Source organism: Psittacula echo (genome assembly GCF_963264785.1).
Source record: "Psittacula echo genome assembly, chromosome: 1".
NCBI classification, from domain to species: domain Eukaryota; kingdom Metazoa; phylum Chordata; class Aves; order Psittaciformes; family Psittacidae; genus Psittacula; species Psittacula echo.
The window spans coordinates 32,045,681-32,189,859 of record NC_137735.1 but is presented as its reverse complement, the minus strand read 5'-3'; the positions used below and the strand labels follow the sequence as shown (position 1 = coordinate 32,189,859).

The 144,179-nt window shown below is 38.4% G+C and overlaps 1 protein-coding gene across 1 annotated transcript; it reads right to left on the bottom strand.

Annotated features, from left to right (window-relative positions):
- Positions 1–65,725: 65,725 nt before the first annotated feature.
- On the bottom strand, positions 65,726–137,932 carry TUSC3 (tumor suppressor candidate 3; the record flags this gene model as incomplete). The annotated part of the gene is made up of 8 exons (XM_080622876.1): positions 137,778–137,932; positions 127,855–127,972; positions 125,399–125,539; positions 124,780–124,920; positions 115,817–115,906; positions 79,471–79,534; positions 68,779–68,853; positions 65,726–65,820 (listed from the first exon to the last, which is right to left on the bottom strand). The coding sequence occupies exons 1-8, from the start codon at positions 137,915–137,917 to the stop codon at positions 65,726–65,728; spliced, it is 864 nt and encodes a 287-aa protein (XP_080479002.1). The 5' UTR covers positions 137,918–137,932.
- Between the last annotated feature and the right edge of the window lie 6,247 nt (positions 137,933–144,179).

The following is a 144,179-nucleotide window of genomic DNA, read 5'->3' as shown; positions in this document are numbered from 1 at the left end:
CCCTGCAGGAAACTCATACCAGCTTAGCTGGTGTGCAGGTTTTCAGAAGAACAAAAAAACCAAGTGTTTGTGTGTTACCTTGTAGTGGCACAGCCATTACAGTCTGTGTCAGGGACAATAGATATATTATAGATATAGACAATAGATATACAATAGTCCATGGTGAAACACACAAAGATAGAAAAGTGCTGTTTGTCTGCTTTAGCTCCTCCCTGGAGAGTCCTGCTTTGGCTGCTCCCCAGAGAGTCCAGCTTTGGTTCCTACCTGGAAAGTTTCCCCTTAGAACTCCCGGGAAAAATCTCGACCCTTGGAGACCTTTCTAGATATTGCTGGCCACTTCTGACGTAGGCTGTCCCCATGCATCAGACGAGTGTGCATTTTTGTTAGTATAAAAGCCTGAGCCTCATGAGATGCAGGGGAGATGCAGAACCTCATACCACCCAGGTCAACATCGCCTCCGCGGGGATGCCCGCTAAGGTTGAGCCTGCCACCCTGCACTGCGATGATAGTCCTCGGAGCTGATTTCCTGATTGTCTTCACAGGGTCCCTGGGGTTGGTAAGATAACCAAACATCAGAAGTATCCTTTACTGTATCTGTTAGGTTCTCTATATTTTCCTATATTAATAAACTCGTTGAAAGTTCTCTATTTGTCTCTCATTTTCTCTCACCCGGAATCCTTGAATTCTGGAACACCGCCTCACAAAAAAACTGCTGTACGTCAGAAATCCATTGAGTCTCATCCTCTGGGGATGCTACAAGCTGCTTGGTTGCTTGGTCACTCAATTACTATGGAGACTGTAACTTCTGTAAGAGCAATGTGTACAGTTCTGGTGTCCTCAACAGAAGAAGGACATGGGGCTGCTGGAACAAGTCCAGAGGAGGGCCACGAGGATGATCAGGGGACTGGAGCACCTCCCGTATGAAGATAGGCTGAGAAAGTTGGGGCTGTTCATCCTGGAGAAGAGAAGGCTGCGTGGAGACCTCATAGCAGCCTTTCAGTGTCTGAAAGGGGCCTATAAGGATGCTGGGAAGGGACTCTTCATAAGGGACTGTAGTGATAGGACAAGGGGCAACGGGTTCAAACTTAAACAGGGGAAGTTCAGGTTAGATATCAGGAAGAAGTTCTTTACTGTGAGGGTGGTGAGGCACTGGAATGGGTTGTCAAAAAAAGTGGTAAATGCTTTATCCCAGGCACTGTTCAAGGCCAGGCTGGATGGAGTCTTGGGTGACATGGTTTAGTGTGAGGTGTTCCTGCCCATGGCAGGGGGATTGGAACTAGATGATCTTAAGGTCCTTTCCAACCATAATTATTCTAGGATTCTGTGATTCTATGATTACACATGTCTGCAATATAATTAACAATAAGATATGTAAAACCTAAGGCTATTTACCTATGTGTGTATGTACTGCACTAGACAAAAGTAAGATTCTAGGATGGGAAGAACTGAAGGTGCTTCTCGAATAGTAACTGGAATTAGAGTTCTTACTCCATCCAGAAACTTTAGCCAAAAGCAATTTTTTCTTGATATATATAAATTGTCACTTTTAAGCATCCCAAGTAAAATATTTCACAAAATCTAAAGTGGAGGTTAGACAAACTGCATTTGAAATACAGCTAGTTTTGTAATACCAGGTCACTTGTAACAATGAAGTAGATGTATTTGGTATTGAGAAATCTATGCTTAAGCAGTGAATACCATTTACTGTTTAACTGATAGAAGTTAATAGATACAATCTCAGGTGGTGAGACACTGGAACAATTTGCCCAAAGAAGTGGTAAATGCTCCATCTCTAGCAGTGTTCAAGGCCAGATTGGACAGAGCTTTTGGCAACATGTGTTCTAGTTGGTCTAGTGTGAGGCGTCCCTGCAGGGGTTTGGAACTAGATGATCTTAAGGTCCTTTCCAACCTGAACCATTCTATGATTTGATGATACTAAAATAAGCGGTTTTACAATTGGTCAATTTACAACTGGGTTGTAGAAACCAACTCTTTCCCAGCATAAACAAAAAGCGGAGCTGGGAGTGAGAACCTAATGATTTGAATGATAGGAGAAATCGTTTGTAGTTACTGTGATATGTAATATTTTACTCTCCAGTTTAATGTTTGCAGAGTTTTAAGAAATTACATCTTCTGATCCTGTCTACTTTCAGAGTAATTATTGTCCCTTTTAATAAATACACATTGAATTTGTCAGCTTTACAATTTAAAGAGATAGTATTACATAATATTTAAGTATTTGCACATATTTTTATGCATGAATTATCTACACATATGCAATACAGCTGAAAAAACCCTCTTTATCTTTGAACCCTTCTTGTGTATTTAAAATATTCATTCCTCAGCTGACAAGTGAAAAAACCTATTATTATATGCAATCTTATGAAAAATATTCTTTTAAAACTTAAATAGAGACTCTCTGAGGAGCCAGACTAAATTTTATGAAGAATTTAGTCACAGGGCAAATGTTTCCTATCTTCAATTTTTACAAGTCATCCCTCTCTATGATGCTCCCTAAGACACTCATTTATAATCCAAATGATCTTTCTTACTGGATGGTTTTATATAAGCTTTGTTTCTCTTACCTGTGAGGCCAAAGAAGTTGATCTCATCAGTATTAAACCTTGTCTAGAATTTTGAATCACTGCTTAAGTTCAATGCAGCATGTCAAAAGCTCAAAAGACTTTCCAGTTCTCCAGGAGTTGGTGGCTATACATGTAACACCCCTCTCTTTCCCTATCTCTCAAAAAAATGTAACTTTGTAATCCACTTTGGGCTCAAATTTAACATTAGAAATATATAACTCTGGAATTATTTCAAAATATTTTGTTGTTACATATTCTACAGAGCCTAAATAATTTCATCAGTAGCCAGCGTATCACAGGATAAAAGAAACAAGATATAGTAAAATGCATGGAGAGAGTGGTCAGTCGTGTGAGAGCCTTCAAATCCATATTCAGAGAGCATTATATACCTGTTAAAATTAAGTCAGAACACAAATTGTCTCTTTGTTGTGCACTACTCCACCTGTCCAAAATAGCATTTGTAATAAAAAGTTCTCTATGTTGACAAAACACAGAGAAAGGGTGTGTTCTCTGCAAAAGAGGTTCTTGGTTTGTGCTAAAATAAGACAGCCACAGGAAAGTGCTGTGTTTTGTACTGCTGTACTAATAGAAATATAGCTTTCTGAGGGATGTTAGAATTGCTAAGACAGGCTGTGGATGTGGTAAGAATACCAGATGGGGCCTCAGGAAATTAAAGCAAGACTCCTAACTTCACTAAGTAATCCCTCTATGACCTTTAGTAAGTTAGGATACATTTTGCAAAAGCTCATAAGGAAATCAGATGGCAAGATCTCACTCATTTTCCGTGAGAATTAGTGTGCTAAATGTACCTGAGTCGCTCACAGATGTGGGACATGGTGTCTGAAATAGCCTTAGGGAAATGAGTCACAGGGAATTAGGATGGCAAATATTTTAAAGAACCTATTTGTGGAATAGTGTTGGATGATACTAATCTGTTTCACAGAGGTACAGGAAGAGCTTGAACATTGCAGTGTTTAATACTTTGGAAAGATACATGGATATGCATGCATAAAATGCATGTTTTCTATGTGAGCTGGATACATGCTCTGCCTGGCCTCTTTTGATCATGCACAGCTGGAAATGCTGGATGGTGATGGATTCCATCATTTCTGAAAATTATGGCCAGGTCATTTCAGTTACTTGAGAGAGTGGAGGCTCCTTGGAAAATTAGGAGTACTAATGCTTTGTTTCAGGTGACCCAGAGGTATCACTGAGGAAAGCGGTCCTCCTTTGCTTTGCTTTGCTTTATTTTCTTCAGAGAGCTCATTGTCTGGAAAAGAGCTGATTTAATAATTCAGTTGATTACCCCACTGATAATGAGGACAGGAAAGTGCTGAAGATTTCTCATGTAGGACTGTTCCTTGTGATTAGTTTTTAATACTCCTAACCCAAAAGCAGCTCTCTCAGATTCTAAGGAAAATCGTAGTGTTTAATCATCTGTGACTGGGAAAAAGAATGCAGCCCTCACTGGGTGACAGGAAAGTGTAGCACAGAAACAGTCAGAGGCTGCTGATAAAGTAGGAGTTATTTCATCTTGTTTTTTGCTCCTCTGAAGGAGCACAGATAAGTTCACTGCTACGGGAAATAGGAAATGCCCTCAGGCACTGAAGATCTCAAGAGTGTATGCCTGTGTCTCTCTCTCTGCCTTTCTCTCACACCACCAAACAGAGTAGTTCTTTAAAAATCCAGACAAATAACTGAACTCAACCCATAGAGCCAGGAGATAAATGAAACTGCACTCATTTCCAGGATTAACTATTGAGGAGGACTTTCACACACACTGGTCCAGCAGCCATGTATCAGAAGACTCCATCTTGTGTTTCTAAAGGTAACAGCTGGTATTTCTGATTCATAGTCTGGGCAAAAAAAATGCAGACAGAATACATTATTTTCCTTTCTTTCTCCTTCCTCTCCTTTCCAAAACCCCCACATGCACATACACAAATATTTCTAAGAGGCAAGCATTTTTTGGTCTAAGCCAATAATCCAGAAAAGTAGGTAGCCTTTTGGAAACTTTAATTAGAGAAACCTTCTTTATTCTGTTGAGGGTAAGTCGGCAAATAGGAGTAAACAGAGTTTAACGAGGAAATAAGAGGCAAGCTGTGGCCATGCTCTTGGTGGTTATGGGGGGTTTTTTTTGTCAATCTGTTCCCCTGTATATTTGGCCTCCTTTTGGACTTCCTTCACCTTCCCCAGCCCGAATTGAGTTCCTGGCCATGGACCTGTGTGCCCAGAGCTAAGGGTACTCTCAGATCCACATGGGTCTGAGCAGGCTAACCAAGGCATGACCTCTGAGAAAGAGAAAAACCTTTACAGAGGGCATCTGGCAGAGCTTGGGTGTGAGCCATATAACCAGTTGTTCAGCACTGTCCATCTGGCAGGGCTTTAGGGCTTATCCTGAAGTTGATTTTGAGAGACCTTGGGAAAAACAGTCTCAGCGCTTGATGTGCCTATAATTTTCAAGTATCTCCAGGGTTAAACAGAGGCTGGTTTTGAGGAGTTTGACTATGTTCTTGTATACAATCTTTTTGGATCTAATTTTGTATATGTAATTTATGTTTTGATGGGAACACAGGTGCTATTTAAGACTCAATTCACAAATTAAAGTGCACCTTGAGAGACATATATCCATGTAAATTGAAACTAACGAAGACCAAGCTATGCAGCTTCATAGATCTCTGCAGTAAAGGCATTCTATGAAATTGAGTTAAATGTATTAATGTGGTGGTGTGCTACTGTATTAAGTTAACATACTGCAGCATGAAATGAACTTTATCCCTCTAGAAAAACAATTATTATTTAATGCAATACAATTTCCTGTGTGTTTGTACTGCAGAAAGAAGGAACCATGGTCAAAATACAATTATCATCTCAGCAAGATAGCTTTAGAGATTCCTCTTATTTATTTGGCTTTCTTTTTGGCCTTGGACTTGCTCAGTGTAAACAAACCAATATAAATTTCAGACAGTCATTTTTCCTAAAATCATCTAAAAGAATAATACATTGCCTGGAAAATATGTAGATATAATTGCACTGAATGACATTTCTAATAGTTAATTACTTTAAGAAAACTGAAAATCAGCTGCTGTATAGTGTTTCTAATTTGCATTAGAATTCATTTTAAGCCAATTTCTATTACTTCAAATGTAACAGAACATGAGGGGTACTCCACCATTTATTTGGGGGATACTTCATGAACAGATTGACAAATATTGCTGAGGTGAGTAGCTCGAGAGAGGACGCCTTCAACACCGGAGCGGGGAGGAGATCAGCGTCCAGGAGCCACTACTCAGAGCTGCCAGAGCCACCGAGGGAGCCTCAGGTCCTTGACAGGACTTGCCCAGGAGCCGGCAGCTCAGCTGACGCGAGCAGCGACTCACAGGGGGCGGAGCCACGAGGAGCGGCACCAGCTCTGACTGGTTAAAAACCTGCCCCTGGGAGCGCGGGTGATCAGGAGCGCGGTGAACAGGGTGGGTTGAGGCAGTTTGTGGGGAATGGTGAGTACTCGCCGTATGATCAGGGTCCGGTCTGGGAGCTCTGTTCTGGCTGCCGCGGCGGCGGCCAGCATAGGCATCCAGGCAGAGCCGATGAGAGGGGAGGCTGCAGAGCACAGCTCGGAGCGTAGAGAGTGCCTGCACTGGTCTCGTGAGGGAACGGTGCCCAATGGGCAGGGCTGCACTCGGTGCTCCCTGGTGCAGGTCCTCCTGCAGCAGGTGGCTGAGCTGCGGGATGCTGTTAATAGGCTGCAAGATGTCAGGGAAGCTGAGAGGAAGCAGGACTGCTTGCTCCAGGCCCAAACTGTGCAGGGGCCTCAAGCATCCCCTGCAGCTCATGGAGGAGAGAAGGAGGCCTTTAACCCAGGAAGCTGGGAAATAGTAACAACAAAAAACAAAACAAAACAAACAAAAAAAAACCCACAAAAAAAAACTAAAAAAAAAAAAAGAGGAAGAGGACAATTAAAAACAAGGGGCTTCCTCCTAAAGCTGTTGTCCCCACCCAGAACCGCTTTGCTGTCCTCCAGGGGGCTAAGGAGGAAGTGCAATCCCACCAGAAAAAAACAGCTGGTGCACCGGTAAAGATCTCTACTGGTGCTCGAGGAAAAAGAGACGGGTCATAGTGGTAGGGGACTCTACTTTGAAAGGGACAGAAGCACTCATCTGTCGGCCTGACCTGGTCTTGAGGGAGGTGTGTTGCCTACCTGGGGCACGGATCAGGGATGTTACAGAGAGGCTGCCTGCTCTAGTGAGTCCCAAGGACTATTACCCACTTCTAGTGATCCATGTGGGTGCTAGTGATGTTGATAGCACTAGCCTGGAGAACATAAAGAAGAACTACAGAGCCCTGGGAGAGGTGGTTAGGGGCTCTGGAGCTCAGATAGCCTTTTCATCAATTCTCCAGGATACAGGAGAGGACCTTAAAAAAGCTAGGAGGATTGGCCAGGTGAGTCAATGGTTAAAAGGGTGGTGTCATAGTCAGGGGTTTGGGTGTCTCGAACATGGGACCCAAGTTTGTAGGCCAGGTCTGCTGGGGGCTGGTGGAGCTGCTCTGATAAAGAAGGGGAAGAGGGGTTTTGGTAGGAGTCTTGCCAGGCTGGTCAAGGTTTCTTTAAGCTAGATGTGTTGTGGGAGGGAGGCACCATTCCATCCCAATACGCCCAGTCAGTTGCCAGCACCTATAATAAATGCTTGGAGCAAAGTAGAGATATTCCAGCTGCTCCAGCCAGTGAGCTGGCTTCATTTGGAGCTTGGCTCAGATGCCTCTATACAAATGCCCGTAGCATGGGAAACAAACAAGAGGAATTAGAGATGTGTGCATGTCTACGGGGGTATGATATAGTAGGCATCACAGAAACATGGTGGGATGGCCCCTATGACTGGAGTGTTGGAATGGAAGGTTACAGGCTCTTTAGAAAAGACAGGCGTGGCAGGCAGGGAGGGGGAGTTGTTATTTATGTTAGGGATAGGCTGGAGAGTATGGAACTCTGTCTGGGGACGGGTGAGCAGTTTACAGAGTCTGTGAGTCAGGGTTAAAGGGAGAACAGCGATGGGGGACATTGCTGTGGGGATCTGTTACAGACCGCCTGATCAAGAGGAGTCTGCAGATGAAGCGCTCTACAGACAGATAGGAACAGCCTCACACTTGCAGGCCCTTGTCCTCATGGGGGACTTCAACCACCCTGACATCTGTTGGAGCGACGGGACGGCCTAGCACAAGCAATCCAGGAGTTTCCTCGATTGTGTGGAAGACAACTTCCTTCTGCAAGTAATAGAGGAGCTGACAAGGAGAGGTGCCGTGCTTGACCTCGTGTTCACCAACAGGGCAGAGCTCCTTGGAAATGTGACACTCCAGGGCAACCTTGGATGCAGCGATCACAAGATGGTCAAATTTGAGATCCTCAGGACAGTGAGAAGAGCGTGCAGCAAGCTCACTGCCCTGGCCTTCAAGAGAGCAGACTTTGGCCTCTTCAGGAACCTGCTTAGTAAGGTTCCATGGGATTTAGCCCTAGAGGGCAGGGGGGTCCAAGGCTGTTGGTTGTTATTCAAGGATCACCTGCTCCAAGCTCAGGAGTGTTGCATCCCAACCAGAAGGAAGTGCAGCAGGAGGGCCAGGAGACCTCCTTGGATGGATAAGGAGCTGGTCAGGAAAATTCAAAGGAAAAAAGAGGCTTATAGAAGGTGGAAGCAGGGACAGGTGGCCTGGGAAGAATACGGGGATGTTGTCTGGGAAGCTAGGGACCAGGTTACGAAAGCTAAGGCCCAGTTAGAATTAAACTTGGCTAGGGATGTTAAAGATAACAGGAAGGGATTCTGTATGTATGTAGCGAATAAAAGACAGACTAGGGACAACGTAGGCCCCCTCCAGAAGATATCGGGAGAACTGGCTGCCCTGGATTTGGAGAAGGCTGAGGTTCTTAATGACTTCTTTGCCTCGGTCTTCACTGGCAAAGGCTCTGACCGCACCACCCAAGTCTTGGAAGGCAGATGCAGGGACTGTAAGAATGAAGACCCTAGGCCCACTGTAGGAGAGGATCTGGTTCGAGACCATCTTAAAAACCTAAACGTACCCAAGTCCATGGGACCTGACGAAATCCATCCGTGGGTCCTGAAGGAGCTGACGGATGAAGTTGCTAAGCCACTGGCCATCATATTTGAAAAATCATGGCAGTCAGGTGAAGTTCCCGACGACTGGAAAAAGGGAAATATAACCCCCATTTTCAAGAAGGGGAAAATGGATGACCCAGGGAATTACAGACCAGTCAGTCTCACCTCTGTGCCTGGCAAACTCTTGGAGCAGATTCTCCTGGAAGGCATGCTAAGGCACATGAAAAACAAGGAGGTGATTGGTGACAGCCAGCATGGCTTCACTAAGGGGAAATCCTGCCTGACCAATTTGGTGGCGTTCTATGATGGGGCTACGGAACTGATGGATGGGGCAGAGCAGTTGACGTCATCTACCTGGACATGTGCAAAGCGTTCAACACTGTCCCACAGGACATCCTTGTCTCTAAATTGGAGAGACATCAATTTGATGGGTGGACCACTTGGTGAATAAAGAACTGGCTGGATGGCCGCACGCAAAGAGTTGTGGTCAATGGCTCAATGTCCGTCTGGAGCCCGGTAACGAGTGGTGTCCCTCAGGGATTGGTGTTGGGACCGGTCTTGTTCAACATCTTTGTCGGTGACATGGACAGTAGGATTGAGTGCACCCTCAGCAAGTTTGCCGATGACACCAAGCTGTGTGGTTCGGTTGATACGCCGGAGGGAAGGGATGCCATCCAGAGGGACCTCGACACGCTTGTGAAGTGGGCTGATGCCAACCTTATGAAGTTTAACCATGCCAAGTGCAAGGTCCTCCACCTGGGTCGGAGCAATCCCAGGCACAGCTACAGGCTGGGCAGAGAAGAGATTCAGAGCAGCCCTGCAGAGAAGGACTTTGGGGTGTTGGTCGAGGAGAAAATGAACATGAGCCAGCAGTGTGCGCTTGCAGCCCAGAAAGCCAAGCGTATCCTGGGTTGCATCAAGAGGAGTGTGACCAGCAGGTCGAAGGAGGTGATCCTGCCCCTCTACTCTGCTCTCGTGAGACCTCACTTGGAGTATTGTGTGCAGTTCTGGTGTCCTCAACATAAAAAGGACATGGAACTGTTGGAACAAGTCCAGAGGAAGGCCACGAGGATGATCAGGGGACTGAAGTGCTTCCCGTATGAAGATAGGCTGAGAAAGTTGGGGCTGTTCAGCCTGGAGAAGAGAAGGCTGCGTGGAGACCTCATAGCAGCCTTCCAGTATCTGAAGGGGGCCTACAAGGATGCTGGGGAGGGACTCTTCTTCAAGGACTGTAGTGACAGGACAAGGGGTAACGGGTTCAAACTTCAACAGGGGAAGTTTAGATTGGATATAAGGAAGAAATTCTTTACTGAGAGGGTGGTGAGGCACTGGAATGGGTTGCCCAGGGAGGCTGTGAATTCTTCATTCTTGGCAGTGTTCAAGGCCAGGTTGGATGAGGCCTTGGGTGACATGGTTTAGTGTGAGATGTCCCTGCCCATGGCAGGGGGATTGGAACTAGATGATCTTAAGGTCTTTTCCAACCCTAACTATTCTATGATTCTAACTTCTCTTTCTCTAAAATGATTATGCACTTTACCTCATTTGCAAGCTGATTTGGTTTAGCACAGCAACATGACTAAGATCTACAGTTTCATTTATATACTGATCCATAAATATGTTTATTTCTTGTACTCAGCTAAATGTGATACATAAGGGAACATGACTAGAAAGCAACAAATCATTATCTGTTGCTAGTGCTGTATGAGAAAAAAGGTTTTTCATTGTGTGCAGTGGTTTAGTTTGTATCCAAGATAAAAATTTATGTGATCTGTTATGATGATTGGCCAGAGAAAATGAAAGATTCATTTTCTCTGAGCTGGTACGAGTAGTTCAGCTGCAGATGTCATAGACAGATGGAACATTCAATAGGTTTTCCTCTTTAAACAATACCTGTCCTATTTGGCATACGTTGCCCATTAGAAGCAATCTTAGCAGGCTGTAGTGCCTAACCAGATTATTCTTGTGACTTTTTAAAGCACTAACTGATGTAACAGATTTTGAAGTTTACTACACCATGCCATAAAATTCACTTTACAGATGTATGCATGCATGTGATTAAATGTTACACTTCAAAAGATTAAAAACGAACCAAATAATTAAAACTTTGCCTACAAATGACAAAGCAAATGTAGTTAGAGGTCAAGATGAGCTAAGTGTTATCAAAGGGACAAAAATACATTATTATCTTCACTGAATTAACTATCTATCTTAACAATCTTCTCTACTACCGTATCTCAGCCAGCCTCTTTTCTACTGTATTTATCTTCACAGTAGCACTGTAAAATAAGAAGGCATTATGTTCTTTTTAGAGATGTAGAACTACAGGACATGCTTCTTAAGTGTAGGCAGTTCTCAGAGGTATCTAAGTCAGGAGCCTAGGTAAGTCAGGAGCCCAAGCAGTTTCTAGAGTCAGCGTATACCTTGTTTACATAAAATCCAAGTTACTCTCTGATGAAAACTGATGGAACACCTTATCCTCGGTGCTATCTCAAGGCATATCAAGGATAAGAGGGTCATTAGGGGCAGTCAGCATGGCTTCACCAAGGGGAAGTCGTGCTTGACCAACCTCATAGCCTTTTATGAAGACATAACAAGGTGGTTGGATTATGGCAGAGCAGTGGATGTGGTCTACCTTGACTTCAGCAAAGCATTTGACAAAGTCTCCCACAGCATCCTCATAGCTAAACTGAGGAAGTGTGGCCTGGATGATCAGGTAGTGAGATGGACTGCGAACTGGCTGAAGGACAGAAGCCAGAGAGTTGTGGTCAGTGGGGCGGAGTCTAGTTGGAGGCCTGTATCTAGTGGGGTGCCTCAGGGGTCAGTTCTGGGGCCAGTATTATTCAATATCTTCATCAATGACCTGGATGAGGGAATTGAGTGTACTATCAGCAAGTTTGCTGATGACACTAAGCTGGGAGGAGTGGTTGACACACCAGAAGGCTGTGCTGCCATCCAGCGAGACCTGGACTGGCTGGAGAGTTAGGCTGAGAAAAATGGGATGAAATATAACAAGGGGAAGTGTAGAGTGTTACATCTGGGTAGGAACAACCCCAGGTTCCAGTACAGGTTGGGGAATAACCTATTAGAGAGCAGTGAAGGGGAAAGTGACCTGGGGGTCCTGGTTGATAGGAGGATGACCATGAGGCAGCACTGTGCCCTTGTGGCCAGGAAGGCCAATGGCATCCTGGGGTGTATTAGAAGGGGGGTGGTCAGTAGGTCAAGAGAGATTCTCCTTCCTCTCTACTCTGCCCTGGTGAGACCACATCTGGAATATTGTGTCCAGTTCTGGGCCCCTCAGTTCAAGAAGGACAGGGAACTGCTGGAGAGAGTCCAACGCAGGGCAACAAAGATGATTAAGGGAGTGGAGCATCTCCCTTATGAGGAAAGGCTGAGGGAGCTGGGTCTCTTTAGTTTGGAAAAGAGGAGACTGAGAGGTGACCTCATTCATGTTTATAAATATATAAAGGGTGAGTGTCACGAGGATGGAGCCAGGCTCTTCTCGGTGGCAACCAATGGTAAGACGAGGGGTAATGGGCTCAAACTGGAACACAAGAGGTTCCACTTAAATTTGAGAAGAAACTTCTCAGTGAGGGTGACGGAACACTGGAACAGGCTGCCCAGAGGGGTTGTGGAGTCTCCTTCTCTGGAGACATTCAAAACTTGCCTGGACACATTCCTGTGTAACCTCATCTAGGTGTTCCTGCTACGGCAGGGTGGATTGGACTAGATGATCTTTTGAGGTCCCTTCCAATTCCTAATGTTCTGTGATTCTGTGACATCTTTCTCTTGCTTCACCAATTATTTTGAAAGACAGAATCTGAGCACATCTGGAGAAAATCTAGAAGTAGAGAAATGGGATTGGTTTTTTCAGAAGTGTTGATTACATTATCTTCAGCATGTTTCTGTGGGTTTGGGTTTTTTTTGTTCTTTTCATACTCTTCCGTAATACACATGTTAATGGTAAAGCAGTGACATAGGAATAAGAGCTATTTTGCTGCTGATGTTGAGAATCCTAAGCCTGATAAGTAGATATGTGTGATGCAGCTGCACAAAATTAAATAATGGGGATCATTTAGAGATATTTGTAGGAATTTTTTGAAGGAAATAGGGTGGTCCATGAGAGGACTGTGGGAGAGAACTTTCACTGTTATGTGGGTCTACTGAGGGAACACCGGTTCATTTAACAGGGAAACCTGGCCATTTAGGCCCCACTCAGCCTGCAGTCAGCTGCACACATTCAATTATAAGACCTACTGGGAAAGAAACCGGTGATTATACAAATCAGCAAGTGGCTCAGCTCTGACTGAGAGCTGCAGGGGGGAAGATAGGATCCTGCAACAGACCTGAAGCAGGGGATTAAAGAGAAAACAGCAGGGAGTATATGTTTTTTCAATTTCCTTACCTGTGATAGGCATGAGAACTGTTTTGTTTTGATATTTGCTTAAGTTTCATGCTGGAGAATAAATTGTATCCTGAAAAAGGGCAGAGTCCCTCCTGTGTGGGGAAGGCTAAGCAGGTCATCTTAAATGAAATCATCCTCTGACACTATGATTTAACTGATAATATTACTTTAATGCCTTGAGTACTTCCAAGTATGATAACAGATGCTTTTTCTGTAGTTGTTTTCTTCTTTTCTTTTCTTTTAACACGTGTTACTCTTCTTAATATCCCTCTGGGCCACATCCTGTCCTGAAAACTATCCTTTGAGGCCACCTATAGCATAATGGACTTGTCACTTTCCATATTACAATTGCTGTGAGTTCTGGAGTAGCATGAAGTTGCTTACGTGTGCATTGACATGTCCATTGTCTCCTCAGGAGAGTGAGATTTAAACTTTCTCAGAAAGACCCTTGGGAATCTTGAGCATTGGTATGATATAAAAAGTTGCTTACATTTTTGCCCCTTTCCCATTCACTCTGAGTTGTACTCAAGAAGAGCAGCCACTTCTTGCAGGCTTTTGAATATACTGCTGGTTGATAATTTATCATGTGCTTTTTCCAAGAGGAAGAAACTATCAAGGGCATTTCCCAAACTATTTTATTTCCAAGATATTACTCAACTTTATTTTTTTTAGCAACTTTATAAATTAGTTTAATTCTAGAGAGCAGCAAAACCTGCTGCTCAGGAAGCAATTAGCACTCATTAGCATGCAGAACTGGGTATTATTTTTTCTTATTGTATTGTGTTTTAAAATAAACAGTAACAATATGATAGATCTCCTTGAGTATGTTGACAGAAATGTATTTAGTCAATGATGCTGCCAGTAAACAGCACTTTTTGAAGAGCAGGCTACCCTGCTTATCACTTTTCATATTTGCAAACATGACAAATTAACAGACTTTTTGAAATACAGGATCAAATAGCAGATTAAAAGGATGCCTTGGGAGTTTCTGCCCCTAGTCCTCAGCTTTGGTTTTTAGAACACATCTCTAGGAGTCCACGTGTCCTATTCCTTAACTAAGTAAATGTAGAATTAACTGCATGCGAACTAGGTGCATCTGATTTACCAAGCCTTTCTGGACAATCAATTGTGTGAGAAATGAGATCACCTTTAGAAAAATTTAGCTGGGGACAAAGTCAATGGAGCAAAGGTTTACTTACAGCGCTGGGTGCATGCCTTCATATCCCGCATGCACACCTGTGAGTACAGAGTAAAAGTTTGTTATAATCAAGCCCTTTACGTATTCATAGGACTTTCAAGAAGATGAATCCCACCTCCCAATGGCTAATGCAATCTTCATTCTTTCTTCTGCTCATACCCAGGAGGGTTTTTTAAGAGCTAGCTGATAAGGGCCTGTAGTCTTCTTTGATATGAACTTTTGATCTACTTAACCCCGTGCATGTGCCTAAAGCCCTTATCGTAGAACTTGTTCTGTTATTTCCAGATTAGGTGTTGATTTGATCAAGCATGACTGACATATATCCTACATCTGGCCGTAAAAGTCCCTTGTTCCTGTTTGTTTCACAATTTCAGGAACTTGCATTCTTCCCATCTTCCTATGGGATTGTGCTTAAGCGGTTACAATGCGAAAACAAAGATAAAGCAAGCTTTTGCTGAAGCAAACTGTTTATGTTGTTTATCACAATTGTTTTCTGTATTAGTCACTGGTAGGATAGTAGCTCAGGCACTACAGTAATTTTGGGAAAAAAAGACACTTCTTAGTTAATGTCTTAGTTAAGTCTTGAACAACTACATTTTTAGGTAAGTTGAAAAAATAAAGAAATACTACTTTCCGGGCAAAGAGAAACAGTGGACACACAAACTTACAGAGTGATATTATGAAGACAAAAAGCTGTCTCTTTTGTTATTCAAGGTTTATTAAACATGAAAATTGCAACATCATAAACTGCTGGTTAATCCTTTACTTTGTCAAGTGAGGAGGGGGAATCACTTTATCATCTTCTAGCCAAAATTTTATAAACTTGGGGTTCACACTTTTCACATTCTGTCTAAAATATGGGCATGATTCCTACAGACATCTACACATGAAGTACATTGTCTTCACATTAAGAAGGACATGAGTAGATTGAAAGGCCTTGAGTGGTGAGGGTGATAACGACATTGAATCTGCTGTATCAGAATGGTAATGGAACTTGCCTAAGTTAACTCTCTTTGTATTTTCATGAAAAAAAACCTTGATTTATTTTAAAATTACCAGCGGTGGGTGATTGTTGATTTTGGGCCTATGTTTTGTTATTTGCTATTTAGTGAAGAGTAACAATAATTAGCAACTGTTGAGAAAATCTGGAGCTTTGAGGTAATTCCAAGAGATGGCTTAATGTTTGAAGGATTACCTTTAGGGACTATTTATTCATCAACCTCATATTAAAATACAGAAAATAGTAAAATGGGAAAAGGCAGGATAAAACCTTTAAAATTAAAACCAGTAGAATTTTAATGCTTAAAAATATGCTTTAGTTTTGAGTAGCAAAGTTCACTTTGTGAAGTTGGCCAACTATTTATCAGTCAAATTTCTCCACTGTGAAGATGCACCGAGTTACATTTGGGATGCCTTACTCTGTTATCTGTGTAATGAAAAAGCAACATTGGTTTCACCCTCACATAACATAAAAGTGAATGAAAAGAGTTTTCTCTATTTTTAAAAAATTCTCCTTCCTCTTAAATCAAGATCAGACCAAACATTCAATAATCCAAGCCCACCAGTTTCTTATAAAAGGCCTAATAAAATACTAACTGTAGAGAAGGTCTGTTAAACAAATATTTATGTTCTGTGCATATGGGTATTTACCATTTGTCTTATCTCTTCAGCTGAAATTTCCTTAGCCGTCTGTCCATAGGAAAAGCATCGTTAAGATTTTTTGAGGTCATGGGTGAGCATTAAGTGCTGTTACAGATTGTTTCATCACCTTTCTGACTGAGAACACTGAATGCTTGATGCTCAAAACTAAGTTTTCCTATTTCTGCAGAAATACTGACTTTGCTTTCACCTTCACTCTCAAATATATAAAAGGAGGAACAACCTGAAGTCACTGGGCATTCAATTTAATATCATCCGAGCCATACAAAAACATAGCAACTAGCAGCCCAGTCCTGGGCCAAATCTAAGCAAGGTTATATCTGGGATGTAAAAAACACAAAGAGGAGAGGAAAGCCCCATACTGCTGACAGTGTTGTCAGTAAAGCAAGAAAATGTTCCACTGAGCCGTGAAAAAAGAAGGCTTCTGGCAACTCTGTATGTCAAAGTGCAGTGGGGAGAACAGATGCAGCTGTGGAGAGCTGCTGGCAGTGCTGACACACGGTGCCAGAGGCTTTCTGCCCTGTAAGAGGGAGCACAAAGGAGGTCAAATAGTGTTCTGTAAGCATTACAGCCTTGCAGTGGGTGGTTTGAATCTACTCCACAGAATAAGAGAGGTTTCTGTGTGGTTGTTGCAATGTCTTTTGAAGACATAAGGCTTGGAGGAAACAGAAAACTCTTCTCTGCAAAAACCTGTGCAAAATCTTAATCATTTCGAAAAGCCCAGTCAACTGCAGTATCTATAGATTCCCCCAGATAAGTATTTGCAGTATGTTTGCAGTGCTGTAAGAACCCTGTTTGTTCTAAAAGGTGAAACAGAAAATTTAGGAAGTGAAAATCAACAGGGAAATATAATGAAGTGTTTTGGTGAATCTGAATGACTTTGAGTAATGCAGATTTTGACCCATTTTGCTCATTTAGCCAAGTAATTTGATTTTATATAGCAAGCAAGCATAAAAATAGGGAATTAAAAATACTAAGACTAAACCATTGTAAATTGCATCAAACCAGTTAAAGGTTAAACAACATAATTAGAAAACCAATCGAATAATGTCTGGCAAGCCAGCTGCCTGCAACATTGCTGGGTTAGTATTCTAAGCAAACTATAGCCAGCCATCACTTCATAATCCTAAACAGGAACTTGAAGGCAGTGGGTTTCAATCTGATTTCAAATTACATATATATATATAAATATATATATATATATAAAACAGTCTTCAGATTATATAAGTTAATCTATTTATCTTACATTTGCAATGGACTAAATGGGTGCATCTGCTGCATCTCAGCAGTAAATCTGATTAAAATACTTGCAAGGGGCATTTCACTAAGTGATGGTACCTCAGTTATTTGCAGTCCTATAAATATGCTCTTAGGTATCTGAGTAATAGCTGGATTTCATATGTTCTACAAATTCCCAGTACGCATTCATTTTAGAAAGGACTTTAAATAGTTTTCTCCATAATGCTTGAAGAAAAGAAGGCGGCCTTCTTTAGTTGCCATTGTGCTCAGATCTAATTCATGATGAATGAAAATAGAGTGAAATGGGGTGATGAGGATCAACAGCAGTTTCTAAAGTTTATCATTTTGCACTAATGGATGTTTTGGAGTAAAACAAATGAAGTTTACGGTTACGTAGCATCTCCTTCTTTCCCTCAAAAGTGATAAAACCCAGGGCCTTAAAAGCCAATTTTGTGACAACTTTTAAACTAAAGAAAAACAGTTACTTTCCCTTCTAAGGGTTAATATTCTATTTTATTAACCTTTCTAAACATCTTTTTGCAGTTTTAATATACAGGGAGAAAGAAATCAGATAGATAAGGCACAGCAATGGATAACAGGTTATCAGTGGTCAGGGGAATGGATAGAAAGCAGAAGGTACTCATACAGATGAGAGCTGTAGCCGGTTAGCTGAAACTGATAGTGAAAGATTAATCCTGCTAAGGAAATTAGTTTCTGTTCAGTAAAAAGTAATTGAAATGCTATATATTAATGCCAGCAGCCTCAGAGGCATAACCGAAGAATAAGAATTGTTGGTGGAAGACCTGAGAAATAATATTCTTCAGGTAACAGAAGCATATTAGAACAGCAGCCGTTGCAGGAACAAAGACCTGAAAAGATATGCATTGTTCAGGACAGACAGAAATAAAGACATAAGGTGATTTTATCTTAAGGATATGAAAAACTTCAGGAAATAACAAGATATGAGATACATAAAGCATAATCTTTTGGAGTCAAAATCATGTGGGGAAACATGATAAAAGGTGAATTATAGGTAGGATACTGGAGGTTTTGAGTCAGGTATAGATAAGGACAGAGATATTCATGGAGTTTCTAGAGGAAGAAATATTACCAACATTTAGAGACCTATGAGAATATTCAGAGTTACTGGAAATAGGCTGACAATTAAATGAAGCAAATATCTATAGGATCAGTAAATCATGGAGGTAGTTGTTGAGAGATTTCCTCATCAAAAAGGGTCCAAAAAAGGAAATGCTACTTTAAACTTAATTTTGGTAAATACTTCAGATAAAGCTCGTGTTAAAAATAATCAAAGTGGAATACTGTAAGTTAAATGGTAAATAAGTAAGAATAACTAAGGTACTTGGTTTTGAAATAGCAGACTTAGAGGAAAAAAGATAAGTTGCAAAAATCAAGCAAACTTCTATGGGACAGAGGTGTGATAGAAGCCAAGATTTTTTCCAGTTAAAGTTACTATAGATACTTAAGATCTACATCTCAGAAAAAGACAGATAAATCCTTGGAGAAAAAAGACTATTCTTAACAGCTTGAATATGAACACCTTGTGATAGATATTCGAGCTATAGATAGCATCTGAAAGGAGTGGGAAAAAGGAGGGATGATCAGCAAAGTATGTCAAACTTGAAGTCAAGAATTACAGTGAGGTATTAAAACAAAGAAGGCCTGCTTTTGGGGACAGAAGATGGAGGTGACTAAATGACGATATTTGAGAGAAGAGCTAGTGCACGGGTCCCAGACTGAATTAATATTTAGCTTCAGTGCTCAAGTTACAAAGACACTATTGGCCATGAAAGCAATACCAAAATAGGTATGTCAATGACTATGGAGATGGAGAATGCTCTCACAAGGTGTACATTAGTTGAAAAGACTGGATAATCCTAGCCCATAAAAGTTAGTACAAGGTACTGGGGGTCCTTTAGTGTATTTTCTTTAAATATAAAAAAATTAAAAAATCTTTTGTCTGATTCATTGTTAGACTATTCATTTGAGGGTAGTCACAGCCATATAGAAGGACAAAGAGAAAACCCATGTTAACAGAGAGGGTAAAATGTCCTGGGGATCTCCCATTGTGCATCCCCTTACAAGGATTATGAAAGGCTTTTAAAAAGTCTTGAAGAAGACTAAAATGGAACCTGGACACAAATGGAAAACTGAAAACAATGCATCATAGTTTTAGCAAATGAAGATCATGCCACACTCCTTTGATTTTTTTCACAAGTAAACTCATTTAACTTATAAGAAATAATTGATCATGTTGAAGACAGAACAGAGAAATTGGAAAATGGATGAAGGAAACCTATTAAAGATAACGATGAGAGTTTATTGTCTAAAAGGTTATTAGTGGATTTTCTATGGAATCTTAGCAGAAAAATGGCAAGGTAAGGATGAAAGCAAAGATCAACCTCAGAAAACAAAAAGGCATCCTTGTTTAGGGTAAAGAAAAGAAATAGGATATATTCACCTTTATAAAAGGCAAGCTCTGCACTTGGAGACAAAACATACTTCAGCTTACATAGGCGTAGAGTCTCTGAAAGCAACTGAAGTCAAATATAAACCCATATTGATGGTGTTCAGTAGATTTAGACAATAGTCCAGTAGATTTAGACAAAAATTATCTGAGTATATAGATCCTGAAAAGATTTCATGTCAAATATTATGCCCACAGTTGTTCAAACTGTCAGAGATGTAAAGATTGGCTACTAGAAGAACTAAAAATGAAGCTTAGAAAAGCTGGGGTTCAGCACAAAAGTTGGAAGTAGACAATTCTCTATGAACACTTGTCTTAACCAAGAATGCCATAGAAATTCTCAGATTGTGTCTTGAGTCCGAATCACAGTGTAGTTGCTCAATTGAAGCAAAACATTTGAGTCCTTTGCATGTAATTAATGGCAACTTTGAGAGCTTTTTCCTGACTTTGTTGCAAAACAATTCCCTCCATACTTAGTCTGAAGTAGATGGTCCAACTGTGCGTTTGGCATTGCTATTTGGAGATGAACACCACCTTACATTATTTTGAGAAAACGGGCTTAGCTGCATAGGTGAAGATTCATTCACAAGGTCTGCGTTTAACATTGTCCAAGTTTTGTTGTTATTTTCTACAGGCACAGCATTGAATTAAAACCTATGCATAAGCCAAGTTAAACATACAAAAAATTAATGTTCATTCTTATAAAGACGGCTCCTCTTATTGATACACAGGAGATGAAGAATGCATTCAGAAACTACTCACGTCAGTCCTCACATAACCCTGAGGAACCTTTTCTTCTGGGAGCACAAAGTGTATGTGGCTGTTGCATTTTCACTGCCAAACCCCTTGCTGCTTCCACTTAAGTAGAAATGTTTTAACAGTTACTCTTTGCTATGAAATTTACATTGGTTTTGATACATAACCTTTTCTTAGCTGGCAGCTGTCTGATTGCTGTACTTAGAGAGTACTTGGAGATAGTGGAACAGTCTGACCTAATCAAGTCATGTCTAGAGTCAGAGTTTGTAGGGACTGGCGCACAGAAGATCACGTGATGTGACGGGAAGTTGCCAGGAGGGGCGGGATCCATCTGACTCTAGGGAGGCGCTTAGGCAGCGTATATAAGGAATTGTAATTGCGCAATAAACCGTTGTTGACCCGCATTCTGTGAATGCTCTATGTCTCAACCCTAGTTCGGAGGGAACTAGTGCTTCCGTCCCTCACCACACGAGTAGCGAGAAACTACAAGAGTTCAAGGTGGTTTGGGGTTTATTCATTAGAAGAAAGGTTCAGCAAAACTCGGTTTTGCTCCCATCCATCAGACCTGATCCTTTCCTGAATAAAAGAGGAGTTTCTGGAAGAGCCATTCTGGTTTTGGTCCCTGGTGTTGTGAACCTGTGAGTGCAGCATTCATCAAATCAAATGAATTTTCCTCAGTCAAAAAACCACAGAATTAGGCCTTCATGCAAACTACCATGTCCTTTAACTCTCCTGAAATACCAGGCATTATTCACAAAGGTCAGGCAGCTTAATGAAGGTGGAGAGCTCCTGTCTCCAGGACACATCTGAAACTGTGTGCTCTAAAATCCCAGTTTATATAATTCTATCTAATTGAAAAATAACAGTAAGAAGCAGAGGATTAGTAAAAAATTCAACCAGGGATGCTGCATCGTGCTGTACATTTTTACTTGAGCTTGTAAGATCTAATATAGTGGTTCTCTATCCTGGTCTCTCACCTTCATTTTAACATACTTACATCAGAGTTGGAGAAAATATATTCATGAAAGAGTTAATAATTACTATTTTGCTCTTCATCACCACCTTCCAATGGTAATCTAAGAGCTGCAGAAAATGGATTTTAAAAAAAACAAACCCAAGACCCTGTTCCCAAGCTGTTGAGCTGGTATAGTGAAACAACCCGGTAGCTGAATATTCCCACAATTTTGCACAAGATAACTATAAACCACAATTGAGTATTTTTATATACAGCAGCAAAGCAAGCTGCGAAACCTGACTCTTGTCATATGTGATAGCATGAAACTAATATTAATTGCACCACTGTGAAAAGTATTCCACGGAAATGAAAGAATTTCCTGATCACCCACATGTAAAGAGGTTAATGTGGAACCTGTCACAGAATTATTAAGGCAAGGTGGTAGTAGCCAGGATTTCCACCTTACCAACCTGCCTGAAGGGCAGAAGTAGTTGGGTTGAAGTTGGAAATTTTCTGGCTGTTTCAAGTAGTTTGGGTTGTTTTGTTTGAAATACTTTGTTTTGTAAATCAATAACAGAAAGACCCGAGGACAGGGACTGAAACTCCGGCACTGGTGAGAACATTTTTCATCTTCCTCAGCTGGTTGTTCAGCCCACTGGCATACAATCTTACATTGAAAGTGATAGCCGTGTCTAACAGGAACAGATGATAACTTATCTAAAGACTATATCTATTTGGTCTGTATTATTATACTGCAGGTAAAGAAAGTTTTGCAATTGTCTCAAATTGAGTGAGATTGGAAAAAAGTAACTTTAGGTTTTAAATCTACATCAGAGAGATAGCAAATACATCTTTTATTATTAGAAGCTGAAACTCATGTGTAGCAAGCCAGCACAAAGCTTTTATACTATTGTCTAGAGTTCAGATTCCACTGCTAGAAAATATTATAATAATTTTAAAAGGTAGATAGTTTGTCATAACCTTAATATCTTTGTTTCAAAGAGGGATTCAGCTACTCTCCCCAAAAAAGAAGTCTTATCAGCTCTAAGAAGCTATTGAGGAGCTCTTACACCTATCAGTACGTGAAAGAAAATGTGATTTATTTTTCTGAACATGCACACACACAGCTGATGTGTGTGTATCTAGTTCAGTCACTGTTCATTAAACTGTGTTCCTTTTCATCACCCTTACTATTGCATGCAGAAAGATTGGTTAGGAGAGGGAAAAGACTCAGCAACACAGACACTCCCAACAACCTATTGTAGAAGAAAGCCTATAAGTGCCCATGCTTCTGAAAATGTTCACCTTAGTTTTCAAGCTCTTCAGAACAAGCTTCTTTCCTAGTGCATTTAGAAAACACTTGACACCATTATATATACCATTATAAAAACATCCATCATATACAGTTCTTCCATGAATGTTGATTATTTCCTTCTGACTGACCTGAAAAATTCTTCTAACTCCTTACACTTGTACTTTGAGTATCTGTCATCTTACATCTGTTCATTTATATCTGACTAAGCTAAATGTGCTCTGCTCTTTTCATCTTTCCTTTAGCATCTTCTTGTAGTCTTTTATGTTCTTCTCTGTGCTCTCTTAGATGTGTCAACATTAGTGATCACAGAAAAAGGGAAGACTTCAAGATGATCTAATAGATAGGTCTAAATCAGGAGTTGGTTTGACAAACTATCACAAGCTAACCTGCTCAGCCTGGTACAGTGTGCCCAGTGAGGCAAATAGCAGAAATCATCTTAAGAGACAGCTAGACATTTTTATGGTGAGAGAAAATTGAAGAAGACAGTGACATATCAGAGGGTAGGGGGTAAGATAAGCTTTAGAGGGACAGACTCTTTGGGATAAGTTGTTTTTCCTTGTATAAATAATTCTTATGCTTCTACAGCATCTCTTACTTCAGCAGCTGATAATGCTCTATTTTACACTGAGGTAAAAACTTTGCTAATAAAATCAAATTTCATTTTTTTATAAAGCATCACAGTTGTTTCAGGAGTTCACGGCAGGTTAAATGTGACACATCTGAGATTTAATATTTGAAAAACTAGCTTTTTGAGCCAGAGATACTGCAGATTTAATGTGCTTGATAAATCACTGTCATTGCTACAATGGGACTGACATAGCAGGTATAGTAATAGAAGCCCAAAGGAAACACAACATGTTGAAGATGAATGATAGCAAACAATACCTTTAATGGAAAACAACTTGGACAGCAATGCCCTGAGCTGCTATGGTTCTTTATCACAACATCTTTTAAAATGTTGCATTGCTTCAACAGTAATTTTGAAATTGATATGTAGGTGTATGAATATACTGTAAGAATTCAGAAATGTATCTGATATAACATATATGGCATCCATCATTGAATCTAACTTTGTTCTATTTACCCAAACCTATCCCAAAGTAAAATATGTGCAAATAAAGAATATTTCCACTCTCTCAAGTTTTAAGCAAAATAATGTAGAGTAAAAGCAAAAAAATTGCAAACATATTATAATACAGACTATAGAATGAATTTTCTGAAGCAGTTTCTCAGTTGAGCAATGTGACTGCATTTGTACATGACCAACATTTAGCTACCAAAATTGTCGTGGTTTAAGCCCAGGCCGTAAATTAGAACCACGCAGTCTACTTCCCCCCCCACCCCCCCCCAGAGGGAGGGGGAGGAGAATTGAAAGAATGTAACTCCCACGGGTTGAGATAAAAACAGTCCAGTAACTAAGGTATAACACAAATCACTACTGCTGCCACCAATAATAAGATAATAGATATCTTATAAATATAAATATATTATTATATATATATTTTATAAATATATATAATATATAATATATTATATATAAATATTTATATATAATATATTATATATAAATATTTATATATATAAATATATATATTATATAATATATTTTATATATATATATAAAAAATAAATATAAAAAAGATAAGAGAAATAACAAGGGAAGAGAATACGATACCACCCGCCGGAAAAGAGCCCGACAGAAAAAAGGGACGTGCCCTTGCGGATAACTCCCAGTTACATCCCCCGACATGACATGCTGTGGTATGGAATACCTCTTTGGCTAGTTTGGGTCAGGTGTCCTGTCTCTGCTTCCTCCCGGCTTCTCCTCCTCCCTGCCAGAGCATGAGACTCACAAAGCCCTTGGTCAGGGTAAACATTCTGACCAGTAACTGAAAACATTGGCTTTATCAGGCCGAAAGTCAAAACCACAGCGCTGCACCAGCTACTAAGAAGAAGAAAAACTGACTGCTGCTGCTGAACCCAGGACACAAAATAAAGAAGGGCAGAGGTAAAAAGGTATTTACTTGAGGTAAAAAGTAATTCACGCACACCACACTTCTGGAGTGGTCCTTATTTCCTCTGTCATATGCTTGCATACAGTCTTCTACCAACACAAGACAGCTCCAGCCCAGCACAAAATACAAGGTCCTTGTTACAAAGCATGTTATACAACTGGGATAATGCAAAGCTTCCCATGCTGTTCTGGCTCCAAACTTCAGCTGAGCAGCTTTTTCTGTGAGTAAGTCCTGCTAAGGAGATGTTTTCTGAAAGCTATGATATGGCAAGGAGATAGCTCCTGGTTGGCAGCAATTTGGAAAGCATCTTCTTCTTCCCTAGCTTTAGGGGAAGTATTTGCACCACTTTGAAAATTAGATTCTAAAAATAAAATCTCACAGCATTTGTCCAAACACTGTCATTGATGTTTCTAGTATACTATGAAAAGCCACCTTGAATTTGCAAATTATAATTAACTTGAAACATGCTTTTTTTTTTCCTGTGTATGATTTTATGCAGACTTCATTCATGTTCAGCATTTATTGCCAATCACAGATGTGTGAGTGCAAGTACCTCAGTCTTTCTTATCCCATTTGTTATTTGTCTCTTTTCCTTTCAGCAACTCGTTGTTCTAAAGATTCTGAAGATCCTCTTCGGGAGTGAATGGTGAGATGTTTTAACCGTCTTAGATACAAAACCTCTGGTTTATGCTTTCTAAGGCACAAGTAGTGTCTGCTGAGCCATATGAACTAAATTTACTACCCCAAACGGATAAAAGTATATACTTTAATAATAAAAGAATAAAAGAATACTTTCTGTATTCTTACAGTTTTGTGAAGTTTCTATAACAGCAAATGAAGGCTGTAGAGTTTTCCATTCTTTAAATGGTTCAGAGTGGAGTAAAAATTGCAGGTCAACTTCGTTGCTGGTGTAACTTCACTGGAAGTAACTTCTTTTGCAAGATTACATACTTCTGTGGCATTCTACACCATCCCTCTCATTTTCCCTAGCTATATTAAAAAGCATTATATCCTTTCACACTCCATACACCATTTCTAGACTTAAGACAGCACAAACCAAAGTAAGTGAATAAAATTAATATCTATTACATTCAAAATGTCAAACATCATAAACTAGTGAAAGAAACAAGATGTGTTTGGATCTAATAGTAATATGTAGTGGCTTAAAAAATTAATCATGTAATTTTGGATTGCTAAGAAAAAGATCAGAGTATGTTAGATTTATGACTGCTGAAAAACTTATGAGCAATAAATCCTATTTTGGCTGCAGAAGAGTGGTAAGTAATGCCAAACTCGGAAACAACTTCACCTGATGGAAATGTAAACAAAAATTTTAATTTGTCCAAGGGGATTCCTTATGTCATTAAATGTGCAGTAGGATTTGTATGCAACAAACTTCCTCCCCAGACTGATAATAAGATTGGATCCACAGTGGAATTGCCAGTCCCAGTGCTAGGTACATATGTAATCTATCTGTTAGTATTGTCACAACTGATGCATTGGATTACTCACTTTCAATATTCAGCACCAAAAATAAATCAGACTTAAGTTCATGGTTGTATTGACACTTACATATTGATATAATCATTGTCTCTCAAAATTCACAAAGCTGATGTGCACAGGCATACAGAACTAACTATTCTTATATAGTCATTTACCATATTTTTCTATGATTAAAATTTACAACAGGATTTGAACATCACACTCTTTGCAAGATGCTATTATATTTTATGTATGCAGCTATAATCTGGCACTGTCAGCTGGCACTTGTCAGAAAGGCCATGCTTTTAGTAATAGCACTCTTCCCTTTTGGGAAGCTTTCAGATTTTTCTTAGTTCAAGAGATATTTGTAGAATACAGGATTAAAAAGAGCATAAAGACCCTGAACCATCAGTATAGTATAACTTATATAATTCCTTGTACTATCATATTTTCCTTTTCTAGGATAACTGCCAATTAGCAGGAGCAGTAATCCCTGAGAAATTTACTGATCATCTTCATCATGTTCCTTTTCAAATAGGTAATGATCTTTTTGTAAGATTAGGACCTGTATTTGCTCATATAGGCTTTAACCATAGGTACAAACAGGCATACAACAGAAATGTTGATGGCATTCCTAATAGCATGAAAGAAAGGAAGTTAGATGTTACTGGAAATACATCAGAGCCTACTACCTGTTTAAATGGGAATTGCATATTGGCAGTCAGTATAAATTTGCTGTGATCTGGATAAGCATAAAATGAATCATGCAGTAGTACAAATGGCTGCATATTGACTCCAGATTTTGTCACAAAAAGTATTCTCACAAGTGACTGTATGCTGTACTTATGATCAAGATCAATTGTTCAAAACAAAATGTAAATAAAGGCAGGGCTATAAATATGGGGCTTACTAGAAATAAAGGCAGAAAGATTGGTGATATATAGTGGAAAACTGCATTTCTGATTATGCAGTCTTCTTTTTCCTGTCCCTAGATTCATCCTGGAAAAAGGGCCTCTTTCTGGTGTGAGCAGGAGCAGTACTATATATCCCTGATCCTAAGTGTTACTCCAGGTGAAGCAGACTGGTTCCAGAGTAGCACCTCTCCCACTTGCAAAATCCTGATGATCTGCAGTGTCTTAGACCCATCCTGGAGTTCAGGCTGGACTCATCCCAAGCCTGTACCTTTGTACCCACAGAAATCAGGACCCAGGGGAAATAGTGAGACAAGATGCTTTATTTCTGTCCAGATGACGGATATTACTTCTGTGAGAGATGGGTGACAGTAATCCCCATGATTATTACTCCATGTCACAGTGGAAATCACAGACTTTTGCAAAGGCAGGATACAACCTTTATGAAAGGTGGTTTCTCCTTGGCTCCCTTTAACTCTTCAGCTCAGTGAGAACCAAGATGCCTTGACTGTTAAGGTGACAGGTTCTCAGGGCTATAAAAGAAGATGCTTTATGCCCAAGTCCTTCTGAACTTAGATTTAAACACTTTGAGAGCTGGAACTACATCTTGGAAGACATGCTATTTCTTGATTGAAGCAGATCATAAAAAGATGCAGGGAACAAGTAGTAGGCAGAAATTTCTTTGGCTGTCTGAACAGAGCAAAGAGCTACATCCCAAGCAGCCTATAGGATATGATGGCAAGGATATATTATGTATGAATGGTAGAGTGTTTTAGCAAAATTGGAAGCTTAGTTCAAATAAGGATCAGGCACTTTTCCCTGATTGGGTCATATGCTGGCTCAACAATTAGTTCACATTTTCTTGGAAGTGATGAAATTCCTAATAAAAAAGCTTTCTCTACTTGTCTTGTCCTTCCCTTTTTTCAGGAGGTAAATTGCCTTCTGCTTTTGTCCAATCTGGCTCATTCTTTGATTTCTCACTCTTCTCAGAGCTAGCAGAGAATATTCATGAACATTTCCACCTTGCCCATAGGAATTAGTGTGATGGTCTTTGCTCAGCTTCTGTTGACTCTCAACTACATTGCTTCCCTCTAATGCAATTTACTTATACATAAACCAGTATGTTATTAATTTTAAAGGCACTTTGCCTCAGAAAGCTCTGAAGGTGAAAAGTCCTTCCTACGGCACATCCCACTTTGTTTACTTCTTTCCAGCTGTTTCCTTCCCCCAGTATTGAATCAAAATGACTGAATGTATAATGGCAATTATCAGGGCTGTAATGATATTTGAAGTGAGACTTGGAAGCTTTTACCTATAGGCTATACTTTTCTTGTATATACATTTCCTTTATGTTCTCATACTAATAAGAAAACTTATGTAGACATATTTTTGAGGAGGCAAAAATATATAAAAAATTATTACATCTCCTTCCCTTAATAAATGAAATATGAACTCTATTTCAGTGTGTGAGAGAGAACAAAGATTGACTGTCCCCTGAAGGCATTTGGTAAAATAAGAAATAACCTTAAGGCAATATTGTGACTTTTGCAACTATTGCTGTTTTGGAGATGTAGGGTAACAAAGTTCTTTGCTTCAGTTTTAGCTGCCAGAGGCATTCTGCCCACAGAGGATAGAATTTATGTTTCACATTTCTTGCTTTTCATGGGTAATCCTAGGACCAAGAAATCTTTGGCATATTAAAGGAAATTTCATGCAAATCCCTGTAGCCTCATAATTTTAAACTTTTTTAAACAGGAAATAAATATGATCTTAATCACTTAGATGTTGAGACATAAGGCTATTTCCAAACTTGTTATAGGACAGAGGATACACTGTCCTGAAATTCCACCATACGGACTGGGTAATGGGGGAAATGAGTGGACTAAGTAGTACCATGCTCTGCAGATGTGAAACTGCCATTAAAAAAAAAAAAAAAAAAGAAATCCTGACAATGTAGCTGATCTTCGTGAAAAATACAAAGAATTGCTGTCTTACTAGAGAAGTATTTCAAGGTTAGATCCCACAGCACTTTCAAAGACAGTCCCTGCTGTAAGGTAGTTATGATCCTGGAGCATGACTAAATCTAGCACTGAATACAGTGCACATGAAAATTAAAATAGCTGAGATAAAAATTTGGGTTATTCCGATTGCATTTGTCTCAAAGAGCAAGCGTTGAAACGTGCAATGTAGACAAAAATTGGGACAGAAGTAAAAATTTGTAAATTTATGAAGTATAAAAGTTTGCTCTTATTCTGCTAGCAAAAGCATTCCAATAATTTAGCATTTTCAGCTGAGCACAAGATCATGGGGGAACATATAGACAAGAATTATTCCCAGGGTTAAAAACATGGAATAAAATTGTGCCTGGAACACAATGTTAGCAATTACAAGCTCCCTAGGCAAACTGCACATGGATTTCTGAGATTATGACACGTTGCTGAAAGTGAGGAAGCATTGCATTCCTTTTCTGCATCACTGCGAGCACACTGCAGTGCGAAGCAGGCCCAGTGTTTTCAGAGAATGTGTTTGTCCTGGGTTCAGCAGTGGCAGTCAGTTTTTTTCTCCTTCTTAGTAGCTGGTGCAGCACTGTGTTTTTGACTTTTGGCCTGGGAACAAAAAACTGATAACACTGATGTTTAGACTGACCAAGGACTTTGTGAGTCTCATGCTCTGCCAGGGAGGAGGAGGAGGGGCCGGGAGGAAGCAGGGACAGGACACCTGACCCAGACTGGCCAAGGAGGTATTCCATACCACAGCACGTCATGCCAGGGGATGTAACTGGGAGCTACCCGGAAAGGCACGTCCCCTTTTGGGTCGGGCTGTCTTTTCCGGCGGGCAGTATCGTATTCTCTTCCCCTGTTATTTCTCTTGTCGTTGTTATTGTTGGTGGCGGCAGTGGTGATTTGTGTTATACCTTAGTTGCTGGACTGTCTTTATCTCAACCCGTGGGAGCTGCATTCTTTTGATTCTCCTCCCCGTCCCTCCAGAAGCGGAGAGAAGAAAGGTGGGGGAGGGGGGGCAGTAGACTGCGTGGTTCTGATTTACAGTTTGGGCTTAAACCACGACAGTGTTCTATTTTGGCGCCCAACGTGGGGCACGAAGGGTTGAGATAACGACAGATCTGACCGGAGTGTGTCTAATCGTATTTGTGATAAGCATTCAGTGTTTTGGATTAATAGTCACTCGTCACAATGCTGATTTATTGGCTCTCAAAGTTGTTGTTTTTGATCTCACAGTCTCAATATGCCGTAGCTTACTTAGAGCCGGTATTTGCTGTGTTAGTGTTTTTCAAGTGTGGGGCTTGGGCTAAGGTTATAGTCTCATTGTATTTTATGGTAATGACTTGTAATACAATAGAAAAATTGATCATGAAACTGGTCTGGCTTATGTTCCCAGTGTGGTCACCACCTTTATACTTTGGGAGGTATATAATACAAATGCTTAGCAACTATACATCTTTTTTCTCCTTCCTGGGTGGTCAACCTATGAAGGAGACATTCTTTTACCCTCCCAGTGCCCCTTCCAGACCGTTTACAGCATCGTTTGAGAGTTTTGAAGTTTTTGAGTGGCCTTTTAATATTGTTGAGACCTGTTTGCTGATTGTGATGGGGGTCACCATGTTGGCACGCATACAGAGTGTGTTTTGTCCACAACCATTACGTCTGATCTCAAGAGTTAAGCAGAGTCGGGTTTGGGCCTTGTCTGGGGTTAGACGACAAAATAGGGGGACCGAGAGATTTTCCCCGAGGCTGGACAGCCATGAGTGGCAGGGTGTGTGGGATAGTATGGGCAAGTATCTAGGTCAGTGGGCCCCTCCAGTGTTTTGGAACTTCACCACCGAACAAGTGCAAAATCCAGAAGAATTAGTAAAACACTTAAATGAGGTGTGCTGTCATCCTGGTCATACCAGAGAGGGACAAATCATGTCAACGTGCTGGGGCTTGGCCTATGCTTACTGGGCCTTGTTCAACACTATCCAGCACCTTCAAAAGGAAAGAAATGTCCCTGGATCTGAGGGCGAAGCAACAGACAGCGCAGCTACTCCAGCTCCGAGCACAGCAGCTACACCACCCCTAGCGACAAGTACAGCCACTACTCAAACTTCGACTGCAACAGACAGTGCAGCTACCCCAGCGACAAGTACAGCCACTACTCAAACTTCAACTGCAACAGATAGCGAAGCTACCCCAGCCCCAACCACAGCAGCTACACCACCCCCCGCGACAAGTACAGTTGCTACTCAAAGCACAGTGATAATGACTGCAGCTAAACCAGAGGACCAATTCGTACCAATATCGATTGCCCCCATATGCAAGAGAAAAAGCAAAAAAGAGGCAAGAAGGGTGAAGCAAGATGAAGAAACAATGTATTCACCACCCGGGCCACCATCTGATCAGGAGTCATCATCCCATGACGAAGAAGAAGAAGAAGAGGTGACTTCTCGACCTTGGACCTCAACCGAGCTACGGAATATGCGAAAAGATTTTACCCGTCAACCAGGGGAGCACATCATCACCTGGTTGCTACGATGCTGGGACAATGGGGCTGATGGTCACGAACTAGGAGGTATGGAAGCCAAGCAGCTGGGATCACTTGCTAGAGAAGGGGGAATTGACAAAGCAATTGCAAGAGAGAAAAAGTCCCTCAGTCTTTGGAGGCGGCTCTTGGCAGCTGTGAAAGAAAGATTTCCATACAAGGATGATGTTACCAGTCGTTCGGCCAAGTGGACTACTTTAGACAAAGGCATCCAGTCTCTGAGGGAATCAGCCATCGTAGAGATGATCTATCACACCAAACCGAATAACGGAGATATACCCATAGACCCAGATGAAGTCGAATGTACACGACCCATGTGGCGAAAACTTACACGGAATGCACCGTCATCATATGCCCATTCATTGGCAACGGTAACCTGGGGTGACATAGTAACACCAACAGTGGATGAAATGATTCACAAACTCCGAGAGTTCGAAGACAATCTCACCCCTTCCATCATCTCAGCTGTGGAAAAACTGTCCCAGGATGTCAAACAATTGAGGGACGATCTATCTGATTTATCCAGCTCCTCACGTGTACCAACATACGTCTCAGCTGTTAACAAAAGACGTCCTATTGTTCAAGACAGAAAATACAGAAGGCAAACACCACGGGCCACCCTATGGTTTTACCTGCGGGATCATGGAGAAGACATGACGAAGTGGGATGGAAAACCTACTTCAGCTTTGGAGGAACGGGTGCATGAATTGAAAATAGGAATAAGGGTCAAGACTAATCATCCCATGAGAGCTGCGGCTTCAGTCTCTGGTGAGCAGGTTCCCAGATGGAGCGGAAGAGCTGATTTTACTCCAGCTCCTGTGATAACGAAGAATAATCCCTTTCAACACGACTTAGGTGTCCAACGTTGTGATGACTGTTAGAGGGACCCTGCCTCCAGCCAGGTGGAGGTAGGGGACAATCGGATTTACTGGACTGTGTGGGTCAGATGGCCTGGCACATCAGTCCCGCAGAAGTATAAAGCTCTCGTAGATACCGGTGCACAGTGTACCCTGATGCCGTCAAGCTGTCAAGGGGTGGAACCCATCTATATCTCTGGAGTGACAGGAGGATCCCAAGAGTTGACTGTACTGGAGGCTGAGATCAGCCTGACTGGAAGGAAATGGCAAAAGCACCCCATTGTGACTGGTCCAGAGGCTCCATGCATCCTCGGCATAGATTACCTCAGGAGAGGGTACTTCAAAGACCCAAAAGGGTACCGATGGGCTTTTGGTATTGCTGCTTTGGAGACTGAGGAAAATGAGCAGCTGTCCACCTTGCCTGGTCTCTCAGAGGATCCTTCTGTTGTGGGGTTGCTGAAGGTCGAAGAACAACAAGTGCCAATCGCGACCGCAACAGTGCACCGGCGGCAGTATCGCACCAACCGAGACTCCCTGATTCCCATCCATAAACTGATCCGTAGTCTGGAGAGTCAGGGAGTGATCAGCAGGACCCGCTCACCCTTTAATAGCCCCATATGGCCAGTGCGAAAGTCTAATGGAGAGTGGAGACTAACAGTAGACTATCGTGGCCTGAATGAAGTCACACCACCATTGAGTGCTGCCGTACCGGACATGCTAGAACTTCAGTATGAACTGGAGTCAAAGGCAGCCAAGTGGTATGCCATGATTGATATTGCCAATGCATTCTTCTCAATTCCTTTGGCAGCAGAGTGTAGGCCACAGTTTGCTTTTACTTGGAGGGGCGTCCAGTACACTTGGAACCGACTGCCCCAGGGGTGGAAACACAGCCCTACCATCTGCCATGGACTGATCCAGAATGCACTGGAACGGGGCAAGCTCCAGAACACCTGCAGTACATTGATGACATTATCGTGTGGGGTGATACAGCGGAAGAAGTCTTTGAGAAAGGGAGGAAAATAATCCAAATCCTGCTGAAAGCTGGTTTTGCCATAAAACGGAGTAAGGTCAAGGGACCTGCACAGGAGATTCAATTTTTGGGAATAAAATGGCAAGATGGACGTCGCCAGATCCCTACAGATGTGATCAACAAAATAATAGCAATGTCTCCACCAACTAATAAGAAAGAAACACAAGCTTTCTTGGGTGCTGTGGGGTTCTGGAGAATGCACATCCCGAATTACAGTTCGATTGTAAGCCCTCTCTATCATGTAACCCGGAAGAAGAACGATTTTAAATGGGGCCCTGAGCAACAACAAGCCTTTGAGCAAATTAAACGTGAGATAGTTCATGCAGTAGCCCTTGGACCAGTCTGGAATGGGCCAGATGTAAAAAATGTACTGTACACCGCAGCTGGGGAGAATGGTCCTACCTGGAGCCTCTGGCAGAAAGCTCCAGGGGAGACTCGAGGTTGACCCCTCGGCTTTTGGAGTCGGGGATACAAAGGATCTGAGGCCAGCTATACCCCAACTGAGAAAGAGATACTGGCAGCCTACGAAGGGGTTCGAGCTGCTTCGGAGGTGATTGGCACTGAAGCACAGCTCCTCCTGGCACCCAGGTTGCCCGTTCTGGGCTGGATGTTCAAAGGCAGGGTCTCCTCTACACATCATGCAACCGATGCGACATGGAGTAAATGGGCTGCACTAATTACACAACGAGCTCGAATAGGAAATCCCAGTCGTCCAGGCATTCTAGAAGTCATCATAGACTGGCCAGAGGGCAAAGATTTTGGAATGTCACCAGAGGAGGAGGTGATGCGTGCTGAAGAGACCCCACCATATAATAAACTATCAGAAAGTGAAAAGCAGTATGCCTTGTTTACTGATGGGTCCTGCCGTATTGTGGGAAAACATTGGAGATGGAAGGCAGCTGTATGGAATCCTCAGCGACAAGTTGCAGAAACTGCTGAAGGAGAGGGTGAATCGAGTCAGTTTGCCGAGGTGAAAGCCATCCAGCTGGCCCTGGACATTGCTGAACGAGAAAAGTGGCCAGTACTTTATACTGACTCATGGATGGTGGCAAATGCCCTGTGGGGGTGGTTGCAGCAATGGAAGCAGAGCAACTGGCAACGCAGAGGTAAACCCATCTGGGCTGCTGCACTGTGGCAAGATATCGCTGCCCGGGTGCAGAACCTGGTGGTGAAGGTACGCCATGTAGACGCCCATGTACCCAAGAGTCGGGCCACTGAGGAACACCAGAACAACCAACAAGTGGACAAAGCTGCTAAGATTGAAGTGGCTCAGATGGACTTAGATTGGCAACATAAAGGTGAATTATTTTTGGCCCAGTGGGCCCATGACACTTCAGGTCATCAGGGCAGAGATGCAACATACAGATGGGCCCGTGATCGAGGGGTGGACTTAACAATGGACACTATTGCCCGGGTTATTCATGAGTGTGAAACATGTGCTGCAATTAAACAAGCCAAACGGTTAAAGCCTCTTTGGTATGGAGGACGATGGCTGAAGTATAAATATGGGGAGGCCTGGCAAATTGATTATATCACACTCCCACCAACCCGCCATGGCAAGCGCCATGTGCTTACCATGGTGGAAGCAACCACCGGATGGCTGGAAACATACGCTGTGCCCCATGCCACTGCCCGGAACACTGTCCTGGGCCTTGAGAACCAGATTTTGTGGCGACATGGCACCCCAGAAAGAATTGAATCAGACAATGGGACTCATTTCCGGAATAACCTTATAGACACTTGGGCCAAAGAGCATGGCATTGAGTGGGTATATCACATCCCCTACCATGCACCAGCCTCTGGGAAAATCGAACGGTACAATGGGCTGTTAAAAACTACACTGAGAGCAATGGGTGGGGGAACTTTCAAGCATTGGGATACACGCTTACCAAAGGCCACCTGGTTGGTCAACACCAGAGGATCTGCCAACAGGGCTGGCCCAGCACAGTCAGAACTTTTACATACTGTAGAGGGGGACAAAGTTCCTGTGGTGCACATGAAGAATTTGCTGGGGAAGACAGTCTGGGTTATTCCTGCTTCAGGTAAAGGCAAACCCACTCGTGGGATTGCTTTTGCTCAGGGACCCGGATATACTTGGTGGGTAATGCGGGAAGATGGGGAAGTCCAATGCGTACCTCAAGGGGATTTGATTTTAGGGGAAAACAGACAATGAACTCAATTGTACGCTGTTGCCTGCTATAGCCATCAACTAGAAGTCTGCAGGGCACCAGCGACTGGCTCTGACTTCCCTCCGACCATCATCCCAACAGAGAATGAACTTTGATGAAACCAGACGAGTTCTGCGGTAAAGGAATGATCAGCATCAGCAGGCAACGATCCAACACTGCACACAGCTTCTTCTGCCCTGAAAGACTGTTCCAAGAGATGGAGCCCAACATCATGAACTGAATGGACTCAGTAGCTTTATAGGAATTGGTCCGTGCACTAAGATAACAGTGCACCGAGATGAGAGTGAGGGTATATGGAAAATGTGGGATCTGAGCATGACGTGAATGGTATGGAACAAGGGGTGGATACTGTCTTGGGTTCAGCAGTGGCAGTCAGTTTTTTTCTCCTTCTTAGTAGCTGGTGCAGCACTGTGTTTTTGACTTTTGGCCTGGGAACAAAAAACTGATAACAGCGATGTTTAGACTGACCAAGGACTTTGTGAGTCTCATGCTCTGCCAGGGAGGAGGAGGAGGGGCCAGGAGGAAGCGGGGGCAGGACACCTGGCCCAGACTGGCCAAGGAGGTATTCCATACCACAACACGTCATGCCAGGGGATGTAACTGGGAGCTACCCGGAAAGGCACATCCCCTTTTGGGTCAGGCTGTCTTTTCCGGCAGGCGGTATCGTATTCTCTTCCCCTGTTATTTCTCCTGTCGTTGTTATTGTTGGTGGCGGCAGTGGTGATTTGTGTTATACCTTAGTTGCTGGACTGTCTTTATCTCAACCCGTGGGAGCTGCATTCTTTTGATTCTCCTCCTCGTCCCTCCAGAAGCGGAGAGAAGAAAGGTGGGGGGGGGGGGGGGGGGGGCAGTAGACTGCGTGGTTCTGATTTACAGCTTGGGCTTAAACCACGACAGTGTTATAAAAGAGCATAACTCTATGCAGTGCTTATTAGTCATTTGCCACTGGTTTCCTGCTTGAAAATCAAACACACTGTAGTTCAGGTGTACCCTGCTAACTACATTTTTCTTTTCTTCATTCTTCCAAGACTTAAAATAAACCCAAAAGAGATGAAGTGGGTCAATCCATTCCCAAATATTCACTGAAGCATGAAATGTAATCTCATGGAATCCTGATTGTTTGCCTAAGAGACTCCTAAAAAAACTAGATGCTGTGCATAATTGTTTAGGCTCAAAGACACTGAGACAAATGAAATTTGCTTGCATCTCACTCATCAGGATTTGATCTTTGTTTTTCATTGCTGGTGTATAAATGTGACAATAACAGGAATTATTCCTGTTATTATTGGATTATATGATTATTTCTGGATTGGATGGATTATATGATTATCCATCCATATGTATAGATAATCACTAGAACTAATATTCCAATGGCATTAGATTTATATAACCTTAAGGCCAAGGCACAATATTCTAATATTAGTTGATTAAGTCACAGCCTAAGGTTAAGTATTTCCTGGACAAGAGCAGTAGTCCAAAATTTGACTTGAACTGTTGTCTGCTGGTTAAGCTGAACAGCAAAAAGTCTGGGAAAATTAATAAGCTTAGTTTACACTAAAATAGAATTTCAGCCTAATGAGTGAGAAGGGATATTGTTCAGTTAGTGTCCCACTGTCGTGGTTTAAGCCCAGGCCGTAAATCAGAACCACGCAGTCCACTTCCCCCCCACACCTTTCTTCCCTCCGCTTCTGGAGGGACGGGGAGGAGAATCAAAAGAATGCAACTCCCACGGGTTGAGATAAGAACAGTCCAGTAACTAAGGTATAACACAAATCAGTACTGCTAGCACTAATAGTAATAATGATAGAGGAAATAACAAGGAAGAGAATACAACCGCTCACCAACCGGTACCTCGCCCCCACCCCTGCAGCATTCTAGCCCCTCCGGGCCACTGTCAGTTCTACTTCCTGGGCATGACGTGCTGTGGTATGGAATACCTCTTTGGCTAGTTTGGGTCAGGTGTCCTGTCTCTACTTCATCCCGGCTTCTCCTCCCCCCTGGCAGAGCATGAGACTCACAAAGTCCTTGGTCAGGATAAACATTCTGACCAGCAACTGAAAACATCGGCTTTATCAGTATTATTCCCAGGCTGAAAGTCAAAACACAGCACTGCACCAGTAGAAAAAATGACTGCTACTGCTAAACCAGGACACCCACGAAAGGCATAATCGAGAAATATGAGTTATCTGTACTCTTTCCAAAGGGACCTAAATTTGCATCATAGTTGTCTGCATATTTGTCTGCATCTGTACATGATGCAAGTGCTTGTGTGATGAGTTGTCAAACTGAAGCAAATTGACTCACATAATCCCAATGCAGTTATTTCACAACCCAGGAACACCACTAAGGATTAAATTAAACACCACTAAGGATCCTGAATACCTTCAGTGACAAGAGTCTGTTCAGCTACAGCAGTTTCCATTTCTGCAAGGACTCTGTCTTCCTGGCTAATGAGTCCCATGGATTTACACAGTGATTCCTGGTTGGGCATCCTTCAAACAAGTTACATCAGCAAGCAAAACTGCTTCTGATTATATTCTAGTGTTGTTATCTCATCTGCCTTTTAGTTATGTTTTCCATCTGGAATAATTTTTACAAGTATCTCAAGAGTCCTTTTCTTTTCCCTTTCACTTTTCCTTTCCCTTCCCTTCCCTCTTCTCTTCCCTCTTCCCTTCCCTTCCCTTCCCTTCCCTTCCCTTCCCTTCCCTCTTCTCTTCCCTCTTCCTTTCCCTTCCCTTCCCTTCCCTCCCCTCTTCTCTTCCCTCTTCCCTTCCCTTCACTTCCCTTCCCTCTTCCCTTCACTTCCCTTCCCTCTTCCCTTCCCTTTTCCTTCCCTTTTCCCTTCCCTTTTCCCTTCCCTTCACTTACCTTCCCTTCCCTTTTCCTTCCCTTTTCCTTCCCTTTTCTTTTCCCTTTTCCCTCCCCTCCCCTTCCCTCCCCTTCCCTCCCCTTCCCTCCCCTTCCCTTCCCTCCCCTTCCCTCCCCTTCCCTCCCCTTCCCTTTCCCTTTTCCCTTCTGTTTTCCCTTCCCTTCCCATTGTTTTAAATCACATCCCCAGCATTAAATCACATTTAATCTCCTAAAGGCACACATATACACACACAAAGTGATGCATTTTGTTGAATTCAGGACACATCATAATAATGTCTTAGTTTCTGCTATCAAAAAGAAAATCAAACCCATAATTGGATAAAGATTCTGACAGTGTCAAAATTGTGACAGTTGGGGCAGTATTTCTTCTCTGTTTGGTAATGGGAAGTGCTGCTTTCTCTGCACAGTGGTAAATTTAAACTTATCTATCTCATTTGCTACAGTGTGTTTGAACTTTCATTTCTCACCTTTCCTGTCAATCAGAGAATGCAGAAAGGGAAATAACTTCTTGGTGATTGGACACATGGAGCTTTAATCATCTGTCAGCTGCTGTAAACCAGCAGACAGACCAGCCAAAGACTTAGTTCAAAAACTGTAACCGAAGTGCCTAAAACCAGTCAGGTTTCTCTGATCACTGAATTAAATTAAAATAAAATTTAAAAAAGGTAAAAATTGAATTAAAGTACAGTGAGCAATCAAAGATGTTAAATACCTAAGGGAGAAGTTATAATGAGCCTGCACTTAAAAGAATATGTATAACCTAATTGTTAATTAGACTTTGTGGAGCATAATGTGCTGAGGAGTTTGGTTAAATGGAAAATATTGTCAATTAATTTATCTGCCTAAGGTTTTTGAATGCAGATACAATCAGTCCCATAAATGTATTCCTGCCCTGAATGTGCTCTCTGAGGCCACTGGAGGCCAACCATCTCCTTCTTCCTACCACCAGTCTAGCACCAGAATTAATAAAAACAGCTTCACAGAGGTTAAACTGAAATGCAGTTTGGGATAGGTGATGCTTTCTCTCTGCTCACTGCTGCTAACTCCAGAAATATCTCTCTAATTTAAAATATGGTCAAGAGTGGTCACTCACTGTATCTCACTGCTGATATTCCCTGGCTCTTTCTGGGCTTTGTTGTCTTGCTTTTTCCATCCTGCCTGCAAGGCTCAGCCCAGGCCAATGAAAACAGAGTGAGTCAGGCAGGGACCAGTTTTTCCTCTATGCCCAAGGGTATTGACAGCAGTAGGTTATTTCATCTTGGCAGTTCCTTCCCCCCTTCCCAAGGCCTTCTCTTGCTTATCCAACATTTACTTTTCTTTCAGGTTCTATAAATGTTTGCTCATATTATTGTTTGCATAATTTTTTTGTACCCAGTGTTTGTAAAAATTTAGATTTGTTTCCTCTTTTCAGCCTGTGAAACATCAGTTTCTTTATTAAAGGAATTGAAATGATTTTCCTAAATGAGTTTTAATTTTTTTCAAATTTTCCATTCATGACAGAAAATGAACTTCAAGTCAAAATGCAGTTTAATGAATACTGACAATGCAATTAAAATTTTTCTTGTGATGGGTGAATCCCAAGGAATTTAATGAGAAACAGATAAAGGTAGTTACAAATCTCAGATCCTTTTTCTTTTCAGAATGAAAAGAATGAAAATTAAGAGGAAGAGATAGTCATGAGCAAAACAACCCACTACATCATCATCAGAGAAGCTTACCTTCCTTCTTCAAGTACATTCATATCTTTTTTGCCATTACTTTACTGTTCCTCTGCAGATCAGTGGAAATATTAGAACTGATTTCTCCTCTTGAGGCACTGGAAGAATTAGTACTAAAGGGTAATTCTGATAATATCAGTGACTGACAAACCTTCAAAAAATATGGAAGTGTAGTAAAGATAAGGTTCAGTGCTCTCCTGTGTGGAAGATCCCAAGGTCCCTTGCAAGTGATGCATTCAGGCATTACTCTGCCTATCAAACAAGCACAGAGACCCTTTGGATACAGCAGTTGTTTAACAAGACAATATAATGCTATGGGATGCAGACAAAGTAAGGTAGATGCAGTTAGATCAGCAGGAATACTTATGTGCTTAGAAAACAGTATCTGCAAAGTTGATGTTTACTTTTAGAATGTCAATTCATTGCATTGTCTTTTCTCTCCTCAAAAATGATTTGTAGTCTAATTGAATTGTTATTTTTAAATGTCTAGAAATTGGAAGGGTAAGACGTGTGGCAGAATGTAAGTGAGGGTTATTGTATTTGTCCTATTCCAGAGCAATCAGGTAGCAAATTCCAGATCCCTGGAACTTTACTGCAAACATCTGGTCAGAAATATTTTGAAATAGATCAAAATGTGCTAACACACCTCATGCACTGCTTTCTGTTGTACTCTGAGAAGGAGGGAGGAACATTAGAGCTCTTTCCCCAGCAGTTGCATGCACTTATGTACTGCATGTCATCACTCCTGGCTGGGTAAGGCAACAATAGTAATAGGTAAAAATAAATGCAAAACAAAATACGAAGGGCATCTGGAGGTAGGGAGGTGGATCAGTGGTCAGTGGTGTTTCACTATGTTACTTGGGAAACAACACTAAACAGAGCAAAGGAAAGAAGCTGTTGTCATACAAACAGCAATCAGAGGGAGAAAAGATCTGAAAGTGAAGACTCCTGGTATTTGATCCCTATGACATCAATCTCCACCAAACAATTATTGAGGTTATTACTTTAGGAACATGCTGATAAGATAACAAAAGCAGACACTATTCAACATACTATCAGAATAAATAGAGGTTTTTAGAATCAGATTTTATGAAACTTTAAACTATTAAAGTTTCCCTGATCAGTATTTTTGTTCTAAAGTAACATACAGACTGGAAGAAGGAAGATAATTCCCTACAGTAATATGCATTTTACCATTGTATTGCTTAACTAACAAAAAAAAAAGTTAACAAGCATTTAAGGAAATGTTTAAAACCAGATGAAATCAAAATCAGTTTCCAATTTTACCCTGCAGGTGAGGAAGGGGAGAGCTTGGGGAACACATGCTCACTCTTCCAGCACACCTCCAGCCAGATGTGTGGGAGCTGTGTGTGCATCAGGTGTGCTGTGTGCTCTCTCTTCCACTTTATGCTCCCCAAATCTCAGCTGAGTCAAGAGTGGTGGCTGCTCTTTGATCACTGAGATGAGTCCAGATCATGGTGTCTACACCTGGGGGAGGCCAGAAAGCACTGGTTGGAAAGAGGAGTGGGTACCAAGTGGAGTGGCTATCCAAATTTTCGCTACATCCTTGCAGGGATTCTGCAAGCGCTTTTGCAGGACATAGGTGATGTCCATCTGGGTGGCCCTGCAGAGAGCAGTGTAACCACAGATTGTCAAATACTGATTCAGTCCAGCATTGGCTTTGAACTGAACTTGCATGACTTTTATTATTATTTATTTATTTTTATTTTTATTTTCATTTTTATTCCACAAATTTTCCATTCCTTCTTTGCAATTAGAAAAAGGACACAAGAGCTTAACATTTGGGCTTGTGAAGACAGTAGCAGTCCGTAACATTGTTAGTATTTTTTCTTAATCTTTTTGTCTGTTACTGTAAAGAGAGAAGAATGAAATGGATTTAGCCAAGGTGATGTTCAATAGTGTAACTACATCTCTCACCCTGGCAGCTAGCACCAGTACAACATACTTCATGAACGCTTACTTTGATGGACTGTACCCCTGTGACATTGGACAGCAGTAATGGCAGGCAGTAAGTCCATCAAATGGATTCACATTGAAAAAGCTGCAGACCTTGTCAGAGGGTGACCTATGTGTGATAGTATGACCATTAATTTTCCCTTTTGTGAATTTTTTATCTTTTCATTAGCAAAGATTAGTCTTAATTAAGCACTAGCTGTTAGATCAGAGGGGATTAGATTAAAGAAGGAAAAAATCCAACTTATTAAATTATTTGGCATTACACTTTCCCTACAAGCATAAGAAAAGTGTTTTCAAACCAGACATTGTTAGCCAGAGTTTGAACAATAGGAGCTTCCTGTTTATTTATAGCTAGAGTCCTGCAGGTTACTTTTTTTTTCTAAGTCATATAAACATCACTTTCAGGACTGTCTAAGATAAAGGTATTCGGTTATTGACAATCAAGTGGTGCCCAACTGCAATAATAAATACAAAATAGTCTTGCCTTTGCTACAAATAAGCATCTCCAGTTTAGGAGGCAAGTGAATTTGAAGATGATTAAGTGGAAATCTGCTCAAAGTTTTAAGAAGGATTGGAAAAGAGAAGCAATTTTCCTTTGAGCTTGTGTTCAGCTTTGAATCTCACTAGAACAGAGCTTTCATTTCGCAGGCAGTCACTCACTGCACACCCGAGCTTTAAAATTTAATGAATGCACCCTTTGCAGAAGACTCTGGCAATAGCTCAGATATATTAGTAAGTGCAACGATGTCAATCAGAAAAAGAAAAAGGCAGTGCCAGTGATGTCTTTCATTGTTATAATCATACTGATAGTTTCAAAGTTTCTGTGGTTTAAATTCCAGCATTATTCCCTCTTTTGAACAAAGCAGAACCATAGAAAAAAAAATATGGGCAATAAGATGTATATTTTCTTTTCCTAAGTGTACAGATTATATTAATTAATATGCACATTTTTGAGAAAGTATTTCCAGTTTAAAATTCCAAATGCTGAGTTTCATTTAGCTACTCTAAGGGGTAGCCACAACACAAACATGTAACAATTGCAGCTAGCGTTAGGGCTCCAATTAATATTTATATATTGCACCAATAGGATTTACAAGCACGCTTTGGCAACACCAGGGTTAACCTCATGAATAAAGCAGGGCTGAAGGAAATGGGCTCAGCTGCTGTGAATAAGAGCAGGAGGAGGCAGCTAAAGCTTTGCAGAGAGTAAGAAACTTCAGGGATGTGGAGGGTATTGATTTTATGAGCATTAGTGCTGTGTGACTGGTGTTGGGGAGAACTGTGCTAGGAAGCTGCGATGGAGAGGCTTTTTTCTGGAGGACGGAGGCTGTCTCAGGTGTGGGATTGCAGCCCACTCCTGGAACTGTGCTGGTGTGTTGCTCTGTGAAAATTATTGGTGTATGAGAATGCAGGTAAACATCACCTGTAACTTACCTTTCTCTATCAAGGCACTCATTGCATGTCTTGTGGACTCAGGGCTTTTTGTATTATGCCAGGAACAGAAAGGAAAAAGTACAAGTTTTATTTGTGACAACTGCTATGTGTGATGTGTGAAGCCATTTCAAATGTTGTGTTTATCTGAGATTCCTGTTTTTCTTGAGTTGATCAGAGATAGGTAAAACTGAGCTGTTTCTATCTTCTGCTTGAAGTTAGGATGCCAAAGACTTTGCACTTTTTGAAGGTTGAGTTTTATTAAGGTACTCCAAATAAGAATTCTTATTAAATATGAGTTATTTAACTTTGAGTTATCTTGCCCAATATATCCTTGTACAATAGGTGTTTTCATTTGTTTTGGGTCCTAAAAAAACATGTTATCTCTTGTGTGTCCCTTGGACTGGATGGTCTTTACCACATTGAACCTTTAGATGTGGATCTGCTTTCTTCTTAAGAGTGCCTTAAACTTCAGTTTGTGCTGTAGATACCCCGCTTGCTCAGTCTCTCCCTAGTATACTGTCTGCTCCTGTGTTCTCGGAAGCCTGTGTCAGCAGAAGAGGTGCAGCACCTTTGGGAAGCATGCCATGTCCTTTGCTCCTGGGGTTGTGTCTCACTGGGAGCAGAGCTGCCTTTTGTCTGTGCTTGCCTTAAATAAAACCATAAGGGTATTCAGTAAATTGAGCAAACAGCCTGTACCTTCCATCACAGTATCTATGACAACTAAGTGCAGATATAGAGAGAAGCAGTATATGGGTGCATTGGTTCTTTTTTGTTTTCATTTTTATCAAATCATAGAATCATAGAATAGTTAAGGTTGGAAAGGACCTTAAGATCATCTAGTTCCAACACCCCTGCCATGGGCAGGGACACCTCACACTAAACCATGCCACTCAAGGCCTCATCCAACCTGGCCTTGAACACCGCCAAGGATGGAGCATTCACAACTTCCCTGGGCAACCCATTCCAGTGCCTCACCACCCTCACAGTAAAGAATTTCTTCCTTATATCCAATCTAAACTTCCCCTGTTTAAGTTTGAACCCATTACCCCTTGTCCTGTCACTACAGTCCCTGATGAATAGTCCCTCCCCAGCATCCTTGTAGGCCCCCTTCAGATACTGGAAGACTGATATGAGGTCTCCACCTCATAAATGATTTTTATTTATCCACTTTCCAGTTACCTTTATCATCTTCCTGAGCTCACATCTGCTTGGAAATAATGGAAGCTTATAACTTGCATTTAAAACTGGAAATGTTCCAAGTTTTTCTATTTCATGCTGCCTTTCCCTTTATAATACTGGTTTACTGTGTTGAAAGTAGAAATTGAAATAATAGGTATAGGAGCCATAACTTGTAAATATAAAGTTGTTTTTCAGTATGAATGAGACTTTTAAGCTTGATTAAATTTTTCTTTATCAGAAATATTATGCCCTCTTGTTTTTGCCATGTCATTTATGATTAGGACTTTGAAGATGACACTCATAATTAGTGCAAATATGTGCCCACCGGAAGCATGAGTGAAGAAATCCTCAGCCCAGCAGTCTCCTAAACTGAGCAAATTGATAACCAATTGGTTATTCCTAAGTATAAGGAAGATGAATACTTTGCATAAGAGAAGATTCATGTAAAATGGATTTGTTGCTTTTATAAGCCAGGATTATTCATTATGTACCTCATAAAGCTGTAATACTTCTGACACTGAAGGCTACATGTCAGATCCACAAGCCAAATTACTCCTATATCCTACAGTTGTGGTGTTCAACTCAAATCACCTGCAGCATCCTGTCTGCAGAGTATGGGCTGAATTAAATCTTCCCAGCTATTTCCTATAATCCACATTATAGAAAACCTTTATTTTGTGTTTTACCTTCTAAAAATACTGCAGCTGGGTTCTTTGTGCAGGTGGTAGCACTGAATGCCAGTAATTCCTTATAACATGGTTTTCTGCATTTAGTCACATTATTTAGGAGTATATTTTCAGTTACTTAGACAAATACCATGTACTGTTGACTGCTAACTAATGCTCAAGTTTAAATAAAGGATTATCAGCACATAACTGAATGAACACGAATAATATTTATGGGGAGAATGAGGCATAATTCCCTTACTGCTTCACAATACAAACATTGGTTTGGGAAGTAGCGCAAGTGTGGACAGAGGGAAAGCTTGAATGAGTATACTTGTTAGTGAGGTGCAGCTAGCATGTGATAAGAGAGAGCCTCGTATGTTTGGGGTTTTTTTTTGTCTTTATCAATGCATGACACATCAGAGCATCCTTTGGTGCAGAGGAAAAAATGGGAGGCATGCTGGAAGGCATGCTAAGGCACATGAAAAACAAGGAGGTGGTTGGTGACAGCCAGCATGGCTTCACTAAGGGGAAATCCTGCCTGACCAATTTGGTGGCCTTCTATGATGGGGCTACGAAACTGATGGGCAGGGGCAGAGCAGTTGACATCATCTACCTGGACTTGTGCAAAGTGTTCGACACTGTCCCACATGACATCCTTGTCTCTAAATTGGAGAGACATCAATTTGATGGGTGGACCACTCAGTGGATAAAGAACTGGCTGGATGGCTGCACGCAAAGAGTTGTGGTCAATGGCTCGATGTCTGGCTGGAGACCTGTAACGAGTGGTGTCCCTCAGGGATTGGTGTTGGGACCGGTCTTGTTCAACATCTTTGTTGGTGACATGGACAGTGGGATTGAGTGCACCCTCAGCAAGTTTGCCGATGACACCAAGCTGTGTGGTTCGGTTGATACGCTGGAGGGAAGGGATGCCATCCAGAGGGACCTCAACACGCTTGTGAAGTGGGCTGATGCCAACCTGATGAAGTTTAACCATGCCAAGTGCAAGGTCCTACACCTGGGTCAGAGCAATCCCAGGCACAGCTACAGGTTGGGCAGAGAAGAGATTCAGAGCAGCCCTGCAGAGAAGGACTTTGGGGTGTTGGTCGAGGAGAAAATGAACATGAGCCGGCTTCAGTGTGCACTCGCAGCCCAGAAAGCCAACTGTATCCTGGGCTGCATCAAGAGGAGTGTGACCAGCAGGTCGAAGGAAGTGATCCTGCCCCTCTACTCTGCTCTCGTGAGACCTCACTTGGAGTATTGTGTGCAGTTCTGGTGTCCTGAACATCAAAAGGACATGGAACTGTTGGAACAAGTCCAGAGGAGGGCCACGAGGATGATCAGGGGACTGGAGCACCTCCCGTATGAAGACAGGCTGAGAAAGTTGGGGCTGTTCAGCCTGGAGAAGAGAAGGCTGCGTGGAGATCTCATAGCAGCCTTCCAGTATCTGAAGGGGGCCTACAAGGATGCTGGAGATGGACTCTTTATTAGGGACTGTAGTGACAGGACAAGGGGTAACGGGTTCAGACTTAAACAGGGGAAGTTTAGATTAGATCTAAGGAAGAAATTCTTTACTGAGAGGGTGGTGGGGCACTGGAATGGGTTGCCCAGGGAAGCTGTGAATGCTTCATCCTTGGTGGTGTTCAAGGCCAGGTTGGATGAGGCCTTGGGTGGCATGGTTTAGTGTGAGGTGTCCCTGCCCATGTCAGGGGGGTTGGAACTAGATGATCTTAAGGTCCTTTCCAACCCTAACTATTCTATGATTCTATGGGTACGTTGCTTTGTGGATGCAATTTCTGGTAAGGGAGTTACAACAAAAACTGAATGCTAATTAACATTTCATTAGTAACTGGCTTGTATCAGCTGCTTGACCTACTAATGAAGATTAATATATCCCTTAAGATAAATACATATATAAGGAGATATATATGGTGTTTTTTTTATGGATATGAGCACTAGGATGTGAGCAACCATGACTTGTCTGTCAGAGGACACTGATGTCTTGAGTGTCTGTCGTGGTTTAAGCCCAGGCCGTAAATCAGAACCACGAAGTCCACTTCCCCCCCCACCTTTCTTCCCTCCGCTCCTGGAGGGACGGGGAGGAGAATCAAAAGAATGCAGCTCCCACGGGTTGAGATAAGAACAGTTTAATAACTAAGGTATAACACAAATCACTACTGCTACCACCAATAATAATAATGATAAAGGAAATAACAAGCAAGAGAATACAACCGCTCACCAACCGGTACCTCGCCCCCACCCTGCCATGATCCAGCCCTTCCGGGAACTCTCCGTTCTACATCCTGGGCATGACGTGCTGTGGTATGGAATACCTCTTTGGCTAGTTTGGGTCAGGTGTCCTGTCCCTGCTTCCTCCCGGCTTCTCCTCCCCCCTGGCAGAGCATGAGACTCACAAAGTCCTTGGTCAGGGTAAACATTCTGACCCGCAACTGAAAACATCGGCTTTATCAGTATTATTCCCAGGCCAAAAGTCAAAACACAGCACTGCACCCGTAGAAAAAATGACTGCTACTGCTAAACCAGGACAGTATCCACCCCTTATTCCATACCATTCATGTCATGCTCAGATCCCACATTTTCAATATACCCTCACTCTCATCTCAGTGCACTGTTATCTTAGTGCACAGACCAATCCCTATAAAGCTGCTGAGTCCATTCGGTCCGTAATGGTGGGCTCCATCTCTTGTAACAGTCTTTCAGAGCAGGAGAGGCCCATTGCAAAGTCCACCCCTCGATCATGAGTCCATCTCTGTGTTGCATCTCTGCCCTGATGGCCTGAAGTGTCATGGGCCCATCAGGCTCAAAATAATTCACCCTCCCCTGCAGCAGTGTCTGCAACTTGTTGCTGGGGACTCCACACAGCTGCCTTCCATCTCCAATGCTTCCAAAGCACTGGAGGGGCCCAGTGGATTAGATACTCGCCCATACTGTCCCACACACCGTGACACTCATGACTGTCCAGCCTTGGGGAAAACCTCTCGGTCCCCCTGTATTGTCTAAACCCAGACAAGACCCAAACCTGACTCTGCTTAACTCTCGGGATCAGACAAAATGGTCGTGGGTAGAACTCACTCTGTGTGTGTGCCAACATGGTGATCCCTATCACAATCAACAGGCAGGTTCCAAGGGTACCCAAAGGCCATTCAAACCCTTCAGAACTCTCAAATGATGCTGCTGTACTTGTCACTGGGGCTAGTGTAGCTGCTGTGCTTGAAGGCTCTCTCACCACCAGCTTCGCTTTTTCTGAGTCCAGATCTTCCTCCTCTGCCTTGCTGGAAAGTGCTGCGGGGTCTCCTGCATCCTCCTGCGGCTCGGGCTCGCCGGGCTTGGCAGACGGCTGCTGGGCGACGCTCTCGGCCGCCGCGGGGCTGGGCTCGGCTGTGGGGCTCGGCTCCTCCGCCGCCTCCTTCCCCTCCTCGGCAGCCGCCTCCTTTCCGGCCTCCGGCCCTGCTCCCGCCGCCGCTTGGTCCCCGGGGCCCCTCTCCCGGGCCGCTTCGGCCGCTGCCGGCTCCCGGGGCCGCTCCCCCTCAGCTCCCCGCAGCCTCACACAGACGGACGCGAGGACGAGGGCCAGGACAGCGAAGAGCAGCGGGACAGCCAGGTACAAGTCCACGGCCACGTCCTTCCCTCCCTGCTGCCGGAGCCCTCCCGTATTACAAGCCATTACCGTAAAATACAATGAAACAAGAACCTTAGCCCAAGGCCCACACTTGATAAACACTAACACAGCAAATACCGGCTCCAAGCAAGCTACGACATACAGAAACTGTGGTATCAAAAAGAACAACTTTGAGAGCCCATAAATCAGCATTGTGCCTCAGTCAGATCTGTTGTTATCTCAACCCTTCCCGCCCCACGTTGGGCGCCAAAAAAGAACTGTCGTGGTTTAAGCCCAGGCCGTAAATCAGAACCACGAAGTCCACTTCCCCCCCCACCTTTCTTCCCTCCGCTCCTGGAGGGACGGGGAGGAGAATCAAAAGAATGCAGCTCCCACGGGTTGAGATAAGAACAGTTTAATAACTAAGGTATAACACAAATCACTACTGCTACCACCAATAATAATAATGATAAAGGAAATAACAAGCAAGAGAATACAACCGCTCACCAACCGGTACCTCGCCCCCACCCTGCCATGATCCAGCCCTTCCGGGAACTCTCCGTTCTACATCCTGGGCATGACGTGCTGTGGTATGGAATACCTCTTTGGCTAGTTTGGGTCAGGTGTCCTGTCCCTGCTTCCTCCCGGCTTCTCCTCCCCCCTGGCAGAGCATGAGACTCACAAAGTCCTTGGTCAGGGTAAACATTCTGACCCGCAACTGAAAACATCGGCTTTATCAGTATTATTCCCAGGCCAAAAGTCAAAACACAGCACTGCACCCGTAGAAAAAATGACTGCTACTGCTAAACCAGGACAGTGTCCCTGAGATATCACATAGATTTCAGATTTCTCCTAGCAGGATTCTCTGTGGGGACAGAGGTCTTGAGACCTTATGACATTTGGATAATTAAGTATGTAGCCACTTCAGACTAATTTTCTTCACCCCTCAAGAGTTGCCTCACCTGGAAACAGCTTAAAACAAGAAAAATCCTGTATCTAAAGATGTGGTGGCTAGATTTTTCAGTGTTGTCTGCCTTAATCATAGATTATAATGGCTTCATTTACTACCCTGATGCACTGGCATGAATGCTTTCACTGGTTTTATTCTGTGAACCAAAAGGTAGTCTTAGTATTTGCTGTGTGTGATGTGTGCGCCTGTGGCTTACACACTTTTTTGTGGAACTTGCCTGGGGACGGAGCTATATGCCCAGCAGGAAATCTTGTCTTCCTTTAGGCAAATTCCCTTGACACAGCTCTTAAGTAAGAGCTGGGCACTGCTGGGCTATGGCTTTTGACGGATGTGATTACCAAAAGGGATGTAGGACAAATTTACACCATTATTGTCATCAACTTTGTAACTTGCAGTATTTTAAATGCTCATTAAAATTCTCAGAACTTATAAAAATTCCTAAATAACTGAGCTGTGAGGGTAAGTTTGACGTAACCTACAATGAGGCAACATTATAAAGGCAATGAATTGTGACTATATCATGCTCTAACTGAATGAAAAGTGCTGGAGAAACTCTTAACTTTGCTCTTTCTATGTGTTCTCTTTATTCAAGTATTTGTCATGTTGCATGTTAACTGAAGATCTTAGGTGCAACTAATTGCAGTGTTTGCATGAAAAAAAAAATGCTTGCAAACTTTACTTATTTTTGCAAAGCCATATTTGTTGTTCTATTGTGTTTTAGCCTGTCCTCCAGAAACAAACAGGCTGCTAACTGCGGGAAGGCCTCTCTGGACTGATGTGACACCATACAACAGAGCCTGATTTCCAGCTTTTTTTTCCTCTCAGATTTCTAGAATATGGAAGCTGTGAAAAGGAAAAGACCATTCTGCTTCAAAGGGCATGGGCATCAGGACAGCCAAGCCCTCTTCTGAGAGGTAATTGCCTTAGGAGAGCAGCAGGGAATCTGGCAAAGGGGACAGGCTCCTTGTGTTAGGTGGCTGTGGGAAATGCTCTGTGTGGGAACAGACAGCTTTGATCTGGGGCTGGACGCCTCTGGGGTTAACAAAATTCCCTGACAAAACTTGCAGCACAATCTGTTCAAGCTCTGTGGCTTAAAAGGATGCAAGAGGAGAGCCTGGAGAAAACAGGGCATCTAAGCAGCAATTAGCTGATGAGGACTTAAAGTGCCATAGAAGTAGGGCCATCTACCTGCCATGACCCTATCTGAGAGGTAGGTGAGGGAAAGAATTGGTTAAACACAGCTGAGGAGAGTGAGTAGTTATAGAAAGGGAAGGATTAAACACTGTTCTGCACCAGGTGCAATTATTCCTGGCTCAAAATACCTTGACTAGGGAGGACTTTCTGTTGATGAATGGCCAAATCCAGTCTTAGTAATGAGGTGATTTATCGCTTGCCATCAGACGTTCTGGTGGTAGATATCCCTTTTGAGGGCAAAAACTGGCTACAAGCTTCCTGTGATACTAATGACTTCCACTAGCTTTGACCAACAAAAGTACTTTCAGATAAGAAGTAGTTCTTTCTGCTTACCTTAATTCTTCATAATTACTCCATTGCTAGTGAAAACACATTCCATTACAAAACAAACTAAAACTTGAATAGGACTTGAACACCTTCTCTTTAAACATAATGTAAAACTTCCTGTTCTCTATCCTTAAATTCAAAGAATAAAACTCCTGCACCAAGTGCTATCAGAGGGGAAACAAATACTTATGGAAGTGTGTGTACTACAGCCTAGATAAACTTATATTTTCCCACTGTTTTTGCCTGAAGCACTCCTCAGTAATGACTAACCTTGAGGCTTTCCTTCTCTCTAGAGTAAGACTCCTAAAGCAAAAATGTAACTATTAGAAGATAAAACAAAGCTTCCCATCTTGCGCAGTTCTGAGACTTCTTCATTACTGTATACTTGTGAGGCACTTTTAAAATTCAGGCAGAAAAGCTAAATACAAACCAGAGAAATATTCCCTATTTTTAATTCAAGTAGTTTTAGAGGGACCAACACAGCCTAGTATTATGGAAGTTAAATCTCCAAAATAAATGTATTGACCCGTGTTAATGCACAATACAAACCTCTCTTGAAAATGTGAAAGGTGCGTTTTTTTGGTATCATACACTTACTGTGATGCGCAAAAATTTCAGTTTCCTTATGTTAGCTGTATCTTGCATAATAGTACAGGTAAATGGGGTGAATGGAAGAAATGGAATTTAAATTTTAGCACGGGTAACGAAATTAAAACCTATTCTGTAAAGGTTTGTTCCTCTACAAATAATGGTTTTATATTGTAATGTCTGAGAAAGTAAAGGAGGTTTTTGACCAAAAATTTCTTTATGGATGGTATTGGGTTTGGTTTGCCACAAGGCAGATGATGAGCTCTGAACTTGTGTAGCTCTTAGTGTAGCATGTATCCATACTTCATTGAGAACGTACAATAGTCCTGTTCATAAATGGACTGTGCATAGGTGAATATCTACTCTTGGATTTGAGAGGTTCCAACAAGTTGTCAGAGCTCCAAATTTTTTTTATTAGGAACTCCTAATAAGGCATCTTGTGTAAGTGTGCATATGACTGCGATAGACATGGGGGTGAAATTCCTCTAGGACACGAAATATAAGGGAGGTGAAAAAGCCCTGAAGTCTCAACAAGTGTGTAAAATCAACTCATACTAGAGCATGCAAGAATACATCTGTATCACATTTTTGTTACAGATAAAAACTATAGGCTTTTTTTCTACTGAATACAGTTATGAAGTACTACCAAACATGAAAAGCAAAATCATATTCAGTTTTTCATGTATTATAAAGAACCAGAAGAATAACTACTAGATTCTAACTTGGTCTTAAGATATCTTAAATCTTTCAGGGATGAGGTCCTGAGTTTGTGTATGACTTCCTGACCAGATACCTGCATCCATGTGGGGGCCTATTCTAGATCCTTAACAGGATACTTATCTCAGTGTGGAGAGTTTTATTTGGCTGTTCTGAAGAATATCTGGAGTTCAATTTATTTGGAATGAGAGCAGTGACTTTTTTTTTTTTTTCATGCCTTCTTTGCAACTTCAGTTGCAGGGTTTGCTGCTATAAATCTTTGTGTTTTGATCATCATCATGGGTTTCTTTTCTTTGTAGGTGTGCACTGCCGCAGACACAAACTAGTGCTTTTACACTGCTCCCAAGCAAAAATGCCCTGAAGCTTTTTAGTACCATGCTCTGGCTCATTTAGAATCTGGGTGCTTTTAAGAGATACTGCTAGCTTATCTCCAGATAAACCTTCAGATTTATACATCGTTTAATTTTCATCTAAATGGTCCCTTTAACGACAACACGTTATTCCAATTGCACGAACATCTAGTTAAAGTAATTAACGAAGTACACCAAAAAAATGTAGAATGGGGTTTCCTCACACATCAATTGGATCTGTGTAAAAACTTTCAGGCCTGTGATACAGAAAAAGGACACAAAGAAGCAGCTGCTGGTACACAAGGATGGAAGAATATGGAGCTAATGCTTTTGAAGATGCTTGCTACAGTCTGTAGAAAAATATCTAAACCTGTGTGTGGGAGGAAGCATATGTGCCAGGTAGTATGCAGCAGAGCAGGCGTAAGAAACGGAAAACTCTGTATTGCCTGCTGTGTTTCGACTTGCAGTTCTATTGCCTGTGCTACAGCTGTGTTGTTCCTCACTGCTTTAGTTCTTTAAATCAAACTCCAACCTGTTGCTGTACTACTGTGAATGCTATAGTTACAGCAATAAATTCATAGCATGGGAAGCGATCACATATAAAATATGACATAAACTGAGCTAGCAGCTCCTTACAAACAGGAAGGAAAGACCTCTTAAAACAAATAGGATTAATTCTACCACTTCATATAATGTTGTGCATTAGCATTAAGAAAGGATCCTATGATTTTTGATGCACTGCATGTGATGAAAATGTCTTGACGTTAATCATAGAATAGTTAGGGTTGGAAAGGACCTTGAGATCATCTAGTTCCAACCCCCCCCCACTAAACCATGTCACCCAAGGCCTCATCCAACCTGGCCTTGAACACCGCCAAGGATGGAGCATTCACAACCTCCCTGGGCAACCCATTCCAGTGCCTCACCACCCTCTCAGTAAAGAATTTCTTCCTTAGATCCAATCTAAACTTCCCCTGTTTAAGTTTGAACCCGTTACCCCTTGTCCTGTCACTACAGTCCCTGATGAATAGCCCCTCCCCAGCTTCTGCATATATTTTAAAATGTGGTTGTATGTATTCTTGTTACTCAGCACTTGAGATCTAAATACATTACTCTGTACTTGTGTTCTGTTAAATTTAGCTGAATACAGCATGATTTTTCTCTTGATGCATAGATGCTCACCTGCCAAATTTTTACCCATATACTGAGTTTTGTGAAGTTCCTGTGAACTTCCCCCCCATCGGCACATCACCATGAGCTTACATATAATGCAGGCTGCACTGCACATGCCCTTCTACAGATCACTAATAAAGATGTATTCAAGTGGCCCCAGCATCAGTCTTTGGGAAGGTCCCACTGCTGACTTCTCTGTCATGAGAAGTGACCATTAAGCCTTATCCTTTACTTGGTATCTTTTAATTGGTTTTCAAATCATAAAAAGAACATCTCTCCCAGTTCCAGATTAGGTTCTTTAATAAAGTCTTGCCACAGGATTTTTATCCATGTGCTTTTCTGATACTATTTTAGCCTTCTACGACTTTGTGAACTTAAATTCTCCTTTACAAAGGCCCTACACTTTTCTCAGCTGACTATGTTTACCCTTGGTCTTAGTAAACTTACTTTATTACAGATTTGACCATCCTATCATGAATGGAAATTGTTCATTGGCCTGTAGCTGAGCCTTCCCTCTAGATGCTTTTTCTTATAGATGACAGCTGTGTTGGCAATCTGTCAGTCCTCTGGCAAAAGGGGCAATCTGTAATGACTGGTGAAGGTACCTTGCTCAGCAGCTCTACAACCTCTGATTTTCCTGATTTTCTACAACAATATCTGATTTCCTTTAGAGCTCTTTGATAAATGCCATTTGGACCTAAGATCTTACCACCATCTAGCTTAAGTATTTAAAGCAATTGCACAGAAGGTGCTAGACCACCTTGATCTACATCTTCTGGCCTAGCTGCTACAAAGAATTTGGCTTCTCTGTCATAGTCTTTATTGGTCAGTGCTCCTTCTAAAACCTTTGTAATCAATTCTCTCACTAGTTTCTTGCCTGGTACCCCACTTTTGATGCATTTAAAGAATTCTGGCTACCATGCTTACCATCATGAGCATAATCTTCAGATTGTCTGAGGTTTTATTTTTTAGGCCTTTTGTATTTAGAGTTGACCTGTGAGGTGCTGTGAAGTTTCTTGTTCCCTACTGAGCAGTGGAAGTATTTTTTTAGTCTCTGTTTTTTTACCCTGGCTTCTAATACAGTAGTTAATAGCCCCCAGGCTGGTTGTAGGCATCTCACTAATTGGACTGTCCTTTTTTTTTTGTTGCTTTGTTGTGGTTTGGGTTTTTTGTTGTTTTGTTTTGGTTGGGTTTTATTTGGATTGTTTTTGCTTGTTTTATTAACTGCCTTTATTTCTACATTGTTCCAACTTATTAGTACAGATTTCACTTTGACTGTCCTCTCCTGCAACAGTATTAATCCTACGTATAGTGGCAGCTGTTACAAGAGTAGCTCTCATGAATACCTCTTATGCTGGTATCCACACACTACTCAAGCTGCTGTTTTTTGAATGATTATTATTTGAAATCTACTTCCAGGAGGAATTACTGTTCCAGGAGGCAGTAATGTAAAACTGGAATACTCTACCTCATCACAAGCTGAAATACTTAATATCATTAGGTTGTGTGGTCTTGAGATCTCTCACTATTACTACCAGTCTGAAACTTGAAGTTTCTCTAGTCTCACTTCCTGATTGTCATCTTGATCAGGGTCAGCAGCACAGTTCTAATTTATTTTTTTTTTTTATTCAGATTTTTTTTTTTTTTTATATTAGGTCAGTACAGACTTCCAGCCATAGAGACCTACTGCTATGCTGTTTTGTTTGGGTTTTTTATCCTGTAAGATGTCCATGCTGTTTCACTTCATGTAATCTTTCGCACATGGTGCCACTTTGTCACCTGCATGTCCTGCTGTGCCATTCTTAAGTCAGCAGCCTGGCAACAGTGTCCTAATCATTATTTTTTTTCCCACCAGATCTCTGAATGCCTCTTGGTCTCTGAATGCCTGTTAGAGCAGGGCTATTGTTCAGTACCACACATTCCAATTCATCCATCTATTTCTCAAGCCTCTAGCACTGACTTGAAGGTCTTGCAAATTCTCGCCTAGCTTCACTACACTGGTATACGTCAATCAACTGGCATCACAGGCAGTTGTGATCTGCCTTCCTTAGCTAACATCCTAAGCACCTCTGAAAAGGCTGCAATCTCCTTCACAGTCCATCAGCCTGTGCGCCAGGTGTGTTTGAGTTTGTCAGTTTTTCCCCAGCTTCTAGTTTAAATGCTGCTCTACAACCTTGCAGCATTTCCACACCAGCAGTCTTGTTCTTGTTTTTGTTTTTCCTTGTCCTAAAATATTTCCCAGTTCTTAACATACTGGTATTTTCTGGAGAATGAATAGCTAGAAGTGACTTTTGTAAAGTCTTGTCAATCTTATCCTTTTATTTAGATGCAACCCTATGTAATGAAGGAAGAAATTCCAACTTGATTTCATTCCTGGAGAATGTAGAGAGGAAAAGAAGGACTGAAGCAGAGCATCCTGTGATTCTTTGCTCCTGAGCCACAGAGAATACACTACATAGGTATATGCAAAGGCTTATGAGCAATTCATATAATATGACATGTGATCAGCTACAAAAATGGCACGTTAAATGGCATCACAAATTCCTACATGAGCTTTTTCACAAAGGTGGGTGAACAGAAAACTGGCAAACTGCTGTAACTTCTGTTCCAATGGACTCATCTGTATTGCTTTATAAAGCTCATTCAGGGTAATACATTCCTTCTGCTGCTATTTCAGAAAAAAAAAAGCATGTTGTGGATTACAAAACATTGTTACCCACCCCATCCTCCCATTTTGCCTCCCATTCAGCTTAAAAGGATCTGAGTTCTGACTGATCTAAGCCTTCTTGCCTTCAAGATTCCACAAACCGCTTTGAATTTCATCCCTTGGTATGAGAAAGAGATGAACTGGCAATCTACGTACTCCAAATACTGCTGAGACAGGAAAAGAAGAAACCCACTATGAAAATATGTACAATATAATTCTATATTAACAGCTCAACATGCCTGGGGTGATCGGAGACTCTATATACATATATACTATTTCAAAGCAAAGTGATGGCAGGATGCATGTAGTCGTTATATTATAGTTTCCATCATGGTATTCCTCTTAATAGTAGTTGAAGAACCAGTGATTATTTTCTTCTGTTCTAAAGCACATCTCAAAACCTTATTGCAAACTTCAGGTGAAAAATTTTGGCAATACCCTTTGGACTCATGTACTGAGGTTAATGAGGAAGCCTTAAACAGAAGACCATTATAAGGAAATTTATTTAAATTCTTGAGCATACTATAGTCATAACTTTTTAGCACTTCCCAATGTGTTTATGTTTCTACAAATTAGGCATTCATTGCATAAAACTGCATTCATTTCTCTATCAGCATACTATATAAATTATCACAAAAACAGATGAACCAACAAAAGATTCTTGAATACACGTAACATTGGTGGGCAGATAACATCAGTTATAGCTTATCTTCATGGTAAGCAGCTCTAAATGAATCCCTCTTGAATTCATTTAATTAAGAAGCTGAAAAGAAAGAAAACATGATTAAATACTGAAAAATGCATATAAAACATAGCATCACAATTATTAGAAGAGAATAAACAAGGACTTCAAAACATTCATTTAAAAAGTCATTTGACATTTGTATAATAATCTCTTAAGTGTTTATAGCCCATTTAGTAATTACTAAGCAAGCATGAAAGTTATCAAATAAAACTTGAGTGACTGAAACTTAAGTTTGTCTATTTAAAAAAATTAAAAGGCAAAATGCACTTCAAACATCTGTTCTCTTTAATCAAGTTCTGCATCTGCTCTTACCACTTAAAGTGAGAACTAGCTCTCCCAGGAGATGTTTCAGATTTATTTAAAGCATTCTTTAACAGTTTAAGTGGCCCCAGAGTGAGGGGGGTATTGAGGATTTGGCAAGGCTCTGTAGGGTTGCAGACACATAAATTCTTAATATTTTAACCAACTAAGAAGTTTCAGATAACATTGCTGTTTCTTTTCCCCTGGAACAAAACTCTGTATTTTAAAAGAGTAGATATATATTGTGTGTCATACCTTTCTATGTGCTTTATCAAAAAAGAGCTATCTCATAAATTGGGAAATGGGAATACAGAAAGACTTGTGCAAACACAAAAGCAATGAACTAGTGAATGGAGGGGTTTCTTCACTGCCTTTAGCTTTGCATGGAAGATCTTTCATTTCTTTATAGAAATGCAGTGTGCTGTAGTATACACATCATGTATTAATTTCACCAATTTTCCGTTCATGGCATAATTAATTAATCATTACAAACCACACATACAAATGCCATAAGCTTAAAAGACTGAATCAGTACAAAGATGTTCCCTGCTGCAAAAAGCAGACAAGCTCATTAGGCAAGACATACAAACCAAGGCAAAACAGATGGCAGCTAGCTGGGTGCTGGAGGGTGAAGGGATTGTTGAAAGGGAACAGCCAGCAAGACCAAATGCAGGAAGAGATGAATTGTTGGGTGCTGAGTGGAGAAGCAAGAGAATGCTGAGCACATGAGACTAAAAAGATGATCCAGGTCTAGGACAGATGCATAACGCCAAATATAGGAAAGGAACTAAGAAGAAAGTACTGGTAGTGAAAAAATTTGGGGGGAAGAGTGGGAAGGGCTGAAGATCACAATAATCAGGCAGGTAGTGTTGATAGGTTCAGGAGGGGTAAAAGATTGAATGATATAATTGTAAGGAAATACAAATATGGCAGTGTTGTATGCAATGAATATGCTACTACCATGGCTACTGTTCCTTACTTTCTGTCTACAAGAGAATTGCATCTTTAGAAGCTAAGAGATGTGATACAGAAGATAGATCAGATAAACACTGACAGTTATAAGGAAGTTATAAGACACACACTTAAGGGACTAGATGCACGAAGAAGGAAAAAGCCTAAGGCAGAAAAAAACACAAAAAGCCAGAACACCATAAAAAATAATACAGAGTGGCCAAAAAGAAGGTGGGGTGGGGGGTAAGCAGGGTTTCTGAAAAATCTAGACTAATAAATCAGACAACACCTGCTGCGATAGATCTGCAAAAAGAAAAAAGAAAAAATGTCCCCTTATGCGAAGCAGGGAAAAGCAAAACAGGAAAGGCTGGCCAAACTGTGCCTTTCCAGACATGAACTAGCTGGAAATGGGTAGCATAGGTAGGAGTAAGTGGTAAACTAAGACTTACAAGAAAGCCATAAAAGCGAAAAGAGGCATTCCTAACAGTAGTAATCACAGAAAGAAGGTCCTGCTCATAAACGAGCATGCAACCTGTTTGCCATAGAAAGAAGCACACCACTCTTGAGAGGTCTGCTGTGGGACCAGACACCTGAAATTTAGATCTTTTCTCTAAAGGAGTAGAAACCAGCATCGAATGTGGACTCTTCACACAGAGAGGAATGTGGAGGTCCATGGATATTCACAGACTCAGTGTGCTGTTGGACGGTTTGAATGAACAGAAAAGACTGAGCCATTTTGTCTTCCATTTCAATAGGCAGCTTCTTTGCTGAAGAACACAGTGCCTAGGCACATTAAATATCACACAAAATGCTAAATGTAAGATGCTTTGACAACTGTGTATTCTTGTTTTCCTGTCTTTTAAAATAATCCTGATTTCTACTGTTGTGTAAAAAGTAGCCTGTTTTGCTGAGTGCTGAAAGTTAATCTTGCCATTTATCAAAAGTAGATTTACTAGTTTATAAACTTTAGGTGAATCAGTTAAATTATGCATGAAACCAACATGGAACATCTGAACAGTCGTTAGTAATGCTCATGTTTGTTAATAAATTTAATTTTACACATCTGCAAATATTGTTTGTTCTACCTACTTTTTACCACTATATTTCCAAGAAATAACTATTCCATTTTATTCACTTCCATTTAATTTCAATTGCTCAGTATTATACAGGATTTCTTTACTGAAAATAATTTAATTACAGTGAGGGTAGATATTTCTTACATGGTGTATAAAGCAAATACCAGAAATTCTCAAGCTGTGGGGCGTCTTGCAATTTGTCTATTCTTGTTGTACTGGCTATTTTTCTCTAAGCAATGAATGAATACTTCATGTCTGACTTAACATTTATGGTTTTTTGATGAAAATGAGGCATCTTTTACTTATCTGCTTTCTTGCAGCTTAGTCCATTTTTTCAACTAGTCAATACAGAATATGTATTTTCCATTCCACCAATACACAGTCTGGGAGGCTGATTATTCTTTATGGTTTAACTAAAAACTCTTCACATTACTTTCTTCAATAACACCCAAATATTGAAGGGCTATAAAGGATAATCTGATGATAATGAAACACTCAATTACAGGTACAAAATGTTCTTTAAAAAAGCTGCTTAATGCAAGCTAATTAACGAAAACTTGCATGAAAACTTTGAATTTTCAGATGGTCATATAATTTTGATTTAGACTAAAACAACAGCAAATGGTAAAATGTAGTCTTTAAGGGAATATAATACTGTGCTAATGTACTGATGTCTTCTGGTTTGTTCTTACCAACCTCCCTCATTCTTTTTAATATTCTGTGTACTTTTTGGGCTGAAACTGCCTAAAGTGAGGTTTCGAGAGAGCCTGCCAACCTCCTTCCTGACTAGCAAAGCTAACTTAAATAGTTTATGCTTTTGGCTCAGTTAAGAATAGTCTGCCATTCCCATTTGTATTAACTGACAGATAAAATTCCATGTTGCTATAATGTTGATATATATGATTAATATGCCACTTATTCAGTTTAAATATTGGGGTGAGAAGGCTTCCAAAAGAGATTGTCTTGGCTCTATCAACACCCAGGCAGCATTATAAAGAGGAAAATGTTCAAGAGCATAAAATAAAATTATTGCATTATCTTTCAACAGTTAATGACAACAATTAAAATGAGAATTTAAGCAAAATGAAAAATTTCATCTAGTTCCCATAAAAAAGGTGGATTAGTACAGGATGAAAAAGCCCTGCCATTGTAAAAATGGCTCTAGCAGAGAGATTTGTTACATGTTAGCTCATCCATCATGACTGTGTTAGCTCAGTACCTAACCTTCAATGCCGACCTGCATTCTGCATCACCTTTCCCGTTTCAATGTTTCATTGCATAAGGGTATGTTACCAGCATGTTAATTAACCATTTTTTCCCCACCCCTAGCCTTCAAGAAGAAAATTCTGGCATAATTAAAAACTTAACTGGAAAATGCCTGAAGCGGATGAAAAAAAATGGAAACAAAATGTTACTGTCCCTTCCTACATATACGCCCTCTAAAGAGCACTCTTATAGATGTGTGCTGTTATCTAGCACTTCTTTAGACACTTTTCTGTTTGTCACAGAAATTAAAAATGGCAATGGCATTACCAGGGTCAAAGAAATAACATCATTCCCAGTACTTTTATTTATGCACATTAGAAAAGAAAATAACAGTCTTTCTCCAGTTTTTGACTCCTGTTTTATGTTTATCTACATCTGTTCTGATTTATCTTCACTACATGTAGGTCATTGAAGAGAAAGGGGATGCAGAGCAGGTTGTGTTACTGTTTCAGTTCTTATCGATGTGTGCTGCTTCACAGAGGACTTATGTGTGTGAGAGAACAGAAACAATTTATATATTTGACTTTTTTAAAAATAGGACAGTGAAGCTGATGCTGGAGATCGTGCATATAGCATTAAAACAATTTTAGTTTTCTTTAACTGTTGCTTTAGGCATGCCAATATAAAAATTCCTTTTTCTGACAGATCATTAGTATGCGCTGTTGTTAATATTGTTAAAGGCAAAGCTTTACTAGCCTGAGGACAATTTATCACATAAAGACTGACAGTTTCAAGGTGAAATCTACAACCAGGGAAAGCAAAAGGACAGACATATTTCACATCTTAAGATATATGTACATTGGGATCAACTGATGGAATACAGAACTCCTTGGAAGATCCTAAGGAATTCAGACAAAAAGATTATTGTATATCAGCACATATGACTAAAGTTAAAATGCAGGATATTAAATTAAAGGGAGAAAGAGAAAATAAGAGTTTATATACCTGGTCCTCCTTAGTGTTTTGCACATTCACTTCATTAAAATTCATAAGAACTATGCACATAAACCGAATAGGCTTCTCTTAAGAAACACTATACCATTGTCATGAAGATGATATGGTTGAGATCACTGAAGCATCAAAGAATCGGTATTATGTTATTTTAAATAATGCAACAGAAAATTGGGTCAGAACTACCTAAGAGACCAACAAAAACACTGGAAAGGACCAGATAAGTAAATTACACATTTAGGAAACTAGCAAATGGAATTTGATAATAGCAAAGGAAAAGGATCCATTCTAGCAATGGTTTCTACTAATTCTGCATTGAGTGAGGATTTAAGACTGAATGATTAACTTATTCCCATGAAAACACGACAAACTTAGGACAGTCCAAATAAGCCTGTAAGATTCTGCTTAATTCTGCAGGAGCAGTAACTTATAAAGAAACTAAAGGAAAACTTAGCTATTAAATGTTTCTCATGTACTTTAGCATCTAAGGGTTCATTCTTTTGAATTTACTTGATGGGTGTTACTGGAAAGTAGTGATGTTGAATCTACTTAGCTCCTTAAGACAGAATTTGGTTTATGGATCTAATAATTCCTTCATAGTAACAACATGATGCAGCACTACCTCATTTTAACAGGACTGTGATGAATCAGCCTTTTCAGCACTGCCCTGGATTTCTTTTTTCTTCACAAGCTTTAACGTACTAACAGGAGCACTCCTTTTCCACATGCATTGCATAGCAAGCTAAATTTCTTGAAATTTAACTTCTAATAGAAGTTCTTTTCCTCTTCCCCCCACCCCTGATTTCTGATGTCCTTTATTCTTAGCTTGGATACTAAGAGAGGAGTACAAAATCTATGTAAGACTCTGACTTCTGTTAGAAACTCCAAAGTAAATTTGACTGAATACATCTTCAACCTTGTGGATTGAATACATCTTCACTGCGGGTGAGATCTATTCCATGCAAAATTAACAGCAAACATTAGCAAGACGGAAACCCCCTGCTTTACTTACATAAGACTCTTTAAAGCTTACAATACATGATCCTACAGGATATGTAGTAGACCTGAGCAATTACGTCTGCAATAACATCAACGGTATTGTGTAGGCATGCCAACTCACAGAGCATACTCATGTTCACAATGTACTGCTCAACCTCAGATATCCTAGGTATCATACAGCAGTCAAAAAACCCTAGTGCAAACATTCACAAAAGCCATGCAAGGTCTGGAAATAGGCACAGTCATACAAGCATGTTGTTAACAGCTGATAAGAACATTCCTAAGATGAAAGAACTAAAAATTAAACAAGTGTCAGGTTTTCTTTAGAAGCTGTTAAACTGCATGGCAAGTAACACAAACTGCTTTTTCCTTTTAGTAAACTTGTTATGAGAAGACGCAACTAGAGATCAGACCGTAGGCTGATGTTCTTTGGCAGTGCTTCTCAAGTGAGCTTATGAGCTGCAGATCAATCTCATGATTCCTTCTTTAAAGTTTGTCTTAGGTAATTAATAGGAAGTAAAAATACCCCACACTTAGGAAAACCAGATCCTGAGTTTCATCCCAAGTCAGCTGAGCAACAAAGGTAGTCTCCAAAAAGGATATTGAAAGGCTATACAGACTATACCAGATGGCAAACTACTAACACCATATTGATAAAATCTTGCTATATGATACTATTGGGCCCTTTACTGACCTCTTTCCTTAGCAGAAAAGAGTAAAAAGCAGGAGCATATCTCTGCGTATTGCAAGAGGAAGCTTCCTTGTCCTGAGAATGAGGTTATTACATGCTGAAAGTGATCTGAGATGATCTAACTAAATGTCAATTATTCTGCATAAAGAGAACAAGCTCAGTAAATAAGAAAATAGTTCTAAAGTCTTGCAGCAAAATCTAATAGAAAAATTTTATGTATTAGCACAAATGTTAGATGTTGACTTTGCAAGGCTGAATCCTTACTAGTGGAACATTACACAATATAAAGCTGGCTGCTGCACTAACCACAAGACCTAGTCAAAGAAATGAACACTAAGAAGTATCTGAGGAAAACTGTAGTATTCCTCATGTGATTCTTTAACAGTGGCTGTAAAAACAATAGAACTGTTCACATTAAGAGATGCAGTTCTTTTTTTCTCTACTTACTTCAAAATATAACTTTCTGAACCTGTTGTACTAATGTTTCCCTTATGTATATACTAGTTGGCATTTCATCATGCCAGATCTATTAGCAAAACGTTACCAACTACAGTACACGTCACCCACTTACTCTTCCATACACAGCAATAGTAATATAGACAAATATTCTGTGAAGGCTTAGTCTACTAGATTGTAGACAAGTACACAGGAAATTTTCACTAGAAATAAGGAAAATTTCATCTCTTTAAATGCACTCAGGACAACTACAGGGGGGAAAACAGCACTCATGCATATTATCTCTATTGTAAAACCTAGCATAGCATGTTTAGATTATGTCAACTGCACACATATGTATATATTTGTAAACATATGTGTATATATATATATATATCTACAGGAAAAAGAAGCTGAAATGGAACAAAGATGGAACCAATGGAAGAACAGCATAGGTTCCAGTAGCTGTGGACCATCTATTCATCACAGGCTACTATAATAAATGTATAACAGATTAGCAAAATGTAAATCAGAAGCCTAGACTACCTCGGTAGGTGGCATACTAGAAGAACTCACCCACCCACAAAAGGCAAGTATTTTCCTTATTATTTTTCTTTTTTTTTTTTTCTTGTCAGACAAATTGTAACTGCTTAATTGACAGCTGTACATATAATTAAGAAAGACTATAACCTTTCTTTTCTTTTTGGTGTGGCTGACAGTAAAAGAGGGCACTTTTAGTGATAAATCATAGCTTGGCACTGCGGACTGGTTTGGTGGCTTTGTGCAATGTCTTATGCACACTTTAGTTATAAAGATATACAAGTAAGTATCTAATAAATGTTTATAAACTCAAGCACATGTTTTCTTTTGCATTTTTCATGGAATATTGCATATACTACATGTCTGTGCTCAACTGGTCTGCATTAACAGTCAATGTTAACAACATTAGCTCTCCAACCATTTTTGGTTTGCTTTAATTATTCCCCATTCTTCCTGCTTCTTCCAGCTCCCACAGACTTCAGTGGTGAAAAATAAAGATTGATTACCTGAAAGCTATTCTTAAACTTACACAAACTATCTATAAGATGAGAATTTAATGAAAGATTACCTGTATGGATAGCCATGGTATTTAGAGCGAAATATCGACAACAGGAAGCTGAAGAAAAAGACCACTAGACCCAGGCCCACCAGACATATTACTGGAAAGAAAATAACTTTGTTTATTAGCACATAAAAAATTTAAAACTAGAATCTCTACAAAGAATATTATTTATGTCAATCATTCATAGTGAATTTGGCACAGTTAAATGCAAATATGATACTGCCTTGATCACTGATGCCCAGTATCTTAGGACAGGATTTCAAACACATATGGAAATAACATTTATGGATATTAAGAAAAAATAATATGTCAGGGTGAACGTATTTTCAAGAAAAAAGAGAAGAAATCTGCAACTCAAATATATGTGGACGCAAACACCTTACTGCTGATTATGGATTTAATAACCCTGTAAATTATACATATCAACCAAAGTAATTCCAGGTAGTTGTTTGCTCTTTTTGGAAAACAAATTACATTTATAAAAGTATCCCTTGACTAATGGAATTGTGTTCTCTCTAGTCAACCATCTACGACAAATAATAGCAAAGGCAGTTTAGCAACTACTTTAACTAGTTCTTAGTGACTAAAACAATTTGCTATTGTAAGTTCCAAGGCTGGTAGCCAAATCACTTTTTACTCTTAACTTGATAGCAATATAAATCATTAGGTTTTGAAGATAAACAGCAATGCTGCCGACCTTCTGAAAGCATCCAGATGCAAGTGCTTTGAGTCTTCTCAGGCAGAATGAATTAGCGAAGTAAACGGTTTAAACTAAAAAATCAGATTTGGAACACCATTTGGCACCCTGTGTAATAGTAGCATAAAACCTTTTTAGTCATAACAGCTTGCTCAATTGCATGTAAACAGATTTTAAAAAAAAGGCAGCACATTACAAGCTAATGCATACAATTGAGACACCACTCATCTACATTAAATAATGTTTTGGTTCTACTGAGATACTGTGTTAGGCTAGCCTAACACGTGAGGTAATGGTCCATGGTGGCTCCCCCTCACTCCTGGTGTGTCCCACTTTAGCTCCCCCCAAGAAAGTCCTGCTTTGGTGGCTCCCTGGAAGGTCCTGCTTTGGTTTCTACCCGAAAAGTCCAGCTTTGGTTCCTATCCAGAAAGTTCCACTTTAGAACTCCCCAGAAAAGTCTTGACCCTTGGAGACCTTTCTAGATATTGCTGGCCACTTCTTCCGACGTAGGCTGGCCCTCTGCGTCAGAATGAGTGGGTATTTTTGTTATTATAAAAGCCTGAGCCTCATGCGATGCAAGGTTGCAGAACTTCGTGCCATCCAGGTCAACGTTGCCTTTGCAGGGACGCCTGGCACAGTAGAGCCTGCCTCCTCGCACGGCGATGATGATCCTTGGAGCTGGTTTCCTCATCGTCTTCACAGGGTCCTTGGGGTTGGTAATGTATACACTCTTCAGAAATATCCTTTACTGTATCTGTTAGATTCTCTATATTTTCCTATATTAATAAACTAGTTGAGAGTATTCTATTTGTCTCTCATTTTCCCTTGCCTGGAATCCTCAAACTCTGGAACAGATACTCTTGATTTTAAAAGCTTCTCTTATACTATTCCTACTTTAGCTGAACCATTGCTATTTAACTGCAGTACTCATGTTTCAAAAGTGTGCTTCCTTTGAGCAAATGATGAGCAACCATGAAGCTGGGGAAACTGACAATGACACATTTTTTCATTAAAACTGACCAAGAAGTCAACTGAAATATAGAATTTTTGCAGTTACTTTCAGAAAACTAGTCATGTATAAGTCTTATAAACACACTTCATTATAAAGAAATCACCACTCACAAATATGATTTCAAAGCATGGATGAATTAATTGTGAAGCGTTAACAGTGCAAGGCAGGTACACAGAAAGCATCCACGTAATGGCCACAAGAGGAAGCGCGTCAGAATTCGTACTGCAGCCCACTATTATTTCACTGTGCTCATGTTCTCAGACCCAGATCTCAGTCGTGATCTAAGACCATATTCCAATTAAACTCATGTCACTGCCTCTTCTGACATCGGTATTAAAGCTAGATACTGTAGAAGGTATTAAAAATTAAATTGCAGATCTACAGCTCACTGAAGGAGACCCTCAAATCAAGGTAAGAGAACTCTAGCCAATATTCAAACACCTATTATGAAAAATTCTAGAATGCTTGTGTAGAAAATAGTTGGCAAGCCCTATCTGTAATACTGTTTATTACACAGAACCAGCTAAAGAACTGCTCTAGAAAGAAAGCAGAAGCAGCACAGGAGGTCTGGTATGTTTCAAAGATCTTCAACACTTCATACAAGAGAAAAAAAGTGGCAGGGGATATGAAAAAACATATAAAAGGTACAAAGGCAGATGGACATATTTGTTTCTACCTGTATCCTACTCAGTAAAAGTTTGTTTGACATAAGAGTTAGGAAGTTGCAATCTGGATAAAATACTTCTATACTTCATATTTATGCAATTCATTGCCAAAACCTCCTGCAAATATTCTGAATGACAACATTCAAGAAACCATAAAAGTTGCACTTGAGAAGAGTAATTCTTAAGAAAGAACTTCTTAAGAATCGTCAGACGTTTCAGATTAGGATATGTTCTGTACTACATCTACTGTTCGGCTTTCACCTTCTTCTGGAGACATGATACTGTCAAAGTGTACCAGGTAAAAGAGTTTCCACACTCCTCTGGATGTTGTAATATTAAGAATCTTAAATACCTATTTTGAAAACAACCTTTTGAAACTCTTAATCGTTATGTCACTGACTTACTTTCAATATAATCCAAGAGCTAAAAAGTATTTATGCAGTACTACAGTGTTAAGCTGTACCCAGGCTAAGTATGCTCAAACATCTCTTTTACTGTTAAAACTTCATGTGAATGCAGTTTTATCAACAGAATTTTTACACTCTCCTCTTCTCCACCCTACAAATGGTAAACATTTGTTTGAGGTAGAGACCATCTGAAAATTTAATCAGATATTAATCTGTAATTTCTCAATGTCTTCTAATGGTTTAAACATCGTCTTAGTCGTATTAAATAACTTACTTCTCCTTTTTCCAACATCCCCTTTGGAGGTAGCAGCTTCATTCAGGAGTACCATTCCCATGGTGATAGCAGCATCTGTATTGCCATTGTCAAGGAAAACAGCAGATGTGTGGATACCTCAGAAAGCCACAAAGGTACATCTACATGCCAAAGCTTTCAAGTTGAGAAAATGAAAGAATTTCTCTATAAAACTGTACCAACACACTCACCTGTGGCAAAAATGTGTAGCAAGACATTTCTCTGTGCATTTTTGCTTAAAAAAAAAAAAAAAAAAAAGGAAAGAAAATTCAAAAAGCTTTAAAGGACAAGCCACTGAGTAAGACACAAAAAATTTTTGGACTGCTACAGAAATAGCTATTTGCCAATAGCTTACAATATTCTCTATATTGGTAGTAAAGGGTTTTAAAACATGAAAACTATAAGAAACAGAAACAATTCAGTGTTATTGCACACAATTTGCTGATTATTTGATACAATCTGAAGCAGTTGGACTGCTTTATCTTCCTCTGCTTTTAGATAAGACATTAGCTCCCTCTTTAGTGTCATATTGCTTAATAGTTTAGCAGAACACCATCTCAGAGGCAAAGTCTTCAGTCACTTCCAGTGTTTTATGGCCTCATTATAACTGTTAAAAATGTGAACAAGTACATAATGATAAAACAATTTAACTAATTTAGCAGGATCTTAAACCATTCACTTAATTGTTTGTTTGAAACTGTATAAACAAAAAAGAATGGTTACTACTGTGCATAACATCTGTTCTGAAGAGGAGAAATGCCTGAATGCCACACTGAAGCAGGCTGAAAAAGGGAGCTATATATCACAATTTCAGGAAATAGGAACTTCACTGGGGTTAACTGATTCTTGAATAAAGTTGGATTTTTAAGCATTACTTATCCCAGGGCTAGGTAGCAGGATGATTACAAATTTTAAGAATGATGTTTCTATTTACATGCAGATATTTCAAAGAGATATTTCAAACATGCTGCATACATAAGGAGTATCTGCATTCTGTAACATTATACTTGCACTAATTCTACCACTGTTCATATTAACATTTTTCATGTTAGAAACATTCAAAATTAGCCACAAATGCTCAAAGACATCTGAAATTTCAGTTATATCATTTCAATTAAGGTGAGCCTCAGCAAAAGGATTTAGAAATATCAATGTCAATGTCATCACACGTCATCAGAGATTAGCAGCCTGATTCAGTTTTGAGACTTTCAAATTTTATATACATAGAACTAAGAATTTTAGACCTGTGGCTGGCTGAATTGTGCTGAGCTTTTTTCACAAAAAGTCTCACATCATTACCCCTAAAGCTTCCCTCACATTGTCACTATTTTTGCTTCAGGTGTTGCTTTCCACATTTAGTCATCACTGTTGAGCTTTCAGCCCCACAGGTTGCCTATTAGCTTCAACGATATCAGCTTCATAACTTCATGACTGAGCATGTCATAATGTCATTTGCCTCGGCTCTGTGATGCTGAAGGAAAAATTCAGTCTTACTGAGTTACAATTCCAATGCAATAATTAGCTTTTTACAACTGAATATATAGCTTGATATTATTTTTTTGCTCCTGTTTAGAACACTGTGTGTTATGTCTTTACATTACTTTGATATTCTATAAAAAGAAAGCAACAGTCCTACCTCTGAAAATAACCTTTTACAGTATTGTGTTTCTCTGGCAGTGCAGAATGCAAAATTTTAGCAAGTGTTTATTTGGACAGTTTTCCATCTGCAAAAAATAAGATAGCATCAAATGACATACTTATTTTCTAGTTCCTCTTTATCTCTCCCACTATCCATAACAAAACTATTCTGAAAAGATGGGGGGGGGGGGGGAAATGGCATTCAGATAAACCATAGCTAACAAATATTTTAAATTCAGGTGCTCATGTTTTCTGACAAATGTATCGCTGTGTAGCAACCTTTTTTCTGTGTAAACCAGTTATATGTCCTCTCAAATTTGGAGTTATTTCACTTTTACATATTAAAATCCTGCTGCTCCTTTTCCCAGCTGGAACACGCTTTTTGTAGAAAGTGACAACATATATTATGTAGTTAGTGCTTTTAGATTACCACACACACTTTAAAAACTTCTGGTTCACTTTATCATACATGGAACAAAGAAGGGCACATACTTTTTTTGTGAAGGAGTAATAAGATCAACCAGAAAATTTACAGTGTATGGGGAGATATTTGTCTTAACTTTTTTTCTACTAAATCTTCTAAAATACCTGCTGTAATTTCAGAAATACTGACCATATTACAAGTTCTTTATCTGAACCATTTCCATGTGGATTTAACTTTACGTTTGAGAAATCCAAGCATAATATGCATTCCAGTCATTCTATTTAGGAAATATTCTTCAGCTATACGCAGTTCTTCAAAAGAAGGTATTTGCCACTTCTCACAGCTTGAGAATCTGATTTTTATCATAGGTTGAAGAAAATGATGAAGACAAAAAGTATGGTTCTGCAGTGAAACAGGTCTCATGGTTTCATTCAAGACATTTTTGCTTTAGTTCAGGAAACAATGAGCAATGATTCTAATATTCCACTTATGCTATTCAATGTGCAATCTATTCTCAATTAGGCCATAACCACCACAGGCCATGAGGACTGAGGAAGGAGGCATGTTTGAGACAGCAATCACTGCATGTCTCATCTCAGTGAAAAAGGATGACTTTTAACTCAGAAGTTGAAAAACTGGAGCATAGTCTGAAAATTATTTATTTGAATATGAATGCAATTTAAGCATGAATTGCACACAATCAAGATGTACTTCAGTATTTTTTGATGGCCTGAAATCTAGTTGTACTGATACTGACAATAACCCTGAACATTCTTTGACCTTAAAACCTTCTTACTTCAGCTACACCAAATGGCTTTTCAAGAATTTTATGAATTATTACATGAGTCTTGGCACTGCATTTCCCCTCAACTCCTTGAAATATGCAATTCAGAACAGTGAAGTAGCTGGAAGTTTCCATTTCAACCATTTAAATGACAAGCAAGCTACACCACTTTCCCTTCTCATGCTTTTTCATCATTTTAACAGAGTATCAATGTGATACTAATACAGATCTCCTATCATGAAAAAAATTCATTATTAATTAGAGTTGTTTCAGCTTCCATTTATGAAACTGCTTTTCTAATCCACAGATAATCTGATGGAACCATCCCTTTTTGTGATGGTCTTAAACCACTTGAGAATGGGAAAGGCCATGAAAAAGCTTCCGGAGAAGAGAAAGACTCTGGGAAGCATTTTAATTCAACTGCAACAAAGTAGCATAGAGATACTGGACTGAGTTTGTGCTAAACCACTAATCAAATACCGGTTTCAAACTGATTTACATCCTAATTATTGATACTGGTGTCATCTTTCAGGATCACCTAAAACTAACTCCGGGGAAAATGATTTTATACTTCTAATTTGTGACCTTTCTGGTTTTGTAAATTACATCTGATGGGAGTTTCGGGGTCAGTCCTGTCCATCTTACAAATTGTTACACTGTGGTTTGCCACTGTACAAAATATTATTTTCCACCTCATTTACATTTTATAATGTGTCTATAAATTTTCTTGCTTAGATGCTTACAAATCACAGAACTATACACATCTGCAGAACAAGAAAATGTGTAACAGTTCTTCAGTTTCCTTAACGTTAAGCATACTAGAGACTAAAACAACTGAATTAATTTTTCTTAGCATCTTCATTTCTTAACATTTAAACACAGATACATTGCCTAAAACAAACTCTATTTGAGATATTTCTAAGTATTTATGATGCTGTATCATTTTCTTTCACTATTCTAACTCTTTATTCCAAACACATTATTTTCAAGCACTTAATTTCAAATACTAGACTTAGTATGTTGTCTCATCTGATTGTTAATACACACTTGATTCTTAAGCATGCACACACACAATCGCTCTTACTTTCTCTGAGCACCTATAAATCTTTTTAAGAATACCACGTATCTTTTTTCTATATGATAAATCATCAGCAATATCACTCTAGGTTGGTATTATGCTTTTCTTCATTGTTAAAGACCTGTGCAGCATCTTGATAGACCCAGCTTATTCTTAACTGAATGCACCTGAGGACTATCCAACTGAGTAAGTTATCTGTGGATCCAAAAGGTAAAACATTATCTTTGGACTATGTTTCTGCATCTTTCAGCCACTCAAACAACTATGTCTCTTAACAATTAAAACAACTATTAAAATTATTGATGCCTAAAAAGACCCTTAAAAATGCTGCTGTCTTTAGCCTGTGGTAGTGAATATCTCTTGGTCTGTGAACTAGTAGCCAGGTATTTGCAAAAGGCAAATAAGAATGTGGCAATTGCCAGAGCAGCAGACAGCTAAATTTGCTTTGCAGGGGTCTGCACTTTCACTGGAAAATTTTAAAACAAGAAATAGAAAACAGTCGAAAATCACTGAACTACAGAGTTGGTAATTTCACACAGAGGACACATACCATATTTGAAGGCAATTCATGAAATCCAGTATCATTCAATTAGCTTATGAACGAGAATTATATTGAATGCTGCACTGACAAATGCCCAGCTGTAATTTAAGGTCTCTGCATACGTCTGACATGTAAGAGACTTGAGCATCTTTCTTAAAAGGTCATATTATGAATTATTTAAGGTCAAGCAGTAGGAGAATGAGGTAATGGAAGGAAACTTCTTGATTTTTCTAGCTATTACCTCCTTATGCTTTGTTACAGTTAGGAGGAGTCAGGCTGGCTTGAGAAGAGCCAGAAGAGTCTACAATATTAACAGTACTGGTGGATAACACAAGAAAAGAATATAAAGCATGCAGTATGTTTTGCTGCTTTGGATGTTGATTTCCATAGTTAATTAAGAAGCATGCTTATATATGGCATAATTTTGTGCTTTTAGTTCTATCTTTTTCCACTGTGGTATGTTTCCCTTTTTCTTATCCTTAAGACCAAGCATACAAAAAGCTTATCTCACTACTTTAGTTGTCATCATCACTCACTTTTACATGATCCCTGGGGAACACAGTTTGATTCTATTATGCATGACTGATAAAGTCTTATAACCGAGAGCTAAATGAATATTGTTCTACTGACTTTGACTCAAATTTCCAGGTTCTTATGCTTGGTGACTTTGCATGAGCCTTATTGACACACAGAAAGACATCTCCAATTTAAATTCATTCTGTGGTTAAGTTTCCCTACACCTAAAAGGCACTTAATACACTTCATTTAAATTCACTCTGTAGGACAGGAAATGTCTTTCATAATAGGCGTAATTTTAACTTTTCTTTGTAACCAATGAAATTTCTTTTTCCTTCTCAATCAACACCTCACATCCACCTACGCAACTGTCACATTAAACTCTGCCTCGGGAATTCAAATTAGAAAACTGAAAAGACATTTCCACTTTTACTTAGGTGCATGTGTTTTATCAGCAAAGTTAACTAAGCTTAATAGTAATAATGAGAAAAATTATCAGGTTTATAGTAACTGTTAACTCATATAATAATGGTTCAGATTTATCTCCTGTACAACAAATTATTTCCTTAAAAACTGAAACTTATTTGAAAATGAAAATATTTACTGTAACTTTTAAACTTACTCTGTACAAGAAATATTCACTGCTACTGCAAAAGGAAAAAAAAAAAAAGACATATTTCATTTGAATCAGTATTTCTCCAGAGAATGACATAAAAGAATGATAAAAATGGACATTCATTAGAAATACTGATTAGTGTGCACTAAAGGGAGAAATGAAAGAATAGAAGAAATCTTTCAACTTCTACACAGCCTTGATGAAATATAACAAGGGAAAGTGTAGAGTCCTGCATCTGGGCAGGAACAACCCCAGGTTCCAGTATAGGTTGGGGAACGACCTGTTAGAGAGTAGTGTAGGGGAGAGGGACCTGGGGGTCCTAGTGGATGGCAGGATGACCATGAGCCAACACTGTGCCCTTGTGGCCAAGAAGGCCAATGGCATCCTGGGGTGTATTAGAAGGGGGGTGGTCAGTAAGTCGAGAGAGGTCCTCCTTCCCCTCTACTCTGCCCTGGTGAGACCGCATCTGGAATATTGTGTCCAGTTCTGGGCCCCTCAGTTCAAGAAGGACAGGGACCTGCTGGAGAGAGTCTAGCACAGGGCAACTAAGATGATTAAGGGAGTGGAGCATCTCCCTTATGAGGAAAGGCTGAGGGAGCTGGGTCTCTATAGTTTGGTGGAGACTGAGGGGTGACCTTATTAGTGTATATAAATATATAAAGGGGGAGTGTCATGAGGATGGAGCCAGGCTCTTCTCAGTGGCAAACAATGATAGGACAAGGGGTAATGGGTACAAACTGGAACACAAGAGGTTCCACTTAAACTTGAGAAGAAACTTCTTCTCAGTGAGGGTGACGGAACACTGGAACAGGCTGCCCAGGGAGGTTGTGGAGTCTCCTTCTCTGGAGACATTCAAAACCCACCTGGACACATTCCTGTGTAACCTTATCTAGGTGTTCCTGCTCCGGCAGGGGGATTGGACTAGATGATCTTTTGAGGTCCCTTCCAATCTCTAGCATACTGTGATACTGTGATAATTTTTTCTCACTGATGTAAAATTGTTTTACTGATGTAACATTGTATGTGCTGTATTATTACACTGACTTCCATTTTGCTACTACTAAGATGTAGTAACCACCTGTTAGGACTGAAACTACTTGTTTACAGTATTATAAAAATTCAGAATTTTGAATTTAATTTTGCTTTATAATGTAATTGAAAATAAATATCTGGCATCTTTACAGGTCCTTCTTACCCATGTCCTAAAATTATGTAGCTACAGCACTGGAAATAAACAGCAGATCTTTCCATGGAAATCATCTAGCAGACTGGGTAGAATCACTATCTAAAAGCCAGCACAGAAATGCAATGGAAATACATTTTTTCTCATCACAGGTATTAAGAATTCACTTTAAAGAGAAACACAACATTGCTTTTCAACATCTAGCAAGAACTGACAACCTTGTCCTTGTTCTTATCAATACAAAGTGAAAAGAAGCAACCAAATGAAGCATGTACATTACCAGCATAGTAATGTCTTGGTTTAAAAGTCAATGCATCTTTTAAACTTTAAAGGATAAAATGAACGTACAACTGTTTATGAATCTGGCATACTTTTTTTTCTAATTCTCATATTTTTCTATCAACATTTCCTGAATAAACAAATAATGAGGAAGCAATGAAGCAGCTAATAATTACTACAAAATTGAAAGGATGAAGAAATATTCTTTCATGCATAACTTAAAATCTGTCAAGATTTCATGTCACTTGTGAAATTTGTGTGTGACCAAAAACTCAAACAGTATTGAACCATGAAATGAAACCTTAGAGAATTCTTTTTGCAAGTGGCAATGTGCAACCTCACTGAAAGGATTCTTTTAACCAGCTGCTTTAATGTAGATAGCCAACTTCCCAGTTTAAAGACAGTCTCTGCCAACAAAAAGATAGCACGTTCATGCCTGAGTCAGACAAACAAAATATGTCATGAACAAAAGCTTTGTTTATTTTTAAACTTAGCTGGTTTTGGGGGGTTATTTTTCCCATTCTCAAGGAGCCAACAGGATTTGTCTTAGATAACAGACTTTTTGAAATTGTGGCAGTTCAGGAAGTGCAAAAAAAAAAAAAAAAATTAAGAAATAAATTGTGGCTATGCAAAAGGAAGCATAAAGATGATATTGATAAAATGCATATATCTATCATACAAGAAACGTTTCATCTGAAACATAATGGCTGTCTCTTTGTACTTTAAAAAAAATACAGCACTTAATAATCACTGAGTTTTGACTTGGCAATATTCAGGTAAAGCTATTTATCTTTAATTCTCTCTTACCAAGAAAAGGAAGCCCTAATATAGAAATCATGAACAAATAACTGTGGTTCAAAAACTTTAACAAATACAATGTGATACTGATACAGCATTAGTTAGGATATGATATAAAACCTGAAGAATTGACAGAATCACAGAATGGTTGAGACTGGAAGGGACCTCTTAAGATCATCTGATCCAACCCATCTGCACAAGCAACGTGGTACAGCAGGTTGCTCAGAACTGTGTCCAGTTAGGTTTTGTATATCTTCTAAGATGGAAACTCTACAGCCCCTCTGGGCATCCTGTTCCAGAGTCTGACCACCCTCACAGTGTCCTAGGTTCAGCAGTAGCAGTCATTTTTTCTCCTTCTTAGTAGCTGGTGGAGTGCTGTGGTTTTGACTTTCGGCCTGGGGACAGTACTGATAACACCAGTGTTTTCAGTTACTGCTCAAATGTTTAGTCTGACCAAGGACTTTGTGAGTCTCATGCTCTTCCAGGGAGGAGGGGAAGCCAGGAGGAAGCAGAGACAGGACACCTGACCCAAACTAGCCAAAGAGGTATTCCATACCACAGCACGTCATGCCCAGGAGGTAACTGGGAGTTACCCAGAAGGGCTGGCTCACTGCTCGCTCGTGCTGGTTTTCGACGGGTGGTATCGTATTCTCTTCCCTTGTTACTTCCCTTATCATTATTATTATTGGTAGTAGTAGTAGTGGTTTGTGTTATACCTTAGTTATTGGGCTGTTCTTATCTCAACCCGTGGGAGTTACATTCTTTCCATTCTCCTCCCCATCCCTCTGGGAGCAGGGGTGGGGAGAGAAAAGAAAGGGCAGGGGAGGGGAGTGGACTGCGTGGCTAACTTGACGACAGGGTTTAAACCACAACACACAGTAAGAAGTGTCATCTTGTCTTCAGACTGAATTTCCTGGTTTTCAGTTTGGGCCGACTGCCCCTTGTCCTCTCAGACAGCATTACTAGAAAACCTGTCTCCTTCATTTCCTCCCACTGATAAAGTTGTCCCTGAGTAACGGATGGGAACCTAGTTGAGAGTTGACCCCTTCTCGTGACTGAGACACATTAACAAAGTATGCTTATTGTCATAGTGTATTTGGTACAGTATATATGTTTATGTTCATTGTGACTGTTGGAAAGAGGCAAGAAAACATAGGTGTGCAGCTGTTCTATTAGTTTCATACTTGGCCGCATCAGGGCACTTGGCCAACGTTCTCATTGTGGACAACAGTGAGATCATGAGAAACAGGAAAGCCCCATAAGCAAACAATGACAGAGCTGGCATAAAACTGATTGTTTTTCTAAGGGTATAAAAGCAGGACCCTCTTATAGCTGAATCCGAAGCCTCAACTATGGGTGGATGCACCACACAGGAGTTTTCGCAATTACTTGAGACTCCTGGCATTGGCTGCAACGGGGCTTCCGAGCCTGAAGTGTGAGCCTGGAAGATGATTCAATGTATTTGGTGATGTGTTTCTACTTAATCTCTGTTCTCTCTATGCAGTAATGATTTGATGCATTGCTAATTTTCCTCTGTACTTTACTTATATATATGTATCTATATATATAATATATAGATATGATTTGCTTAATTGTACTTACTATATAGAGATATATATCTGGTTTGCGCTAGTGTGCTTGTTTGCTTTAGTGCGCTTATTCACTTTAGTGTGCTTGTTTAATAAACTGTATTATACAGCTAGCGTATGGTCTGCATCTTTCCTGTACTGGGGGACCCAGAACTGGACACGATATTCCAGTTCAATAGCAAATATTGCATTTACTCTGCAGAATATGACCATAACTTTGAAATTAAATTAGTAATGCCTATTTACAGAGCAAAAAATGTTTCACAGGTTGCAAAACTGATGCCAGGCAAATAAATGTAATGAAGCAAAGAAACGTAATGATGGTGTTCTCTTCGGATGGTAAATACTGAAGATGAAGGTAGGCATGGAAGCCACAAGAAGAGCAGGATCTAACCTAACTTAACTTCAGGAAGAGAACAGGAGAGTAGCTACAATCATCAAACCCTGAGATCTGTCTATTACTTCAAATTGGGAAATGCTGTTTTCTTCCTCTTGTGCTCCTTAGAGGAAGGTATTTGTGATGGAATGACTGTATTTTAACAGTGATTAATGGTGACTGGAGTTTTCCATCAATGAGCAAAGCTGCTTAGAAGCAGAGTTTAAAGAAACCAGACAGCATATGAATTTTTCTTACAGATTATTAAAGCATATTCACAGACACACAGATTTAATTTAACTTGCTCTAACTAAGAATGAAAGAATAATTCTTGAAGTCTTTCTGTGAGAACATGATGTCAGAACAAATGGAATTATTTGTTTCTAAAAGTGGTATTAAACTGTTTAGATTAAATGGGAAACACAAAAGCTAAAATAAAACTAAACCTAAAGACTACTGGAGAACAAATCATCTTCATGCATGACTAGTTAATTTCAGCATACTTATCCGTTAAAAGAAAATAATAAAATTTTAACTTTTATAATAAAAAGTGAAGAAGAGAAGAGAATTATTTTCTGCTACTGAAAAGATAACACTGAAAGGAAAAAAGATCAGTAACCAGGCATAAGAGTAATAAAAGACAACAAGGTCCGTATTACTGAAAAACAATGCAAGCTGTACCTGGCCATAAACAGCAACAATACTGGATATTTATTTAAACATATAATAAACAAACCAAAATACAGTACCTGCTCAAAAATTCAATGGTATTCAGTGCCAGAGCAATTTCATTTAACAGGACACGGTGCCTCAGCTTGCTTTTTTTCTACTCATCACCAGTTTGAAGGATACTCAGTAGAAGAATAATATGCGATTCTGCAACAAACTGAGCCTGACTGCTTCCATGTATGTAACTCTGTAAAATAAAAATGAAAATCAATCCTCTTTAGAACAAAGAAATCCACTGAAAATGGCATAATTGGATATTTGAGAATCAAAATAAAACCTCTTTTGCAGAAAAACACAGAAAGCAATCGCTACAAGTAACAGCACAGTTTATGTATGTTTAGTAAAAAGGACTGTTAAAAATAGAATATTTAGTCAAAGCACATATATATGGTGAATGCGATGTTTCATACAAGGGTGCATTATGCTGGACTCTTTCACACTGCTGCTATTGTGGAATAAAGAACATGCATTTATTTTCTCAGCAGATACAATTTTTGAGAAGGGAGATGATGAAATGAAGGACATGTCTGAGCACGGTTTTTACAGAAGTGAAAACTGAAACTTGCCTTAAAAAAAAATCATTTTACTTTAGTCTTATTTAGATTGAGTGAAGCTTCTTCATACAAAGTATTCCATCTTTCTCCAAAAAAGTACAATTGTGCCCATAAAAAATCCTAATTCATAAAATAGCTTGTTTATATGGAATTGTAGTAAATGCAATGACCAATATTAATACTAAATGTAAACATAACATAGTCTAATAAAAATAATTACTGACAGTGAGCTTATTTTATGCATTTACTATTAAGAACATACAGTATATTATTCAGAAGTTGTTTGCGCTTATTGTTAACTAGCTATGAGAGCAAATAAAGGAAGCGAAACTTTGAAGGAATGGAAACATGCACAAGAAGAGGAAGGTTCTCTCTTTTCCCCTACTACAATTACAAAGAATAGCTTGTCTTACCATTCTATGTGAAATTAAATTTATCCATGTTGTCAAAGTATTATTTATATGTCTTGTTCTTAGGCACAGATACAATTCTCACTACAATTAAACAAAAATGCTCACTACTATCAAGGAAATAAAAAAAGAAAGTTTTTGCCCTCCTTACTAATTTAGAGTTTTGTCAGTTTATTTTTTAACTCATATGCTCTGCTTTAATTAATTTTATGCTGAATAATTCTGCCTGAACTCCATCCTTGTCAAGATTCAGAACAATTCAGATCTGAAATACTCTAATGCTCCAGCATACCAAATAATACCTTCATCCACACTGGTTAAATTCCAGTTGATGCACTGTCAAAACATGTAATTCATAAGATACGATAAAAGTTTTCACTCAGTATATGATTATCTATTGTTTTCAAAATTCAATTATATTATGCTCAAATAACCAATTCAAAGCTACACCAGGCAAGGACTTCATATATCTAAAGATTCCATCTCTCAAAGAAGACATCTTTTTTCTTTAACAAGATAAAGATCACTAATCTCAGAAGAGTATTTCACTGCAGTATGAAATGACAACAAGCCAATCCATATTTCTTGATTTTTTGCAGGGATCCTTAAAAATATCATTAAGGCTATATATATATGCATACACATCTATAAAACAGAGGAAGGAAATAGGAGTATTTTACATTAATAAAAATTAACAACAAAGTTAAAATGCTTGCATTCTGACTCAGTTGTGACCACAGTCCTGCAAATAGGACTGTCATTATTTCTAATAATTGCTAAAATTATATATATATACATACTCATATATATATAGACACCTGTATATATAGGTACATACATATATATATACACACACAAACATATATATAGGGCAACTAAGACGATTAAGGGAGTGGAGCATCTCCCTTATGAGGAAAGGCTGAGGGAGCTGGGTCTCTATAGTTTGGTGGAGACTGAGGGGTGACCTTATTAGTGTATATAAATATATAAAGGGGGAGTGTCACGAGGATGGAGCCAGGCTCTTCTCAGTGGCAAACAATGATAGGACAAGGGGTAATGGGTACAAACTGGAACACAAGAGGTTCCACTTAAACTTGAGAAGAAACTTCTTCTCAGTGAGGGTGACGGAACACTGGAACAGGCTGCCCAGGGAGGTTGTGGAGTCTCCTTCTCTGGAGACATTCAAAACCCGCCTGGACACATTCCTGTGTAACCTTATCTAGGTGTTCCTGCTCCGGCAGGGGGATTGGACTAGATGATCTTTTGAGGTCCCTTCCAATCTCTAGCATACTGTGATACTGTGATATATACACATAAACATACATACATACTTGCAGGATCTGTATTCAACTTTGTCTAAAAAATGGTAAACATCTATTTCTTCTTACTATCATAGCACCAAGTTATAGTCTAAAGCTTACAATGATTACAATATATACTGCCTTTACTAATACAATGTGAACCAAAATAACTGAGCCTTTCATCAGAAAAGTGTAATAGGGTCTAGGACCACTATTTAATTATTAAATACCTATATATATTCCTACATGATCACTAGTACTCTTTCTCTATACACATGCTAAATTGCATATAAATGCATACTGGGAACTAAAGAAATACACACTATGTTGAAGAGAAAACATTATTAGTACTGATTACTGATTGTAATACTGATTGTATTACTGATTGTCCCTGCCCATGGCAGGGGGGTTGAAACTAGATGATCTTAAGGTCCCTTCCAACCCTAACTATTCTATGATTCTATGATTAATAAAACTGGTTGTCACATGACTTCTAAGACTATAAATGCCTTCTGCATTAGTAAAACATTTAGATGAGAGATATAATTTTTATTGATATGCTTTCTACTTTGTTAAACTACATGTAGACTGATTCCAATCCAAACTTGAAATACCACAAAGAAAAGACTAAAAGCTATAAAAATTGATCAGATTGTTAATGGATTGTTTTAAAATCATAGTCTGCCTAAAAATCTTTAGTCTTTCATACCTGACAAGGTGAGTTTTTTATATGTTACAGCAGCAGTATGGTGCAATCTAATGTAATATAATGTAATGTAAGATCTAACGTACTAGCAGGGTTGGTATCACAATGACAGAACAAGGATATAGTTACTGGAAAAACATTCTCAATCACAAATCTCTGCCTGCCTGTTGGTTAAATTTCCAAAATAATTAGTTTTATTGCATGATGTAAAATGTGCTTATTTGTCTAAGAATTTTTTCATTTGAGGCTTTTCAAGAAGCTGTTTGAGAAGCTTTCAGGCTACAAAACTCATCACAAGACCAGTCAGTCTCTCAAAAGATGAAGTCCTTAAGAAGACAAAATAATGAAAACAAAGATATTCTCATTATCACTTCTAAATAGTTAACAGATAAAGAGTCCTAGCTCTCATTTGATACTCAGTATAAAGAAAAAACCATGGACTAGATACAGGTTTTGCAAATGCTGAAACTTGAACCAACAGAACCCAAGCAAACTGAAACCTGAAAAATACAAAACCTGCCTGGAACACCTGAATCAGAGACTGCAATTTGAAAACTTGCTAATGAATATGAAGTTCTGGCTAAATGTCCCACAGGGATTATTAATGTTGTAACTGTATTTCTTTTAAGTGTGAGTTGATAAAGGCATAGCCTTGCTTGCAAGGAAGTGGATAGTCTCTTATCTAGTTCTGGAAACATCATATTAAAAAGCTAGTAAAGAGACAATTGTTACCTTCTGCTCTGTCCCTAGAGAGAGGAAAGAAGTGGATAAATGCAAAGTGAATAGCCACCTTAAATAAGTAAGAAAACCCTCTCAAAAAAAAACCAGCTTCATTTTTACTTGAGAAGGCAAGAGATCTTAGGTTAACTTAGACAAAGTGCACTAGCTGAATGTCAGTTAGTTAAAATGTTAAATAAGGCAGATGTTTACTGTCCAGAATTGCCTTTTTTAAATGAAAACAAAACAGAAAAACCTACTAACTTCTTTGTTCTATTACAAATGTCCTTAGATAGATCATTCTTTAAAGTTACCTAGCATTATATATAACTGTGTGTGATCAACAGACTCCTTAAATTGCTTCCCCAAGACATTGTTCTCCAAATACTCAAAAGAAGCAGCATTGTGCATGTCCTCTATAGCTATGAGTCAGAATGATGGTAGTGGAGTACAGAAAATGAAAAAACAGTCCAGTGATGAAGGATACCCAAAAGATTTTGCATTTCACAATATAATGTGAACCACCTGAATTTATGACAGTACCTCACCCCTTTTCTAATAAGGAAGGAATTACAGGATGTGGTTTATCCACAACCAACTTTCAGGCTTACATTCTTAACAACAGACAAAAAGACAAAAATCTAAGTAGAAGTTTTCAGAAGACAGAATACCAGTACTTCATATAAAAAATATGGCAAACACCTTTTCCTGAAGAGAGAATGGTAACAACTATGGCATTTGGCCTTGTGTCTTTCCCTACAGGCATGTGACAACACTGTGAGGTCACCTGAAGAATAGATTGCATTTGTAAGGATACATATTTATGCAAATGTACACACACACACCAGTTTTGTACACTGCAATGGCCACTGAATCACCAAATTTTGAAATTCATGGCCATCTGTAGCTCATACTTACCTAAACCAAAATATATTTCAGGACAATTTTTTTTAAGGAATTCTTTTTTTTAAGGAATTTTGACAAATTAGCTATTCAACAGTTCTCAACCAGTCTTCTCCATATTTTCTTTTTTATGGTTTCACACCAGCTTTTAATTAAAGTTAGATCTGTATAGCCAAAAGAAAGAATCTGGTGCTTGTGAGGTTTCTTTGTTTTCATACTACTTCTTTTTTTCTGCAAGAAGGCTGCTGAATGACCTACATGCAAAGCACATACTCTCATGAAATTTTATTTGAGGCTACAAACTATTATGACACAGAAAAGTAAGATTTCTGGTTTTGCTATTTTTTCTTCTTTTTGAAATGGAATTCATTTAATATTTGGAAGCTATGTGAAGTCTATCTGGCTGCAAACTCTCTAGGGAAAGGTTTTAAATGAGTTAATAAATAAACTCAGTATTTCTTGTTCATTTTAGAAGCACAAGAGGCAGGGCCATGTAAGATGCAAAGTCCGTCAGAAGAGATGCAAAAACAGTTTAGGCAGAAAAGCTGGACAGCTACACAGTGGATGCAATAGCAAATACCACTCTGGTAGGAGTAATAGAGGAATGAAAGCATGAGCAACTGACACTTTGCACAACCGGTCCTTTTCCAACTTTAATTCTCCTACCTCGAGTCTGATTCCACAGAAGCAATTAGAATTGCTAACCAAAATAATCATGTCCCCAAATCAGGCCATTTTCTTTGGCAGTGACAAACAGTTGTTCAATGCGTGCACATTTTTACAAAACTGTGTTAAATATTTATCTACTATTCATAAACTCATTAAATATTCAGTGTTACTGAACTGCAGATGGTAAATACATATAATCCCTCACTAGAACAGTGAAGGATAACAATCATGTAATACACTTTCAAATTTCCCTAAATACAGCATATGCTTATGATTTCCTTTCAAAAGTGATAGTTGTCATGGTTCAGTAAAATACTTAAGTGTAATCCGTGCTCTTTCCTGCTAATGTAATGTAAATAAACCAAAACCAAAGTAAGTAGAAATAAGGCCTCCGTGAGTTGTATGTTAAGTCAACACACTTAAATTGTGGAGTACCCAACATCAAAATTGAATCATGATTTCTAAATGATACCTAAAACAAACACCATAATTTTTATTTCCTATGAGTATGTATATGAAGGATATGAGAGTGAAGGGAGCTGATTAAACTAAACTGGGTTTAGTAATAGCGTAACATACAAAGCTACTTCATGAAGTATTATTACCATTTTAGATAAATGATAACTTGCCCTCAGTTTACAACACATGACACAAATTAATAAAAAAGTATACTGGAAATGAATCAAAATCAGAAAATAAATGATAATAATTATCCTTCTTAATGATAAACTGAATTTAGACTGTATGTTGAAGAAACCTCCAGATGGAGACAACAGGACAATTTCAAGCTAATATATATGAAAGAGGTGAAGCAACACACTAGCTGTATGCCCCAAAGAGACTGAATTATGAATTACATACCAATAGGATAAATACTATTAATTTATCTTCCTTTACTACATTAATATTCAGGGTGAAATTCATCAGAGAGGAACATTATGGAAGGCCATGGATTACTTAATTACGATTAAGCCTACAGAATGGCCTTTTTCAATTAAAGTCCATCAATTTCGCCAAGAACATACATTAGCTATAAGAAGTTGTTCTTTTCTCTCAATTTAGAAGGGAAAGAGTGAGCCCCACGACATTCTTTATCACATCAGAGTTTTAGGTGTTTTCCAAGACCAGGATTAGTGTGATTTTCAGCAGTATTTAAATGTTTAAAAAGCAAAAATTCTAAAACATTCCCTCACACCATTTATATGTCTTATCATTATAAGTATGAATGTAGAAAAAGGTTAAACATTTTATGGAGAACAAATAATTCATTCAGTAAAGCAAACCCTTTGAGACCAAACATCAAGGTATATTAATTTAATGTTTTGTGTTTTCATACTCATAACCGGATTTCCCCAGAGAGGTTTTCTTCCATGTAACACTTCAAACGCAGCACCCTGCTTAGCAAGACTCAGAATAAAATCATATGCAGCTCAAACCCTTTTATTGCAGTTACCTGTTTAAATATTATGTTTTCTAAACCCAGCACAGTTTCACATAGCTTCACTTGAAGCATGCTTTCCAAATATGCTTATTTTATCACTGCATAGTAGTTATCTGTTCAGTTCATACAGGCAGAACAGAGTTTTAACTTGCTTAAGAACCCAACAGGGGACCTCATATGAAGTTATTAGCCTAGGTAGGTCTGTGAAAGTCTGAAAACAGAAACCTAATGTAATTTCCTGTTTTCTTTCCATCACAGAAGATACTATTATCTGCTGGGGATAGTACAAGTACAGTGACTTATTTTCCCTGTAGCAGCCAGCCCTCAAAAGTCCTTACAGTGACCACTGACGAGAAACAATGAGATGATGCTGTTTATGGCCTACGCTGTTCACATCTGTGCGAATGGTGACTAGCTTAGAACATCTGTTAGCACACGAATATGATTTGCCAAAATAATTTTAAACCTTTTTATTTGGACTGAGGGATATAATTCAAGTACGAGTTTACAATTTTAAAGAACCTAAACAAAACTGAAATTGTGTAAATAAATATATGAAGCAACATCCAAAACCTCAAAAACCCCAAAAATTCTTGACTGTAGTTCATTTACTAAACAGTTCAGAAACCTCTGACCAGTGAAGTTCCCGATGACTGGAAAAAGGGAAATATAACCCCCATTTTCAAGAAGGGGAAAATGGAAAATCCATGGAACTACACACCAGTCAGTCTCACCTCTGCCTGGCAGGATCATGGGGCAGATTCTCCTGGAAACCATGCTAAGGCATATGAAAAACAATAAGGTGATTGGTGACAGTCAACATGCCTTCACTAAGGGCAAATCATGCTTGACCGATTTGGTGGCCTTCTATGATGGGGCTGCAGAACTGATGGATAGGGCAGAGCAGCTGATGTCATCTACCTGGATGCCATCCAGAGGGACCCTGACACACTTGTGAAGTGGGCCAATGCCAACCTCATGAAGTTCAACCAAGTCAAGTGCAAGGTCCTACACCTGGATCAGGGCAATCCCAAGTACAGCTACAGGTTGGGCAAAGAAGTGATTTAGAGCAGCCCTGTGGAGAAGGACTTGAGAGTGTTGGTTGATGAGAAACTTAACATGAGACAGCAGCCCAGAAAGCCAACCGTATCCTGGGCTGTATCAAAAGGAGCGTGACCAGCAGGTTGAAGGAGGTGATCCTGCTCCTCTGCTCTCATGAGATCGCAGGCCTGTGTGCATTTCTGGTGTCCTCAACAGAAGGACATGGGGCTGTTGGAGCAAGTCCAGAGGAGGGCCACGAGGATGATCAGGAGACTGGAGCACCTCCCGTACGAAGACAGGCTGAGAAAGTTGGGGCTGTTCAGCCTGGAGAAGAGAATGCTGCGTGGAGACCTCATAGCAGTCTTCCAGTATCTGAAGGGGGCCTATAGGGATGTTGGGGAGGGACTCTTCATTAAGGACTGCAGTGATAGGACAAGGAGGAATGGGTTTAAACTTAACACAGGTGAGATTCAGGTTAGATATAAAGAAGGAATTATTTACTGTGAGGGTTGTGAGGCACTGGAACAGGTTGCCCAAAGAAGTGGTAAATACTCCATCCCTGGCAGTGTTTAAGATGACGTTGGACAGAGCCTTGGGTGACACGGGCTAGGGCGAGGCGACCCTGCCCATGGCAGGGGGGGTTGGAACTAGATGATCTTTAAGGTCCTTTCCAACCCTAACCATTCTCTAATTCTGTGACTACTCTAATCACATATTAACGCCCAACTATTAGGATAATGTCCAAGTGTTTAATAGGGCAATTTTTTTACTGTAGATACCCAGCTATAAACAGGCACACATCCACAAATGATGCTTAACTTCTTCAAAATTTAATGTAGTATTAAACACAAAATAAATCTAAACTCACTGCTAAAAGAAATCCTGAATTAATGAACTTAAGCTTCTAGCAAAACGATGACCATATATATGACTATAATAAGAAATGTGCAATCCATTATTTAAGTGTTTTCTTTTTTCAGGGATCTTCATGTTATTCAACAATGAAACAGGAATATTTTCATTTACTACTAAACCACTCAGAATAAACACCTTTTTTTACAGTTATTACCTCTGTGAACACCTTCAACTCAAATATATGCCAACAGAATGCTACTCTGGTGAAAATTTCATTTATTATGTTCCTAGCAAGCAATCTTTCTAAGCAATGTCTCTACATGAAATCCAATCTAGCTCAGTTACAGGCCAATAAGAACAAGACCAAGAAAACAGCTAAGATGCACACAGGAAACAGTGAGGAACAGGCAGAATTAATAGAGCTGGTAACTATTCATTTTAGTGATTTTTCTCAACTTACACTCAAGTGCTTCACTCTAAGTGGTAGCAGGATAACCTAGAAAATCAACACTGGACCCCTTGTATTTACACCTGCTTCTGCATCCTTGGTGTAACAGCGCAGGTGTTCAGAATCCCACTTACTAAACGACCATAAAACATACATCCTGGGTTCAGCAGTAGCAGTCATTTTTTCTCCTTCTTAGTAGATGGTGCAGTGCTGTGTTTTTGACTTTCAGCCTGGGAACAGTGCTGGTAATACCGATGTTTTTAGTTGTTGCTTAGCAATGTTTAGTCTGACCAAGGACTTTGTGAGTCTCATGCTCTGCCAGGGATGGGAAGCCGGGAAGAAGCAGAGACAGGACAACTGACCCAAACTAGCCAAAGAGGTATTCCATACCACAGCACGTCATGCCAGGGGATGTAAAACTGGGGGCAGTTACCCAGAAAGGCTAGATCACTGCTCAGTCGGGCGGGGTATTGGTCAGCAGGTGGTGAGCAGTTGTATTCTCTTCCCTTGTTATTTCCCTTATCATTATTATTATTGGTGGTAGCAGTAGTGGTTTGTGTTATACCTTAGTTACTGGACTGTTCTTATCTCAACCCGTGGGAGTTACATTCTTTTGATTCTCCTCCCCATCTCTCCAGGAGCAGGGGGGGGAGGGCGGGGGAGTGAGAGAGAGACTGTGTGGTTCTGATTTATGGCTGGGCTTAAACCCCACCAACATATCAGCCACTTCTGATAGGAGAGTTAGTAGCTATGTATTAGAAAGCTATTTAAGAAATATTTAATGTTGTTTTCTTTTAATTATATAATACAGATACACACAATCTCACACAGACTCCTTAATTCACTCATATATATTAATTCAGCGAATGAGTTACATTTTCAGTGTCTGAGCTCGCTGCTGTGGTCACCATTGCCCCAAACCAAAACATACTACAGAGACAGCAACCAGTTTTCACAGGACTGGCTGGCTGAAATAGGCTGTGCTGGCTGCCTTCCACAAAGTCCATCTGGCACTGAGGACAGAATCTGATCTGCGTTCCCAGCCTGGGAGCAAGAGTGGAGGAATGCTGCCTACTTTTGCAGACTAGCTGGCTGGAAAGGGTAGTTGGTATAATTTAAAATAGCATACATATCCTAGTTTATGCTGCTGCTTTGGTTGTCCCTACACAGCTTTTACAGATTTACTGCATTATTTAGGGTGTCTAGAAGTGCTATCAAACAAATTAGTTAGCAGAGGTGATCTCACAAATCCAGAAACTGTGAACACCCTGTTCAGCTATGCAGAGGCTTTTATACAAACCACTGATAAGAATTTATTCTGAGGGACTTTTCTCACATTTATAAATTATTAGATAATAAAAAAAAATACAGCAATCCTTCAATGAATCATTACCTTGTGGGTTCAGAAAAAGCAAATCAAAACAACAAATGCAAAACAGAACTTAACCTCTCATTAGGAAGAAAACATTGCTAACCTTATAGTACTTAATTTCCAAGTTACCTAATAGATTGGCATGCCATAAATGTCTTCTCCCTGAATGAGCATTACAACACACACTACCAACATAAGAGACTTAAACGGAAATATAGGTAAAAATTCCAGAATCTCTGTAACATGATACAGCTTATGTGTTACAGCTGATGTCTGGTTACATGACACAGGCTAGCCTAGCTGCCTAAGGAAACGGAATTTATGCAGCTGTGATGGCTTTGCGTAACAACGTGACCACATTTTAATCAACTTAAGAAAGATGGCAAAAAAAAAAATCTCAGAGACCTGACATTCCCATGCATTTCATTACAGCTGGACAACCAAGCCAGTGACTCTAATGAAAGAAAAGCCACAACTAAAGTTCAACTGTTAATAGTTGTTCTGGAGTACAGACTTCTTGTTTAACACATGGAAGCCAAACTACGATACTTCTAATTAGGAAACAAAAGAGACTGAGATTTTTTCATGAACAGCATTCCCCTAAAGAAACCAAACACGTTGTTAATAAGAACTATTTTCTTAACTTTTACAATATTCCTCTACTTTTTGCCCTTATTCTGGTTCTAAGCACAATATGGGATATAGCTCACTGGTCGTTTAGCTTCTCTGTTTTTCGTTTGTTTTTCTTAAAAACCAAAAGACCGGACACCATGGTTAAATAACTTTACTTTTCCGATTATTAAGTTCAGGGTGGGAACTCTTTTTCCCCACCCCATCTCCTGAATCCTTTTGTCTATGACAGTGTGGAAGTGTGATTATCTTCACAACACTGGTATGCTGACAAAGATATGGTCATGGTGTAACACAGGAAAGACAGCTACTGCCCCTAAGTTTTCCTTATAGAGATAGAAGAGCTGAAAATGGCCATTCAGCTGAGCTCATCTTTTTGTTTAAATTATGGCTTAGAATCTGACACTAGTGAAGTTTCATATTATTCTTGATATCCAGAAAATATCTGTATCTTGAAATTTCTATTTTCCTGGGTCTGTGGTAATATTTTCTTTTAACAAAGAAATTACAGCCATTTTAGATATAGCCTTCACCATAACCACCTATTGCTTTGGGTAATATTTATGAACTCAAAGATGTTTTCCATTTCTTAGTCAGGACCTGTAATATTTCCTGTCTTGAAATTTCAAAGCATTCTTTCAATTGATTTCCAAGCTGTGAGGCAAAAAAGGTAGTTTTACCTGAATGTCAAAGCATTGCAAGCTGAAGTGAAGAAAGAGAGGCTTAACTATGACACTAATTCCAAAACAGACTGCTGAATTTAAACAGCTGTGAAAAACATAAACAAAAAAAATTACTTTGTAGCAGAAGCAAGAGGAGGTGTCATCCCAAATTACCCCAAAGCCACAATTCAATTAACAACAGGGGAATGTGTTTGATGTAGTCACCTACCCCAAGCAAATTGCATAGTGCCTCTAATTACAATACACAGTTCAGAAATATGTATTAAGTTATTTCAGCTACAGGGTTTGTATTGACCACTGACTACAAGTTCCAGAGTAAGTCAAGTCATCTTTTTGGATTTGCAATAGCAGAGAAACTTGTCAAGTACAGGGGAAATATCTGTATATTTGGAATGCTGCTTTTTAAATGCTAATTAACTACAAAGGTGAGACATACCAGGCAGGCATGACCAGCATGCAAAATCAAGCATGAAAAATTAAGTCTATATGATTGAGTAGCTAGATACATGCCAGAGAGGAAAACCATTCTAGTTTTCCTTGCCAAAATGTTTTTCTATTAGGACCATCTGAAGCACAGCCTGTACATCAATTTATAAACCTTAAGACTTATTTTAAAAAGAGGTATCTGAGTGAACACAGTACGAAGTAACAGATTCATAAATTTAGAAATTTATTTCTCAAGTACAAAAGTGGGTCTCTGCTCTCCTTTCAAATTACACTTTTTAGTAAACACTGCGTTATTCTTGAGAAGAAGATTGGCAGCTAACTGACAAAACATGAACGCAAGAGAATGAAGCTACAGCTGCCATTAAGGGGCAACAGTCATATTTGCAATAATGTATTTGTTTTCAGATATTTGCATTTAGGATTTTTTTAATAATAAAAAAGGAAAATTATACTTGTGCAAAATATGTAACTGTTTCAAATACTCTGAAGTTTTATCATCAGTTTTATAACTCATTTTTTACTTCATTTCATGTAGCAGTCACACACACACACACACACATATATATATGCATGTCCAGGGTTTTTATGTCCTTTGGAATTTTGTCATTATGTGACACAGTGACCCAGAATAAAACCTGAAAAATTAATAATCTTTATTAAAAACAGTTTTACGCACCAAATTATGCAAGTACATAAAGTATCAACATTTAAGTCAGTAAAAATGGAGTATATTATCACTACAGCAAGAATTTTATTATTCTGTTTAAATTTAGGTGTAACTTACCACCTGATGTTGTTATAATAAAATATCATTTCAATGATCTAAAGCTCTAAAATACTGACATTTCAAGTTCCTCACATACTATTGCTCCACAGTGTTACATATTAACATTACTCATGGGATAGAGAACATCTCATCAAATTTTTATAAAAGCAAAATTCAGGCTGCCATACATTACTTAAGGGAAAATTAGTTACATTCTTTAACTCTTTTTCTGAATTCCTTTTTGTTTTCCTTAGTAACTTTCACTATGATGGAAACTCAAATCTACATCAGGATTTTCTCAATGGAAAGAGGTATATGCTTGTTATCTTCTTCCAATTTGTTTCCAGTAATGAACACTTAAGATTATAAAGAAGCAGTCTTTTGAGAAAAGGGACTATAGAAAGGCAGAGGCCAAAAGGACAGAACAAAAATTCAATATAGAACTGAATGCACAGAAAAAAGGGTGGACCCCAAATTCCTACTAGGCTTTGCTGTACTGTTTTTAATCTTCATAACTATATTCTAGAATAAATCTGTATTTTTTAGAATTGTACAGCTGAGTCATTAAAAAAAAAAGTTTTCTGTTGCCCAGAGGATTTTTCTGCATGGTTTAGTAGGTCTAGTTAGCACATTGGAAGAAGTACTGCTGACATGACATAGAAACAGAGCAAAATGAAGCCATTAGTAGGACAAACTCAGAACAAAGGAATCACTCCAAGTTTAGAATATAAAATTTGAGTAGGCACACCTGACAAATAGAAATTTATGTCCCAATAACAAATGCTTTGAATCCATGATTTATGAAGGCAGCTATGGAAGTCACTTATTTAAATTCATTGTTTAATGCACTGGCAGATGCTTCCTAATTATTAGAACATAAAAGTGAGAACATTTTTTTCAAAGGATGTACTATGCCATTAAACATCTTGTACTTCAGCAACTATCAAATTTGTGATGATGTATTTTATAAAGTTCTGTTTAGACGGCAGGCATTAATTTAATATACCATAAAAGCCAGTAGCTAAACATTTAATGCTATGACACAAAACCTCAGACCTATTTGCTGTGCTACCCTTAGCAAGTATTCCAGCCTGCAGTGAATACAAATCAAATATTGCTGTCAGCAAGATAAGCTGCATTTCAAATTCCTTCCATCAGCTGTCTCAAAAAAACCCACCCAAATAGTGAAAACACAAACATTTCAGGACTGCAAAAATCAGCACAAGTCTTAACAGACATTGAGAATGATCATTTCATTCAAGCTTATATAAAAATACTTAAAATGCTAACTTTACTAAAGTCATAAAAATTAATACTTAGAAGAAGACAAATCAATAGAACGTTGAATGCCCATGTATTTGGGACAAGAAAACCTGGGAATTATTTGAGGCCAAATGAAAAATTCTCTTAAATTTAATAAGCCCTTGTCTATGTGGGTATTTGGTACTTGTGCTACAGTACGCAAGGAAGTTAAAAGGCTATTACAAGTACTGAATTGTGAAATTGCAGTACATTTCCAACTCAGAGAGAATATGCTTAGTCATATTCTACAAATATGAGAAGTCAGGATTGTTCACACCTCACTTATTGTGCCTAAACTAGTAAAATAACAAAGTTGTACTTTCATGACACATTTACTATTTTGAATTTAAACTATAAACAAACAAACAAACTTCAACTCCCAAACAACCTCATACACAGACAATAAACAGGCTACTGTGGACAAACAAGCTTTGGGGGCAAAGGCAAAGGCCATATAATGCATTTCATTAACAAAGTGGATTAAAATACAGATACTTGAAAGAGTAGATACAGTATCTCATGATAAATTACTCTCCTTTCTTTGCAGTAAGTAAAAGAAGAAATAACTCTCCATTAGTAGATCATGGCTTTGCAGAAACAAGGGCAGTTTGCAAATAAGATTAAGTTGGGCAAAGTTGTTGAAAAGCAAAAACCTCAGATGGTTCACTTTTTAGAACAGTATAGTCATTTCCCTGAAAAAGTCACCATACTGATGACAACAACAATTTTTATGTAACAGCATTCACACATTCAATATGAAAGCACTACTATGATGCCTGAAAGAGGTATATAAGAACATGCTAAGAAGATAAGGGAAAGAGAAAGCTCAGCATCCTATCTGAGAAGGTCATGATGAATAGGCAAAAAGGACAGAAAAAGGCTAAACAAGCAAAAGAAAAATCCAAAACTTAAATTGCTCATAAGAATTCCTTAAAAGCTGATATATCATGAAGGAGATAGCAGCAAAGTGATTCAATGCAGTGAGATGTTTAACATTTTGAGGGCTCTTATGGTTAAACTGCAAATGTGAGCAGGCGGGTGGAACTAGAACTCAAGTAACACTGTAAGAAACCATACAAAAAAGAATCACAACACATGATACTGATTAAGCAGACTAAAGAATATCATAGGTAAATATAAACCTAAATTAAATACAAAATAGAGCATATACTGTTCTCCCAGTTAATGCAAGAATAGAAGAGTTTCAGGTCTGAAAAAAATTTCCATGGATGTCCTCAGGCTGAATGTCAGTGAAGAGATGTTTTCAGTCTATGCAGCCTAGATATCTGGAGAAAACTGACATGCCTCCCAAGACCAGCAGGAAGTAAAAAGAATTTACAAAGTACAGAAAATTCTTTTGGTGCTTTGTACTTAGTGCTTTATGTTGAAGGTAGTTCTGAAAAGAATTTGTCAAACAATAAAACCAGACATATTAACTGACCAGTAAGAGTATTAATATTAAAATAAAGGGTGAAAAAAGAAGGGTCAAAAGAGACAAAGTTTTCACCACATGCCTACCTCTTTAGTTTACATGGTATGAAGCACTAGTTACAAATGTCATGGTGACTTTTAGCTAAGCAGATTTCCAGTCCCAAGATATGCATAGAAGAGCACAAAGGTTTCTTCTCTGTACCTGGAATAATTTGGGTGAAATGCTGATTCAAAAGAAGTCAATAAGCATTTTGCTATTGATTTCAACAGAGCCAATATTTCATTCTGATGGTTTATTGCTGATAGAATTTCAGAACATCAATATTTAGAAATATATATAGTATACAATACAGCAAGTAATTGCACAGAACTATAAACTAAAACCATTTACTCTGTACTAAAGAATTTCGATCTAATGTATTTATTTCTGCATAACATTTAGCTGCAGAAAACTAAACTGACTGCTACATAAAAAAGCCAGCTTTCAATATAGAAGAAAAGGTTTTGCAAATAACCTCAGGCAAGAGATTCAGCAGGTAAACTGTCATCCACATTTCTGGAGGTTAGAAATGCCTCTCTCCCAAGTTCCTTCTAAAATGACCTGGAGAGTGAATAATGCAGTGAACCAAAATATGGCTAACATAGAGTGCTTGAATGAGAAAAAACATCTCTGGGACACTTCATGACATCCACATCCAGTCCAGCATCCCGTATTTAGCATTACTTCTTTCCTCCCCTTCACCTTCATGAGGTAACTACTTGCTTATTCCAAAAGGCAACTAATAGATGAAGCACTTATACTGCTATGTCTATCTCAACAAGGAACTGTGATGGCTAGAAGCTACTGTACATAATGTGCATACACGCTCACTTCTCAAAAATTATGAAGGAAAGAAGATTTGGTCATACATCATGACAAGAACAGTCACAGTACTACCTCTACCATCTCTCAACTTCTGCTATTAGGAGGTAAGTTTCTCCCAATTCAATCTAAGCATCTTTCACGTCCTAAAACTCCTTCAAGTAATAAGGAATGCAGCATCTGCCTTGATAAAGTACTCCAAAATATAAGTTACTTTCAATATTAGGAAGTACATTTTAACTGCTTTGCCTGAGAAGTTTAAGAGCCCCCTACTAGTGAACATCTCTTCTAAGTATCATAGAATCATAGAATCATAGAATAGTTAGGGTTGGAAAGGACCTTACGATCATCTAGTTCCAACTCCCCTGCCATGGGCAGGGACACCCCACACTAAACCATGCCACCCAAGGCCTCATCCAACCTGGCCTTGAACACCGCCAAGAATGAAGAATTCACAACCTCCCTGGGCAACCCATTCCAGTGCCTCACCACCCTCTCAGTAAAGAATTTCTTCCTTAGATCCAATCTAAACTTCCCCTGTTGAAGTTTGAACCCGTTACCCCTTGTCCTGTCACTACAGTCCTTGATGAATAGTCCATCCGCAGCATCCCTGTAGGCCCCCTTCAGATACTGGAAGACTGCTATGAGGTCTCCATGCAGCCTTCTCTTCTCCAGGCTGAACAGCCACAACTTTCTCAGCCTATCTTCATACGGGAGGTGCTCCAGTTCCCTGATCATCCTCGTGGCCCTCCTCTGGACTTCTTCCAACAGTTCCATGTCCTTTTGATGTTGAGGACACCAGAACTGCACACTCCAACTCACTCCAAGTGAGGTCTTACGAGAGCAGAGTAGAGGGGCAGGATCACCTCCTTCAACCTGCTGGTCACGCTCCTCTTGATGCAACCCAGGATACGGTTGGCTTTCTGGGCTGCGAGTGCACACTGCCGGCTCATGTTCATTTTCTCATCGACCAACACCTCCAAGTCCTTCTCCGCAGGGCTGCTCTGAATCTCTTCTCTGCCCAACCTGTAGCTGTGCCTGGGATTGCTCCGACCCAGGTGTAGGACCATGCACTTGGCATGGTTAAACTTCATGAGGTTGGCATCTGCCCACCTCACAAGCGTGTCGAGGTCCCTCTGGATGGCATCCCTTCCCTCCAGCGTATCAACCGAACCACACAGCTTGGTGTCATCGGCAAACTTGCTGAGGGCACACTCAATCCCACTGTCCATGTCACCAACAAAGATGTTGAACAAGACTGGTCCCAACACCGATCCCTGAGGGACACCACTCGTTACCGGTCTCCAGCCGGACACCGAGCCATTGACCACAACTCTTTGCATGCAGCCATCCAGCCAGTTCTTTATCCACTGAGTGGTCCACCCATCAAATTGATGTCTCTCCAATTTAGAGACAAGGATGTCATGTGGGATAGTGTCGAACACTTTGCACAAGTCCAGGTAGATGACATCAACTGCTCTGCCCCTGTCCATCAGTTTCGTAGCCCCATCATAGAATGCCACCAAATTGGTCAGGCAGGATTTCCCCTTAGTGAAGCCATGCTGGCTGTCATCAACCACCTCCTTGTTTTTCATGTGCCTTAGCATGCCTTCCAGGCAAATATGCTCCAAGAGTTTGCCAGGCACAGAGGTGAGACTGACTGGTCTGTAATTCCACCGGTCATCCATTTTCCCCTTCTTGAAAATGGGGGTTATATTTCCCTTTTTCCAGTCATCGGGAACTTCATGACTGCCATGATTTTTCAAATATGATGGCCAGTGGCTTAGCAACTTCATTCGCCAGCTCCTTCAGGACCCGCGGATGGATTCCATCAGGTCCCATGGACTTGTGTACGTTTAGGTTTTTAAGATGGTCTCGAACCAGATCCTCTCCTACAGTGGGCCTAGGGTCCTCATTCTTACAGTCCCTGCGTTTGCCTGCCAAGGCTTGGGTGGTGCGGTCAGAGACTTTGCCAGTGAAGACTGAGGCAAAGAAGTCACTAAGAACCATTAAGAATCATTAAGAATCCATCACCAGTGATCCGTATTCCCTCAAAAACTAATCTGAATAGCTGGCATGCATTACAACTGCATGTATTATCAGGACTATGTATTGCTCCCTATCAGTCCACATCTCATTTTCCCTTTCTCTTTACATTTGGCTAACTCCAAAGAATGCAAACCAGTATACACATCATATGAATGATGAGGGCATTCCAACATGACAAAAAGACAGTTCTAGCAAGACTACACAGAAGACTCTTCAATCTTACAATGTACGAGTCCACTAGTTTCTTTTTAATGACCAACTGCAGAAAATCGTTATTCTTGTGACAATACTTCCAGTATTTTCATATCTCTTGGAGTATGCACACTTAAGACATTTTCAGTCAAATCTTATTCTATTATTTTATTAAATGCTGCAGACAAAGGAGAAATAACTTTGCACCTGATAGTCTTTTCACATACTCAAAGATAGATGCTATTAACGACATTACAGTTTAATATTTATGTTGAGGTTATGATCTTCGATCCCTTTAAGTCTCTCCCTGAGACATTGCCTCACAAGGCACATTCCTGGTTTTTAGGCAGATTACCTTGTAAATACCACCTTGAAGGGGTTCTAATAGCTATAAATTTGTCCAACAGTTTTTTGAAAACTGTAAACTTTTAGTATGTGCAATAAACTGCAGCAAAAGAGTTCCATAGCTAATATGTAGAAGCATTTTATTTGAAAATGTTACCTTCAAATTTAATTTGAATTAGAAATTATTCCCTTCATGCTTCTCTCCATGTCAGTCATTATTTAACACACGTCACTCAATCAGCCTGTTACCATTCCTTCTACAGAAGCACTCTATACTTTAGTTCACCTTGTGTCATTTCCTGAGCTTTTTCGAGACTGTATTTAAGCTGAGCATAAAACACAGAATTTATAGCATTTAATGTGGTTTCTTCTCCTAATAATTCTAAACGTTGTTTTGTCTTTTGCCCACTGAGTATTTCGAGGTTACTTTGCTGATGCTATTCTGAAACAAAAGAACAACAACAAAAAAAAAAAGCCACAAAAAAACCCCTCAAACCCCCTTACTCCTGAACAGAAATAGCCTGCTAACAGCCAGTCATTTTACAGACATTTTAGTTTTATAGGGAAATACACGACCTGCTTTTTTATTTACATCACTTTATAGTTACTTCCAACAGAGTAATAAAATGGCAGATAACATTCTGGCACAGCTTTTCAGCACAGAACTCCAACTATACTTCTTCATAGCTGGCCCTTCTCTTTATTCTTTCAAATAACCTAAGGCCAACAGCAAACTGTCAAGACCTTGAAAAGGGATGAACAGTAAATAGCAAAGGTCATAACATAAACCCATATGAAATAGCACTGATTTCCTTTCACCTTGAAAAGTGGTAATTTACACCTACCAGTTCCTTATTAATTCATCAGAAGAACTTACAAGACCTCATTCTGTAACTTCTGCAAACCTATTTGATGACAAAACCTCCATCAGTTCAAGTGGATTGTCAGCAGCAGTTCTCTCATTCCTGTTGACACCTTTAAGGAACTTGGACATAGGACTCAAGACTTCTTCATATTGCCATGTTGTACTCTCTAATGTGACATATATAGTCACGTATTTATTAGTTTGCCAAATAGAGAAATCATGCTTACTATTTTTCAGTTCCCAAGATCTCAAGAACCTTGATGAAAAAAAGCCCCTGCTGGTCACATTCTACTGAAATCAGGGATTCCAGACACAGTTTCCCCTGTTCATACACATCTCCCCAACAACGTAAAGAGCTGTCACTTTTATGTATATCCATGAAGCTCCCTACAATCCACTGATGCACACACCAGTAAAAACATCCCACAAACTAATGTCTGAGTTCCTATTATTACATTCTATACTATCAGCATACTAGCTAGACACAGGCTATGTGCAGCTCTATACTTTCAGCGTACTAGCTAGATCCAGGCACCAGGATGATCAGGAGACTGGAGCACCTCCCGTATGAAAAGAGGCTGAGAAAGTTGGGGCTGTTCAGCCTGGAGAAGAGAAGGCTGCGTGGAGACCTCATAGCAGCCTTCCAGTATCTGAAGGGGGCCTACAAGGATGCTGCGGATGGACTCTTCATCAGGGACTGTAGTGACAGGACAAGGGGTAATGGGTTCAAACTTAAACAGGGGAAGTTTAGATTGGATCTAAGGAAGAAATTCTTTACTGAGAGGGTGGTGAGGCACTGAAATGGGTTGCCCAGGGAGGTTGTGAGTGCTCCACCCTTGGTGGTGTTCAAGGCCAGGTTGGATGAGGCCTTGGGTGGCATGGTTTAGTGTGGGGTGTCCCTGCCCATGGCAGGGGGGCTGGAACTAGATGATCTTAAGGTCCTTTCCAACCCTAACTGTTCTATGATTCTATGTGCAGCATCTGAGGAAGAGGCCCAGGCAGTGTCATATTGCCAGTGGGGTCATTTCCAGCAGTGGGAAAGCTAGTTGCTACTGCTGCTCTGTTCTCCCTCCAAGGCCCTTCCCCACTGATATAAATTCTCGTTCTTCCTTCATGCTTATTTTCGAACCAAGTCCTTTTATTTCAAAAGTTTCTCTTTAATTCCCTGGTTACTGTTAGTGTCTAGATTACTAGGAAACACAAGTCCCCCAAAAAGTCTTCCTTACTGATGTCTCCCTGTTAAAAAACTTTTAAGTAGTAAGCAGTCTTTTAATTCATTAAATGTGTGCCTTGTCCATTCCATACAATGTAACTTTCAGTTGAATAATGCAATACTTAAACTTCTGCAACAAGCTTTAACTACTCATCCTGGCATCATACAGCTGTGATATGTTAAACCTCCTCATCCTTTGTCTCCCCCTTTTAAAAGCTCACATTGTCCATTGCCTTTCAGTGTAAATTAAACAATATTCTGCAATGTAAATTAAACAAATTAGCTTGAAAGTTAATTCAATATAAATGAAGTACTTACTACATGTCTCTGATGCACTCCATGTGTTCTTTAAACTGCTTCCAAAGATGACATGGTATCTTTAAGAATTAAAGATTTTATTTATATTTTATTAAGTGTATCATAAAGAAACTTACAACCTATGAAATGTAATTGCTAGAACACAGGATAACTCAATAATGTTTTTCCCCTCCTACATAACTTCCCTTCAGTTTTTACTAGTTTTCATGGAGATCCAAGCCCATCAAAACCAAGAAGTAGTTACATAGAGCCCACATATTAAGAAAACAAGCTGACTGGAATTTGTTGCCGTTTTTGCCATAGATCTTGGTTAAAGAAAGACCTGAAAGAGGCATGTCATTGTTTTACCCAAGAGTAACTACGTACTGCACTGCCTATGGCTATGAGAACGTTCCTTGTGCTGATTCCACAGAAACAAAACCCCTACAAAAAACAATTCCAATAAAAAAATCCAGCCCTGGAACTAAGCTGACAGAACCATCAACTTGTAGACTTTTATCAGCTTTCTAGAACATAAGGAATAGAAAATACTAGCAAACCAAAAGCTTTAGACCTCATAGCTCTAAGGTGTAAGCTTCCTTCTTTATTAAAAGTATGTACTTCAGAAACGTTTTTTTATCTTATTTCAATAATATTTTGCCCTGGTTTCAGCTGTAACAGTTATTTTTCTTCCTAGTAGCTTTCCCTATAAAAACCATGTGGCTTACATTCTTTTGATTCCCCCCATCCTTCCCAGAGAGGGGAAAGGGGAATTGTGAGCAAGCGGCTGAATGGTGCTGAGTTACCTGCCAGGTTAAACCATGACCATATCTTCATCTACGTGGCAAAGAGTTCATGTATCTGAATGCTGTTTCCACGTTTTCAGGAATATAGTCTAGAAGTTCAGAATCAGCAATAAACAGAGAGGTGCTGGAGCATGTAAAGAGACTATAAGAACCAAAGAAAAAAATAAATACACTGATATCGAGTTACTCTGGATAAAAATTATGGTAATGAAGCAACGGGTCAGCAGCAACAACACAAACATAAATAATGACTAAAGGAATGAAATAAAGGTACACTGGAGCCTCACCAAAATATTACAATTTAAGATCTAAAAGTAATAGGTAGAATGCCAATACTGGCCATAAAGCCACAAAATTATAAACCATGTACTTGCATAAGGATATGTAAGTATACATGCACACAGACACCTTTGCACATGCATACGAAAGTTTTTATAGCTAGCCTATTATATTTAACCAATTTTTTAAACAAGCTAAAGCTTCACTTTAGCTATTAGGTGGATTTTTCTTTTACCCTCATATCCACTCCTCCCACTCTGTTACATATTTCTTGAAGTAGGGATAAAGAATCCACAATAAAAATACCTGTTACAAGCTAGTAGAAATGTACTTTTAAAATTCGCAAGCAACTCTGGAAACTGAAAAATATAAATATCTAGTCAGGAATCCTCGTAAATACTTTATAGCAAATTTTCAGGCAACTTCAGGTTTAACTCTATTGTCATAGTCACAGATTAATGGTCACAAACAAATTCATGTTCTTTTGGTATGATCTGCGCCAGCTTCCGATAATCCTTTAATAGAGGTGACCAGTTCTGTACACCAATGACTTAAAACTGGTGTGACTTCATATCAGTATTGATACAAGCCTTTTCTTTTTACATTAAATGTAAAAATGTCAAACATTAGAGAGCCAAAGCAATCCTATTTAACAAGACCATCTACAACCAAGAATGAACAAGGCTATTTTTTCCCCACATTGCTTGATATATGACTAATTTTGCAATGTTTGCTATAAAATACTTGCTAGTGCTATTCTTTAATCTATGTTGAACTCCACATCCCATTTTCAGAAAATGCTGATTACAATCAGTGGAAAAGAATGATGCTATACTCCTGGAGGGAGGTCATTCCAGATATTTCCATATATTTCAGTCTCGGTCCTAATAGTAATTCCAGATTCAACACATAGGTTCCTTGCTTTTCATTTATGACATCCTTCAAAACAGGTAAGCTAAGCTGGTTAACAAAAAACTAAGAGCAACTTCAAATATGGATGACAACTGTTTGGCTATCTTAAAGGCATAATAATTTCCTTTTAAAAAGTCTGTGATATTGTAGGAAAGAATAACCTGTGCTTGGAGTGCTTTAAATAAAGTTCCTTTATTTCCTTATGTAGATAAATACATATAAATATAAATATAAATATGTATTTATATAAATATAGAGTTCCTTTATTTCCCTATGTATCTGGAACTTTGAAGACAGCCTTTCACATACATTAAGGGGAAAAGAAAATATTACCTTCTACAGCAGAAAAGCTGAACAACAAATATCCTAATTACTCTCCTGTAGATGCCAGTCTTTGGACACTTTGTACATTATTCTTATACAAGAATTTCTACAGTACTATTGAATACATTGAGATTTTGTGCATTACCTAGCCCACAGAAAAAAAATACAATATACAGAAGTAACAAGATCATGAACAGTTCAAACCAATTCACATAGCCAGCAGTTAAAACCCAGCACTTGAATGCCTGATTAAAAAAAAAAAAAGCATAAAAATTTGTACTACAGCGATCATAAATAGCTTGCAATGTATTTGTATGTTATACAGTGTGCTAGCTTTTATTTTGTGTATTTACATTCCAGTGCTAAATTCTGAAGTTCCAACTGGCTGACAATTCAGCACACATACCACAAAGAAATGCATATTTAATTTTATTTTCCCAAAAGGGAAGTTAGAAATGTGTTTGAAAACTACTTTTTTTTTTCCACAAAATTCTCATAAAAATCTCTGACAGAGACCAGAGTGGAATTTCATACTGTATCAGGACTTACGGAAACATTCAACAGTCTGACATGTTTATCATTACAGTAATATCTAAACTGTATTAAAACTGCACTTCAGTACATGCAATGAGAAATTGGCTACACTATAAAACCACTGATAATAGTGTTATCTCTTCTGTTCCAGCAAATATAACCTCAAAGAGGAAGCTTCTATTGACAATTCAAAGCCTTCTTGAGTATTTGCATTATGACTCCGACACTTGCATGACTGATAAGAGACAAAGTCAGAAAAAGTTTGAAGGTTATTCTTTTGTCTCCCTTGAAACTGGTGGTTTTAATACCAGCCAGCAATCCTTTTCTGCAAACTCTTGAGAAATGCATTATTTTGGGGTAAATGCTGAAACGAAACTCCTGTATGTTTGAAAGTGTTACACTCTTTTTCTTGTGTTTTTTTGTTTGGTTGGTTGGGTTCCTTTTTACCTTGTCAAATTAAAATAAAATAGTCAGGAATAATAGGACTGAAATGAAAAGATGATGTATTGCAACTAGGAAATAAATCTATACAGACCAAGGCATCTGTTAGTTCTGCTAAAAGATTGCACTTTTTAATGGTTTATGTCTAGTATCTAAATATCAACTTCAATATGTACATCTACTCAAATTTCAAGAGCATTGTAGAGAGTTACAAAAATATTAAAGGACTGAATATTGCATTTGGAAGCCATAAATAAGAGGTTATAAAAGTATTTCTATAATATGAACTGTTAAATACAAGAAAATTATACTCATAGCATATTAAGAAATTATTCTCATAGCATATCAAAAACATGATAAAAGTGGCATTTAATTCTTAAAAATATGGTAGAAAGTTCATTATACATTCCTTCATCTGACATATAATCTAGCAAAGCCTTAAAAGTATAAAAGCAAAGCAGGCAGAAAAGCACTTAAGTCTACATTCTCAGGTCTGGTCTTTTCAAGAAATAGAGAAAAGATCAGTACAGAGCTACTAAGACGAAAGCAGACAGGACCAAAAGCTTTTTAGCTCTATGTAGCTTTCGTTGATGTATATATGTGTATATAAACATACTGTCCTGGGTTCAGCAGTAGCAGTCATTTTTTCCTCCTTCTTAGTAGCTGGTGCAGCATATATATACACACATGCACACACACACACACACATATTAGCAGGAAATACATTTACATTCATTTGATGATCCAGTACCAGAATATGCCTGGTAAAATGTAAGACACACCTCTTAGGAATAGGGCTATCAGATATATATTTGTGCTGAAACGTCTTCATGGAAACAGAGCTTCCTGCTCAACATCACCCCTCATAACAGAACAAATTTCAAAATTTGATTGGAAGAATACCACCATTACTAATGCAAAGATGCTTATGTTGACCTGCTGGTGACTCAAAGGTTATGTTTACATTATTGAGTAGTGCATATCAATTCTCCAAATCCAATATCCACACTGCACATATCTCCAGTGGTTCTACTTCACACTAGCTCCTATTTTGTCCAATAGCCTGAACAAACTGGTAGCAGCTTGGACGGTACTGGCTGAACTCCTGGAGTCCACCATCTGGCTTCATTTCATGCAGAAGGATCACAGCTCATGTGCCCTGTGTAGCACGAACCAAAGCACAGAAGGTGGGAATAAAGGTGGCATGGGCTTCAAAAGAGCACCCCTTATCTGAATTAAGCACTAATGCAGGTGAACCCAGAAAAATGGAAACGAAAAAATAGGCTGAGCTTCAGTGAACACTTCAGGTTTTGGAGGAAGACAGCAGGTCAAGAGAGAATTTAGACCCCACTCACAGAGAAGGATATTACAAAGTTGAACCAAAAAGCATTCAGAAAAAGAACTCCTCCTGGTAGATTGAAGACTAATTTTCTACACAGAACTGAAACAGATACCGCTAACAGCAGACCTCAATGATTGGTATGTGACACCTAGCAGATTCTATCTTTATTTATTGACTGGTTCAACAAGAAGCAGTAATATTTTAAGGGCACTATAAAGATCCAGGAAGGATAAAATAATTTTGGATAAAATTACCTGAGTTGATTCAGAAATTAAACTGAAAGATTAATAATGACACATTTGCAATTTTCAATTTGAGATTTTTACATTTCAAAGGAGTTCAACTGAAATAAAAAAATAATGAGAAGTCATCTACAATAGAAAAAATTGGTGAACTGAATGAGTCAGAGACTAACAGTTTAAATTTCTTAAGCTACCTTAAATATGTATCCCACACATCTTATAAATAAATAGTCACCTTTCAGAGAAGGATTCCTGAATGGAATATAATGAACAATAAGAGTTTGGAAAGAATGGAAAAAGAGACTGACTAGCAAACACGTTTCCCTATTAAAAGGTCAGGAAGGTCAGTGATAAAATGAAAGTTGTCAGGAGTTAAGAAGAAGTGGCCCTGCAAATGAAATGAACACAGATAGCTGATATTTCAGCCATTAAAAGAGAACATGCAAATAAGTTAATATGCACTAAAGTGTGGTAATAACCCAATATCTGAATTCTGTGTTAAGCAATGCTTGTAACAAATAAAAGGAATATAAGGGTACACAGCTGACAATGCACCATTGTCACATCAAAAAATGAAGGGAAAAAAAATGATGGAAACTCAAAAGCAGAACTCCAAAACTAGTACATAAATATTACAGCCCAGTCACAATTTTTATTTATTTTTTTAATGTATGCATTCTAGCCAACTCCATCTAATTATGTTAGTGAAAGCCTTTAGAACAGCATAAATAGAAACTAAACAAATTCTGGATAGAAGGAAGTTAGATTTCAATAACATGAAATGCCTCTGAATAAATTTTGAAATAAAGAGCAATTAAACATCCGAAGAAACATTAAAAATTAGATGAAATACAGCACACTTATTGCAAAGAGATACATACCAGATTCATCAGGCATAATCTCTTTCTCAAGATAATTAATCCTCTCATTGTTACACATAAAGCAGGAGAAAAATGGGTTTGGAACAAGCACTATAAGCAGGTTGAATAACTGGCTCAATGGGAGACAGAATAGGCTGTTTAAAAACACATAAAGGAACTCTAGATCTTGGGTCTAATTTATTACATTTCAAGTTGATGACTTGAGTTCAAAAACTGGTACTAATGAATTCAGTTGATGCCAGAAAGGAAACAAGGAAAAACCACCACATTACATGGGAAGAAATGAAGGTTATACACTTCAAAAGACTGAAGGATTTCCACAAATTATGCTCTCATTATCTGAAAAGAACTCAGCTAGGAAAAAAGGATACACTATGTAAGTATGGGCTGAATATGATTCATTAATGTGATATGCCTATAAAAAAATTAAGGTCAAAATCAAGGTAAAAAGTATTGCATCTGCAATCCACCCAATAATTAAAAGTTTAATTTGAATAAAAAGGTGGCAGAACACCACTGTAAAACAAGTCTGCTAACAAAATCTTAAAGTAAGATTCTGATAAGTTGTATTTTGCTCATGAGTGGACAATGTACAAGGGCCCTCCCACTACTGTGTACTCATGCATTATGAATTAAGCATTCATGTTCTTTGCTGGATCAGAGCTAAAACAGCGTAGATGGCCAAAAGCAAATAAAATAAAGGGGCAAAAGAGAAGGAAAAAAACCTCAAGCCAGTATTATGCACTTGGACTTTATAGTATACTTATATTAATAACCTAATCTTACAGTATTATTTAAGTCTCAAAAGAAGTAAGTTCCACTCAAAAGAGGCTCATTTTAAAGATATTAAATGTATCATCAGACGGGTACTGGTCACCTATAAAAGTAAAATCCCAGATTCTGCTGGAAGTGGTTTCTGGTTTTATTTATTTGGTTGGTTGTTGTTTTGTGTGTGTGTGTGTGTGTTTTGTTTGTGTGTTTGTTGTGGTTTGAATGTTTCCCTAGTCTGTTCTTTCTAGAATCTTTTTCTCAGCTTTAAAGAAGCTTGTCTGGAAGTGGTTCAATTATTTGTTCTGTAGTAGTAGTAGGGTTAGGGAAACAGGAAATTAAACACGAGAAAAAAAAGAAAAAAATGCAAATTTAATCTGTACTGTTTCTATTTTTCCAATTACTCAAGGTTTGCAAAACATCTGCCTGAATTTAATGTGATGTTTTTAAGGGATGAGAGGAATACAGTGGACAGACCATAGTACAAACACACTTTGGTCCCTCTTTAAGGACTGCCTAAAGTGGCATATACATTCCCATCATGTCCTTATGGTCATGTATTTTCCAGAGATAATTAATAATAATGCAAGTGATCAATTGCTGGGATAGTAAATGACTAACAGCATGAGTTTAATTCAATTAGGTTCACAAATCAATTCTTAAAATCCATTCTTAAATTGTGCAGCTGATCTAATGCTTGCATTATTTCCACTTACTGTAGCATATTTCTAGTTAAATGCACATTCAGAAGGTGAAGCAGCTGACACTGACAAAATTCTCTCCAGTTCTGCGAGCACTACTATGCCCAAATATTTCTGCACTTTTCCAGAGCTCAATTTTAAAGTTTTGCTTTTACATACAAAACATTTTAATGGGAGTATACCTACTTGTGTTCTGAAAACAATCTGTGTCTTTTTCCCCCTATTTCCAGCGTTAGTATTATCTTAAATGACAGCATCTGACAAGATCAGATGGTGTTTATTCATTCATTATACCATTCATTGAAGTGCTCTCTGTCTATAGGCAAATAATAATAATTGAAAAAATAATTTCAAGTTTAGTTCTAGGACTCTGGTATTTAGACACAGAAAAAACTATGGAATAATGCCTTCTTTTACCTGACACGGATTACTCAAGATGATTAGTATGAACTACATAATTAAGGATGTGCAAAAGGCACATGAACATTTCTTTGTTTGGAATGATTTTTAGAACAGTGATTATTAAAAGAAAAAAAAAAGTCATAGACCAGTTTCTTCTTTCATTCCATTGACCCATATTAGAAGTATGCAGCGCTGGTAAATGCAGATACCTTTCCTCTTTTAAATGATAATGCTATTTTCTATTCATGTGGAGCATTCTACTTTGCTAAGTGACCTCAGGACCTGTGAACATGAAGGAGGTTATTTCATGTTTTTCTTTATTGCTCAAAACTTAGATTTGCAAGACCTTCAGTAAAGAGGTCTTTATAATTTTTACTGTACCTAAAGCATTCCAGCCTTAAATAGCTTTCATAGAAATATTACCTTTTAAAGGGGACAGTGCAAAATGTCTTCTTTTTTTCAGTACAAACATGTAGAAAAGAACTACGGTCCAACAAATATAAAAATTTCATTCTGTAAGCACTGAATACTAAGAAAATGTGATGTACATTAAATCTGGTCCTTAACACACTTCTGTGCATCATCTTGATACAAGATGTCCTTAAATCATTTAAAGACCAGATCAACCTCAGTAGAGGTCTCTGTCTGAACCAGAGTGGATGAGTAAACCAGTTCATGAAGGACTGTCTGAAGTATGCTGCTTCATTTACATGATGTCACTCAAATGCATATTCTTTTTCTTGACATTATTCACAGGCAAAAGAGAAATCTGATCTGTTACACTGAAATGACAGCAGTAGAGCTTACTAGCAAAACTATATGGAGAAGCAAAAGCTCTCCAAAGGAAAATTGCACCAGGTCTCTATAACGGTCTGCATGATAGAAAATATGTTGATGCTTGCTTAGTAATTCACAAAACAATTCCCAGCTGCTGAAATTTTACTTCAGCAAAAGCAACCCGTGTACTACAAATTATCTTTCTGCAGGGAATAGGAAAGATTCACAACATATCCATCTAAAGTGTTGAGCAATAGGGAAAATAGGTAAAATCTTTCTTCTCTTGTAAAAACTCGTAAGATTATAGAAGAAAACAGACATGGTTAAGTTGTTTAATAGCTATAGGAAGAAAGCCTGTACAGCTCTATTCAGAGAACAGAATCTATACAGAGGAAAATCTCTATGACTGCTCCAGGTTTAACGTTTTCTCATTTCCAGTGTGGATATAGTAGTGATATCATAATAGTACTAGTGCCACTTAAGCAAACGTATGCTGTCAGGAGCTCTGAAAAGGTGTACTGCTTGGCTAAGTCTAATTTTATTAAAGTCAGTGTTTATTCTAATCAAGAATGCAGGTAAATCAGCTTTTACTGAAGAGAAGGATAAAATTTACCTTGATTGTACAATTGAAAGAACGATGTGGATGGTGAAACACTGGAACAGGTTGGGGAACCTCTATCCATGAAGACTTCCAAAACTTGCTTAGACAAAGTCCTGAGCAACCTGACCAGCTTTGAACAAGCAGCTGGACTAGAGATCATCAGAGGTACCTTTCCATCAAATTTATTTTATTAGAGAAGGCTCTTACTTTTTAACATCTACACAACCACTAAAGACCAGGAACTCAATAAAACTAGATTCCTACCTGGCACTCAAGCAGAATTTAAGACAATGTCTCTTGTTTGAATAATAACAGAACATGAACAGATTTTTCCCTTATTATCATACTGTTCCTCTGTTTTAAGAACACATTATTTTTCTGTGTGGCATTATCATTCTATCCTAAGATGTTTCACAATTTCACATATTTGAGGTCTCTCCGACTTCTGACACAAAAAGAACTATTGAGTACAAAACAGTTCTTCATTCAAATGAGACCAAATTGCTTCTAGGAGACCATCTACAATTAGCAAAATGGGGGGGGGTTGGGAAGTGTTTGCTATTTGAAAATGGTATAAGTGAATTAAAATTGGACTTCTGTTGTTACAAACAGCAACTAAAATATAGCACTATTTTATTTTATTGGATTTTATCATGATAGACTTTTTGCCTACTTATTTGTCTAAAATAAAATTTTAGTTGACAGGAGCTCTTCCATCTTTGCTCAGCCAAAGCTGCAGCGCTTGCAATACCAAGGTGCTATCTGAACTTTTACAGCATGTATGCTTCAAGAATTGACCAGTTTAAGAATTTAGAGGTTCTAATGCCTCATCTAAGCAACTCTTCTGTCATGACCACTTACCTACCTCTATTTCTTCCAACAATAGAAAAGGATACAAAATATTGTGCAAGGTTCTTCTTTTCCAATGCCAAGGTAGAAACATGTTATACAGAGTTACTGAAATACAAGTTACAATCACTCTTACAATATCAAAAATTAGCACAGGTATCTTAGACATTAATAATTTTCCCAACAGTAGTTTAGATAAGATGCTGCCCATTTGTTAGTACTGATCTATTACCAGAATTAAGATTGTTTTATACTAGTTCTACATCTGACACTGCCAATTGTTCAGACTTTTTACTAAATCAAGATGTAAGTTCAATTTAAAGGCTTGAGAAACCCTTTACTAATTGCAGCTTCTAAATAGACTCACTGCTTTGATAACCACAGGAAAGCCATTTCATTAAATATGGTTATAACATAAATAACCCACTTATTTCCATCAAGCATATTAACATAAAAAAATGGCTATTCCGATAAAATACTAAGAAGTATTCTCAATAGCACTATGGTTGTGATTATGGCTGCGTGGAGACCTCATAGCAGCCTTCCAGTATCTGAAGGGGGCCTACAAGGATGCTGGGCATGGATGCTGTGACAGGAGAAGGGGTAACGGGTTCAAACTTCAACAGGGGAAGTTTAGATTGGATATAAGGAAGAAATTCTTTACTGTAAGGATGGTGAGGCGCTGGAATGGGCTGGCCAGGGAGGCTGTGAGTGCTCCATCCTTGGCAGTGTTCAAGGCCAGGTTGGATGAGGCCTTGGGTGGCATGGTTTAGTGTGGGGTGTCCCTGCCCATGGCAGGGGGGTTGGAACTAGATGATCCTAAGGTCCTTTCCAACCCTAACTATTCTATGATTCTATGATTATTGTCAAGAGATGCACCAAAATATTGCTGTAGTAAAAGTGACATCAATCTGGATAACTTATGTTAGATACTGATATAAAAACCTGTATGAACTTTTTTTTATATAATAATAAATCACACAGTAAAGTGAGTTTTGTGTATATTGAAACTACCACCAAGAAATGTATCTACTTTCCGAAGCATCAGGCATTACAAATACAATCTTGGTGAAATGTACTTCAAACGTTACCCTAGATAGATTAAAGCCAACAGGACAATGTATTTACTGTGACTTACTGAGAAAGGGAGAGTCATTCTTTAAAACGGTTCCAAGAAACAGTTCAGTTTATTTTAATTAGAACCATATGAAAAAGTCATGTCAGAAAACACAGAGAATATTCTTGAATAAATGTCACTTAGTCCTGCTTACCAGTAGAGGACTAATGTGAATTAAGAACCTCAATATTCTAAGCATAAATTTCTCACAGTACCTTAATTTTGCATTGACAAATGCAAAAGCGATGCTAAGCAGTGAAATATATTTTTCATTTAACTTCAGAATCATAGACTACCACATACCCGTACCAGCAGGACCATCTGAAAAGTGGTATTTTAGAGACTGCTCCCAAATAAAGTAGTTACAGAACTGTGAAATTAGGGAAAAAAAAAAGCTGAATAAACTCCACAACTGAATGACTTACTTGATCTGATATTACAAGGTGTTCTATTTGAAAGATCTGCAACACAGGTATAAATTGCTTCAAAAGGATGTAATTTGTCTTATGCTTAGGCAATTTTAACAAGTTTTTAAAATATAAGATGTAAAAAACCACCCCAAAATCCAATTCATATAGTGGCAAATAACACCATTTCCCATTTCATGTGGATAATAAGCATCATCTTATATACGAAAACCATCTATTATGCAACAAAAATATCGTATTTTTCTTTTCACACAAAAACTTTTCCAACATTTAATAATTTCTTCTCAGAGAAGGAAAGAAAATTATGAGCTTGGGAAACCATCTTAATTCAGTATTTTAGATCAAGCCTGTCCTTTGCCCTGTTCTCCTTTATAGCAAAATTTCAACCATTTTAAAAATGCAGTCTTGAGCATACTGCATAATAAAAATTGTAGGATTTGTATCCAAATAAAAAAAAATGGCTGTTAATCTTGGGACAGATATACATCAAAGCTTTCCTATACACTGCTATTTCACTAAAAGCTGATGAAAATCTAATGATAATTCTTTGCTATTCGGTCAATTAAACAGCAGAACGACCTCTGCAGGAGGCTCAGAAATATGTAATTGCATTCTCCAGCTCATCACAGACCAAGCTCTGAATAAAAATCAGAACTCTCCCAAAACCGTTTTTATACAGACACCAAAGGGATGTTCAGTTTTCACTCTCAATCCCAGTAAAACAGGTACAGATTTTAGAGTCACAGAGTCAGTAAGGGCCTAATCCTAACAAAGGTATGAGGCAAATGATGAAAAACTCCAGAAATGTGAGAGAAAGAATGTGTCAAAATAGCACCAGATTCATCAACCTAAACCAGAACTGAAATATCAAACAATGGCACTGCGTGCTTCAGCTGTCTATGTAACAGATGATACTGCTTACATGTGGACCCAAAAAAAAAAAGTATTTTTTTTCAGTTTCAGAAACTGAAATTAGCTGATGGCAACGGGGAATAAAAGTAACGGCAATAACCTCAGTAAGTGAGCACATTGCAAACAAGTACAAAACTATGGTTTAAAAGCTTAATTCAAAGAATACAATCATAGAATTAAAGTAGCTTAGGCAATCAAAGAATCATTTCTGTGCTGGTGCACAAGCCAAAAAATTTAAGAACTGGTAATGTTACTGTACAAGATACTGGCACTAGTAAGTAGTGTTGTTTAAGAAAAGCACACCAATGTCTTCTCATCTTTTGAAAAAATAGGAATTTAAGGAAAATAAATGAGGTGTCATCTAAAATTATGACAAGAACAAAGCAAATAATAGATGTCTGAGGCAAGAAACAGTTTATAGAGACAGCATATTATCAAATTCTGGTGGCATATCAGGCTCTACAGCTAGTACAAAACTGAAACATCAACTCCTATGAAATAAAAAACCTAAGAATTAGCTAACAATAAAACAATTAAGCTTGGTGAGATATTCTATGCCTCCCCTAAAAAACAGAATTTCACATGATAAGGCTGTTAACAAGGTTTCAGAGCATTAAGTACTTGTGCAAAATTGGCATGCAAATTTTGAATTGATAATAAATCCTAGACATTGGAAAGAAAGTGACGAGTTAAATTTCATCCAGATATAAAGACAGCAGTTGCTGACTTAATGCTGAACGGTGTTACAGTGAATTATCATGGCTGAATAAATCTCACAGAAGTGTTAGATAAGCACTTCTATGACTTCAAATTCACAGGAATATACACAAGTGCTAGAAAAATGAAACAGCAAAATGTTCAATAGTGTTACTTGAAAAAAATCCACAATTTAAAATAGGTCAAGTGTTACAGAATGCTTATTAAGCTTCTAATACTGGTAAAATAAGAGCTTTAAGTTACAACTATACTGGTCAGTGATACCTTAAATCAACAGCTCGGTGATCTTGCGACTGGTTTTACCTACTGTCACAGACAAAGCTTCATGAAGGCAAAAGTACTGACACATTACGAACAAGGAGAGACAGGTGAAACAGAGGCACAAAATAACTTACCTGAAGTCATATACTGAAGAAAAATCAGAAAAGAAGGCATGTATGCTGACTAATACAGCAGATTAGTATCCAGAACTTAAAGCTGTCCTTACCATTATTTTCATTATTTAGTTTTGTATGCTAACACTCTTAAACTAGTAGCTTTACAGACACTCAGATAGGATATGGGTTCACACTCTGAAAACTGAGACAAGATAGCACAAATTCAGGAACAACTGAAGGGATTTTTTTTTTTTATTACTTAATGTAAGGTACACTTCAGAAACAGCTATTTAAGAAAAGTGCAATGTGTGCAAAACTGGATATGGTAAAAACTAATTGGTCACAAATGGTGCTTTTTCTTTGCAGTATTTCTCCTTTCTGCCACTCCGTAGGAAAGTATCATAAATACTAAAAGGCACTAATGAAAAATTCTAATTTTTATTAACAGTGTTTTACAGAGATTGTTTATTACATTATCAATTCTACTTCTGCATAACAAAGTTGACAGATGGAATCATGTCATTTTATGACATCAATAAACTGCTACATTCCTGTTAAAAGTACATCAGTAATCAAATTCAAACCATAATTTTTTGCTACTTCAATTAAGATATGCCACAAAAGGAGCTTTGAATACATTGTTTCTTTAACACATATGGCAGTCTCCTTTAACTAGTGATAGCCAAAGCTGAAAATAGCTTAACAAGACACTGGTTACAAAAAAAGCTTCCTGACTACTAAGTTCACTGCAAGTTTTGTAGATTACATCCCAACAACTTGCCTGAAAAGCTGTAAATAACAAATAGTGGCAGAAACCAGCCAAAGTCCTCTTTACCTTCCCGGTAGACAGTGAGTTTCTTCTTCTGAACTCTAATTTAGTAATTTGCAATCAGGAAGGAGCAAGTAAGAGAATTCCTTCAAAGTCAGCAGTAGTGAGGTACAACTTATTTTGGCAGTAGTCAACTATTAGTAACTTCTTATTAAAGCTGATTAAGAATGTAAGTTGAAGGAATAAAGACATATAGTAAAAAGCATTCCTTAAAGATCAGTGGAAAAATTCCAGGTGTGATGGAAAATGGTACAAAGCATGTGAAAATATTTGCATTTCCTTTTCTAACTAAAATGCTCAAGAAAGAGGAAGGTAACAGACCTCAAAGGTTTGTGTAAATGAAGCCTGAAAAGAAGAAAACTCAAACCCCAAACAACTCGGTTTTCACTTAATGAAGGAGCATATTTCTACAAAAGGATTCAATCCGATTTATCTTTGGGCAGTGGAAATTGTGTGGTATCAAACCTTTTATAACACATGCACTACAGCTGGGAACCTGATAGAGAGAATTTTGGAAAACACGGCCACTCATTTCATTTCTCAAATCAAAGATGGTGGCACTATCTAAACATCTGAAATTCCAAAACAGACTCTGCTTGCAGCTGGAGACTTAAGACTCCAACAGACTGTGATTCAGTGCCATGAAACTGCAATTGTTTGCAATTGTAGACTCAGTGTAGGAAATTACTATCAATATCATATTTCCCCTCAAAATGAAAGAATCAACTCACCACTTGTCCATTCTGAGGATTTTTATGTGCATATGGGGGTCCACGGATATGATTCCACATCTGACCAGATGTCATAGCAAATACAACACACTAGAAAAAAAATAGAAAAAACATATGCTCATGTATTTACTAAGAAGAATTGAATAGAAAACCATTCTGTTAGTGATGCTTGTTTTAGATACATAATTATTTCTGTAACCAGATACAGTATCAAACTCTATTTGATTTTTAGGATAGGGTTTACGCCGCTCTCATAAAATTCGTAATGACTTCTGTTAGAAAATGAGTTAGCTCAAGACAGAGGTTTTCAAAATCTCACTTGAAAGAATCCTGCTGTTATAAGCACTTGGAATTGCCACATTACCACATCTATATGGCAAAAAGCATTCACAGCAGTAAAAGACATTCATTGCAAATATTCTGCAAACTAGTGTTCAAGATTTATACAGCCTTTCATAAAATTAATTGTGCCTCTGATCCAATACAAATGTTTAGCTCATCTTTTTGCTTTCAGGTGTACAAAATGATATATAAAAGCATAAGAAAAAAAAAATCCGATTGTAGAAAAAAGTGTCTGCCCCATTTTATGAAATTCTCATTGTGTGTCCTATATGACTATGATTCATTTTAGCTATGAAAAATAATACTGGTTAAGTTGATAGAAAAGTGGAATTCCCTGTGGAAAGAAGTGTGAAGTTATATTAGGGATGCATGACAACTGGAAAAACAGACAATTCTTGTAGAATTATATATATAATATTGTCATAACTGCAGAACCTACATGTCATCACAGTCATAGCAAGTGTCATTATAAATACCTTAAGGAAGAAAATACAGTATCTCTTGAGTACCAAATGAGAAAAACAAAACTGGGAAACTTGGATCATCTAAATATGTTTTCTGGCTTACCAGTACAGATAATCCTTACAAAAACGCCAAAATAATTTAAGTACAGTTTTTACATATATGCTAATTTTTACTGTAAAATATTCCCACCAGCATAGTATAGTTATAGTGATTTGAGCAGATGCATCACAAATGTAAAGATTAATACCATGAGGGTTAACTAAAGCAGGGTTAATTAAAAACTCTTTAAGAGGTTTTCTTTAAAAAAAAAGTTTACAAACACATTAATGAAATAAATGCAAACTATTGCAGGTTTTATCCCCATAAATGCAGCACTGCCACCCCTAGCAATATCATTTGAACAACCTTTGCAAGGCGTTAACAGCACAGCACACACACACCCCAAAGTGAAGCCAATGAATGCTCTCAAAAATCCAGAGATAAACACTGGAGGAGTAACCATGACATGAGAGAAAGGGAAAGATACTAGGAAATGTGTACATAACAATTTTAACTGTGGTGTTATAATTGAGACTTTTTGCCCTTGTAATAGAAAGAAAATAATGAAAAAAATACATCATGTCGAGTTAAATAATAACTCTTTGTTGTAGGGTTAAGTTTTCAATTATACTAGGAACATATTCTTGACTTGAAATATTCAAGGTGTGTTTCATTTTGCCCTTAGCAGGATTTCTAATATATCAGTATAGTAATTAACATGGAAGATGAAAGCATCATGATAGTGATTACTAGTAAATGGATTATGTTTTAATTAATAATATGCAAAGAAATGAAGAGAGTGTATGTTTCAATTACTGGGAAAAGGGTAACAGCTATTTCTATGCCTTGCAGACTGTTTTAGAAATTTATACTGCAATTTTGGTCACACAGGAGATAGCTTATGTGAAAGTACAAAAGTGGAGAAACTGAAAATGTGGGTAACAGAACTGAGGTGGAAGAGATGTTTTAAAAGGCTAAAAGCTGAAATGTAAAGCACTGAAAGAGAACAGAGCACGCAAACTGTGGCTCTCTGAAAGTGAGTTTTCTATGAAAAGTTACTCTACCCATTACTGTACTTAATTTACATTCTTCTAGGGCCAAATCTTCTTCCATATGGAAAGATTTAAAAAACACTCCACCTCAGTTTATACATAGTCATATACTTTATAACAGATAAATATCTATTAACATCAGAAAAATTACATCCTAGATTCATTAATCAGTAGTTAATTTTAAGCATAGTTAAAAAAAAAAATAAATAAATAAAACAGGCAGACACAGGCATCCAGTTCTGTACTTATTCTATACTATTCTGTATATGTAAGTTTAAGTCATTTCACAATTATTGTTTTAAAGAAATGTAATCCTTTCTTTCCAGTTTAACTTCCCTTCTGTACCCAAAGAAGGCTACAGAATTACAAGATCTGTACTCAATTTCTAAATAAAAATTCATCACTTCTCAGAATGTCCAATATAAGATATACAATTTAAGGACAGGAAGTACAATATAGAAGCGAAGAGAATGGGTTTCTATATCTTTAAGAAGTGCCATGCATTTTTCCCCCCTCTCTAACTATGTGAAGAAAAGGAAATTAATAAATCGCATTTGTTGCTGTTCTTTTGAGATGCCTATCTACTCATATGGAGAAGCCTAACTTTATCTAGCTGTATCTTCGAATAAAACACATTAATTTTAGCCTCATTCCCATAAAGGGGTAAAGAAGCCACTCACAACCATGATACCTTTTTGGAGCAAGCTCTTTTGGAGCAGTAACTGATGACAAATATACTCCACAGTACTGCACCATACAGTACATCAGCACAGAACACATTTCTCATAGCCATTAACTGTTACAACAAATGTAAGCACATGCTTTGTCTCCCAATTCAAGCAACTTAACATATTTTGCCCAACAGAGTCAACTCCTAGGCAGCTGCCTTCTAATCTGAGCAGACTTTGCCTTCCCAAATCCCACTGGTATACAGGCAAATCTGAAATACACACATAAATACAATAATACACACATAAATACAATAATACAGAGATGGCAGAGTTATTGAATGCCTTCTTTGTCTCAGTCTACTCTGTCGGAGGCAGTCCTGAAGAGCCCTGTACTCCTGAGACCTCAGATGAAGTCAGGTCACTGGAGCAGTTTGCCTTAGTCGACGAGGAATGGGTTAGGGACCAGTTGAGCAATCTGGACATCCATAAATCCATGGGTCCAGATGGGATGCACCCGCGGGTGCTGAGGGAACTGGCGGAAGTCATTGCTAGACCACTCTCCATCATCTTTACCATAGTCTTGGGAAACGGGAGAGGTGCCTGAGGACTGGAGGAAAGCAAATGTCACTCCAGTCTTCAAAAAGGGCAAGAAGGAGGACCCAGGTAACTATAGACCGGTCAGCCTCACCTCCATCCCTGGGAAAGTGATGGAACACCTTATCCTTGATGCCATCTTAAGGCATGTCAAGGATAAGAGGGTTATGAGGGGCAGTCAACATGGCTTTACCAAGGGGAAGTCATGCTTGACCAACCTCATAGTCATTTATGAGGAAATAACATTGTGGATGGATGATGGCAGAGTGGTGGATGTGGTCTACCTTGACTTCAGCAAAGCATTTGACACAGTCTCCCACAGCATCCTCATAGCTAAATTGAGAAAGTGTGGCCTGGATGATCAGGTAGTGAGGTGGACTGCAAACTGGCTGAAGGACAGAAGCCACAGAGTTGTAGTCTATGGAGCGGAGTCTAGTTGGAGGCCTGTATCTAGTGGAGTGCCTCACGGGTCAGTACTGGGACCAGTATTATTTAATATATTCATCAATGATTTAGATGAGGGAATTGAGTGTACTGTCAGCAAGTTTGCTGATGACACTAAGCTGGGAGGAGTGACTGACACGCCAGAAGGCTGTGCTGCCATCCAGCAGGACCTGGACAGGCTGGAGAGTTGGGCAGGGAGTAATTTGATGAAATATAACAAGGGAAAGTGTAGAGTCCTGCATCTGGGCAGGAACAACCCCAGGTTCCAATATAGGTTGGGGAACGACCTGTTAGAGAGTAGTGTAGGGGAGAGGGACCTGGGGGTCCTAGTGGATGGCAGGATGACCATGAGCCAACACTGTGCCCTTGTGGCCAAGAAGGCCAATGGCATCCTGGGGTGTATTAGTAGGGGGGTGGTCAGTAGGTCGAGAGAGGTCCTCCTTCCCCTCTACTCTGCCCTGGTGAGACCGCATCTGGAATATTGTGCCCAGTTCTGGGCCCCTCAGTTCAAGAAGGACAGGGACCTGCTGGAGAGAGTCCAGCGCAGGGCGACAAAGATGATTAAGGGAGTGGAGCATCTCCCTTATGAGGAAAGGCTGAGGGAGCTGGGTCTCTATAGTTTGGAGAAGAGGAGACTGCGGGGGGACCTTATTAGTGTATATAAATATATAAAGGGGGAGTGTCATGAGGATGGAGCCAGGCTCTTCTCAGTGGCAAACAATGATAGGACAAGGGGTAATGGGTATAAACTGGAACACAAGAGGTTCCACTTAAACTTGAGAAGAAACTTCTTCTCAGTGAGGGTGACAGAACACTGGAACAGGCTGCCCAGGGAGGTTGTGGAGTCTCCTTCTCTGGAGACATTCAAAACCCGCCTGGACACATTCCTGTGTAACCTTATCTAGGTGTTCCTGCTCTGGCAGGGGGATTGAACTAGATAATCTTTTGAGGTCCCTTCCAATCTCTAGCATACTGTGATACTGTGAAAACCAAAAATTACATGCAGAAAACCACAGTGGCAGCCTAGTAAGGAAAATGCTTTTAAAAAACCCCTCATAGCCCCTATTCACCCTTGTAGCCCACATTCTAGACAGCTGACCAAGCTCTCAGCACCATTACTGCGTTGTCTAAAATGCAGCAAGTCCTTCTAAAATGTTAGAAATCCACCCAGTTTATGTCATCTGACCTTTTATTCTCTCTGCTAAGAAATGAAGAGTCTTGACAAGAATCTAAATTGCTTCTTTTTATAAGTGGGCAGGACTCTACAAATATCTAAGAACTGAAGTCTTTCCTCATTTTTGTGTGACCATGGGAGAGGGAAAAATGTCCATAGATGAAGAGTAAGATTTGAATTAAAATCTAAAATAATCTAGGGGATAAATTTTGGATGTGATCTCAAAAAGACATCTTATGGGATATTATGTACTGTGACTCAGTCATCTGGTTTGCCATTCTAAGAGCCTTCTGGGTTATGTTGCAAGTAAAAATGCCTAAGGCATACAAGATACTACCAGAGTCTGCAGTGCTTCTACAAGGGGATGAAACCACTAATAGCATTGCTGTTGCACAACCTAATGTGGAGGACAAAACCAGTTCAACAGTCTTGTGATTGGTATCAACATCTGAGATGAAAGCTCTGGTCTTGCTTCTGAAAGTTTATCAAAACCACTACATGTATCACTAAAAAATGCATTCCTAAATATTCTCACAAAACAGCACTGGAAATATCTCTTATGAGACACAACTTTTTGGTATAAATGGAGATATCAAATTCAGCCATCATTTTGGGGATTTCCTCTTTCCCTGCTAGTCAAAAAAAACAAACAACAAAAACAACAAAAAACACAACAAAACCCCCCCCACAAAAACACAGAGGCACTTTATGCTGAGAATTTTTTTCAAATTTTAGGAACAGATCATTCAACCGAGGAGAGAGGTACTATGCATTTTTCATTCAAATAAAAAGTATCCAACATTTGGGAGCATATAAAAGCTCTTCAAAACAAACTAAGTAGCTCTGAAAGACAAGGAAAAGTAAACAAGAGACTTGTCCATTTGCAATGATACAGTTTTCAGAATTCCAGGATATATATGAAAGAGATTCAGTTGAAATTAAAAATGTTATTTTTCAAATGATTAATGAATCCTGGCTACCTAACAGTACAACATCTCCCGGAAACCAATCAAAACTCAAACCTACAGCTTTTAGAAAAAAAAATCTCCTGTGCTTTCTCAGTTCTACAATATCTGTAAAAGGAACTGCCAATAAGAAACTAATTGCCAAAGGTCTTATCAAAAACATGGGCTTCGTGTAGTTTTCCAGGCTTTCAAGGGTTTACTTGTTTTTAAAGTTGAGTAAGGAAAAAGTATTAATGAGGAATATAATTATTTATTAGTTATACCCTTCATAAATGTATTTTATTAGACATGACTCTTTCCCCTCTACTAGATAGCATCTTCCCTATTTTTCCTTTTAATGAGTTTTTATGAAAAAGGAAGCTCAAGTTTTATTGGTAGAAAAAGCACCATGGAGGAGATTCGTAACTACACAAGACCTTCGAATGAATATATCTGTCTATGGATCTTATCCTATTCTAGTCATTTTACAGAAATAAGCTTATCTGTGCAAAAGCCTGCAATCTGGTGTTCCTGCTTATTTCACCAAAAAGAACTTACAACATTAGCTTGTATGTCCACTTGTAGATCTGAATAAAACCAAAAGGACTTCTGGTAAATGCATGATCTTTGCTAAAACACCATTCTGCAGTATGGGCCTTTGACAACATTGTGAAGGTGAAAGAAGAGTAATGATTGAACTGGGAAGCATCGGTTCAGGGCCATGATTAATTGCTAGATACTTTCAGATGCAAGACCTTTTTCTAAAACACCCTCTAAGTGCTATTAATTTTTAAAGTAAAAAGAATTTTACAGGAAACAGTATTAGCAACAAGAATAAACAGCATTAATGCCATTTTAATTCCTTTTAATGCAATTACTGCTTGTCACTATAATCAGCAGGATGAAAACTACTGAATGGCATCATCATAATTTCTTAAAATGCTCGATCACATTTGGACATTGACCCTGTCCACACAGGTTCAGTTGAATGTGATTATAAGTTTTCAGCATTGTAATTTACAGTTACATGTAAAATGTCCAGCTACTGCTAAGGAGAACTGCAAATAAGAAAGAATTGATGTGTTCACTTTCTTAACTCAATTAGGAAGTTAATTATGTCTTCAACTATTTATTGAATACAGATTGTAATAGAATCATTCTTGATTTGACTAACTGATTTTTAACCTCTGCAAGACAAAAAACTCAATTCCCCAAAACATTCAAACATTAAACTTCTGATCTGAATCCCTGAGGTACAAAATCAGAATGAAACGGCTGTCTGCAGAGAAATATTGCATGGTTAAACAAAGGAAATGCCCCTGATTATATCTTTATTTGATGTTTGACAAAAACATCTAGTTTGCTGTGCTAATTATTGCTTTACTCAAGTGATCTCTAAAGATTAGGACTCAAAAAAAATTATATTGATATATATCAAATTTGAGCTTTCTGGTGGTAGTGTATCTTTAAATATCATTGAAAAATGCTGGCAATCTAAAAAAATACATGGTACTAAATATGAAGGACTTACTTTGAAAGAGAACTGTCAAAACTGTGCTAGAGTTCAGGATCCTCCAAATGACATCCTGGAACAGAGAAGACATTCTGCCCCTGGCTCTCTAGGTCAAAAGGAAATATTCTACTTGAAATCTAGTCCTGTAGGTGGTTTATTTGAAATGTTGTTCTTTATTCCTTCCTCAGGGTACGTGGTAGATTAACAAACTGCTTAAACAAAGGATGTATGCCACGTACGCTTGTAGGAAATGCTATGATAGCACAGCAGAGAAAACAGCATTATCAGTAGCCATTATTCAAGAGTAATATTAAGGAACTTTGGACAAAGAGGTTGCTTTAATATCTTAATCATTTAGCTACAAAAATTAATTAGAGCCAAACAAGTACCAGATAACTTGATATATGTAAAATGTATATAACATAATAAAGGCTGCCAATGTGCTCATCAGCAGAAAGTATCAAAAAAAATGGTAACTTCTCATAATGTTGAATTGAAGCAGAACAGCAAACCATCAACATGGTGTGTCTTTGAAAAGGCAAAACCAACTACAGGATACATCAGTAACCTGCTTCTTGCAGAGCTAAAATACACAGTATCATAGAATCACTCACATTGGAAGGGAACTCTAAAGAGCATCTGGTCCAAACTTTCACAGGAGAGGGAGCTTAGATGAGAAATAAAATACAAATACCTCTGCACAACTCATATTCCATCTACGATCCTAGCCATGTGCTTTCAAAGAAAGGCTGATTCATATTTATACAAGTTGAGACAAAGTCTTTAAAATTAATAAATAACCATTTACATGACAAAAAGAAAAAAACCCTTGCCTTATTTTGTCAAAATACACAAACAAATTGCTAAGAAGTACTGTTCCCAATTAATGTATTGCTTGGTAACCCTAGACACCATTCTAGTGTTGATACTCATTCTCCTGACTTTGTGTCCCTACAAATTTTTATCCCTACCAGCCTTAGACGCTGGTACTCAGATTCTTCCTCTTTTGCCAGGCACAGTGATGGCAGAGTAACTAGTAGTTACAGATGTACATTAACTGTCTCATCTACTATCCTTGCATGCTATCTCCTACCTAAAACTGAGACAGCTGACTATGCTGCACAGTCCAGGTTTTTCAGTCTACTCAAGTTATTCGAAAGCCACAATATAAACAAAAATACTGCAGTACACTATCAAGTGTGTATTTCAAACACATTACTGGACAATTTTAAAATTTCCTCAGAGTTGACTCTGTAATATCATCTTATTCTCATTTAGGTTAACATTGCAATGTTAATGTCAGCACTACTCAAACCAGTCTTGGAAAAAATTACAACTTTTTCTTTATTTCTTAATTCTTTTATAATTTTCTTACAAACTTTAAAAAGCCTTTGTTACTTTTCTCAACCTTTCCTTACTCTAAGGCGATACAGTCTGAAATTAATATCCACACTAAACCAATGACATTACTGATTTTACAAAAAAAGGGCAGGTTGAACCACAGCAGTGAAAATTAGTAACACTTTTTATTAGAAATATTAGTGACTGATGAAGCTAATGAGAATTAGCCCCAAAATCTAGATTATGAATCTTTGTCTGATAGGATCATACTGAACACTGTATTAATGCAATGTATTTTAATTTACTTATTGTGCAAGTAATGAAGACACATATGCTAAGATAAGGAGCTAATAAAAAATATATTAGTAAGGAAAATCTGCATACCAGAGCTGCCATGGCCCAGCCAGTTTTGTTGTAGATGAACTCCAAGTTATTTCTTCGCAAATACAACAATCCACCAACAAGAGATACCAGAAGAGCGAGCGCAATTGTACCAGAATAGTTAGGAGGCCTGAACACTCTAATCTGGAAAAGATAAATGAAAATACAGATTGCAATAAATGCATACATACAGATCGTCTTATATATAAACAAACAGGGAGTACCTGAAATCTGGTTTCAGCATCAGAAAGACTAAACCCTAAGCTTATATTTAAGTCAGAAAAAAACAGTACTTCCTTTAATACACAAATAATTGGAAAAAAGTTTTAAGCATCATATTGAACTGCTAAACTCCAAAACATTATTTCTTTAACACATTTGCAGGGTGGCTGGATTAGGAGCACCTACCTTTGGATCTACCTGTTTTGTATAAGGTTTGCATTATATAAGATTTACTTATTAACAACTAAACATCACAGTATCACTACCTGTTTTCATCCAAAATAAGACTACATACAATTCAACAAAACAAGAATGGAATGTAATCTGCAAAACTGCATAAATTGCCACAGACTACAAAGATACATTTGATTTCAACTTCTAAAATTGTCAAAAGACTTACATGAACATCTGTTCTGTCAGCTATCCATTTAGCTAGCTGCTCAGCTGCAAAGCCGATTCTCTGCAGGTCAAACGTGTCAGCTCTCTTGGGTTTACCTTTTGGAGGAAAATGCATGAAAGTCGGAGCAGAGTTCATATTCAGCTACAAAAACAGGGAAAATAACAGGAAAAAATATTGTAACTCTATCCCCAAAAAATTTTACCTTTTACATACATGACAGTACAAGTCTAATCAGCATGAAAAATAATATTTTCCTCTATACATTACTCTCTTTTTATACATTGTCTAGTATAGTCCTGCAAAAAAAGAATATTCCTTCCAGTAGACTGGGATGTTTAATTATTCAGAGCATTTCATCCCCAAACTTTTCTGAGTATCTTATGCTTTAAAGTTCTTATACACTGGAAGAACTTCCCTGTAACTAGTAAAACAGAGACCCCACATCCATCCAATCTGTTCAAGTATATTTGGCTATAATTCCAGGGCAGGCAAACAATGTGACATTTTTTCTCTTGCCTAATACAATGTTAACTAGCCTTCCATTCGCTTCAAGACAGACTACCCAACAGTAACTAGTCTTTTTTGAATTCAGAAAGGCCTAGATAACTAGCTTAAACTACATAACTTGCCCTAGAAATTACATGACTGTGTTGATGTCAATGGAACTATTCACAGCATATCAAAAAAACCAAACGTGATAAATAAATAGATTTATATTTTCCACTTTAAATTTGACTTCAACTTTGGTATAGGAGAATATAACTTTACTACATCAAATTCCTCCATATTCAGTCCATCTTAGAAACAGTGCAGCAAAACACTTGAAAAACTTAGCATAGAATCATAAATAAAATCAGCATAATAATTACAGATGATGCAATATGGAGAGCTTTAAATAACAAAGGCAGAGTAAACTTGCTTGTTTCATTACTGCAAAATGAGTTTTATCACATTACCAAAACTCAACATTTAACTAAGTACAGAACTGAATAGAAATCACCAGCTACTAAAATATTTTGCATCTAAGCAAAAAACAGCCCATTTCTTTAGTGAGCTGATTTGGAAATAAGAAAGAAAGACTGATAAATGCTGTGAAATAGTTTAATAAAATATTTTATAAGATACATATATGTTCTGAGATTGTATAGAGCTTGGAGGCAGCTGCTCTGCAACTGCTTTGTCATTTCTCTACAAACAGAATAAAAGCTGAAAAATCAGTCCCATGACTTTTGGGGGGTTTAATGCTATGGCATCCAAATTACATGACTTGTTTGCACACAAAAACAAAGCAAGGCTAAACCACACTTCCTCCAAATCCACCTTTAAATGGTCATTAGTATCACTTATCCTTAACACTGTGTTTCTCAAATACAGTCAAAAATTTACCTATTTTATCTAATTGTCTTGCTTTTACATTACTTTAAATGCATACCACCTGAAATAAACTGAATCTGTACACTTGTACACAAGGACTAAGTTGGACTGCACTATACTAATACGTATTGATTGGTTTCAGGCAAGACCAAACAATATTTTGCATTACTGTAACCATGTAGGATAACGTAAAATGATTTTAAAGCTTATTTGAACTAAAATTTTTAAGGCAAAATCATAAGCCGTTAATAAACATTCTTTACACAACACATTCTCTACACAACACATTCTCAGATCTCAATTGGGAGAAAAAATATTTACTAAACAGTAATTAGACTTTTTAAACTTAGTATTTCAAAAATAAATATAAAATTTTTCTCCTGGAAAATTTCTTCTCCAAGAGGTGGTTAAAAATACAGAGAGCTTCAAAACTTGTCACTTCTCTTGACCTGCATGTTTAGCTTCAATCAGTGGATAAATATCAGAGAAATGCATGTCAGTATTTCTCATTTATTTTCAACTTATGTGTTTCGCCTTGACGACTCGATTTAAGAGTGGCCCTTAGATTGTTCTCCAACAGTTGATTTTTCACTCTTCAAAGTAGAAAATCTAAACCAGTCTCTTTTCTATTCCTTGAACAACTTCCAGACTAATACAAATATTACTGGAGTTGAAGAATATTGTATTATATAAAAGCAATTAAAAAGCTCTTTCACTTAAAAAGCATTTTTCCCCTAATGATAAAATAAAGGAAATCTTTAAATGCAAATGTTAATTACACTGCACTTAATTCAAATAAGTGACATTAATTATGGGTTGAGAAATAGTTTGCATACATATAATGTAATCTATAAATAAACATTATAAATAGCATTTGGAAAATACTAGAAGTTGCTACTGGTATAATCTGTCATTGCTAATGTCACAGAAACCCTAATGCCTGGTGTTTTTAACCAGGAAGAACTTGTATACAAAACACAGAGTTACATACCTACACACAGAAAATAATTTATCTTGTATCAGTTGGCAAATCAACATACAGTTCTAAAAATAAAGAATGTTTTACAATATCCAACATTTACCTGTTGAAAAACATCTGCACCTTCATCATAATCCACTATTGTGAAAAACAGTTTGTTTGAGAAAGCAGATGAATAGCGCCATGAATTAGCCAGCACTTGATATTCTTCATTAGCTTGCCTGTTAAGGAAAAGAAACAAATGTACATCCATGTGGCATTTGCTGGCAAGAAAGATTCTATAACCAGCTGCAGCAGTCAGATGAATTACACTTGCAGCAGTATCATTCTCAACACCCATATTATTAAAAAAAGTTCCAGCTAGTTATGCAACTTTCTGCTTCAAACTTATCTTCTCCAAAATTAAGTGTTAAGTCAAAGTATGGCACAGAAACCCCAAGATGGTGTTAACAAAAATTAATATTTTCCATATTTAAAAGTCTCAGAGAAGAGGAGTGGCCTGAGTAGCAAGCATCACACAGTCTGCTAACAGATCCACGCAAGGACATGCTTATGTGACCCTCAAGTATGGTATCAGGAGAAGAATTCTGGGATCCCAGAATTCTGTAAACACACAATCACAGAACCACAAAACCACAGGTTCTACCTCAGGAAAAATCCATAGCAATGAATAATTCAGAAGAAAAAGAAGGAAAAAAAAACAAAGAAAAAAATATTGAAAAACAATCTGAAAGGATCCATGAAGTACTTTTGGCTTTACACAGGCTCCTTTCCTAATTATTTTAGCAAGGGAACTAAATTATTTTATATTACTAATTAAATATAAAATTATTGTATATTACTAATCCTATCTGTGTAAAGTCCAAAAAAGGTTCTAGCAGGTCACAATTTCTCTTTGCATGCGGTAAGATGCAGAAATAGCATAAATAAATGTATTCTGCAGTTTTTCTCAAAAAAAGTGTTTCTATAAAACCAGTTCCATGTGTCTGATGGTGCAGAACACTTCATTTAAAAGCTGTAGATGCAAAAATCTGTTTGTTGCAAGAGAAACTCTGCACTAAACATACATTATACATATTGTAGTTTGAGAGAACAAAGAGGGGGAAAGAGAATCATAGAATAGCGCACACTGAATGACGGGACCATAGATTCAGAGCAGCCCTGCGGAGAAGGACTTGGAGGTGTCGGTTCATGAGAAACTTAACATGAGCCGGCTTCAGTGTGCACTCGCAGCCCAGAAAGCCAACCGTATCCTGGGTTGCATCAAGAGGAGTGTGACCAGCAGGTCAAAGGAGGTGATCCTGCCCCCCTACTCTGCTGTTGTGAGACCTCACGTGGAGTATTGTGTGCAGTTCTGGTGTCCTCAACATAAAAAGGACATGGAACTGTTGGAACAAGTCCAGAGGAGGGCCATGAGGATGACCAGGGGACTGGAGCACCTCCCCTACGAAGACAGACTGAGAGAGTTGGGGCTGTTCATCCTGGAGAAGAAAAGGCTGCGTGGAGACCTCACAGCAGCCTTCCAGTATCTGAAGGGAGGCTATAGGGATGCTGGGGATGGACTGTTCATTAGGGACTGTAGCGATAGGATAAGGGGTAATGGGTTAAAGCCTAAACAGGGGAAGTTTAGATTGGATATAAGGAAGAAATTCTTTACTGTGTGGGTGGTGAGGCACTGGAATGGGTTGCCCAGGGAGGTTGTGAATGCTTCATCCCTGGCGGTGTTCAAGGCGAAGTTGGACAGAGCCTTGGATGGCATGGTTTAGCGTGAGGTGTCCCTGCCCATGGCAGGGGGGTTGGAACTAGATGATCGTAAGGTCCTTTCCAACCCTAACTATTCTATGATTCTATGTCAAGAACCTCCCCATTTCCTGAGATCATCCTTTGGCATGAAATATATTACAACTCCAGTGGAATTGTGTTGTATCAAGGAATATGCCGTACATGAAAAAAAAAAAATCTATCATTTAAGAAAAACAGTTAAAATGAAATTTTATGCTCTCTTGTGTCCCTCCCCCTCCCAAAAAAAAAACCCTAAATATTATGAAATCATTATGAAATCATACAAAACTCAACTTTCACCGTTATTGACAGATTGATTAAAATCTGCTATTTAACACAATTCCTCAATGGGCAAAGTCTGCGACTGCATAAAAAGAGAAAAAGTGATTTAGGCATTAGTTTAGCTATTTCTAGAAACAGATACTAACATTAAGCAGACTAACATACTGTCATCCTGAAGAGGGCAGTCAGACAACATCAAAAGAACACTGTAAAATCTTAAGTAATATCTGTAGGGCACTGTTCTGTTAAATTCGCTGTATTAAAGCTGAATCATTTTTATTATAAGAACAAGATAAAAATCACTTCATTTTGATGCCATCATTCTTCTTAGTCTACCTTTCACTTGGGATGAAACAGTATTTCTGGGAGATTCAGATACTCCAGTTATGTCCCCACTGTTTGAGAGAGGACTTGTTTCCATTGATCTCCATGTATTTTGCATCTTTGAACTATTCGGAATGAATATAATGGGTAGAACGTATCACTTTGCAAAAGGTTGTCTTAGATTTTCAATAAATGGATTCAAAGCATAATTTCATCCTCACACTGAAGATAACAAAGCATTCTGTAACACATCTTCTTTGCAGCTTTTGAGGACCATGTAGAAGCAAGAGCGAAACAAGGAGAGGTAGAAATGGAAAGCTACAGGATTACCACATGCAGAACTGAAAAATACCCTACAGTCCACTGTGTAATTTCCAACGGATACAATGCTGATGCAATCACACTAATAACTGTAGCATTTGTTACTCTTTTTCAGATACAAAAAAAGCGTAAGTACTCGGCAGGGAAAAATGTCAACTTCCAATCAACATCAAGCAACATCAACTCTGTCACTTCTTATCTATCTATAGCTATCATTAGTTAATATCAATTCTATGTTTGTTTCTATGAAGTAATTCTAAGTATATGAAATTATCATTATATGAAATACTATAAAGGCATAACACAGAACTACACTTGGTATGAACTCATCAGAATAGTAACATGCATAGTAACACTACAATATTACAGTAATAGTAACACTGTTTGACAGGATTTTTTGATAGAAGGTTTAAATGTTACCACTGCTACAGTCACCTCTTAAGAATTTAATCTTAACAGCAACACAGGAACTAGCAACAACAGTAGCAATATTAACCAGTTACCAGAAAACAGTGGCCAAATCAAAAGGGAATGTAACTATTAGATTTACCTAGAAAATTCAACACAATGAAAAGTAGTTTCCTAAGCAAATGCTCTACAAAATTTTCTTCCAGTACATTGGAAGCGTCCATGAAACAGTAGAAGTTTTATTTTAAGATAAGGGAGATAATCAGATTTTTATAGCTTGAGCTGTATTAAATTGGATCATTTTTATCCAATAAGACCAACATCATAGTAAGAAAAACACAAACAGAATATTAGGAAAACAATAAAGGAGACTGTGGAATTATCTGCCAAAGAAACCAGTAAAGCATTCTTTTTTGGCAAACTATGGACTGCACAAAACAATTACAAACGTACAATTGGCAAAGAATGCATTACCAGGTCACCTACCCATTCTTACCCATCTGTTTAAAGTAAATGGTCATCCATCCTGCAATTTACCTCCAAAACAACTTTTGTTTTTTGTTTGCAATGGTTTTCCCAAAATGAAGAGACAGTTGAATGCATATTTTGACTTCTTCTCAGGACCAAAAACATAATAAATTCAGAATATTTATTTGCTTTAATTTTTGTTTAGGATGACTCATAATGTCACAACAAAAAGCACTGAAGAATCTACAAACGCATCAGAAAAAAAATCAACACACACAACAAAATGAACAGAGTATGGATACTAGCTGAAAACTAGAGTGCTTATGCAATCTAGATATCTATAATAGGAATAGTAGTAGAAAGCAAGCTAAAACCCACGGCTACTGTATTTACAGCATCCCACGAAATTTCCAATATTCTACAGATGAAAAGAAGCTAGATCATATTTTTGTAGGGGGTGAAAGGCGACTTGTGACCACAGCAAGAATGAGTCTGTTATGATGCCTTGTTAAACAGGACTCATCAATACTTTTATCAAGCTCCTGAAGTGCACTGGAAAAGCAATTGCAGAACTTTCAACAGCTCCCTCCACATTTCCTTTTCCTTCTTTGAACAAAAGTTCAAAAGATAATTCACTCTCAGTACAGTTAAGAGACCTGTCAATGATTTTCTCACTACCTGCTCTTGATCAACCAGCAAAAAAACTGAAAGGCAGAGGATCCTGTTTTTTCTTTCTGACGACACCTCCTTGACTGTCAGAATTCTTTCTGCTGTTGAACTACTCTTTGATTGGCTACTTAAAAACAGCTTTCTGAGATACCTTCTTGAACATGGAAACCAACAGAATTCTTCTCTTTCTAGATTAAAAAACTTCCCCTTGGAGATCTCATTGATAGGGCAGATGTTATTAAAATTATGTGGGATCTACTTAAAAACAGCTTTCTGAGATACCTTCTTGAACATGGAAACCAACAGAATTCTTCTCTTTCTAGATTAAAAACTTCCCCTTGGAGATCTCATTGATAGGGCAGATGTTATTAAAATTATGTGGGATCTCTTCTCTCATATTTTATGTATATACTTTATATGTATATTTACACACATGCAACTTCAGCTAACGGGCGTAATCAGTGCTCCTTTCATTATAATGAAACTTCTGATGCTTTCAAAAATGCAACAGCCTGGTGAAGAAAATTATCATCTACACAAACTCCTCTGCATTACCAGCCATTTCTGGCTTCTTCTTAAATACTCTCTTTACAAAACTGTGTTTTCCAAGAATCTGGAAGCAGATTTGTTACTTCTACAGTAAAACACTATTAAGCACCATCCAGGACTGAAACAACACAATTTCAGTTTAGGCAGTTTACATGTTTGTCTCTGCAGATGGTCACCTGCCATTATTACAGTCTTCCTCAGTTGCATTTCCCCATTTTTCTCCTGACCATTTATGATGCTAATCATAAGCTTTATTTGCAATGATTCAAACTGGTTCAGTTACACCTATAAAAGAAACATTTGGGAATTCACAGGTATAAGCAGGTACAGCAAAGTAAGCATAAGATCCATTTGTTTCAGCTGGCTTAAAATTCACAGAGAGATGACATGTCTGATTTACATATTTTAACCATTATCTTATAACAAACTACTGAACCAGGTCAAGGTATAGACCCTATCCACTGAAACTCTGTACTTTAGTACTCTTTAGCCTCTAACACTGCTCCGATGCTTTCAAGAAACACGAAGGAGAAAAGAAAGACATTGAGAAAAAAAAAAAAGGAAACACCAGGAAACAAAATACACATCTTTTTGTTGATGGGCTTCTGTTTGGGGGTGAAGGGGAAACTCAAGTGATCAGTTTAATTTCTCTGACTCACATATCCCCTTCTAAATTAAAATGCCCCAGTAACGAATTTGAAAAATTAACCAGACAAAAATGCAAGGCATCTCTGATATGCAAAACAGAGACAGTTGCTTCTGCCTGTGAGACGAGAGAAGCAAAGCTTAGAAAATAAAAGACCTCATATAATTTGTTTATAGCTTGATCAGATGGTACAGCAACAAAGAACAAGCTAATGGTAACAATGAATGAAGCAAAGAAACAGTCAGCACAGTGACAGTTTCAGCAGGCTAGAGCTAAAGCCTAGGTGCAGCTTGAGTGAGGGTGGGGGGCTTGTCGCTGAAGTCTGGTTGGTAAAATGGTGTTGAACGTTTTAGGAAGATGTAGTGATAATAAAATGTGAGAACAGACTGCAAGACACAGAAGATGAAAAGCAGAGAAGCTGAAGAGAATTTTCACCCAAAAATGCATTCAAGTCAGGCTGTTTCCCTGGATGTAGTCACTGTTTCCCTGGATGCAGTACAAAGAACAGGCTGAGAAACAGCCTTCACCTCTGTGAAGATGCTGTTGTCAGAGTGACCATTTTTTGTTCTCTTTCTTACATACGTAAGGTTTGGTTTTTTTCAGTAGTGTGACTGATGCAGGTAACAGAGAGAAACTATCTAGTTGAGTGAGTAGCTCAGCATGAAGGAAAAATGGAAAGTGGTCTTACATCCAGAGGAACCACTGCTTAGAGTTAGATTCTATTTCCGACTGTTCATCCGAACAAAAATAAAAACTCCAAACTGATTCATCATCACAGCATAGAGGTCCCTTTCATGTATCAAACTCCAATGTGCAGAGTGTATAGACCAAGAACAGTAGTAACATGCAAAGTCAATTCGGATTAAGTTTGATTTCCTGGGACCAAAATTGTTTAATCAAACACGCTTCCAAACACACATGAAGAAATCCCCCTATCTTCAACTGTTAGAAACACTTCCCATCTCCACCAACGACTTCACATTCGAAAGCACATAGGATATCTAATCTGTTATAGTTAATTCATATCTCAATAGCAGCTATGTCATCTTGACCCTAAACAATTATGTCAACGGCAAAACTGACATTTATGCTACCAGTTACACAGTTGTGAAGGAATCACTTAGCTTACTTTTTGGACTAGAAAATTCAAACTTGCTTGTCCACAAAGCTAGATGGAAATGTTGTACTCCAAATTCTGCTTTAGGATGAAGATGGAATTTCTTTGGAAAACACTCCAGAGGCATGACTAGAGATGCTACTAACATGTATACAGAGCTGCTCCAGACATGATTCTAACATTTAAATGTGATAATTTTATGGTGTGATAATATCATATGTATCACATTATGTTAAATAACTTTTGCTAGGGAATACCTACAAAACACAATATGCTTTGGTTTTACTGAAAAAAGATCAGCTCCTTTATCTGAAAGGACATTTTTTTTACATACAGAAGTTTCAGCCAAATATCTGTAGTGCCATGGAATTCTTCATATGTGGCATTTTAAGAAGAAGCTGGTATTATTTCCAAATGCTTTCACAAATCATAACTGTTAAGTGATTTATGTGATTGATGTCACAATGTCTTCCTCGCTGTGCACCGAAAAGCCTTTGATCTCAGAGATGAATTTGGTCAGCTTTCTACATGTAGGCTCCTTGCTATATGGCTAGGTAAGACTTCTTTAAAATGTTTAAGTATCATGCCTACAGGCATTTAATGACTTGGCTAAGATCATCTCAACCAAGTTCTATCCAAAATTTGGAACTTCTCGAGCATTAAAAAGCATTGGGGACAGGTGTGTTGGAAGGGGGGGGGGCAGAATTCCTTCCTCCATACCTTCTAGACAACGTCCAAACTACATCATCCTTCAGCAATGGACAGGCACAACAGTCCTTAGTCTGAGAGAGAATTTGGTTCACCAAACTGACTTTGTATCCACTTTGAAGAGTGCCAAAAGTGACACTAACTTTCTGAATGCAAAAAGCTACTTCTCCATCCCCAGTGGCACAACCATTCAAAACACCTGCCAGAAAAGTCATACTGATTTTACTGCAAACTCATTTTAACAACACTCTAAATATAACTAAATGCAAAATCAGATACAACAAAGAATATGGTTTATTTTAACAAGACAGGACACACATGATCTCTTCTGGTCTCAAACTTGCAAATCTGCAATGGCCCGCTCTAATACCAATCAGCTTTCACTGCTTTCCTCCAGAACAGGACCACATTTCCTTCCATTCCTCTCCAACTTGTTATTTACTGTTTTGGTTGTTTTTTGCTTTTTGTTGTTTTTTTTTTTTAATAGTATTGTGTTTTTCACATTTAGCATTTGATGTAGCTCTATGCAGCACACAAGCATCTTTTTTCCATTTTGAAAATACTGCTCCTCAGTTCATCACCTGGATGTTTAGAAAAGAGAACACACTGAAATGTCAAATCCAGGCACAAAGCGAAGAGACAAGAGACAAAACCTTTTTTTTTTAAAAAAAAAAAAAAAAAAAAAAAAAGAAAGCTGATTCCGTGGTGCATAAACATAACAAGGCTCAAATTTTAGTGTAGGGGGGAGGTAGTACTAATGCTTGTGACAAAGTTATTCAAAGTCAAAAATTCCTGTCTATGGGCCTTTTTCTATTTGAAATATGACATCGATTTCTTTTTGTATGCAATTGTTCTGCAAATATTTTGATGAGTAGCAATAACTGAAATCTTGGACAAAAGTATCCTCATAGAATACTATAGATCAAGATAAAAATCTATTTTTCCTTTAAGCAAACTGGCTAGTGAATAGCTAACAATAAAGTAATGCAAGCATTTCATATCCTTTCAGTGCTCCTGCCCATTAATTAGCCATTGATTTGAAAATGTCAATTTTCCTGATAATGGTTTTATGTGCAGTACGATCAACCTCATTAAATTCCTTTTATTTCCCATGAAAAAGTGGATTGCAAATTCACATTTATTTAAACAAACTCAACTGAAAGCAGTACGTTGATTTTTTCCTTTATTTTATGCTTAAAGATTTTCAGTTGGTTCTTACATAAATGGCTAGCCTGGCATATTACAGGACAAAGTTTATAAGTTCTTTTTCAGTAGAGTAAACAATATACAGCTGTAAGCAAAATTAACTTCCTTAATAACATCAATATTTATATTGTTTTCACAGGCCCTATAAAAGAGCTGTACATAAGACAGGGAAAGAATTTGCTATGGCATTATGACAAACTGACCTTTATAAAGCTGAACTAAATGTATCTTTTGTAACTATCTACTTTGTAGGAAAAGAGAAATTATTTAAAACAATATGGTAAAATTTCAATTCCTATTTCATCTCCTGAAGTTGGACTGTGGCAACACAAAGAATAAATAACAGTCAACCAAGGGCTGTTATTGGACTTAAGAACGTTGAAGCTTCTGTACCTCCTCCTTCCCCCCTTCACTGTTCGGTTGTGGAGGGTGAACTCACAGGAATGCAATTTATATACTCCCCCTCAAAACTGACCAACTCACTTCAATGATGAAAAATTAATCTATTAAAAAAAATCTAATAAAACCCATATATGACTACAGGTACACAAGTTTAAAGTTTCTATTGTAAATGTTACATTCCAACACCTAAGAAATCTAACATGCTGCCACATTTACCAGTTTTGCATTATCGTTTAAAGTACACCTATTTAAAACCAAGAAATAATATTTCTTCATATACAGCTTATGTATTGCATAGTTCTACGGAGTATTTTGCTGCCTATTTAAATACAGTTTAGAACTCCTTCCATAATGATCCAATCTGTTACTAAACACAATAATTTCTAATGCATATTTTGGCCTAAGAAAATTTTATTAGCACAGTTTCTCTTTTAGTCATGCATTTAATTACCTTACTAGCTTTCAGTCCCTTGGTCCTATTTCCATGTATATCATTAGTAATTTTTTGGATTAATTTATTAAACTAGGAACTTGCAGAGAAAGATCTTAGAAGAATACCAGAGCCACTCTAATACATATTCTAAAAGGAACCACCAGAACATATCAAAGTGTAGTGCTAGACAGTATTCCACAATAAGCATGTCCTTGTGGAAAAACATGCTCGCATGTAAGAACTGCTCAAAGCTGTGAAATCAGAGGGTAATTCACATTTGCATCACAGCCTTGGACATGTCAGCTGAAAAAAAAAAAAAAAAGATCAGTGAAGTGTTCTATTATTAAATGTTAATGATTCACTTCCATCACTTTCAAATATCTTTGGAAAGATCATGGTTGACTGAAATAAATAAAGCAGATTTCTTAAAGAGAAAGTCCTCCTCGGTTCTATACATTTTATTCAACTGTAATTTAATAAAACCCAAAACTAGGAAGACTTCTAAAATTTGACATACAGATTAAAACGCAGTTGAAAAGATGCGGTAAAAAAATACATAAGCCTATTTATAGTGAGCATCTATTCCACGCAGAGAACAATTCTACTCAGTGTACTGCACATTGATTAAAAGATTCACTTGAAAACTTGTGGTAAGGAAGGTGAAAAACTTGTGATAAGGAAGGTGAAAAAGATCACTAAGGTATAAATTACCTGCAAACAGAGCACTGCCGCTGCGGCTGGAGAGCAGTGAACATCACTACCACAGAGTAGTTACGAGGTGGAGCCTTCACAAATCTTCGGAATTTGTCTCCATTCATGCGGATGACTGAGCGCCTTGAGCTCCATTCCATCAGCTGTTCCACCTTCTCAGCCAAAAGATTCTGAAATTGAGGACAAGGATGAGGAATGTTTAAGATTAAACTTTAAATACTTCATACCTATATTCTGCCTTTGCATCATCACAGCTCCTACGGTCTTAAGCAGAAGGTTAGGGGATCCTCTATATAGCTTATAGCACGATTTAGTCTTCTATGTAGACAACTGGATTTTAAGTATTTAAAAAAATAACTCAGTGTAGTCTTAAACAGAAAGGATACATAAAATGAAACCAAACAGGTTGCTACTGGAGGCAAAGGAGTAGGTGTAAGGCTGACTGTCTACATACAAGATACCAGTACAACAATCATTTAACTTTCATTAAAAACTGGAAACTTTAGAAAATGTAGTATTATATTTATCCTATTTAGTAATAATCACAACAGGATATTGTCAGTCACTCAAATAACAAGATGAAAGAAAAATGTAGCTACAAAGAGACAGAAATAGTTACTACGCTGAGAACTTCTTTATGAATATGTCACATTGAATTTAAATACAAGTTTTGTATTTTGCTACAGACAGAAATGCACTGTCTTATAAACCAATCTAGCACATTCCATTTTGACATCAACTTTTTTAGTTGCTTTTAAGATTGAGATCCCAAAAATATTTTGGCTGAACTGTAAGTGTATAAGGAAAAGAAAAATTACTGTGAGTGGCTTTTCTTTTGCAATAAAGCATTCCATCACATGAATGATCTAGAAGCAGGCTAAGACAACCCTCAAGGCAAATACATTCGTCTAACAATTCCTATGAAGATCTATTTAGTTATTTGGGTTTTTTTTTAATCAAGTAAGCCATATGTCACACATGCTCAGCAGAGACTTTTGAGTCTCCCAAGTTACTCAGATTTAGTGAGGTTGCATTGGCCACACTCTAGGTGGATTGCTACACCTACAGCAGGTCAGGATCAATGAAAACAATTCATCATTTTAATTCTTCAGTTCTATGCTTAACAACACTGTGGAAGCTGCCTTTATCAAATAAGACCTAAAAAAAAAAAAAAAAAAAAATGTGGAGAAAATCCAAATATTACAACTTGCACAGAAGCTGGGTGCTGAGACAGTGGGAAAGAAAAAGAGGAGAACAGAAAGTTAAGATGGGGCACTGAACAAAATATAAATGAAATTCAGACCTGGAATGTGTGAGATCTCTGATAAAATACATGAGTTAGTGAAAGGGTATACAAACTGATGAGGGTCTACTGTGGAAGGGAAGAATAAACTAGCTTAACAAAACATACTGAAACGGGGATACTCAGAAAAGAGAACATGATGACAAGCAAGACAAGGATAAAACTTAAATACTGTGCAAGAAAATCTAAGAAAGGAGACAAGGTGATTTTCTAAGACTAAAAAAAACAGAATGAAGAAAAAATTAGTTCATCTTATAACATTTAGACAAATCAGTAAGGCTATAAAAAGAGTAGCAATAGCTATATAAGGGGAAGGAAGTAGTGAACTATAAGGGCAAAGGAAAATTGCATTTTGCCTGCCAAATCTTCCATCTTAAAAATTAGCAGAAGACGGCCCTTGGAGCTCCCTACAAGGCACAGCACAGCTGGTCATCAGAAGTTTTGAGTCCAAAGGAAGCTTTGATCTATGTAAATCATAAACATTTCTGAGACAGACACACTTATTTGAGACTATAAAGCCTTTAAAAAATATCTCTTCGGGTTTTACTGCTAGTCTCAGAATTTAGCTGAGATTTGTAAACACAAAAGTGAAGGAGAGATTACAGTTCTGTTTAACATGAGAATACCAATAAATAAATTTTCTGCTGCTAAAAGACAGGTATGGTTCTGATATTACTTCAAAAGGGTATTATGTTAAGGTCTTTTCTCTAAAAAAAAAAAAAACAAACCAAACCAAAACCATAAAGCAGGTTAAATAAAAATAATTAAGCATACTCATTTGTAAAACTTCCCCGGATTAGCAGCACTTGGATTAAATCTTTCTGTTCATTTCAAAAGATTCACTAATTTTGCATGAAGCACTCCAGCTGGTAATGCGCAATAAAACATAAGGAGCTAAAAAATATGTGTACTTCCAAAAGCTTTAATATCTGAAGCAAATAGATAACCAAAGAGAACTAATAAAAATACACAACTTTCAAATTAACACAGGAAGTATGCATAATATCCTACTTTGTACAGAAAATCAAAAGATTTTTCAGAATAGGGCTTACTTAGGGGAAAAAAAAAAAAAACAAAAAACACGTAATACCAGAAAAGTCTTACTTAGAAAAGTCCCATACACTGTTTTACTTGGAAGCTTGTTGCCAACAAACAACTGTCTTGACTCCTTCAGATTCATCAATGTCTAATATTACCTTCACATAGCTCTTGTGCAATACTGTGAAGCTCATCATAACGTTCTAAACCGTGCATGTATTTTGGTTTGTCTTTTCTCAACGCACTAGGTGAAAAGCTAGTAATGAAACTAACCTGTTAAGTGTATTACACTAGGTAATCAAGCTAGTACATCAGGAGTATAAAGTCAGTATGTACAATTTTACTACTGGCTTCACTGGATTCTGAAGAAACTTAATTTTTTCAAATAGCAAGTTATCACTGAATAGATTGCAGATAATCACATATATCATGAAATATTCTGATATAGGCCAGATTTCTCTTAGGCAACTGACTGCACCTTGATATCGTAACACTTTTTAGTCCACTTTATTCCAGAAAGTCTCTTTTTGCAGAGTAAATGAGAGAAGAGACCATGGGAATGACAGCTCTACAATTCATAATCAAACTTGTGGAATATCCTACACTTTACAGCTTTATTTGGCAACATTTTACAGATAGATGAAGGTCTGGTATTTTGTCATTTATAAAACACTTGCACAATATATGCTGCTGAGTAAGTTATTACCTTTTCATCATCTTATTTAATAATGAAATCCAAGAAATAAATCTAGTGTTAAATGAGTTTCCATTTTAGCTGTGCATTGAACTTTAAAGTTGAGTACCTGTGTTCAGGAAATATGGCACAGTTCAACATTCCAACTATCTATGTAAGCTTTGGATGAAAAAGGCACCCACTTTTCAGACACTACACGTAGAAAACTGACCAGTCTGTTAAAAAGGGGCCGGGGGGGAGGATTGTGTATTTTTAACAAATGCTCAAGCTAGCAGACTGGCCTCATGGATTTCATAATTCATTATGTAACTTTTACGTTTTTGTAGGAAAATTGAAAGTCTGTAAAATAACGTTTAAAAATGAAAAACAGATTGTTGAATAAAGGTGCAAGTATGAGCTATACCTGCAGTCAAGAACTGTCTCCTGAGTAAAAGAACAGTGTTGAAAAGGAAAAATCAAAATAAAACAGTTAGAAGAAAACAGGTATAGTCTTCCCTATTACCCTAATGGGATAATAATAAACACCATAATCTATTAAGAACCAGGAGAACGTTATTAAAAAAGACAGCGATCTATCCCAAATTATTCTTGCCATGAACATACTGAAGCTAGACATATTCTCCAGTATTTTCCTTTTACCATTTACCATCCAGTTATACAAACCATACATTAAACTGTCACCAAAGCGAATTCCCATTAGGATTCTACACATTTACAAAAAACTCACTCACCTCTTTCTAACCCCTGGAGAAACGTTTCTGCCAAAAAATCAAGAAATAGGAGAAGACTGCTAATCAAACCCACTAGACAAAACACATCTTGTGATGACTGAGACACACTGTCTCTCATGTCCAGAAAATGAGAGACACCATCTCTAGTTTCTGCTCCTTTCCACAGTTTATACAGGTAAAGACCCTACATTTGTTTAAACCTGCTTATTTAAGTAATTCTTCCAAGTATTTCCTGGCTTTATGCTGCTAACTGAAAGGGACCGTTTTAGCTGAAACTGGAAAAGAAAGACAACCAATCAAAACCCATCAAACACACACACACACACACAAACCAAACCAAAAAACAAAACCAACAACAACAAAAAAACCCTCAAACATAAATCTGAGAAAAATCTTCATTTATTAAGAAAATTTGCAGCTTTTGTGGTGTAAATAACTACATAAGGGTCAACAGATAACAGTGTACTGACAAGCACAAAGAACACTTACTAGGTGAGAGGCAACCATGTATCATTTATTTATTTTCATTAGCTGATGGCCCAAGAAAAATAAAAGAATATGTATGATCTATGTAGATGCTGTATGATGATCTTGTTTCACCACATGAATGCTAGTATCTGTAAAAGAAACAGAACTAGAATATTACTTGCTGTTCCTACACTATTTTGTAATAAAATAAAATTTATGGCACAACAGCATTTTTTAAAAACCAAATAACCCTTAAAAGTGTAACTGAGAAAATCCAGAACCCAGGAATTTTCTTATGCAACAAGGAAAGCAGCTCTTTATTTAGGAGAGTGATTTCTCCATAAAGAGATCACCTAAGAAAAATGTTTTTGTTGCTGGAGTAGGAGCAGAATCATTGGCACTGTGACCTGAACCCTTAGGAGATAAGCAGTCCCTGCAGAAATAAGCAGCCTGGGACAGCAATTCTAAATAATTCTGGCTAGAAAAAAATTTTTCCATTTGCAGTTGTCCCTATCACTGAATGAAGAACAAAGAAAGAGAATAAAGTTAATCTAATACAGATCTCTGTTTTCAGTGATTTGATGAAACAACTATGCCACCTGTCAAAAACATAGGCAAACTGTGATAAGTTATGAAACAGAAGATGCTTGCAAGCCCAGCTTCTGGCATCGGCACTTGAAGCAATTCCCCATTAGGGATTGTTTCCCAGTGATCCCTCATATCCCCTCTCTGCTTCTTAACCCAGTAAAGCTTGGCATCTACAAGCCTTCTCTTTCATACTCTGACTAGCAGATTAGCTACTCAAAATGCAGCTTTATTTATTCACTATCCCAAGACATGGTGCCTGCAAGACAAAGCATAAACAACAATAACAACCACCCTGCATACACACATTTTGCCTTAGCTGACTGAATCTTCTTTGGCCAGATTTCCTAAATTTCTTTCGGAAAAAAAAAAAAAAACCAAACACAAAAACAACAAAACAACACCACACACACACAGACAAAAAAAAAAAAAAAAAAAAAACCAAAAAAAAAAAAAAAAAACCCACACCAAAAAAACAACTCTCTGAGGAAGTAAAACAGAACAAAACTAGTCCGGATTCTCCTAGACACTGCTTGCTCTGTCTGTTCAATGGATACCACTGACATTTTCAAGACAAGTCTCATATTTTTAAAACAAAACATTTAAATACTTGTTGATTCAGAATAGCTCATCTAGGAAATAAACATCACAGTAAAATAGCTGGAGTGTGGCAAACAGAAGTTTCTCCTCAGTTCTCACAACAGTTTTATCGCATTGTCTTTATCATATAAAGGTATTTCCAATAGTTTTACATTACTGAAAATGTATTTCGGATTAAGGTTCTTCTTTAGACCTCCTTTCTAGTGTGAGGTATCCCTGCCCATGGCAAGGGGGTTGGAACTAGATGATCTTAAAGTCCTTTTCCAACCCACACCATTCTATGATTCTATGATTAATTTACCTTGTCTGCAGTCAGAACATCACCACACAGGTAACTTATTGCATAAATGGCTATTTAAAAAAGCAATGAACAAAGTCCCAACAATACTATTCAATGTTTCAGTGACCAAATCGGCCTCCTTTCCTTTGAAACACAGTGACTCTACCACGTTGCTTCTGTAAGGTTTCACAAGAAGCTTCAGTTCTTTCTGATGCAAGAATGTGCCTCCTCAGTTCTCCTAGACATGTAAACATCGAAGACCTCAGCTCCAGAAAGGCATGGTTAAGATCTAAGATGAGACATCAGCAGTAGTAAAAGTCCCCAAAAAAAACCAGGCAGGGACTCAATCTATTGTTGACTACTAGTAACACTGAGTGAGGCATTGGTTATTACCAAGCTATTCATCCTTCCTGATGAAGCTGCATGGGGGTTGGAACTAGATGATCTTAAGGTCCTTTCCAACTCTAACTATTCTATGATTCTATGATTCAATAGCTCAAATTTCAGTTTCTGAAGAGGAAGAAATAAAGCAAGGAGTTTCTAATTAATGATTTGCTACTATATTTTATATATGCCACTGAGACAAATTAACTACAGGGTTTAGGGGTTTTTTTGTTTGGTTTTCAGTTTTGGCGTTGGTTTTTTGTTAGGTTTTTTTTGGGTGGGGGTGGGGTTTTTTTTGTTTGGTTTTCAGTTTTGGTAT